General features: G+C 43.1%; 14 protein-coding genes and 1 long non-coding RNA gene across 35 annotated transcripts; 5 read left to right on the top strand and 10 right to left on the bottom strand.

Moving 5' to 3' along the window:
• Window positions 1–19,645: 19,645 nt before the first annotated feature.
• LOC129604472 (uncharacterized) lies at window positions 19,646–21,125 on the bottom strand. The gene is made up of 4 exons (XM_055510863.1): window positions 20,874–21,125; window positions 20,495–20,602; window positions 20,338–20,414; window positions 19,646–20,101 (listed from the first exon to the last, which is right to left on the bottom strand). Exons 1-4 carry the CDS (start codon window positions 21,112–21,114, stop codon window positions 19,910–19,912), a joined length of 618 nt encoding a protein of 205 aa, XP_055366838.1. The 5' UTR covers window positions 21,115–21,125; the 3' UTR covers window positions 19,646–19,909.
• An 11-nt stretch (window positions 21,126–21,136) lies between these two features.
• LOC129603997 (polymeric immunoglobulin receptor-like) lies at window positions 21,137–23,266 on the bottom strand (the record flags this gene model as incomplete). The annotated part of the gene is made up of 4 exons (XM_055508253.1): window positions 23,116–23,266; window positions 22,676–23,005; window positions 21,915–22,232; window positions 21,137–21,171 (listed from the first exon to the last, which is right to left on the bottom strand). Coding segments are annotated over exons 1-4 (720 nt in total), but the record flags the coding sequence as incomplete, so codon positions are not given.
• Window positions 23,267–30,147: 6,881 nt separating this feature from the next.
• tekt4 (tektin 4) lies at window positions 30,148–33,239 on the bottom strand. Its single transcript, XM_029158651.3, has 7 exons — window positions 32,578–33,239; window positions 32,126–32,196; window positions 31,899–32,042; window positions 31,725–31,811; window positions 31,513–31,648; window positions 31,293–31,447; window positions 30,148–31,200 (listed from the first exon to the last, which is right to left on the bottom strand). Exons 1-7 carry the CDS (start codon window positions 33,103–33,105, stop codon window positions 30,987–30,989), a joined length of 1,335 nt encoding a protein of 444 aa, XP_029014484.1. The 5' UTR covers window positions 33,106–33,239; the 3' UTR covers window positions 30,148–30,986.
• Window positions 33,240–37,856: 4,617 nt separating this feature from the next.
• On the bottom strand, window positions 37,857–46,121 carry LOC114860203 (polymeric immunoglobulin receptor-like). 2 transcript variants are annotated; one of them, XM_055510856.1, is made up of 8 exons: window positions 45,963–46,121; window positions 45,432–45,761; window positions 43,293–43,610; window positions 42,108–42,428; window positions 41,685–41,981; window positions 38,954–39,061; window positions 38,803–38,873; window positions 37,857–38,663 (listed from the first exon to the last, which is right to left on the bottom strand). In XM_055510856.1, exons 1-8 carry the CDS (start codon window positions 46,003–46,005, stop codon window positions 38,493–38,495), a joined length of 1,659 nt encoding a protein of 552 aa, XP_055366831.1. In that variant the 5' UTR covers window positions 46,006–46,121; the 3' UTR covers window positions 37,857–38,492. The 2 variants fall into 2 exon arrangements, 1 of the variants encoding a protein (XP_055366831.1); XR_008695372.1 differs by lacking the exon at window positions 37,857–38,663 and adding an exon at window positions 39,755–41,579 and having other exon boundaries at window positions 38,860–38,873.
• A 4,995-nt stretch (window positions 46,122–51,116) lies between these two features.
• On the bottom strand, window positions 51,117–60,714 carry LOC114860214 (polymeric immunoglobulin receptor-like). Its single transcript, XM_029158639.3, has 7 exons — window positions 59,019–60,714; window positions 58,585–58,920; window positions 57,762–58,079; window positions 57,347–57,643; window positions 56,970–57,077; window positions 56,813–56,889; window positions 51,117–56,704 (listed from the first exon to the last, which is right to left on the bottom strand). Exons 1-7 carry the CDS (start codon window positions 59,053–59,055, stop codon window positions 56,531–56,533), a joined length of 1,347 nt encoding a protein of 448 aa, XP_029014472.1. The 5' UTR covers window positions 59,056–60,714; the 3' UTR covers window positions 51,117–56,530.
• Window positions 60,715–63,901: 3,187 nt separating this feature from the next.
• metrnlb (meteorin like, glial cell differentiation regulator b) lies at window positions 63,902–67,381 on the bottom strand. Its single transcript, XM_029161424.3, has 5 exons — window positions 67,029–67,381; window positions 66,120–66,303; window positions 65,789–66,014; window positions 64,777–64,836; window positions 63,902–64,617 (listed from the first exon to the last, which is right to left on the bottom strand). The coding sequence occupies exons 1-5, from the start codon at window positions 67,121–67,123 to the stop codon at window positions 64,301–64,303; spliced, it is 882 nt and encodes a 293-aa protein (XP_029017257.1). The 5' UTR covers window positions 67,124–67,381; the 3' UTR covers window positions 63,902–64,300.
• A 2,932-nt stretch (window positions 67,382–70,313) lies between these two features.
• On the bottom strand, window positions 70,314–78,649 carry b3gntl1 (UDP-GlcNAc:betaGal beta-1,3-N-acetylglucosaminyltransferase-like 1). 4 transcript variants are annotated; one of them, XM_029157936.2, is made up of 12 exons: window positions 78,246–78,649; window positions 78,016–78,132; window positions 77,643–77,742; window positions 77,420–77,484; window positions 76,853–76,918; window positions 76,035–76,130; window positions 74,085–74,180; window positions 73,851–73,975; window positions 72,324–72,459; window positions 71,877–71,945; window positions 71,696–71,770; window positions 70,314–71,062 (listed from the first exon to the last, which is right to left on the bottom strand). In XM_029157936.2, exons 1-12 carry the CDS (start codon window positions 78,327–78,329, stop codon window positions 70,982–70,984), a joined length of 1,110 nt encoding a protein of 369 aa, XP_029013769.1. In that variant the 5' UTR covers window positions 78,330–78,649; the 3' UTR covers window positions 70,314–70,981. The 4 variants fall into 4 exon arrangements, with proteins under 4 accessions (XP_029013769.1, XP_029013786.1, XP_029013776.1 ...); XM_029157953.2 differs by lacking the exon at window positions 78,016–78,132; XM_029157943.2 differs by lacking the exon at window positions 76,035–76,130.
• Window positions 78,650–80,575: 1,926 nt separating this feature from the next.
• On the bottom strand, window positions 80,576–90,204 carry epn3b (epsin 3b). 5 transcript variants are annotated; one of them, XM_029149262.3, is made up of 12 exons: window positions 89,881–90,204; window positions 87,628–87,818; window positions 87,321–87,479; window positions 87,066–87,149; window positions 86,529–86,826; window positions 86,193–86,311; window positions 85,563–85,649; window positions 83,868–83,991; window positions 83,597–83,770; window positions 83,423–83,518; window positions 82,942–83,232; window positions 80,576–82,855 (listed from the first exon to the last, which is right to left on the bottom strand). In XM_029149262.3, exons 2-12 carry the CDS (start codon window positions 87,694–87,696, stop codon window positions 82,557–82,559), a joined length of 1,800 nt encoding a protein of 599 aa, XP_029005095.1. In that variant the 5' UTR covers window positions 87,697–87,818; window positions 89,881–90,204; the 3' UTR covers window positions 80,576–82,556. The 5 variants fall into 5 exon arrangements, with proteins under 5 accessions (XP_029005095.1, XP_055365587.1, XP_055365578.1 ...); XM_055509612.1 differs by having other exon boundaries at window positions 89,660–90,204; XM_055509603.1 differs by having other exon boundaries at window positions 89,042–90,204.
• Window positions 90,205–90,338: 134 nt separating this feature from the next.
• Window positions 90,339–99,986, bottom strand: mycbpap (mycbp associated protein). Of its 12 annotated transcripts, XM_041070688.2 has the most exons (21): window positions 98,622–98,800; window positions 98,315–98,361; window positions 98,131–98,213; window positions 97,804–97,852; window positions 97,541–97,675; window positions 97,303–97,400; window positions 97,029–97,212; window positions 96,800–96,915; window positions 96,537–96,687; window positions 96,291–96,391; window positions 94,390–94,508; window positions 94,082–94,190; window positions 93,610–93,808; window positions 93,326–93,513; window positions 93,089–93,235; window positions 92,390–92,488; window positions 92,135–92,277; window positions 91,859–91,986; window positions 91,635–91,780; window positions 90,756–90,935; window positions 90,339–90,643 (listed from the first exon to the last, which is right to left on the bottom strand). In XM_041070688.2, the coding sequence occupies exons 5-21, from the start codon at window positions 97,650–97,652 to the stop codon at window positions 90,524–90,526; spliced, it is 2,340 nt and encodes a 779-aa protein (XP_040926622.1). In that variant the 5' UTR covers window positions 97,653–97,675; window positions 97,804–97,852; window positions 98,131–98,213; window positions 98,315–98,361; window positions 98,622–98,800; the 3' UTR covers window positions 90,339–90,523. The 12 variants fall into 12 exon arrangements, with proteins under 12 accessions (XP_040926622.1, XP_029005060.1, XP_029004987.1 ...); XM_029149227.3 differs by lacking the exon at window positions 98,315–98,361 and having other exon boundaries at window positions 90,756–90,932; XM_029149154.3 differs by lacking the exon at window positions 98,315–98,361.
• LOC121202222 (uncharacterized) lies at window positions 93,398–94,800 on the top strand. Its single transcript, XR_005897676.2, has 2 exons — window positions 93,398–93,537; window positions 93,603–94,800. It is a non-coding gene; the product is annotated as an uncharacterized LOC121202222 (long non-coding RNA).
• rasd2b (RASD family member 2b) lies at window positions 98,908–101,035 on the top strand. The gene is given in 3 exon segments (XM_029149274.3): window positions 98,908–99,678; window positions 99,680–99,893; window positions 99,982–101,035. Coding segments are annotated over 3 exon segments (1,320 nt in total). The 5' UTR covers window positions 98,908–99,114; the 3' UTR covers window positions 100,524–101,035.
• A 3,974-nt stretch (window positions 101,036–105,009) lies between these two features.
• Window positions 105,010–109,804, top strand: LOC114854963 (GTPase IMAP family member 4-like). 2 transcript variants are annotated; one of them, XM_029149596.3, is made up of 3 exons: window positions 105,010–105,138; window positions 105,331–105,402; window positions 106,539–109,804. In XM_029149596.3, exons 1-3 carry the CDS (start codon window positions 105,129–105,131, stop codon window positions 107,468–107,470), a joined length of 1,014 nt encoding a protein of 337 aa, XP_029005429.1. In that variant the 5' UTR covers window positions 105,010–105,128; the 3' UTR covers window positions 107,471–109,804. The 2 variants fall into 2 exon arrangements, with proteins under 2 accessions (XP_029005429.1, XP_029005430.1); XM_029149597.3 differs by lacking the exons at window positions 105,010–105,138; window positions 105,331–105,402 and adding an exon at window positions 105,426–106,178.
• Window positions 108,849–110,153, bottom strand: LOC114854987 (GTPase IMAP family member 9-like). The gene is made up of 2 exons (XM_029149605.3): window positions 110,020–110,153; window positions 108,849–109,937 (listed from the first exon to the last, which is right to left on the bottom strand). The coding sequence occupies exons 1-2, from the start codon at window positions 110,063–110,065 to the stop codon at window positions 109,123–109,125; spliced, it is 861 nt and encodes a 286-aa protein (XP_029005438.2). The 5' UTR covers window positions 110,066–110,153; the 3' UTR covers window positions 108,849–109,122.
• Window positions 110,154–110,237: 84 nt separating this feature from the next.
• On the top strand, window positions 110,238–112,671 carry LOC114854998 (claudin-9-like). Its single transcript, XM_029149625.3, has 2 exons — window positions 110,238–110,974; window positions 111,041–112,671. Exon 2 carries the CDS (start codon window positions 111,233–111,235, stop codon window positions 111,899–111,901), a length of 669 nt encoding a protein of 222 aa, XP_029005458.1. The 5' UTR covers window positions 110,238–110,974; window positions 111,041–111,232; the 3' UTR covers window positions 111,902–112,671.
• Window positions 112,672–113,234: 563 nt separating this feature from the next.
• Window positions 113,235–121,290, top strand: slc25a10b (solute carrier family 25 member 10b). Its single transcript, XM_029149611.3, has 11 exons — window positions 113,235–113,807; window positions 116,337–116,456; window positions 116,764–116,878; window positions 117,006–117,054; window positions 118,074–118,115; window positions 118,200–118,243; window positions 118,329–118,399; window positions 118,844–118,936; window positions 119,025–119,102; window positions 119,195–119,251; window positions 119,673–121,290. The coding sequence occupies exons 1-11, from the start codon at window positions 113,718–113,720 to the stop codon at window positions 119,772–119,774; spliced, it is 861 nt and encodes a 286-aa protein (XP_029005444.1). The 5' UTR covers window positions 113,235–113,717; the 3' UTR covers window positions 119,775–121,290.
• The last annotated feature ends 606 nt before the right edge of the window (window positions 121,291–121,896 follow it).

A 121,896-nucleotide genomic window follows, 5' to 3' on the forward strand; every position in this document is an offset into this window, starting at 1 on the left:
CATCTACATCTACACCACACAAGAAAACCACCACTAACGAAAAGAATTGAGAAGGACGACCCTCGCTGTGCTCACACACGCACTGAGGCGAGGCTGCGTTGACCGTTCAGCTAAAGGTGTGAGCCAAGCGCCGCCTGAAGCTGCGCCGGTGAATCACACTATCAGACCAACATCTACACACACGCTCCTGAGAAAACACACACACGAGCAGCCTTGAGTTGCTGACGGTGGACGACGTGTAGACTCTTCACATCACGGGAGTGACAGTGACTCAGACGACATTGGGAGGAAACCTGGCGGTGATAACGAATCCTAAGTGTCTCTGTGATCAGCTGATCACAACCTGAAGAACTCCAACGAACTGTCAATACTTCAACACACAGGTTGGAAACAATCTAACGCTACTGTTCAACAGGAAGAAGCAGATTGTTACGAGACATCAATTGTAACCTTGTGTTAGACATTTTATGTTACTCTAATTATTGCCTTTATCATATGATGTTTTCATATAACTTTACACACTACTTTTGAAGAAGAAAATTTCACAACGACACTGAGTTTAAATATCCTGAAGTTGACCTGGTGTTTGATTTGCTCACAATCACTTTATTCACTGCTACAATTAGTTTTATCCTTCATCTACAGATGAAAGACAACACAAGCGGAAATATGCACCATCATTCTGGTTAAATCCCTGATTCTCGTATTCATTCTAGACCCAAATCTACAATAAAGATCTGAAAGTTCTCCCACTGGTTAGAGGTCTCATCATGCGTGCGACTTCAGCAACTCTCTTGTATCAAATGACACAATGCACTATGTTCAGAAACCCCGACTCTAATCCACGTAATGACTTTGACGATGATCTTAGGCTAGCCGATCACAAAATATAATCTGATACAAATATGATTATGGGCTTATTTTCTTCACATGCCTATACAGAAGTTATTCTTGTTTAACTACCCACCCAAACAGCTCCCAACCTTTTATCCCTAAGTTACTTGCATTTTTATGTGAAGGTGTATTTTTGAATTTTGACTTAATACACTTACTGTTTCATTTGTAAGGGTTGTTACTACAAAATGCAATTTTTGAAAAATTTTATTATTTTAGTGTTTGATTAATGTGTAATCAAATGGGGGGAATGTAATGGAAAAATTTTACCTTAGTGCTGTTTCTTATCCAACACAGTCGTCATGTGCTGGTTAGGTGCAATACTGAACATTCTTACACAAACAAATAATCTCTTGTGCCCTGTCGTACATCAAGTCTAAACATCTGATGTTCCATTTGACTGACTAATAATTTATGATATATGTTTGTCTTTTACACCCGGACTCTGGCTCCATTCTATCTGACTCCCCACCAGACCCAAGGCTGTTAAAGCGAATGCATCTTGTCTTGGAAGCTCGGTGTTCCTTCCTTTGGATAACAAGACATGACGATGCAGAAGAGAGAAAGCAAACATTCTCACTCACAGCGAGATAAGGTGGCGCAAACAATTCCATTGCTGCAGAGAGACATTCCACCAGAGCCAGAGAAAGGGGTTAAAAGGCAGAAGCAACTTGAGGATCGTGGGCTCTTTGCATCACACCTTCGTGGTGTGTGCACTGATCTCCCCAGCTAGTTTTTGGTTTGTTGATGTGCACGATCAACATCCATGCTTTTTATTTGCTTTCCCCATTATTTTTATTTTCTTTATTATTTCAATAAATCGCACAAAAGGACAACTCTCTCTCATCTACTTCTTTATGGAAAATTTCCACCACATCATTAAACTTTTCATATTGAATTAATGAGGAAGAAATAAGCTTCTTATCAAAAGATATTGGCTATAATAACTTTTTGGCAATGTGAAGACAGCATCTTACTGGTTTAACTGGTCTCAAACAGGTGTAGACAGTGATAAGATGTACTGAATGCTCATTCAATCTGTCAATATAACGCAGCAGAGCTCCATACACTTAAAATAAGGGAGAGATTGTGGTGGAAATTTTCCATAAAGAAGCAGATGAGAGAGTTGTCCTTTTGTGCGATTTATTGAAATAATAAAGAAAATAAAAATAATGGGGAAAGCAAATAAAAAGCATGGATGTTGATCGTGCACATCAACAAACCAAAAACCAGCTGGGGAGATCAGTGCACACACCACGGAGGTGTGATGCAAAGAGCCCACGATCCTAAAGTTGCTTCTGCCTTTTAGCTTCTCTGTCCGACTAAGGTGGAATGTCTTTCTAACCCAATCAAATTACACGCACCATCTCCTCCCTGTCGCAGTGTGTGTAAAGATTTTTACATTCTCACACCTGCATTGCTGACGTCCAACTATCTGTGAGAAAGGAGCACAGAGTCTCAACAGACAGAGACACAACTCCCTGACCTTGGGTTTGGGAGCTAGAGTTGAGAGTCTATCAGGCAGAGACAACCATTGAACAATGTAGGTCAAATGTCAAATGCATACAGTAAGACAAAACATAAGATATTAATTGCAGAACATAAGTCATAACTCGTATAATAACTGCATAGAAATGCATAGAAATAAGGAAGACACATAGAAATAAGGAAGAGGCAATTTTTCCCATAACACTCCCCCCTTTTGATTACACATTAATCAACCACTAAAAGAATAAAAATTGTCAAAATCACATTCTGTAATAATAAAAGACCCTTGCAAATGATGACAATAAGGGTATTAACTCATCAAGATTCAAAATACACCTTCACATAAAATGCAAGTAACTTAGGGACAAAAGGTTGGGAGCTGTTTTGGTGGGTAGTTATACAAGAATAACCTCTGTATTGGTATGTGAAGAAAATAAGCTCATACCATCGTCAAAGTCATTAAGTGAGTTAGAGTTGGGGTTTTTGAACATAGTGCATTGTGTCATCTGATACGAGAGTGTTGCTGAGGTCGCACGCATGATGAGACCTCTAACCAGTGGGACAACGCAAAAACCAAACAAGAGAATCACAGCCATCTCAATGATAAAGGAAACAGCTGCGGACATGAGAACAGATTTCCATTTTCCAGACATTTCGTCTAGCCAATTCCAAGAGGAAGAACCTATACCACAGTTAGCTGAGATTCTGAAGGCCGTGGAGCGCCTTCGCCACAATACCATTAGAATCAGTGTTATTCAGGATGTAAGTACAACATGCGTCTCCAAACATAACACAACCGCCTCTTTTCTCTGCTAACAACGTGTCTACGGCCATTCAATTGTAATGTAATAAAGACAATTAATGTATGATAGCCATAGGTTTCCGGTGGGGTTCTGTTTCATATAATCTTAAAATAGATTTCATGCTTTCGGATCTTTAATTGTACATTTGCGTCTAGAGCGAATAGGAGATTCAGGGATTTAACCAGAATGATGATGCGTTTTGTCTCATAACCTCTGTCATCTGTAGATGAAGGATAAAAACGAATTGTAGCAGTGAATAAGTGATTGTGAGCAAATTAAACACCAAATCAACTTTAGGATATTTAAACTCAGTGTTGTGAATTATGTGAAATTTTCTCATTCAAAAGTAGTGTGTAAAGTTACATAGAAACATCATATGATCAAGGCAATAATCAGAGTAACATAAAATGTCTAACGCAAGGTTACAATTGATGTCTGTAACGATCTGCTTCTTCCTGTTGAACAGGCACGGCTGCCGCCCAAACACAGAGCGTCTGTGGAGTCTGTGTAGATGGTAACAGACTCTCCTTCTGCTAGTTTAATAGCTTCAGTCAATACGATCAACTCTGCAGCCTGAGCAGAGTAGTGTCTTAGCAAAGCAATAGACTTCAAGACGGACTCTTGATAGTAATGTTCAGCATGTTGAGCAAGGTGGTGTTGCATCTAAGCCATCAGGCTGTAGAAAGATGTGATCTATTCCAAAAGAATCAAAAACAGTATGAGGACAAAAGAACAGAAGTCGTACAACCTGATTTCTCATCCACTGTTTGAGTGAAAGGTCGCGTAGGGTCAGATCAGGAAGACCCAAAGTAGGAGTCGACTGAAGAGCAAGCATGAGGTCAGTGAACGTTGTTCAGCCTCAGACGTCCACGTGAGACAAGAAGTGGACGATGAAGACGTCTGCATCAGAACCCTGAGTGGGGCCTCAGAGAAGGTAAAGCTAGGAACGAAAGTCCTACAAAAGAACAAAGACCTAGAAAAGACATCAGCTGTTTTTACGTGCACGGTTTAGGCAGGTTTCAAATTGCTTTAACTCTGTTGGGTGAGATGGATTTGCCATCAGCTGTAATTACAATGACCCAGAAAATAACCTTTGTCTGAACAAAGTGTAATTTAGACAGGCTCTCTTTGTGGCCTGTAGCATCCAATGTTTCAGTAGCTTAGTGGTGTCTGCAGTAACACCATCTATGGCTCCTTTAAGAGGGTGTTGTTGTTTACATGGTTTGTGGTCAGATTTAGGTGTGATGACCACTGGTTCACATCCTCTGATTGAACCTACATCATATCTGTGTGTGAGCCACAGGGAAGCAGGGCTTCCTGTAAGGCTGAGTGTTGGGTCAGAGCGTCCTCTGAAATGAAAATAAAAACAAAAGCGTGTAATGTGTGTCATTAGAATGTGGAGGTACCAAGTTCACTGTTTGCTGCACATGACGGGCAGAATAAAAAAAATTATAAGGTATGCAAAGTAGGTGAATACGTCACATGGGGTCAGAAGTCGTTCACCAGTCTCCACCCCGTTGACATCTGTTCACGAAAGGACCCACGTCCTGTCATCTGTCTCCATCATGTTTTCACAGAGGGACATGTGGAACTGTAAAATAAAAATAAAAATCTTTTTGTTCGTTAGTAAGAGAAATCGCAAGCGCAGACCTGTGTTCATCCCAAAAGAGGGAAGTTGAGGTCAGTTTGTCAGTGTGTGTGTGTGTGAAATCATAAACAAGCTGAGATGCAGCCTGTGTGAGGGCCTCAGTTACAGCCCCCCCTCAGCAGCCAATGATAAGAGCACAGCTGAGCTGAAGTTTACACCAACAAAAGAGGGATTATTTAGAATGTCTGTAGATGTAACCTGCACTCCGTCTGGAGTGGAAATCAATCAAATACCTAAACTACACATGAGATCTCTTCCTAAGAATTTAACTGCGCATAAGTTTGAAAGCAAAAATGAATGTTAAGGTGTCTTGCTGTCAGATGTTGCACAAGACAGTGAAAGAATAAGTTTTTAATAGTTTAATAGTCTGGTACGTACAGTAATTATTATTACTTCTCTCTAATAGTCGTCTTCCCTTTAATAGTCATTAATAGTCTGTTTCAGTCGGTTTCAGTCTTCCTATAGTCTGTTTTTGTTTTGTTTTCTACAGTCTGGTATGTTTTCTTATAGTCTGGCCAGACAAACCTATATTGTGCACAAATCCTTTTTAGAAACATAGAGGATTTTATTACTGAATTTGTTGCAAATTGAAATAGTTTAAACCCATCAGACTGCAAAGTCATGCAGCAGTTGTCATTTAGCTGTTTGTCATCATTTTAAAATCACTCTGTGGGATTTTTTTTGAGCAAAAAGCGATTCTTCATTGCGAGCAGATAAGCATGAACATGAATTTGAGCGTGTATCAGCTGTAAGCGTGTTTCTTCATTGCGTGTATGAATGTGTGTGTGTGTGTTTGCGGTACCGTCTTGTACGTCACGTGAAAAGAAAACCGTCACCTTCCTCCTTCCCCAACCATCAGTCTGATGTGAGCGCCAGTGGGTGAAGCCTTTCAATGGGACAGTTGTTCCTCGATGACAGACCTTTCCTGGATCCTCGCATGCACCTCTTTTGGGCCGATCACGTCTGAAGCCTCTCCTGTTGTTTCAACCAGTGTCTGTGTCAGAGCACGTCTTCTCTGCTGTTGCTCTGTCCTTGTTTTCCTTTGCTGATTGTCATAAGCAGGTGTTTGTGTCAGACACACACGCTTGTAGTAGCTGGTTCATCTGATGAGCCCAGAACGTGATGGCTGCAGACGTTGTAGGAGTCTGTGAGGCCTCCATGCTGTGGTCTGTGTCCTCCTGCTGCTGTGGTGTCAGAGCTTCAACCCCGTTCTGGTTGTTGGTTGACGCTTCTTCTCCTTCGGTTCTTCTGCTGATGGTGGGAAAGGAGTCCAGATCCGGATTTACCCTCATCGCGCTCAGTTCTGCATTAGGACAAAGAGCAGAAACAATGGGAGCATTTGCTCTTGGCATGATATGTGTGTGGTGTATGTGTGTGTGGTGTGTGTGTGGCAGAGTGCAAACAATTCTTCCCCAGAGTTGTTATCTCCTTTTTTCCTGTTACTCTCATCTTTTGTTTCTTTTAGGGCTTTAGTTTTGATAGTTTTGCTTTTTCAAATCTCATCTTTTGTATCTAACTTTTCTTTTAAGGTGCGTATGTCGTTTTACACTAAGTGATTCTCCTTTTGAACCCATAACCAGTTTCCCACTCATGGAAACATGAAACGCACTAATAACCATATTTACTTTTTACTTTTAATTACCTTTACTTTTGTAATGCTGCAGTCTGGTGGTGGAGACTTAGATCGCCCCGAACCCATCTTTCAGAGTCCCGGCGGTTTTCTGCCTTAGACTTTTATGTGTTCCGGCCGGAACCTTTTTTCGAAATTTCTCTTCCACGGACGTCTCCGTAGAAAGGGAACCGCTCAGATCAGCGACAGGGTTCTCGGAAGTGGTCCCTCACCGTCAGGCCCCTCTAAGACCCGGGTCCCTCGTATCTCAAAACCACTTCCCCCTGCAAACGCGCTCCGTCTTACAGAAGCCGTCTTTTATTTCCTTGTCCACACCCTTTGGACTGCGCTCAGATCTGCACACTGGTCTGTATCCTCAGTACAGACAAAACAAGCTCGGTCCCACGAGCCAACCCTTAGCAACCACCGTCTCAGCCACCAGGGCAGACTTTGACCTAATGTTATGGGAAAAATTGTCTCTTCCTTATTTCTAATTGTCTCTTCCTTATTTCTATGTCTCTTCCTTACTTCTATGCAGTTATTATATGATTTATGACTTATGTTCTGCAATTAATATCTTATGTTTTGTCTTACTGTATGCATTTGACATTTGACCTACATTGTTCAATGGTTGTCTCTGCCTGATAGACTCTCAACTCTAGCTCCCAAACCCAAGGTCGGGGAGTTGTGTCTCTGTCTGTTGAGACTTGGTGCTAGTTCTCATAGATAGTTGGACGTCAGCAATGCAGGTGTGAGAATGTAAACATCTTCACACACACTGCGACAGGGAGGAGATGGTGCATGTAATTTGATTGGGTTAGAAAGACATTCCACCCTAGTCGGACAGAGAAGCTAAAAGGCAGAAGCAGCTTGAGGATCGTGGGCTCTTTGCATCACACCTTCGTGGTGTGTGCACTGATCTCCCCAGCTGGTTTTTGGTTTGTTGATGTGCACGATCAACATCCATGCTTTTTATTTGCTTTCCCCATTATTTTTTATTTTCTTTATTATTTCAATAAATCGCACAAAAGGACAACTCTCTCTCATCTACTTCTTTATGGAAAATTTCCACCACACCTAATTCATTTTTTTCCTGAATATTAAATTTTTTAATTTAAAAAAAATTGTTTGGTCCTAATTATTATATTTTAGATGTTTTCAGCCACATAGTCATTTTAGAAATATTATTATCTCTTTTCCTAGTTATATTTTCTTTTTGTCGTTGTTTGTTTTAGTCTAGTTGCGGATGTTTTAGAATTAATTGTTATTTGCCTTACTTTCCCTAAACCAAATGATCAGAGCCAAGTAAACCCGAATACCTGAAACCAATTTCAAACCCGTTTTCTTTTTTTTTTTTTCTTCGATAAGTCGCAACAAAACGGAATCTCTCTCACTGGGCCGGGTAGAGGTTTTGTGTTCGTTGGATCTCGTCAGAGGCAATCCAGACGGGTGAGCAGTCCTCCCACTCAGAACAGCTGTAGAGGTTTGGAGGCTGAGCGACCCTAGTCCTCAGGACTATCGTCCCTGGTCACACCGTCCAGACGACCTGCCGCCGGATCCTGTTCGTGACGCCAATTTCTGTGGTGGAAATTTTCCATAAAGAAGCAGATGAGAGAGTTGTCCTTTTGTGTGATTTATTGAAATAATAAAGAAAATAAAAATAATGGGGAAAGCAAATAAAAAGCATGGCTGTTGATCGTGCACATCAACAAACCAAAAACCAGCTGGGGAGATCAGTGCACACACCACGAAGGTGTGATGCAAAGAGCCCACGATCCTAAAGTTGCTTCTGCCTTTTAGCTTCTCTGTCCAACTAAGGTGGAATGTCTTTCTAACCCAATCAAATTACACGCACCATCTCCTCCCTGTCGCAGAGTGTGTGAAGATTTTTACATTCTCACACCTGCATTGCTGACGTCCAACTATCTGTGAGAAAGGAGCACCAAGTCTCAACAGACAGAGACACAACTCCCTGACCTTGGGTTTGGGAGCTAGAGTTGAGAGTCTATCAGGCAGAGACAACCATTGAACAATGTAGGTCAAATGTCAAATGCATACAGTAAGACAAAACATAAGATATTAATTGCAGAACATAAGTCATAACTCGTATAATAACTGCATAGAAATGCATAGAAATAAGGAAGACACATAGAAATAAGGAAGAGGCAATTTTTCCCATAACAGAGATAAGCTTTCAGTAAACAGATATTGGCTTTAATCACTTTGTGGCAACATAAAACCAGCATGCTACTGGTTCTACAGGGGCCCGTTTCAAGAAGGAGCTTCTGTGGAAACTCTGAGTTTGTTAACCCCGAAATAAGGAAAACTCAGAGTTTTCGGTTTCAGAAAGCGGGGTTACTTAAACCCGCAAAGCGGGGTAAGTTTAAACCCGTTTCAAGAAGCGAGGTAATCGAAACTCAGAGTCAGTTACTATGGCAACTTACTCTGTGTTTGGGAATTTCAATTTCTAGATCTGTCTTTTCAATCTAGTGATACAAGTATAACATTTCCTCGAGATTTAGTTTATACAACTCAATAACCGGTAACTTAAAACACAGAAGATTTAGAGTTAGAAGACATAGTTCCTGATTACTCTTACAGAATTGAACTCTGGCATTTACTGAACATCACTGAATTGTGTGCATCTGTGCAGCAGAATGTGACGGACCCTCCTGCTGTTCTTCCACACTCTGGGGCAGAGGGGAGATAATAAAGTCACTATACTTGGAGATCAAGTTACATCATTTAGGCTACGCAACACAAACATCAGAAATCATGTGCTGTGTATAAACTGTATTACTATTACACTTTATAATACTGCTTATCATAATTTAAGCTTTATTTAATAGTATACTTACAACATCCTGGGTTTCTGTTGTGACAGGAGGATTCATATATTACCATCAGAATCTGTTAAGACCAACAAAGAACCCAACCCAGAGTTCTTCTATGTCTGCAGGATTGCGCCTACATAAATTAAATTCTTATATTATTACGTGTTTTGGGTAACTTTTAAAAACCAAATTAGATCAGTGTAATAATTGCTCTCCATTAAACTTATTGGATTATTGAATTATCATTACTTTACAAATCCCACATCAACCACAACAGGAATTTTAAAAATGCATAGACATAACACTGCACTTTTAATTCATACAAACATCGGTATTTATGCAATTACTGAAGTAACTTCTTAGATGAGTGAACAATTACTTTAAAAGTCCTTACTTTACGAGTGAAATATAACAACAATACTAAAATTATTTAGTAATTAGTTACATCGAACACTGTATGATTAAAATGTAAACTTACGCATTGAGTCGGGCAGCTATTTTCTTCCAAGCTAATTCTTTCTCCTTCACCGCTGCTGAGCACAGGTAACCAACAGCTTTATCTACTGTACACAGTAAAGCAAGAACTGCATGTTGTTGAATGTTGTTTACAGGTGTGAAACCAAACTGTAGCATCTGCGGTCTTCATACACCTTTTCTCAGAAGCTACTTTTGTACATACATTTTTAAAGACCGAGGTTTAATGCTACTACTTGTGTACGGTTTCGTTTACTATTGTTTTTATGTGGTCGTGTCTGCTCTAAATGTTGCAATACTCGTGCACTCTATTACATTAAACCACCTGCTGATCTTCATATTTGTCCTTTCATCTTAGCTCTGCTAACTTAGCACTAGCTTAACTTCTGCCACAGCTTTGTCTCATCGTTTCTCTGAGAGTACTTTGTTTTGCTCAGTGTCTTATGTTTGGCTTCTCTGCTGCCCCCCTTCAGCTATGGGGTGCCAAATGTAAAAGTAGAACCTATAACTAGTTTTCTCACATTTAACTAAATGACACAACATGTTTTCTCACATTTAGTTAAATGTGCAAAAGTCTAAATGTAAATGTTAAATATAAATGTAAATGTTAAATCTAAATGTAAATGTTAAATGTTAAATGTAAATGTTAAATGTTAAATGTAAATGTTAAATGTTAAATGTAAATGTTAAATGTTAAATGTAAATGTTAAATGTAAATGTTAAATGTTGGCCGAGCGTAAAACTGAATATTCATGAATGGGCAAGTAGACTCCATCCCTACCCTCAAACAGCGCTGGTCTCAGATCAGAGACGCGAACTCAAACACGTCAAACAGTACGCATAGCTCCGCCCACATCTGACTCTGGATCGGTGCACGAAAATACTGGAGAGAAGCCTGAAGTCGAAGCCATCATGGCCGCCAGCTCCGACTCCCTCCCGTTGGGGGAGATTGAACGGGCTGTAACGGCAGGTGTGCGGGCTGAGGCTCCGCTTCAAACTGCCGTTCTGTCGTAAACACCATTAATGAGTAGTCAAGTAGGTTTAAAAAGAATATTTCTGTGGCGCCGGTGGAGAATTAGTTGGCTAACTATACTAGCTAGCCGAAGTTACATCCAGGCTAAAAACAAAAGTTTCCAGATCAGATGTGGGCGGGGTTTGCGCGCACTGTTTGAGGTGATTGAGTTCGCGTCTCTGATCTGAGACCAGCGCTGTTTGAGGGTAGGGATGGAGTCTACTTGCCCATTCATGAATATTCAGTTTTACGCTCGGCCAACATTTAACATTTACATTTAACATTTAACATTTACATTTAACATTTAACATTTAACATTTAACATTTAACATTTACATTTAACATTTACATTTAACATTTAGCATTTAACATTTAACATTTACATTTAACATTTAGCATTTAACATTTACATTTACATTTAACATTTACATTTAACATTTAACATTTGCATTTAACATTTAACATTTACATTTAACATTTACATTTAACATTTACATTTAACATTTACATTTAGACTTTTGCACATTTAACTAAATGTGAGAAAACATGTTGTGTCATTTAGTTAAATGTGAGAAAACTAGTTATAGGTGCTCCTTTTACATTTGGCACCCCATATTCAGCGGTAATACTACAGTATGTGTTTGTAAGTAATAAGTACATTTGCAGCTCTGGAGGTGAGGAGGAGTTAAAACGAAACTCTGAGTTGATTTACTCTGAGTTTGCAAACCTGGAGTTTTCGGTTCCAGAACAGCTGAAAAGAGTTGGTTTAAGCAACTCTGAGTTGTCTGACTCAGAGTTAAGCGCGTGCACCGCGACGATACAAAGCCCTCATCAATGGAGTGAAGGTATTACTGTACGAGTCACCATGGCAACAGGACAACAAATGGATATGTTACGTCAAGCAAATAGCGACTACGAGCCTATAATCCGTAGAAAAAGCAACACGGCTGCAGCGGCGAAAGAGAAAGAATTAGCTTGGAAGAAAATAGCTCCTCGAGTCAATGCGTAAGTTTACATTTTAATCATACAGCGTAATTAATTACTAAATAATTTTAGTATTGTTGTTATATTTCACTCGTAAAGTAAGGACTTTTTCACTCATCTAAGGCGTTACTTCAGTAATTGCATGAAATACCGACGTTTGTATGAATTAAAAGTGCAGTGTTATGTCTATGCATTTTTAAAATTCCTGTTGTGATTGATGTGGGATTTGTAAAGTAATGATAATTCAATAATCCAATACGTTTTATGGAGAGCAATTATTACATTAATCTAATTAGGTTTTTAAAAGTTACCCAAAACACGTAAGAAATTAATTTCAGTTTTTATGTAGGCGCAATGCTGCAGGCATAAAAGAACGTGGCTAAAAATGAAATGTAAAAACATAATTCAAACAGGTATAAGGCACCATCATGTCATGGGTGTAGACTACCTGACTTTACAACATTTAATATATTAAATAACTAAATAGCATGCAGAGTATAGCAGTGCAGCAGCATTTTCAACATGGCTGTAATGTTTTCACACAGTTAAACATTTGACTTCTACTCAGCAAACAGAAAGAAGGCAGAGGCTAGAACAACTGGTGGAGGACCTGCACCTCGCAGGAGGAGGTCAGTCACATTCTGCTGCATAGATGCACACGGTTCAGTGATGTTCAGTAAATGCCAGAGTTCAATTCTGTAAGAGTAATGAGGAACATGTCATGTCAAGATGTCATGTAACTCTAAATCTTCTGTATTTTAAGTTACCGGTTATTGAGTTGTATAAACTAAATCTCAAAGAAATGTTATACTTGTATCACAAGATTGAGAAGCCAGATCTAGAAATTGAAATTCCCAAACACAAGCTGGAGATGAGTGTATAGTTAAAGGTGAATTGTATGAATTATTGGAAGAATCATAAAATCTAACATTTGCCTTTGTATTTGTAGGAAATGAAAAAAAACATATACATTATGATTTACATCTATTCAGTTTCTTTTATTGGTGGTGGTGGGGATGGTTGTTTAAGACATTAAAGCAAATCTGTCCATCCACTCTGCAGATTACTGTAATGGAAGAAGTCTCCTCAGGGTCTTGTATTTGTAGGGCAGGGTGTTGCTCCCCTCTAATAATTGCAATAATGTGGAGAACAACACATGTCACATTAATGTCACAGGCCTCTCAGGTGTTTCCCTGAGGTGACGTAGGCACTAAAGACGTGCTTTCAACAGGCCTATGGTCATTTCCACCCGGGCTCTTGTTCTGCAGGGCCACATTAAAGCGCTGCTGGGGGCCTGCTTCAGGTTCTGGGTCAGGCGTCAGTAGTGTGCGCCTTCATGGGTAACCCCTATCTCCAGCAGAAAGCTGTCAATCTCTCCTAGAAGAAAATTCACATTACTTCAGTGCTGCATAGAAGTGTTCCTGTGAGTGTGAGTGCATGCATTGAAATAAGTGTATAGGACATACATGTACAGTACTCACCACAGTGCAGCCTGTTATTTAGGGTTGACTCACTATATATTCATGAGTTCACGTTTATGATATGTGCAGCATCACATATGATCTTGGTGATGTAAACAATGTAATGTCAGTTACAGTGACCATTAGAAAGAGTAGTCAGTGAACCTGCACATTTATCAGTTTATTTCAGATCACAGCAAGATATTATTAACTGATCATCATTTTTCAGATTAGCCTCAATGAAAAAAATTAATTACCACATACCTGCAATCCTGTGAAACTCCTCTTTAATGGCTTTAAGGAGTTTGTTTCAAGGAAAGCGCTTGAGGTCAATTTTTTCTACATACAGTGGCTTCTCTAATGTGCTCAGCATCTCCAATGTTATAAAGAAAACTACAGTTTGCAAAAAAAAAAAAAAAACGTAACGCAACACAAAGAATCTGTTTGGATGTAAAAGCACGGCCACGATGGGTGATGTGTTTGACGTATGGGTGAATAAGATTATTAATGTATGTTTGGAGTCTCGATAAAATCGGTACCGCTCAAATAAAAATGCACGGCGATATGACAGAAAATTAACTCGTGGCGTCAAAATCCTCTCGCGGCGTAAATTCAATGCCGTGTGAATTAATACAGCGTCCTCATCTACAGGATCCTCTAGAAACGGGCATTTTGGTCTCTGCGCGAAGGAAACAGGTGAAATCTATGAATGAACTGAAAGATTAAACGAGGTATTTAAACACTGTTCACTTTAAAAAGGGGCGGAGACCGAAGGAAACTCTGGGTTTCCCGAACAAAACCTGCTCGCGACCAGGTTAGGTTCACAAAGTAAGTTGCCATAGTAACTGACTCTGAGTTTCGATTACCTCGCTTCTTGAAACGGGCTTAAACTTACCCCGTTTTGCGGGTTTAAGTAACCCCGCTTTCTGAAACCGAAAACTCTGAGTTTTCCTCATTTCGGGGTTAACAAACTCAGAGTTTTCACAAAACCACCTTCTTGAAATGGGCCCCTGTTGTGTTTGTTTACCAAAACAATGTCAGACTGTAGTTTCCTCTGGACCTTTTACCAATAGTAATATGGCCAAGTTTACAGTACACCTGGAAAGTATTCATAACTTTCATAACTTTTTCCACATTTCTTTTATTTTACAGCCTTATTTCCTCAAATTTCTTCACAGAGTACCCCATAATGACAATAAGAGAAAAATTTTTTAGGAATTGTTGCAAATTTATTAAAAATAAAAAACAAAACTCAAACTTACACAAGTATTTATATCCTTAGCTCTATACATCATCGATGAACCTTTGGCAGAAATTACAGCCTCAAGTCTTTTTGAATATGATGCCACAAGCTTGGCACATCTTTCTTTGGGAAGTTTCGCCCTTTCCTTTTTGCAGTACCTCTCAAGCTCTATCAGGTTGGATAGGAAACGACAGTGTACACCCATTTTCAGATCTCTCCAGACATGTTCAATGGAATTTAGGTCTGGGCTGTGGCTGGGCCACTCAAGGACATTCACAGAGTTGTTGCGAAGCCACTCCATTGATATTTTGGCGGTGTGTTTCAGTTCATTGTCCTGCTGAAGGTAGAACCGTCGCCCCAGTCTGAGGTCAAGAGCACTCTGAAGCAGGTTTTCATTCAGGATGTCTTTGTACATTGCTGCATTCATCTTTCCCTCTATCCAGACCTAACGCCTGGAATTCACTCCAAACAGTTCCATTTTAGTCTCATCAGACCAGAGAATCTTGTTTCTTAAGGTCTGAGAGTCCTTCAGGTGCCTTTTGGCAAATTCCAGGTGGTCTGCTAAGTGCCTTTTTCTAAAGGAATGGTTTCCATCTAGCCACTCTACCAGAAAGACCTGATTTGTGGATTGCCGCACAGAGGGTTGTCCTCCTGGAAGGTTCTCCTCTCACTACAGAAGAATGCTGGAGCTCAGAGAGAGAAAGACCATTGAGTTATTGGTCACCTCGCTGAGTAAGGCCCTTCTCTTTGAATGAAAGTCAATGACAGAAAAAGAGCAAGAAACGAGTGAAATACACCAAAAACAATTCTGTAATGTAAAGTACAAGCAGCTAAAATGTAACTAACTGTAAAAGTCCCCACACAGGATATTAATGTTGCTCATGCTGGTGGAAGATGCTCAGTGTATGTGGAGGAAGGAGCTATTGTGGTTCGATGGCGCCACCTCGTGACTGATAGTGGGTTGACTCATTATTTCAGTGGAAGTCATTTTCATAACTTCAGATTATATTTCTCTTTCCTAATTTAAACAAATGATTCCTGTTTTAGTTTTTCTCACCATGTAAAGATTTTATAGAGCTCAATCGGTTCCATCTTCTTTTGGCTGCTGCTGTTTTGTCACCAGATGGTCCAGAGCCTCAAATTTTACAAGAGCATTTATTTATGAAAAATAAAAAAAAAAACTCCTGCATAAACACATATACCTACTTTATTGCACCTTTAATAGTTTGCACACCACAAAAACAACTAGGATTGAAAAACAACACACAAACACAGAAACAGATAGTATAGTATCCTAACAGTGCAGAGACCGGCCTTGTGCAGAGCCACAATGTTCTTCTTCTGGGCCCCAATCTGCTCCAAGGTCTACACACACAGGGACAGTGTTGAAACCAGTTAATATGTGTCTGTCTATCTGTCTAACAGCCTGTCTTTCTGTAAGCTGTCTTCCACAGTGGTCGTCCAGGTTGTAGGCCTGGTACTTATCAGACCAGTCTGACTCTAGCATCTGCTTAGCCTCTCTGTTCATCCTGACACACACATGGAACCATATAACATCTTCTGAGTGAGACACATGTCAGGGCACATCATGTGTGTTTGCACTATGAGACACTCGAAGGCTGCAAATTACTATTAATAATAGCGAGAACACCAAGTAATCACAGGCTCTATTAGGAGCCTGGAATGAATAATAACAATGACAAGTTTAATGTTTTATAATAGCACATACTGTTTACATGTGGCTGATAAAACAGTTACACAGAGAGAGAGCCATTTTATAATCTTCCCCATATCACATCACATCAGAGGAATCTACTGTCACAATCCATTTATGAGTTTTCCATAGATTGTCAAATTCAGTAATTCTAATTTGCAATATTTTACTCCGCAAGAATAAAATAGGGAGGACAGTGGGAGGGTTACTACAACAAAGGCAAGGCAACAAACTAAATACAAGAGTCCATAAGGTAAGTCCAAGACAGGGGAGCAATACAAAGTCCAAATACTCCCTCAAGGAGGGTGGAGGCGAGGAGAGTCTTCGCCCAGCAGCCGCTGGGCCTAAATGGCACACTCAGTGTCCAAGGGCCAGGCTGGAGTCCAAGGAGGACAGCGTTTGAGCAAGACGCCTCTAATGGCCCAACACGAGCTACGACGACTACCTACCTGTGCCACCGTTGTGGCAGAGGACGGCGTCCTCCAGGCAGGGAGACAGAAGACGATCCCAGACTTGGAGCCGGGGCGGATGTGGTCGGCGCCGGACCACCAGGCACAGAGGCAGACGTGGCTGGGACCGGGTCTCCAGGAGTTGATTTAAACGTGGTCATTGCCAGACTACCAGGAACTGAAGCAGGCGTGGTCGGTACTGGGCCACCCTGACCCCCGGAAGCAGCACCTGCACACAAAAAGGCAGAGTACATCTCAGGTTGGCGTGGCCTCCCCTGTACCACCAGGGGTGAAAGCAAGCGTGCTCCTGCGGGAACCACCGGCACCCCCAAGGACGACAACTGTGCATAGGAAAGCTTCTTCTCCTCAGGGCCAACAGGGACAGCCACCTCCTCCTCCGGGCCTCCTAAAGGGACAAGAGTTGAGACCTGGTTTGGCTGGGCAGTAGCGGAGCTCGACGGGGCAGAACTTCACTGGGTCGGAGCTGGGCTTGGCCGGGCAGCAACAGAGGTCAAAACAGGCGAGAAACCTGTGGTGGGTGCAGACTGTGGCACAGGTGCTGATGGAGGCTGAGACACAGGAACTGATGCAGGGTTCCATTTATATCGTTTCTGATAATAATAATCCTCCTACTACAATGTTCTCTGCACCATATATACGCATACGTATTTAGAACTAGCATTTCTTATTATTACATTAGCATAATGGCACTTATCAAGATGTTTGTTCTACCATTCACTGCATGTGAGGTATAACACAAATGTACTTGTTCAATTAAATGAACTTACTCAAGAGAAAAAACAGAATCGACTTTTATACCGGATTGGTCGCGGCCCGGGTTAACAACGACCGCCACAGCATCTGTGGCGGTCGTTCTTAAGGAAAAGTAGACAGGAGTACAAGGAAGCTCAGAGCAGAGTGAAGAGGGAGGTGGCAAAGGCCAAACAGAAAGCAGATGAGCTGATGAGCTGTATGACAGGTTAGACACAAAGGAAGGACAGAAGGACTACAGGCTAGCCAGATAGAGAGGTAGAGATATGAAGGATGTGCAACAGATAAGGGTGATTAAAGACAGAGATGGAAAGGTGCTAACAACCCAGGAGAATGTACAGAGAAGATGGAAAGAGGTTTTGAGGAATGGAGGAGACACGTTCTGGTGCCCATCTTTAAGAACAAGGGTGGCACACAGAACTACAGCAACTACAGAGCAATAAGGAGCAGTAGTGGAAGCCAGGCTTGGGAAGAAGGTGGAGATTTGTGAGCAGCAGTATGGTTTCATGCCCCATAAGAGCTCAGCACCACCGATGCCAGTTTTGCTTGGAGAATGTTGGTGGAAGAGTAGAGAGATGGTCAGAAGGAGCTGCATTATGTCTTTGTGGGTTTAGAGAAGGATGTGATGTGCTGTAGGTCAGACAGAAGAGTTCAAGGTATAGTAGAGGTGGGACTACACCAAGGATCAGCTTTGAGTCCCTTCTTGTTTGCTACAGTATGCTGATGGACAGGCTGACAGACGAGGGAATCTCCCTGGACAATGATGTTTGCAGATGACATTGTGATCTATAGTGAGAGTAGAGAGCAGGTGTAGAAACAACTGGAGAGGTGGAGGTTTGCTCTGGAAAGAAGAGGCACGAAAGTTGTAGTAAGACAGAACACATGTGTCTCGCCTCTGGACACTGACAGTGTCGTCCCGACCCAGTGGTCGCTGGGCAGGGACTTTATTCGCCTCCACCCACCGTGAGTGGTGGGTTTGGACTCGGCGGTCCTCCTGTTATAGACTGTCATGGACTCATGTTCCCCCTTGGACTCGTTATTCATGTCATGTTGCTGCTACGACTTTGTTTTGTTTATGCTGGGTTGTCGGTGGAGTTGTGGGTCCGCTACCTTGAACACCATGACACTTCTTGATTAATGGTTTATTTAATGTTTTATTTAGTCAATCCTAAATATATGTGATGTCGCTGTGCTGGTGGACAGGCTGAGTTTTTGCGTTGTGGCGTGTGTTTGAGGGTCTGGAGTGCAACCAGCTGCTGAAACCAAGCAAATCAATTAAGCAAACAATCGGTGCAAAATAAATAAGCAGGGATGTACCTTAGGCTAACATATTCATAAATAAACAACTGTTGTACTGCGATTTACCTTTGAGATTAATAATAATACCAATAATAGTGTTAAGGTATATGCATATACTCATACAAGCATATACATATATCATATACACATATGTATTGTTACACATAATCTCACATTACTTAATAGCTATTTCCAATTTCCATATTTACACATTATTGATACTGATATTACTATTACTACTATTGGTACAGTAGTAATAAGTATCAGTGATACTTACAGTTTGGTTTAGAAAGCCTGTTTATCAGCTCAGGTGTTGAGTGTCCCACTACAAGGTTAGTAAGGCTGTAGCTTAATATTATTCACCCAAAGGGTGAGGACGTTGGTGCATGAACAATGCCACTTGTGGAAGCCAGGGCCACTACGCCCATCCAGCAAGCAGATAAAGAATCCTAGCAGCCAGGGAGCCCACACACCTTCAGTTCCAGGAGGGAAGGTGTTGCGACCCAAGCCGCCCACACAGAGCCCCCCAGGCAGAGCTGCAACAGCCACAGAGACAGCACCCGAGGTCAGAGTGGGCCACCGTGGGTCAACGCTGTCCGCCCCATGAGAACCAGGGGCAAACACTCCCCCCGGTGGGAGGGTTGGCCTGAAAGAGTGGAGCCCGAGGACCCACGGTCCGTAGGGAGCCCGCCAGAAGATGCCCCCGCGCCCAGAGTGGGGCCCGCCCCCAGTCCACCACCACTACACGAGCGGAGCGGGGCCGACCCCATCAGCCCGAGGGTTAGGGTTACAATGGAGCAGTAGTACATTCGCTTTACTATTCACTTTATTTCAGGCTTTTACAAATTTGTAAGTGAACAATTTTACAATTTACATATCTGTATTTCTATGTGTAAATAACTGAAATACTGAACTGAAATATAACTGTTTATTTTACAGTATTGATAATGTGTAAAAATTAAAGGCAAACTATAGGGTAATTAAAAGAACAAATATTTAAAAAAAGATTTTAAAAAGTATTTATATATTATATTAGTACTACATTTATTTCTACATGCTGATTCTAAACTCATTAAGACGAATAACTACATGCAAAGAACTGAAAAAACCCCATCTATACTGTATACTGTATACTGTATACTGTATACAGATTGGACTACAGTATACTGTATGTTGCATCGTAGATAATAACATAAATATTACAAACTGGAACGCATAAGGTAATGTTTAGACGTGCAAAGTGCTCATTTTTTTATTGTCATTACAGTAAACGTCATTACAGTAGATGTCTTCAGTTGTGTTGAAGTTTTCATACATCAAGTCCTGCTCAGCTCCACCTGCATCATAACGGGAGCAGCTGTTCTGCTGTTTGGACTTCCTCTGCTTTGAGGACACAACCACGTCTTGATTTTCATAAATCTAAAAAGAATTAGTATAATGAGTCAACTGGTCTCTTGAAGTATTCCACAGTGTTGCATTGGTCACTTTGTTACTAAAGCAAATTACACGAACAACTGAAGTGTGAACTTGATGAATCAACCACCATCTCTAATGAGACGTCAGGGTATGGCGTCATTGAATGTACACAACTCTAAATGGAGCTGAGCTGCTAACATGAGTTTCATGTTTTCAATATACTGTATAGGTTTTCTTACATCAGACTCACTGATCACTTCATCTTCATCTCCAGCCTTGTGTTGTTGTTGTGTTGTTTCTACGTTGGCTCCAGTTGCTGGAAACAGAACAGTAAAGGTTTGTTTCCTCCATATTTTCATTTTGAGCATTGTTCTGTTTCTCTTTATACATTTGTACCTTTTCCTTTGTGACATTTGTGTTTACACACCATGACCATCACAAATATCAGAACAAACACCAGCACAGCAGGTACAATGAAAACCACAGCCTTAAAGGCAGCAACATCTGAAAGAGAGAGAGAGTAAAATGATCCTTCCTGTTAACAGACGTTAGCAGCAGACTCCTCATATATCTGCTCTCTGACGCCTGCTTCACCTTCACACAGAAGCAGAAGGAAACCACTTATCAGACCTGGGGTATCACTGCATTTGGTGGATTTGTGATGTGTTTGAAATAATACTAAATACTAGGATACAATTCTTCTAGTTTATTACATGGTTGCAGCTCAGATCACAAATTTGGCTCAGATAAAACCAAAACATTGGTGGGATTTTACCTACTGACAGTTGGATGTTGGTGTAGTTTCCAAAGCTCCACTGTGAGTCTGAGCCACACCAGTACGTCCCAGAATCACCTGCTTCCAGCTCTGAGACCATCACCAAGAAAGAGCTGGTAGAAACATTATCCTGCAGAGTGAACCTGGTGTCAGTCATCATGTCTGTGCAGTTCCTGTGGTGGTCTCCCTTACAGAGGAACTTCCTGTTTGTCCCATGTTGTGGTGGATAGGGACACTGCATAGTTAATGGATGTCCCAAAAGGGCCCCTTAGTTTGTTTGACTTCACACAGCACCACTCTGTCAGACACAAGGAGGTTGGAGCAAAAGTATGTAAAATAAGATAAGATACATTAATGATTCCTTTGCGTTTTCCCAGTCCCCCATGGTGGAGCAGTGGGTTGCCACATACTGTATGACGACCCCTGGTGTGAAGTGTCCTGGTGGGATTAAACCACCAACCGCCACAGTGTAATAACACTTCAGGTCACAACTACTTGGAAAAAAAAGAAAACAGTGACCTCTCACCTTTGACCTCCAGATTAACACTAGAGAAAACATCAAGACTTGTGTTTGTGTGGACTCCACAAAGATACGACCCAGAATCCTGTTGGGTCAGACTGGTGATGTTCACTGTGAATGTTGACAGCTTGTCATCAGTCAGTGTGAAGCGTGTGTCTTGTTTCTTGGTGGAGGAGACTACTGCCTGCTGCAGACATGTGGACGGACGGTTTCCTCTGCACATGTACTTGAGGTTGTTCTGGTACCGAGACTCATATGAACAAGTGAAGGACACAGAACCTCCCTCATAACTTTGGAATTTGGTGGAATTGTCACAGCAGGTGTTCCCTGGATTTACATAAGAAAAAAAAGTTCTTCAAATTTCAATGTGTAAAAAAATAATAATCTACACATTGTCTGAAATTGAATATACTTCCAACATTTAAGCTCAAAAATAGTCAATATGTTTTACATAATATGTAACTGTTGAATGTTTGTCAGTGCCCTTGGTCCTGTTAAACTTTGACACTGTGACCTCTCACCTTTGACCTCCAGATCAACAGCAGAGAAAACATCAAGGCCTGTGTTTGTGTGGACTCCACAAAGATACGACCCAGAATCCTGTTGGGTCAGACTGGTGATGTTCACTGTGAATGTTGACAGCTTGTCATCAGTCAGTGTGAAGCGTGTGTCTTGTTTCTTGGTGGAGGAGACTACTGCCTGCTGCAGACATGTGGACGGACGGTTTCCTCTGCACATGTACTTCAGGTTGTTCTGGTACCGAGACTCATATGAACAAGTGATGGACACAGAACCTCCCTCAGAACTTGGGACTTTGGTGGAATTGTCACAGCAGGTGTCTATTAAACAGTTTTAGAAGAAGAACAGTTTTCATTTATTTAATGAGAGGGTTCTGGGTTAAAACCGACTGTAACAATATTACAAAAAATAAATATGCTAGAAGTCAAAATGTCAAAGTCAAAAAAGAACAATAGCAATTCAGAAAAATAATGTTACAGTATCTGCAGTTCAACCCTGAGGCTACTGATGCCTAGATACCTAGTGGAAGAGTATAGACAAACACAGAAATACCCACAAATATTTTTAGTTAACCTACAGTACAGTAAATATTCTAACTTCATATTCATAAATAAACTGAAATCACAAAAAATAATATTAAAAACAGTGATGAAAGAATGACTTGAGAACAGTTTTGAAATTCAACATTCTGTTTCATCACAGTAATTATACTATGTAGACTTTGTCCTAATTATAACATTATTTGAATGTATGATGTATTTACCTTTCACCACCTCCAGACTAACTTTAGCAGGGTAGTAATCATATCCATATCTTGTCACTCCGCACCAGTATTTTCCTGCATCACGATACTGAAGATTAGAGATGGTGGTTGTGAAAACCTTCTTGTTTATATCGTCGCTGATAGTGAATCTGTTCTTCTTTGCTTCTGTCGTTGTGATGAGAACATCATTACTGCCACAGCCGTTTCTGCACAGGTACTTCTCATAATCCTCATATCCTGCATCATAAGAACAGGAGACTTTGGCTTCTCTCCCTTCATATCCAAATACATGGATCAACGGTCTTGTGCTGCTCACAAAACAGGGAGAAGCTACAAAAAGAAAACAGCAGGAGTTGTTACAGCAGAGCAGAAAACTGACCATTCTGACAAGGTGTCCTTATATTTTGTTTTTATTTCCTTTACATGTAATTTAAACTTACCGATGAGGAAGAAGAGCAGCATTTGAAGGCTCTGCATCGTCCGGTTCTTGGAGGAAATACAACATTCACCAGACTGTTTTCTAACACAGAAATGTTCCACCCACAACCTCTGTCAAACTCTTCACTTTTACTTCTGCATTTTAATCAGTTTTATTTTTTGTTTTAATAAAATGTACAAATATAAACATATAAATGTATAAATTTGTGTTTGTAGTACAGTGTGGTGCTCAGCTGTGTTTTTCACACACTGCACAGAAGAACAGATATGAAAGTTAAAAAGGCTGTGTTTTACTGAGTCTCATGATGTAGGTCTGTTTTTTTAGGCTGTGAAGTGTGGTAAGCTGATGTTTGCCTCCTGACAGGTGTGTTGCTAAAATTCAATTCAGAATTTTAATACATTCTTGGGATTTGCGCTTTACAATAGCATTTCATTGTTACAGTCAGGACCATAAGTATTTGGACAGAGACAAATTTTTTCACATTTTGTTTCTGTAAATTATCACAGTGAATTGTAAATTAAACAACTCAGATGCAGTTGGAGTCAACACTCGCAGCTTTATTTCAATGGCTTAAATACAAAGATTGGATAAAAATCTGAAAAAGTAAAGCATTTTTATAACACAATCCTTTCATTTCATGGGCTCGTAATTGGACAATTGACCTCTGTGCCATTGCATGGGCAGATGTTAGCAATTCCTTTGTCTTGTCATTATCAATGAAGCAGATATGTACAGACTTGCATAGATTTCCTACTAAAGTTTATGTAAGTGCAAATCCAAAAAACAGCGTACTGTAAGTAGAAATAAAATCAGCATGTATCAACCTCTACTAAGTACAAATCTACACGTTTCTTTCGTACATCCCAATCAACGTGGAATTGAGTGCAGATGATTGAGTAGCTCCTCCCGTGACACGCCTCCATGTAAATATGTCAATTTATTTAAATATCTGCATCTGTGCAGTACACTGATTCGGACAGTGTGTGCAGGTGTCAATGCTTCAGGTTTTTCACAGTAGTGGAAATAATATATATAAAAAAAGAAAGATCTGACATGAAGGTGGATGTGAAGCAAATTTACCACCAAAGTGTCACCAAAACAGGCTGAGGAGAAAGAGAAACAAACCTCCTGACACTGTGTTCAGCAATCAATTGTCAGGAATTGAGACTTTTAGTCATAGTTTCTCGCCATTTCCAGATTAATTTTGTTTACTACCTGCCTGTTTCTCATTCGGTTCCGTTTTACTATTTTTGTAATTTCACAGGTGCAGTCAATTATCCATAAAGCCGTTGCATTTAATAGAGGCACACTGTCAAATACTCCATACTGTATGCAAACACGTCTCCCAAATGAGTCTCTGCTGTGTTACACGGATGACAGCTCTAGAGCCCCACCCACTGGTCAAAACGAGAACCACATGCAAAACGCTGAACCCGAGAGAAATCAAACCAAAGGGCTAAACAACAATCTTTTGTACCCCGCCATTTTTGGAGGTGTATCAGGGTATGAGCAGGAGTACAGGGGGTCATCTGTGACTTTCTGAGCTGGTGTGAGAATAACCACTTCGTAGTTAACACTGGGAAAACAAAGGTGCTAATGCTTGATTCAGAAGGTCCCATCCACCACACACACCAGTGAACATCTGGGGCTCAGACACTGAGACACTGTCAAATACGTGGGTGTTCACATAACAATAAACTGGACTGGTCTACCAACATGGACGCTTTGTATAAGAAGGGCCAGAGTTGCCTCTAACCGTTGGTGTGTGCAGACAGCTGCTAAGGACTTTCTATGACACTGTGGTGGCCTCAGTAGTCCTGTATGGAGTTGTGTGGAGGGCGGGGGAGTACAGGCAGAGTCAGTGAGTTTGACCTCGCCTGCAATGAGTGGTCCTGTTCTGGACCAGGCAGCTGGTGATATTTTCTCCCCAGATTCCTAAGCAGCACAACGTCACTAACACGTTATCTGTGCTGAACCCAATGTAGTAAACATTGGAAACTCACCACACAGTTTGGAAGGTTGGTTTAGTTTGATTGAGTCGATGACGCAGACTGAAACAATATTTAGGAGACCGTAGAGAGTGACTCTGGCAATACATATAGCCTGCACAGTCGAAGGCTTAAGGTTAGATACACACAACACTGCAAAAGACAACAGGTACAGGCAACTGAATAGTATTGTCTGTGAGAAAAATCTTAACTGAGGTAGGGGAAAAGTTGTTTCAACGGTAGTGAAGAAATCAACTGTACCCTCTCTCACTTAGGGGTACATTCTCATAAGGAGATACCGTGAGGAGACACTGTCCAGCCACGAGAGTTTTACTAACTGCCCTTGTACTGTTGATTGATGCTACAGTACTGTAAGTCACTCCCTAACCTCCTTGAAGATGAGAAGAGACCTCCTGACCAATCTCACACTAATTCATGGTATCATTACATGAAGTTCCTTGCCAGACAGAGCACTCATAACTTTACTGAAAATTATTTAGTAGTATTAGTTATGTGTGTGGAAACATGCCAAAGTCTGTCAAAGTCTGTCACACACCCTGATGTACAAATTCAGCCTGTAGACCCACAACAGGAGCGGTTATAACCAGATGCTTTACGTTTACTGGTGATGCTTGACCTGATGCTTTCTATGCCTCTTTCCGAGATCAAACCAAAGGACTGGTTCCTCATCCTTCATATATACATTCACATATTTCTTTCCAAGTCAGTATCCGGTGTAGGTCCTTGGGCAAGACCCTTCAAGACTAGTTGCATAGCAACTAGTAACTTAGTGTTCCAACATCCACAAACGGCAACTGCTATCACAACTTGAGATTGAAGAGGTACAACACAAATGCCACGGCAAGGGGAAGCCAGGACGCCAGGTCAGAGAAACCGGAAATTGGGTATGAAGCCTCAATGAGCACGCTGTGGCAGCGACTGATCTGAAAGATAGGATCACGGCGAGATTGAGCAGGCAACCCCGAAGACAACTACAACAGCCAAGTGAAGTACCATCAGAAAGTCTCATGGAAGATCAAAATGCAGCATTGAGAGCGATCCCTACCACAACAATCATAGAAACCAATGAGCTGATATACGCTTCAGCATCAGTGATCCTTGAGGTGCTTGGCTATAAGAGCAACCATGGGAGCCATGAGAAACAATACCCACCTTGGAAACGAAGGTTGGAAGCAAAAATCAAGGTAGCTCGGAGGGAAGTGAACCAAATGACAGAGGCCCAGGGAGGTGCAATGAAAAGACCGATGCCCAAGAGGTACAGCCAGATGCCCATACCTGAAGCACTCGAAACTGCCAAGCAAAGGCTACAAGAATAAACCGGCTGCAAAAGTGTACTCTCAATGGCAGGGTACAGTAATAACAGCAGAGCAGACCCACCAAGGCTGGAAACTGAACAGTACTGGAAAGGTACAGTATATGGGAGCACCCGACTCTGACATGATCCATGCCTACTGGCTAAAGAAGCTCACTGCAGTCCATGAGCACCTGGCAGCACAAATGAACCAGCTGCTAAGGGATGGGACTCACCCTGAATGGCTAACCGAAGGGCGAACAATCCTAATAGTGAAGGACCCCTTAAAGGGTACAGTCCCATCCAACTACTGGCCAATAACCTGTCTCTCCACAACATGGAAGCTCATGTCAGGCATCATCGCAGCTAAGATAAGTGGGCACATGGGTCAATACATGAGCGAAGCACAGAAGGGCATTGGTAATATGAAGACTGCAGAATGCGACACACCAACCTGTGCACAGCCTGGATCGACTACAAGAAAGCCTATGACTCTATGCCACACACATGGATCACTGAATGCTTGAAGCTGTACAACATCAATAGAACTCTAAGGGCCTTCATTGCAAACTCGATGAGGTTGTGGAGAACCACCCTTGAAGGAAACGGGAAGCCACTTGCCCAAGTGTCCATCAAATGTGGCATATACCAAGGAGATGCACTGTCCCCACTGCTGTTCTGCATAGGTCTGAACCCCCTCAGCCAAATAATAAACAAGACTGGCTATGGATACCGACTCAGGAACGGGGCCACCGTAAGTCACCTCCTCTACATGGATGACATCAAGCTGTACACCAGGAATGAGCGAGACATCGACTCACTGATCCACACCACCAGGATCTACAGCTCGGACATTGGGATGTCATTCGGACTCGAGAAATGTGCAAGGATGGTGACAAAGAGAGGCAATGTAATCCACACAGAAGAGGTTTCACTCCCAGAAGGAACAATAGCAGACATTGAAGACAGTTACAAGTACCTTGGAATACCACAGGCGAATGGCAACCTTGAACAGGCAACAAGGAATGCGGCAACAGCCAAATACCTCCAACGAGTAAGGCAAGAGTAAGGCAAGAAGCCAGCTCAATGACAAGAACAAATCCTGGGCAATAAACAGCTACGCCCTGCCAGTGATCAGAGAAACCCTGTGGGAATAATAAGGTGGCAAAAGGTTGAGATACAGACCACAGATGTTAAGACACGAAAGCTCCTCACCATGCATGGAGGGTCTCACCCCAAATCCAGCACCCTGAGACTGTACGCTAGCCGCAAGGAAGGAGGCCGAAGACTAGTGAGCGTGAGAGCCACTATCCAGGATGAAACATCCAAGATCCATAAGTACATCAAGGATAAGGCCCCGACAGATGACGTGCTGAGTGAATGTCTCAGGCAGTGGAGAACAGAGGATGAGATGCTGGAAGAGGGACCATCATGGGAGGACAAGCCCTTGCACGGGATGTACCACCGGAACATAACTGAAGTGGCTGATCTCAACAAATCCTACCAATGGCTTGAAAGGGCTGGGCTGAAGAACAGCACAGAGGCACTCATCCTGGCTGCACAGGAGCAGGCCCTGAGCACCAGAGCCATAGAGGCCCAGATCTACCACACCAGACAAGACCCAAGGTGTAGACTGTGCAAAGAGGCCCCTGAGACGATCCAGCACATAACTGCAGGGTGCAAGATGCTGGCAGGGAAAGCATACATGGAACGCCATAACCAAGTGGCTGGCATAGTATACAGGAACATCTGCGCGGAGTATGGACTGGAAACCCCAAGGTCAAAGTGGGAAACATCTCCCAAGGTGGTAGAGAACGAGCGAGCCAAGATCCTGTGGGACTTCCAGATCCAGACTGACAGAATGGTAATGGCGAACCAACCAGACATTGTGGTGGTGGACAAAGAGCAGAGGAAAGCCGTAGTGGTGGATGTGGCAATACCAAGCGATGGCAACATCAGGAAAAAGGAACATGAGAAACTAGAGAAGTACCAAGGGCTCAGAGAAAAACTGGAGAAGGCTTGGAAGGTGAAGGCCACAGTGGTGCCTGTGGTGATCGGAGCACTGGGGGCAGTGACCCCCAAATTGGAGGAGTGGCTACAACAGATCCCTGGAAAAACATCCAAAATCTCAGTCCAAAAAAGTGCAGTCCTAGGAACAGCAAGGATACTGCGCAGAACCCTCAAGCTACAGGGCGGACCTGGTGCCTCGTGTTTCCTTGTAATGTTGTTGTGTTTCATGTTATTGTTGTTATGTTTCCTTTTAATGTTGTCGTGTTTCGTCTATTTGTTTGTTTGTGACTTGCACATCAGGGCCACTGTACCTTACTGATAAATCTCCATCTTCTCTTCATAGCTCCTCATGTTTCCACCAGACCTCGATCTCAGACCTTGATCTCAGGGCGCTAGAGTTTCTAAATGTAGACTTACCTTTAGCTACAACTCTCCCCTTTGTCACAGATCCAGCATCATCATCATTGTCATGTTCCCAGTGTTATTGTGACTACTTCCTGTTTCGTTCCGGCCTGTGTAGTTCTCTCTAGCATTATGTTCAGTCATGTGATCTCTTCAGATGTTGCTAATCACTAATTAGTATCTGTACCTAAACCCGTGTCATGCAATGCTCTTTGCCAGATTGTTTCTGCACGTTACCTGTGCGTCACCTTTTCAGCATTCTGACCAACCTTAGGCCCAGACAGCTTCCAGTCAGTCGGTTTAAGGCTATTTTTGTGCTTGTTGGAGAACATTTTGTTTTGGCGCCATGGATTTCGCCTGGCCAGACTTAACCAAGCACTTCCAGATTAGCAACGGAAAACTCCTGAAATGGGCCACAGCGGCACCAACACTTGAAGCTCGGTTAAGTGCAGTTAATCGACTGGACGACTTTTCACATAGGGGACTCATTGGCCTCTCTACTCTGGTGAGAGAAAGCTCTGGTGTAAACTGAGCACCATGCACGAGTAGCTGGAATGCACTCTGCCAAAACACTGCATTGACATCACATCTCTCCCTCACTTTAGCCTAAGCTAGAAATCTGTATTGTCACACCACAACATACTGACAAATTAAATAAGCCATTAAAAAGACAGATGCGAGCAGATGTTTGTTTGTGAACTCGTAGCGCTCAGTCTGAAGCCGTCAGAGCAAAGGCAGTAATAACCAAAGCTAAATGTAGCCTCTCCATCCAGCAGCCAACAGAAACTTTGGTTTCCCGCAAACCCTCAAGCTAAGCTGCACAAATTTAGCTAACAGAAAAAAAAGCAAATAAACACCATCATAAAAATGTTCTCACACATAAATGAAGCAGAAAACGGTCTGCGTCTGTGTCTGAGATATTTAGGTTAATGAGCAATGAATTATTTTAGCCTTCATTCACGTCTTTAAGGTTTATCTGGAGATAAGGAGCAATCAGATGATGAGGAAAACCATCTGGCAGGTGAGAGGTTAAAATTCCTCTGCCTTTCACAAAGTGTAAATCTGTTTTATGCCCAGATAATGTGAGTCTGGCTCAGGGCAATACATTAACTATGTTAAAAGTCAACATCTTTCTTTGTCTGTCACTACTTCACATATCCTATACTTCAGCTTTTCTTCATTTAAGCAGATTGGTTTTCTCCTTCTTCTTTTTTCCATCATCATTTAGTTGCCCAGCTGGGTTAAATACAGTAGTTAGCTGGTTGGTTTATCACAACCCAGAGCCGTTTCCAGAAGAATTCTTGACACATTTGATGTTTAAATTGGTTGATTTTATTAGGATTTCCCATTTTTTCTCATTATTTCCAAACTCTATACACATGCTCAGTTGGTCAGTGAATGCTCCTGGGAATCACCATAATCCAATCTTCATGCCTAATTCTTATGTTCAACAGGAAAAACAGTGTCTATGCATGAAGTTTGGTTTCATAGTTAATGGAGACGTTTACCTGAGTGAAGCAGATGGTCACAATATAAAGTTATTAATAATATATAATTCATCAAGCTGTACATAATATATTAATATTATATAATTCTGTAATGTGAAGTACAACCCACTATAATGTAACTAACTGTAAAAGTTCCCACACGGGATGCTAATGTTGCTCATGCTGGTGGAAGATGCTCAGTGTATGTGGAGGAAGGAGATGTTGTGGATCGATGGCGCCACCTCGTGACTGATAGGGGGTTGACCCGTTATTTCAGTTGAAGTCACTTATGTAGCTTCAAATTATATTTCTCTTACCTAATTTAAACGAATGATTCCTGTTTTTATTTTTTTTCCACCATGTAAAAATTTTGTAGAGCTCAATCTGTTCCATTTTATTTTGGCTGCTGCTGTTTTGTCACCAGGTGGTCCAGAGCCTCAACTTTTGCAAGAGCATTTATTTGTAAAAAATGAAAAGCTTTTGCACAAAGCAATTTACACTATATCTTCTGTATTGTAGTCCGCTGCTGCAAAACAAACTGAAAGCACTTCTGCAGTAACAACAACCTTCAATAGTTCGCACAGTGACACAGTGGTCTTACATGACATCACACCACAAAACCAACTAGGACTGAAACACAGCACACGGGCACACAAACAGAAAGGTCATGGTGTTAGTATCCTGACAGTGCAGAGACCGTTGGGTACCGTTTCCGCTGAGTCATGCACTTGTCTCTGTCGATGAACAGCGAGTGGGTTTTACAGTTGATGTCTTTGACGAGGGCCATACGTGACTCCTCCAGGTGCGACAGGGAGGTTCTGGCATCGCTCAGCTGCTGGTGCAGGGCCGTCAGAGTTGCATTGATTTGTCTCACCTCCCCCTCCAAGCTGGACACAAACGCAGCACAAGAAGAAGGAGCGAATGGTGAGGTTGTGTGTTTGCATGTGTACGCATACTGTATGTGTGAGGGATTGTTTACCTGAGTTGAGGTTCGTCCCTGCACAGCTCCATGTTGGGTCTGAGGGAGCGAAGATAAAGTCTGGACTGAGCTACTCTCAGCGGAGCCTCTTTGTTGTCAATAGCCTTGTGCAGAGCCACAATGTTCTTCTCCTGGGCTCCAATCTGCTCCAAGGTCTACACACACAGGGACAGTGTTGAAACCAGTTAATATGTGTCTTTCTGTCTGTCCTTCTGTGTACCTTTGTAAGCTTCATCTCCAGCTGAGCCTTGGCCTCCACCAGCTCCACACAGCGCTGACTGAGAGCCTGGTCCACGCTGGAGCACTGGAAGGTCAGATCCTTGGTGGTGTCCTGCAGCAGCTGCTCCACCAACAGCCTGGGACAAACACACAGCCTGATTACATCCACCACAGTGACACTGGGGTCAGGAGCGTCCTTCATGGCCATCAGACCTGAGGCTGCTGGTGGCCTGCTCCTCCTGCAGGGCCTTGTTCAGGTTGTCCTGAGTGAACTTTGTCCATGCTGAGCGGTTGCACACCCTGCAGCAGAGCAGAAGGCAGCGAGTGTGAGAAGCAGAAGTCAGATGACTCACTTTCAGTCAGAGGGCTGTAGATTCACACACTCACTGCTCCTGCAGGGCGCCTGAGCTCGGGTGGTGCTTTGTGTCTGGGCTCATGTTGTTGTGTCTTCCACAGTGGTCGTCCAGGTTGTAGGCCTGGTACTTATCAGACCAGTCTGACTCTAGCATCTGCTTAGCCTCTCTGTTCATCCTGACACACACATGGAACCATATAACATCTTCTGAGTGAGACACATGTCAGGGCAATTTAACTTTTCACGCACAATCACTCACTTGATCTGAGTGACAACCTGAGCTGTAGTTCTCTTCAGGAGAGCTTGGACACTTCTGATCAAATCCACTTCCTGTGAAACACACACCCCTGGACATTTTACTCTCACACTGTTTGCACTATGAGACACTCGAAGGCTCTAGTAGAGCCTACTAGAAGCCTGAAATTAATAATAACAATGACAAGTTTAAACCCTTCATTAATGAATAACACATACTGTTTACTTTATGTGTGGCTGATTACTACTGTCATAGTTAATTTATGACTATTCCATACAGTAGGTTGTCTAATTATAATGTGAGGTGTTTTACTCCGCAAGAGGACTGAATCAACAAGTCCTTGAACTACTACTATGGCAAATGTCCTATATTAATTTCAGATTAGTTATTAATTGATTGATTGACCCGTTCTATTCAGGGCTGTGAGGGTAACACTCAAACTGCAATCCATTCACCTTCAACAGTTCCTCCTCCACAGCATCCTTAACCAGGTCTGGTCCCATTCTCCTCGTCCTGCAGTTTAGATTATCGGTGGCGATGGCGTAAGGAGCCTCGGTGGCGTCCAGCGCCTTCTCCAGCCGCGTCTTCAGCGCCAGCAGAGCCTGGGTGTCGGCCAGCAGCTGGTCGATGTGCCGCTGCAGCTCGGACCTCCAGGAGTGGATGTCTAGCAGCGCTTCTCCCAGCAGACGCGTCCCCTCTGCCTGCCTCTGCAGCGTGTCTGCTTCGGTGTCCTGGTAAAGGGTTTTGGACCGTCGCTGGACGTCCTGAGCATCACGGTGGTCGGTTCCGGACTGCAGGAGGATGCTGTGGTAGTTGGAGAACCACTCAGCAGGGCAGTACTTGGCAGAGCGGTACCCGGCTGTGTGTGAGCCCGAGGAGCTCTGCAGGGCCTCCGGCCCCTCGGGAGCCTCGCTGTCTGGGGCCCCGTGAGCCACAGCTCTGCCGTCAAAGTGTGGTCGCGACACTAACACCTCAGAGCTCATTTTATGACCGAGAAGAACTCTACGTTCACCTGTGTAAGACGGTCTGTGTGCAAAGCCAGTGATGATACAGGCTGCGATGTGTTTGTTTGCTGTTGCCTGGTTACATGTGTTGGCAGCAGCAGCTCCAGCAGCAGCTTGAGCTCACGTGACTCATTAAGCAGATTCTGTTACAGCCTTCAAGCAAAACAGAGAATGTTTATGGTTAATTCATCTGACATATGAGGTTGTTATGGAGTTGAATATGGTTTTAGATTATAGCAATAGATCAGCACAGTACAGTAGGCTCCTGCCAGGTCTATAAGCGTCATGGTTTCACAGACATAACATTTGAATAAAAGTATTTTTTTTTAAATATATGTTTTTGAAGTTGCATTAAACAGTGACACCAGTAATGAACTTGTGAAAAGAGCAAGCGATGTTGTGAAATCACACTTATACTGTAAATCAATCCCAAACAAAAGTATGCTTTTTTATGGACAGATAACATGCACTAGATTTGAATGAGGTTCAGAGGTGTCAGTGTTTTTACAGATAGCAGACATTGCTACACCCTCATCACCTCTACAATTTTTTTTATATATATATATATATATATATATATATATATATATATATATATATATATATATATATATATAAAACAACATGAGCACAGTTCAGAGGTGTGATGCATGTGTCAAGAGGCTAAAGTGCTGTTTGTGTCAAACTGCCCAACATATGAAAGATGAGCCGACCAAGCGTCTTTATTCTACAGGCTGAAAAGGAGGCAACAAAAGGAAGTGGAGCAGAGGCGGACGTGCAAACAGGAAACCATTCAACCATCAAATACATATTTGTTTAAGGGTGGTCTGTTACAGCAGAAGCTGCCTCACAACTAGGGGTGAGCCTTGTGCTTTTTGTTTCACTTACAGTGGATTCAGAACATACAGTATGAAACAAGTCAGTGGGCATCCTACTGGGTTGCTTATATATATATATATATATACACACACACACACACACACACACACACACACACACACACACACACACACACACACACACACACACACGGACCCCCCCAAACACACCACGTGCACAAAGTCAACCTGTCCACAAACCCTGCGACATCACATCACAAAAAATAAACCATTCATCAAGAGTGTATACATTTCTTATACAGTATATACTCCTCTTGTAAAAACAAAACTGTCCATTACAATTCGACATTCAGACTAATACATGCTGCCAGACAGGACACACACCCACACACACACGCGTAACGATCAGGTTGCAACTTGATTAGAGTTTGACTGATCCACACAGCTCCATACACATCAAGCTGTGCACCATAGTAAACTGACACCTGTCTATCATGGCCAGCATTAAATATTTTTGATACAGGCCACGCCCTGGAAACTATAACGTGGGTGTGATGCTGTAGAATTAAAAAATCATTTCAGACTCAGAAATTTTGACTTAGTTTTTCTTAGGTTTCTTTAATCAGAATAACTCATCACTTTCCCTCCAGCCTTGTGTTGTTGTCTTGTTTCCACAATGGCTCCAGTTGCTGTAAACAGAACAGTAAAGGTTTGTTTGTTACATATTTACAGTTTGAACATTATGTTCCATTACCATATATTTGCATTGTTCTGTTTCTGTTCATCCATTTGTACCTTTGTACCATCACAAATACTGCACTACCCTTCAAAAGTTTGGGGTCACTTGAAATGTCCTATTTTCGACAGCAAAGCACTTTTTTCAATGTAATGGTACAATGTGTCTGCTCATTGCATCAGAAGGCCGATGGAGATTACCAGATTACCTCAACAAATGAACAGCTAGAAGGCCAAAGGTCTGCAATGCTGTAATTGCTGCAAATGAAGGATTCTTTGACAAGTATTTCAAATACAGATAATTATTTTTAACCCTTTTAATGTCTTGACACTATATTTTCTATTGATTTTACATCTCATGTTAATAAAAGTGTGACTTTTACACCAGCACAGCAGGTACAATGAAAACCACAGCGTTAAAGACAGCAACATCTGAAAGAGACAAACAGACATTAGCAGCAGACTCCTCATAAATCTGCTCTCACACCTGCTTCACCTTCACACAGAAGCAGAAGGAAACCAGTTATCAGACCTGGGGCATCACTGCATTTGGTGGATTTGTGATGTGTTTGAAATAATACTAAATATATGATTTAATAGAGATGCTAGTTTATTACATAAATTTCTGCATGGAGAACACGGTACCCACCCAAGTCAGCCAAGAAATGCTACAGGGAGAAGTTGGAGGCGAGGTTAGCAAAAAACAACATCCGAGATGTGGAGGGGCCTGAAGACCATCTCAGGCCATGGAGAGAACAGAGGCTCAGAATCAGCTGATGGGGACCTGAACCTGGCCAATGAGCTGAATCTCCCCCTCCACCTTACAAGTCTCCATCCCAGCAGTGGCACCCACCCCCTCATGTTCACACCTCTTCACACGACCCCCTTTACAAGCAGCACACCTCTGGCCATCACGCCCTCTCCCTAACTTCAGACCAGGTGTCATGGATCGAGGTTCAGGTGCATATTCATGTCCATTTCCTGTTTCATTTTGTACATACTGTTATGTGTTCAGTCTACATGTTTCCGATCCAGCCTCAGTTTTCACCACCTTCGGGGCCAGATGTTCTGTTCTGTTCACGTATGATCCCTCAGCCAGCACTCCAGTCTTTAGTAAGTCCCACTGGGCCGGCCCTCGCCAAGTTGGCACCCTGGGCGAGAGCATGATTTTGCGCCCTCCACAACAGACCACCTGGTTGGCCTGTGCCTATACCGGTTCTGTTTTGCCTGTTCCTGATCTTGCTTTTGCCCAGTCCTTGTCAGTACCTCAGCCTGTATTAGGGATCTATTGTTTTTACCATTACCTGCCTGACCCTGAGTTTTGTCTGACGCCTTGGATTCTGTTTTTATTAAACTGAAATTTTACTCAAGTCCCGCCTCAGCGCTGTGCATTTGGGTCCTACATACAAACAAAACAAAAACAAGCAAAGCTGCAGGTCCAGACGGCATCAGCCCCAGACTGCTCAGAGACTGTGCTGTTGCGGTCTATGATGCGGTCACATACATCTTCAACCTCAGCCTGAGTCTGAAGACTGTCCCTGAGCTCTGGAAGACCTCCTGTGAGGTTCCGGTCCCTAAGATGACGCATGCTGAGGAACCGAATCACTACCCCTCAGGGGACGGTGCTCTCACCATTCCTCTTCCCTCTACACCGGACTTCACATATGAGACCAACAGCGGGCACATCCGACGATTCAGTCATCATTGGCTGTGTATCTGAGGGGAACGAGCTGGAATACAGGTCAGTCTTCAAGAATGTTGTGAACTGGTGCAAACGCAACCACTTAAACTTGCTTAAATACCAGTAAGACCAAGAAGATGGTGATTGACTTGTGGAGGAGAACACCACATCACACACACCGGTGAACATCCAGGGCTCAGACATAAAGATTGTGGACTCCAGTACCTGGGTGTTCACCTCAAAACATAAACTAGACTGGACTAATAACACTAATGCCCTATACAAGGAGGGCCAAGGTCGCCTCCACCCTCTGCCTCATGCCTCTCGCCAAAACAATGAAAGAAGTGAATGAAGTGGCTAAGAAAAACAGTTCATGCATGTGGAGCCGTGACAGCCAGAACATGGCAAAATGTGCTAAAAGTATTTGTTGTTGATAAAAATGATAAATTTTATCAACATACAGTATGTGTCGTGAAAGCTACCATTGTTAGCTAGGGACCGACTAACAAACATGGTCAAGGTCATCAATGGGGAGAATTGGAAGGCCAGCAGGGACACTGGCCCCTAAGGAGCGCAGTTTGACACCCTGATGTACACTAATGTGTAGCGCATGCAACAACTTTTTATATTTAGATTTGGTGGAAGCTGTTAGTGTTTTTCACAAATCTTCCCAAGCCATGTGTCATTACTTTTACACTTTTATAGACAATGTATAATACATGGTCCCCATATCCTCATACAAGTACTTGATCGTTAGAAGCCTCCTAAATTGTTACTATTGCTAAAACATGTGAAATCTATATACCAACTCAAACTACAGACATTTAAAAGTATGAATTAGCGAGTTTCAACTATCAAATGTTTTTAGGTTTTGTACCCTGTCCATTTTTCTCTTGGGCTCTGCTGTAGAACATTTGGTTGAGAGTGACGCCATCTTGGATTTAACCACAAGATGGTGGTACTATGGGTTATGTGCGGAGACAACGGCTCTAAGTTGAGAAAATTAAAGTATATGGTGCAGGAAACCCAAAATGTGACAGAGAAACAGAGATGATGCAAACAAAGACTAACACTTTAACAGGTGTAAGATGTGCTGTGTAGCTGTGTAAACAACATTTATTGAGAATGATCTTATATAAATTAATCAATTCCCATTTTGATTTATCAATAACTACCAGAACCTGTCTCATAAGTACAATTTAAAGTGTCCATGTGCTGTTCCTATTAAACAATCAGCAGGGAGAGTTGGAAAACCAGCAGGACAGTAGCTCTCGAGAACCTGGAAGGGACACTCCTGGTATAAAACAACAGGTACAGAAACAATTGTCGATAAATTGGTCAGATCTAAATGGATATGTTGAGCAAAGGTTAATCAAAGGTTAAACACTTCAGTCAAGTTGGAATAGAGTATAAAACACATGATGGTGATTTAGATCAATCAATTGTTAAAATTAAGCAGTTCAGCAGCATTCAGCAGTAGTAGATGGCTTTGTCTCTTTATTCACTTTATTTTAGGCTATTACAGATTTGTAAGTAATCACTGTAATGTTTATATATCTCAATCTGTATTTGTATATGTATATGTATAGGTAGTAGATGAAAAATATAACAGTTTATTACACATTAAATATTGCACGTGTAAATATTAAACCCAAAGGTCAAATTATAATTTAATTACAAGAACAAATACTTACAAAAACTATACCAGTACAACAATATACCAGTGTGGACTGGTAGCACAATAGGTAATGCACTAGCATGGAAAGCATAAGCTCCCCAGTTCAGTTCACCACTGTTTGTCCTTGAAAAAGACGTGTCATGATACTGGAGCTTCCCGGGTGCCGCCACATGGCTGCACACTGCTCCCCCAGGGGATGGGTCAAATGCAGAGACTGTACTTGTACATGTGTAATGATTCATTCTATTCTATTCTATTTCATTTCATTTTATTTCTATTTCATAAACTGATAAACTAGATAACTGACAGTACATACAAATAAGCAAAATAAAACCAGTAACACATATTGGACTATACAGTATGTTGCTGTCTAGTTACTAACAAAGATATTACAGACTGGAAAACATGAGTAATGGGTAGATGTGCAAATTACTCATCTTTTATTGACATCACGGCAAAATTCATTACAGTACATGGCTTCTGTTGTGTTGACGTTTTCATACAAGTCTTGCTCAGCTCCACCTGCATCATAATGGGAGAAGCTGCTCTGCTGTTTGGATTTCCTCTGCTTTGAGAACACGACCACGTCTTGATTTTCATAAATCTGAAAAAGAATCAGGATAATGAGTCAACCACCATCTTCAATGAGAAGTCAGGGGATGGCTTAATTTAAGATACATAAATCTTAATGAAGCTGAGCTCCTTGCATGACTTGTATGTGTTTGATATGTAGGTTTTCTTACATCAGAGTCACTGGTCATTACATCTCCAGCCTTATGTTGTTTTTGCCTTGTTTCCACAATGGCTCCAGTTGCTGGAAACAGAACAGTAAAGGTTTGTTTGCTCCATATTTACAGTTTAAACATTGTTCTGTTTTTGTTCATCCATTTGTACCTTTTCCTTTGTGACATTTGTGTTTACACACCATGACCATCACAAATATCAGAACAAACACCAGCACAGCAGGTGCAATGAAAACCACAGTGTTAAAGGCAGCAACATCTGAAAGAGAGAGAGTAAAATCATCTTTCCTTTTAACAGACTTTAGCAGCAGACTCCTCATATATCTATCTATCTATATACACTACAGTTCAAATGTTTGGGGTTTGCAATGAAGATAGCTTCAAACGATTCAGAAATACACTGTATACTGTACACTGACAATGTGGTAAATGACTGTTTTAGCTGCAAATAGCAACTGCAAATTGTATTTGATGTAATATCTACATAGGTGTATGGACGCCCATTTCCAGCAACTATCACTCCAGTGTTGTAATGGTACAATGTGTCTGCTCATTGCATCAGAAGGCTGATGGGGATTACCAGATTACCTCAACAAATGAACAGCTAGAAGGCTGCCAAAAGGCTAGAAGTAACCAAAGGTTTGCAGTGCTGTAATTGCTGCAAATAAAGGATTCCTTGACAAGAGTGAAGTTTGAAGAAAGAAATTATTATTTCAAATACGAATCATTATTTTTAACCCTTTTAATGCCTTGACTACATTTTCTATTAATTTTACATCTCATGATGTTAATAAAAGTGTGACTTTCCATGTGGGTGTCTGGGTGATCCCAAACTTTTGAACGGTAGTGTACTATATATATATATATATATATATATATATATATATATATATATATATATATATATATATATATATATATATATATATATATATAAAAACTCTATTCTCACCCTCCGCGGGTGGTCTCATCCACTTTCCAAGCTCGGGTCCTCTACCAGAGGCCAGGGAGCTTGAGGGTTCTGCGCAGTATCCTTGCTGTTCCTAGGACTGCACTTTTCTGGACTGAGATGTCGGATGTTTTTCCAGGGATCTGTCGTAGCCACTCCTCCAGTTTGGGGGTCACAGCCCCTAGTGCTCCGATCACCACAGGCACCACTGTGGCCTTCACCTTCCAAGCCTTCTCCAGTTCTTCTCTGAGCCCTTGGTATTTCTCTAGTTTCTCATGTTCCTTTTTCCTGATGTTGCCATCGCTTGGTATTGCCACATCCACCACTACGGCTTTCCTCTGCTCTTTATCCACCACCACAATGTCTGGTTGGTTCGCCATTACCATTCTGTCAGTCTGGATCTGGAAGTCCCACAGGATCTTGGCTCGCTCGTTCTCTACCACCTTGGGAGGTGTTTCCCACTTTGACCTTGGGGTTTCCAGTCCATACTCCGCGCAGATGTTCCTGTATACTATGCCAGCCACTTGGTTATGGCGTTCCATGTATGCTTTCCCTGCCAGCATCTTGCACCCTGCAGTTATGTGCTGGACCGTCTCTGGGGCCTCTTTGCACAGTCTACACCTTGGGTCTTGTCTGGTGTGGTAGATCTGGGCCTCTATGGCTCTGGTGCTCAGGGCCTGCTCCTGTGCAGCCAGGATGAGTGCCTCTGTGCTGTCCTTCAGCCCAGCCCTTTCAAGCCATTGGTAGGATTTGTTGAGATCAGCCACTTCAGTTATGTTCCGGTGGTACATCCCGTGCAAGGGCTTGTCCTCCCATGATGGTCCCTCTTCCAGCATCTCATCCTCTGTTCTCCACTGCCTGAGACATTCACTCAGCACGTCATCTGTCGGGGCCTTATCCTTGATGTACTTATGGATCTTGGATGTTTCATCCCGGATAGTGGCTCTCACGCTCACTAGTCCTCGGCCTCCTTCCTTGCGGCTAGCGTACAGTCTCAGGGTGCTGGATTTGGGGTGGAACCCTCCATGCATGGTGAGGAGCTTTCGTGTCTTAACATCTGTGGTCTGTATCTCTTCCTTTGGCCACCTTATTATTCCCGCAGGGTATCTGATCACTGGCAGAGCGTAGCTGTTTATTGCCCGGGATTTGTTCTTGCCATTGAGCTGGCTTCTTGCCTTACTCTTGCCTTACTCGTTGGAGGTATTTGGCTGTTGCGGCATTTCTTGTTGCCTGTTCAAGGTTGCCGTTTGCCTGTGGTATTCCAAGGTACTTGTAATTGTCCTCAATGTCTGCTATTGTTCCTTCTGGGAGTGAGACCCCTTCTGTGTGGATAACCTTGCCTCTCTTTTTCACCATCCTACCACATTTCTCGAGCCCGAATGACATCCCGATGTCCGAGCTGTAGATTCTGGTGGTGTGGATCAGCGAGTCGATGTCTCACTCACTCTTGGCGTACAGCTTGATGTCATCCATGTAGAGGAGGTGACTTATGGTGACCCCATTCCGGAGTCGGTATCCATAGCCAGTCTTGTTTATTATTTGGCTGAGGGGGTTCAGACCTATGCAGAACAGCAGTGGGGACAGTGCATCTCCTTGGTATATGCCACATTTGATGGATACTTGGGCAAGTGGCTTCCCATTGGCTTCAAGGGTGGTTCTCCACAACCTCATCCAGTTTGCAATGAAGGCCCTTAGAGTTCTGTTGATGTTGTACAGCTCCAAGCATTCAGTGATCCATGTGTGTGGCATTGAGTCACAGGCTTTCTTGTGGTCAATCCAGGCTGTGCACAGGTTGGTGTGTCGCACTCTGCAGTCTTGGGCAATTGTTCTGTCAACCAGGAGTTGATATATATACAGATATAGATAGATACAGGTATATATTTATATATATACAGATTTGATTCAGATAAACCAAAGATTTGAGTGTTTTTACCTACTGACAGTTGGACGTTAGTGTAGTTTCCAAAGCTCCAGTGTGAGTCTGAGCCACACCAGTACGTCCCAGAATCACCTGCCTCCAGCTCTGAGACCATCACCAAGAAAGAGCTGGTAGAAACATTATCCAGCAGAGTGAACCTGGTGTCAGTCATCATGTTTGTGCAGGTCCTGTGGTGGTCTCCCTTACAGAGGAACTTCCTGTTTGTCCCATGTTGTGTTGGATAGGGACACTGCATAGTTAATGGATGTCCCACAGAGCCTCTTAGTTTGTTTGACTTCACACAGCACCACTCTGTCAGACACAAGGAGGTTAGAGAAAAAGTACATAATAACACTTCAGGTCAGAACAGTAACAATAATTCAAATCAAGAATCTGTTTGACCAGTTGATGTATAAAAGGACAACTGTGACTGCTCACCTTTGACCTCCAGATCAACAGCAGAGAAAACATCAAGGCCTGTGTTTGTGTGGACTCCACAAAGATACGACCCAGAATCCTGTTGGGTCAGACTGGTGATGTTCACTGTGAATGTTGACAGCTTGTCATCAGTCAGTGTGAAGCGTGTGTCTTGTTTCTTGGTGGAGGAGACTACTGCCTGCTGAAGACATGTGGACGGACGGTTTTCTCTGCACATGTACTTCAGGTTGTTCTGGTACTGAGGCTCATATGAACAAGTGAAGGACACAGAACCTCCCTCATAGCTTTGGACTTTGGTGGAACTGTCACAGCAGGTGTTCCCTGGATTTACATAAAAGAAAAATATCAATCAGAGTCAGGTAATGTGTTAAAATATTCTACAACCTCTTGTCAAATTGGATATCTGAACTGTGAGATGACATGACTAGAACGTCAATCACTGACCTCTGACCAAGTGAGTCCTGGTGCCATGAGCAATGATGGACACACATATTGTACTGTATATACTTGAACACTTATTTCTCATTGATGCCCACCAGAATGTCCCCCAGTAGAACAATGGAGTCCTTAGTTAAAGGACCCCCCAGAGCCCCCTCCAGAAAACCCAAAAGGCCAGGCATTCTGCTTTGTTGTTTGGTCGATACGAACAAAGAACAGTAAGACACCTGTCACAGCTGGCAACTCCAGAATATAAGACAGTCCAGCCCTGTTAAGAAGTTCGGATACAGAGCTGAAATCTTTCAGTTTTGCAGAAGACCCCTTTTTCTCTGCTGCTTAATTTGCAAAGAACAGGCCCCCTATGGCTATTCCTGCAGGTGTTGGGTTCACAGAAGAATGGGATCACCTTGCTGTGCTAAGGCCCTGTGGGCAGAGCTTGTATATGTACAAGCCCTGACCCCAGACCTGGCTCCATGCTGGGGCCCTGGCTGCCCAATATTGAATATCTATGTTTTAGCAATAATCATAGTGGGCTTCGAATGGCTCCCAGTCTTGCCCAACAACTTCAGTAGGGCCTTCCTTGGAGACCATACCAGGGGGATTTAGGACCCAATGACATAACTTATAGGGTCATTTGGGTACACAAACTCCTCCAGCAATATATATGGCGACAGTTTAAAAAGGGGAAACACTCAGGAATATTTGTAAAGTTGGTCCTATCAAACCTTTTACACTGTGATCTCTCACCTTCGACCTCCAGATAAACAGCAGAAAAAACATCAAGGCCTGTGTTTGTGTGGACTCCACAAAGATACGACCCAGAATCCTGTTGGGTCAGACTGGTGATGTTCACTGTGAATGTTGACAGCTTGTCATCAGTCAGTGTGAAGCGTGTGTCTTGTTTCTTGATGGAGGAGACTACTGCCTGCTGCAGACATGTGGACGGACGGTTTCCTCTGCACATGTACTTCAGGTTGTTCTGGTACCGAGACTCATATGGACAAGTGAAGGACACAGAACCTCCCTCATAACTTTGGACTTTGGTGGTACTGTCACAGCAGGTGTCTGTCAAAGAATTTTAGAAGAACAGAAGTAGGTGGCAGAGAGTTTTAGAAGGACAGTAGTATTTAGTGAAATTTCTTAAAAACCATCAATAACAATATCATAAAGGAAAAAATGCTAAAAAGCAATATTTTACTTGTAGTAAAAAAGAGAAGTAGTAAGCAAAATTAAATCCAGTTTTATGCAATTCAGCCCTAAGGGTAATGGTACATGCAGAAATGCATATAGAAAAAGAGATACATGAAGCATCATGAAGAGGAGAATCAGGCAACAGTGAGCATGGAAGGATCCATGGTCTTCACCACAGCGCTTTTCTAAGCACGAGGGGCAACGTGGGGTTTGGTGTGCCGACTGTGCCCCTTTGGCATATGATCCTATGACTGGTGTGACTGCTTTCCCTGCTGAGTGTTGTGTTGGCTCAATACTTTTTTACTGACATTGATTCTGACTTCAGTGTACACTAAATAAATATATACAATACATTTTTCACACCTTGTCTTCATCTTCATTCGCTCACACTGTCCCTGTACTGGGACAACCCCCACCCACCATGAGTTATGATTTGTGTACAGTCCAGATGCTAATCCTCAGCCACACAAGCTGCACACCGTTGAAAAACTTAGAGTCTCGTCTTTCCGACCATATAAACCATTTCCAGCAACAACAATCACAGTGCAGTCACAAATTTTCCATCACTTACTTTTCACGTTGTGTGTGGTCTCATTCTATCCATTACGAGCAAGCAAATGTAATTCAATAAAATGCTTCGGTCCAAAATACAGTATATTCACAATGGTCTGAAACCTGCAAATGTTCTGCTCCAACTTCTGAGCAAAAAATATTTGTTTTTCACTTCTGTGGGCTATAACTGGATAAATTTAAAACCGAAACTAAGGATCTACGATGGAGGCTCTAAGCCTCCCGCTTCCATTGGGACCAAACCAGGCGGAAAGGCCCATGTATGGGGTAACCAAGGCAACCCAGAGCCAATACCCGCCCCCCTCCCTCCACTCCCAGGCCTCTAGAGTTAACCTTGTATATGGTGGATGAAACGGACAAAGCAGCCGTGTACTGGAGAAAGCGCTGATTCTGATGATAAGTGGGTAGGGGAGCTCAGACCGCCGTCTCAAGCCAGGTCAAAGGGACAAAAAGTGAAATCTGCTCTTTCTTACCCATAAATTATTGACTAGATTGTTACATATAAGCTTTTAGGTTATAGTGAATGCTAATATAGCATTAAATGGTATTATTACAGCCTAGAAGCCTGCATTTAAGCCCTGCATGGAGTCTGTAGGTTGATGCAGACCGGAGTTGTGACCTATTAGAGTTACCCGGCCCAGGCGGATTTTGGGGGTTGAGGCAGAATGAAATATTATAAATTTATAGGAAAAGGGTCCCATATATTGTTTGCTAACACTATTTGATTTATTTCTTCATATATATATATAAATGCATAAGGCTTCATTCTTTTGGATCCCTTTTGTTTTTTGTCCTGCTACCAGTCACCAGGGAGATATTTGCTCATATCTATAAGGGAAAAATCCAGGCGAGGGTTTATCAAAAAATTATTTCAGGTCTCTGTTTCTTTTATTTTTCTCCTGTATAACTGTAACAAATTATTTTCTTTCTTTGAAAACTAGAAGAAATTTCCTTTTCAATCACGCCAATTTTGTATCCCTTACCATTTAAGAACTACAACCATTTTAATTTGAGTATGTCAATTCGGCTCCTAATTAATTAATAGGGCTTAAATAGGGCTTGATAGCTTACAGGTTAAAGGAATTGTATGGACATTAAGAAGCAAATTGATGAAAATATATTTACCTTTCACCACCTCCAGACTGACTTCAGCAGGGTAGTAATCTATTCCAATTTTTGTCACTCCACACCAGTATTTTCCAGCTTCACTATACTGAATATTAGATATGGAGGTTGTAAAAACCTTCTTGTTTATATCGTCTCTGATAGAGAATCTGTTCTTTTTTGCTTCTGTTGTTGTAATGACAATATCATTACTGCCACAGCCGTTTCTGCACAGGTACTTCTTATAATCCTCATATCCTGCATCATAAGGGCAGGAGAGGCTGGCTTCTCTCCCTTCATATCCAAACACATGGATCAACGGTCTTGTGCTGGTCACAAAACAGGGAGAAACTGCAAAAAAAAAAAGTTGTAACAGAAAGGAAAAAACTGAACATCATGAATCTTATTATTTTAAACTACGATGATCTCTGACCTAGCATTTTTTATTGTTATGTTAGCATAATGAAATTCATCAAGATATTTGCTCTACAATTCACTGCATGTGAGGTATAACAAAAATGTACAGTACTTGTTTTAATTAAATGAACTTACTGAAGAGATGAAACAGCAACATTTGAATGCAGCACATCTTCATGACTTATCAAAAAAAGGAACTAAAAGTTAAATGTATCAATGTTTCACCTACAGCAGGCAGACGATTGTCAATCTTTCAGACCCTCTCGCTGCATGTCACATTGCTATTTCACATAAGCCATTTCCTGTTTACCGGTCTTTATCTAAAGGAACAGGAAAAGCATGACAGTTATGACACATCAGTGAAACTGACAGACATGGTGAGACCTTTATTGTGTTAGACATTCAGTACAGAGAGTGAATGCGTCGCTGCTGACCACAGGAAAATACCAGATTTAGCTTTCAGTTCGTGGTATTCAAATTGTACACAATAAAGCAAAACTGCATGAGGACCAGGACGCAGAGTTGAAGTCTTCTGAAGATGTCTGATTTGTTCTAAATATAAAAACTATACTTTGCAATTATACAATAAACCTCTCATCTAACAAAGATCTGTGTATTTTTACTGTATAATGTAGGATTTATTAGAAGTATAATGTGACACTAAAACAGTATTAGTTGTCAACTTTGATATAAAAAAATAACTTCATGCCACACCCACATTAATATTTCCTTGCATTAAAGGTAGGAGACTACTGTATCTCCTCACAAAGATCGGTATACTTTTGCTGCAGAGTTTATAATTTATTATCATTTAATAAATTATATTTACTAATTAATTTTTTACTAGGCATTCTATACTGTAGTATGCCCCCCACACACACATTTGTGTCGCTGCCAAGGGGGGCGTAAACAAACCTGGACAAGGTGATCGCACGTACGGCTGCAGGAGGAAGACGTGTCCTGCTACAACGCCTTCATTGTGTGGCACCATATGCGCCCCCCCACTGGATGCCCGCCAAGCGCAACTGCAGCGCCTCCTCCTGGAGGTCCTTGGCAGGGCTCTCGTCACCCCAATCAGCCGCACGAGACGTTTTCCGCCCCACTCCTGAGGTGGCTGCGACACTCGTTCCCACCGTTCGGGAGGACCCCCGATGGCCCCTTTCTTCTCCTCCGCCCCTTCCTCCTCCTCCTCCTGGTTGGGGGATGGAGAAGCAGGAAGTGGGCGATGAAGGTCGTCGGGAGACCGCATATAAGAGCCGCTGAGGAAAAAAGAAGAGGAAAAGGTGCCAAGTGTGTCCTCCCAAGAGGAACTGCAAGACGACCAACGTGTGCCGCCGGTGCGACAGGTACATCTGCGGAGACCACCTGCTCGTCTACGGCCTACAGTGCGCATCCCTTCCCTGCATCTGCCTTCTCCCGGCCCCATGATTCCCGCCCAACCCACACTACACCACCATACACACCACCCCCTACTCCTCATGTGGTTTTCCTGGGTTAACCGAAAGCTGCACAAGCATTAATAGTGGTTTATAGTTTAGAACTCTGACACCCTAGGGGATAATTCGATGCCTAAGTAACTAATGTTCCCTGAGCAAACTGTGGTAGATTCATCTCAAAGTGTGACTTCACCGATTAAAAGCGGTGCTATAAAAATTTAATAAAACTTATTAGTTGAAATGTGCTAAAAGGTTTGTCATTGATTGTCTATGTCCAAAGAAAACAGGCAAAATGGCAGTATTATGTGCTGTGACTGAAATGGCCAAATCCTACAACACCCAGAATGCATTGTGCTCAAACAAATCCCGAACGCCCCCCCCCCCCCCCCCCCCTTACTTGCTCTCTAATTGGTCGGACCTGTTGAACCTACTACCTGGCATGTGTGTTTGCACAGCGTGGTAATTAGTAATACCTCTGTTTTACTCAGAATATCATTCAAGCCACAATGGTGTCAAGCTGCATTGCCTCAGGATGCAAGGCAACAAGGTCCATGTACAGTACCTTTCGTTCAATTGGTCTTTCGTTTGAAATCAAAAGTTGAAAAATGAAAACATGAGCCATTTCTTTAAAATTATTTCATTTTTAACATGGTAATGAAAAAAAAAACTAAAGCTACTTTTTTGATATTTTTTTTTTCATTCAAGGACATTACAGAAATTATCTTGTCTTGTTTTACAAGACAAGATAATAGACAACAGTTTTTTCTACAGGTCTATCACAAACCATATTTGGTTCTCATGTGGAACTTCCAAAGGTGATACACTGGTAAGTTGAAAATTTTCTACAGCATAGCAAGATTGTTTCTACAATTTCTGGCAGCATTAGTAAGTTTTTATACAGTTTGAAAATACACAAATCACTGTTGTTTCATACAGGAAGTTAAACGGCTGTGGACATCCATTCTACTGTATATCACATATGTGGTATGTGGACTGTGGACAGAAAATGGACAACAGCAACATGATCAACTAACAACAGATGAGCAAAAGAAGATGGTTTGGCTTAAAAAGGAATTGGTGGCATTTCAAAAGCTGTCTGCATTGATCCAAGACAAACGCTGCTAAAGGACTGGAGAGAGGAAGTTCAATTCCTTCAACGGATTTTAACTCTCGACCAGTAAAGTGAAAGAAACATTTCGAGCCATACGTTCATTTAGTTCATTTTACAACAGGTGGCGCTGTAAACCTCTTGTGGGCATTGTAAAATTAACCAAGGTTCTCAAACACTATATATTGAAGAGATAAGATAATAATTATAATAAGATAATATGGTTTCCGCAGAGAATTTATAATACACAAAATGCCACAAGCTATTCAAACCATGTGAAAACCCAGAAAAGCAAATACACCACAATAAAGTGACCTGCATATTCCCAGCCATTGTTGTCTAAAATCAAAACAGTCACTTGGTAGCTGTCACATAACAAATGAAGAACGAACCGTAAGGATGTGTATGAAAGAATCGAGAATGAACTGGAGTGCTTGCTGCTCACCACAGAGAGGACGGACGCTCAGTTGAGTGAGTCGTGAATGAATCATTTCTGTTTCCTGTCCTACTGACTTACTGCAAATGCATGTTGGCAGTGTTAATGTAGCTGTACAGGTTTTGAGAATGCAACTGGTTTTAGGTAGGTGGTGAGGAAGTTGTTTAAGCCTCACACTACACAATTCATTGATAAACCTGTCCAAATTGTTTTGGACAGACGGTGAAATCCTGCAGTTCCATACAAGGCACCAGCATCTACAGTACAGGTGACCTTCCCCAGCCTGCTGTGCCACCAAACACCAAGCAACTTCACCTAAGCCCTGTAAAGACAATGCAGTGTCACAGTTCAAAAGGGGCTTTTTATAGAGATATAGACACTGCACTGATGACACGAAATATATTACAGTAAAAGAATCACTGTTTTTCTACTAAATGTCCTCAGTCATATCATGTACCTACAATAATACGTACTATTGTTTATTCCAACCAATTATTATTATTTCAATCAATATTTAACCGTAAGAATAATAAAGGCATTCCCCAGTTTTTACTGTCATAACAAACAAATTGGAAGTAGCCACGAATATCAGACTGTGCTAACACACTGTAGAACTCGTTGTCTTCTAAATAATCTACAGCTGGACCTTCAGCCATTGAATATTAGTGCTTATACAGTACAAGTATGCAAGGAAAACAAGGGCAGACATTATCAGTTGTGTTCCAGCAAGCTGGCTTCGCCCCCCTCTCGTGCCAAATGCCAAATTTATGCAGAGTGGAATAGAAAGAATCGAAAGACAGAATAGAAACTTCCAGTTCACTCTGTCAAAAACTTTTTATGCATCTAAGGAGACTATGGCTAATTTTTGGGTGGTGACATACAGTAATCAATTAAGTTGATCAGTCTGTTCAAGTTCTTTGTTGACCGTCTACCTTTAATGAAACCTGTTTGATCAGAGTAAATCATCGTATTTTCAAGTCTTTGAGTAATACATAAAGTTATAAAACTTGAATACTAAAAACTGAATAAAGCTGTACTGGAGTAGTAGACTATGAAGTATTAAATAGGGAATGATAATCTCCTCGTGGGTGCTCTGTTTATTTGACAGTTGAGTAGTACTTTACTCATAAAATGTATAGTAAAATTAGCTTATAATTTGTGTAGTAGTAGTATATGAAGTACTAAGTAGAACTTTGAAGGTACTGTGATGAAATCCAATCTCTATTTGGAGGAACCTATTTTATTAAAAGGTCTAAATTTGGTTATTGACATAAATTTATTAAACTATATGATAACTTAGTAATGGATTATTCCAAACCTATACAGTAAAAGTATTTGATATTGGCTGTGGTAGTGGTAGATCTCATTTTATGGAAGGTCAAAGTTCAGCTATTGATGTCAATTGAATTTACTGTACAATATCTTATTGATGGATTACTCTAAAACTATACAGTAAAAGTATGTGATATCTGCTGTGTTGGTAGTCAATGAAGTACTAAGTGGAAATGTGAAGGAAGGGTGATGCACCAATTTGAGGAACGTATTTTATTACGTTTATTGTATTCATGTGCGGATGCACTGTGCAGCGTTATGCTGTACGCACCTGTCATCTTCCTCCTGAACAGAGTTCTGTCACATCTGGACCAGGCTGGGAGCTCTGTGAGAATCATGTTCTTTGACTTCTCCAGTGCTTTCAACACTATCCAACTGTTGCTACTGAGGGACCAATTGGTGCACATGTGGGTGGACCAACATCTGTCTGCATGGATGCTGGACTACCTCTCGAACCGACTGCAGTATGTGAGGGCTCGCCACTGTGAATCTGACATGGTCGTCTGCAACACAGGAGCCCCACAGGGAACAGTTCTGGCTCAGTTTCTGTTCCCTGTCTACACCGCAGACTTCATGTCCAGCTCAGCATCCTGTCACCTGCAGAAGTTCTCAGATGACTCTACCATTGTCGGCTTGATTACAGATGACAATGACAGAGAGTAAAGAGAACTGATTCAAAACTTGATTCAGTGCAGGAGGTGGGAGAAAGGAGGATGGTGGCTAAGCTATCATCCATGATGGAGAACGATGCCCAGCCCCTGTATGAAACGGTGTCATCACTATGCAGCTCCTTCAGTGACAGACTGATACATCCTAAGTGTCTGAAGGAGCGACACCGTAGGTCGTTTGTACCTGCTGCTTATCTTATCTTATCTTATCTTATCTTATCTTATCTTATCTTATCTTATCTTATCTTATCTTATCTTATTTTATTAACGGCTAAAATTCAGCTATTGATGTCCCTTGAACTTACTGTACGATAGTTTATTGATGGAAAAGTTTTTGATATTTGCTGTATTAGTAGTCCATGATGTACTAAGAAGAACTGTGAAGGAACGGTGATGTACCAATATGAGAAAGAGTTATTAAAGGTAAAGTTTAGATATTGATGTCCATTCAATGTACAGTATGATATTTTATTGATGGATTTCTCCAAAACTAATCAGTAAAAGTGTTTGATATTTGCTGTGGTAGTAATCGAGGTATTACTAAGTAGAACTGTAAAGAAATGATGTACCAATTTCAGTCATTTTATTCAAAACCAAGTTTCAGTTTTTTAAACATTCACTGTAAATTCCATAATTTCTTAAATTTGCTTCGTCTCCTTACGATATTAATCCTAATATCGCCTCAGTTGCTCATTAGACTGAGTGTCTCCGCTCTTCTCGGTGATCGCAACACTGTTACCGTAACTATTGCACGAATCGCACACCTCAAAAATAGCGACGGCTCCTTTGACTCACAGACAGACGCTTGGTTTACCTAACAGTCTCTGCACCACCAGAGTCTTTTCTTTTACTAGTTTACTTCGGTGCTGAACTCATGCTTGCTTGTTTTCGCTTTTGTCATGATGCTGGATGAAAAGTGCAAATGTGCAAACACAGAGGAACAGATCATTGAACCAATCAGCAGCGCTGCTGATGTGATTGACAGAGGGGAGGAGCCAATCAGCTACGAGTGAAAACAGTTTCTGCTGATGTGCGCGTCAATCGAAACGAAATCAAAACATGACGAACAGCAGTGTCAAAACTATCGTATATTGGCTCTACGATATCGTAGATCGTACAGACCCCAAAACTATCGTATAAAAATGATAATTATTGTATGTATGACAAAACTGACACCAAACTCTCTGTGGTACAGATCTATGGAGTGCCGAATGTAAAAGGAGCACCTATAACTAGTTTTCTCACATTTAACTAAATGACACAACATGTTTTCTCACATTTAGTTAAATGTGCAAAAGTCTAAATGTAAATGTTAAATGTAAATGTTAAATAAAAATGTAAATGTAAATCTAAATGTTAAATGTTAAATCTAAATGTTAAATCTAAATGTAAATGCTAAATGTAAATGTCAAATGATCAAACTGAATATTTAAGTAGGCTCCACCCCCTATTATCCTAGATCAGTGACGCGGACTCAAACACGTCAAACAGTACGCATAGCTCCGCCCACATCTGACTCTGGATCGGTGGACGACAATACTGGAGAGAAGCCTGAAGTCGAAGCCATCATGGCCGCCAGCTCCGACTCCCTCCAGTTGGGGGAGATTGAACGGGCTGTAACGGCAGGTGTGCGGGCTGAGGCTCCGCTTCAAACTGCTGTTCTGTCATAAACACCATTATTGAGGAGTCAAGTAGGTTTAAAAAGAATATTTCTGTGGCGCCGGTGGAGAATTAGTTGGCTAACTATACTAGCTAGCCGAAGTTACGTCCAGACTAAAAACAAAAGTTTCCAGATCACATGTGGGCGGGGTTTGCGCGCACTGTTTGAGGTGATTGAGTTCGCGTGTCTGATCTGAGACCTATGAGGGTAGGGGTGGAGTCTACTTGCACATTCATGAATATTCAGTTTACACTCGGCGAACATTTAACATTTACACTTAACATTTAACCTTTACATTTAACATTTAACGTTTAACATTTACATTTAACATTTAACATTTAACATTTACATTTACATTTACATTTAAAATTTACATTTAACATTTAACATTTACATTTAACATTTACGTTTAACATTTAACATTTACATTTAGACTTTTGCACATTTAACTAAATGTGAGAAAACATGTTGTGTCATTTAGTTAAATGTGAGAAAACTAGTTATAGGTGCTCCTTTTACATTCGGCACCCCATACAGATCGGCCAAACAATGTAGCGGGATCATCTGCAGTCAATGATCGCCAAGTGGGCGTGTAATCATGAATCATATGAGTCAGGGGCGTGTCTTGTGTCTTCCACCGAACCCCAAAGACTGACTCACCTGACAGCTGGAAAGAAATGTTACTATAGCAGATGTTTATCTGACAACGCTGTTGCCAGATTCAAGCAGATGATTCCATCATCTTTTGCCTCAATGTCTTGTAGATACACAGAGAACTGTCACCTTAATCCTTATGAACAGGTTGACTGTCTTGTAGATGATGCTGCAGCTTCTCTACGTACAATGTAAGACACAGTGGCTCCTCTGAAGAAGAAGACAGTGAATCAGAGGAGGTTAGCTCCGTGGTATAACTCAGACATCCGCAGCCTAAAGCAAAGGACTAGACAACTAGAAAGACAGTGGTGTTCCAACAAAATAAATGTAAACTGCATTGCATGGAAGGACAGTCTAATGAAATATAAAAAAGCACTTTGTGCTGCTAGAAAAACATATTATTCCTCCCTAATTGAGGAAACAAAAACAACCCCAGGTTTCTTTTCAGCACTGTAGCCAGGCTGACAAAGAGTCATAGCTGTATTGAGTCTACTATCCCCTTAAATCTCAGCAGCAATGACTTTATGAACTACTTTACTAATAAAATTATCATCATTAGAAAAAACATTCAGCAGCGACTTCTTCCAAATGACAGAAAGCACTGTCTAGATCCATCAACTTTAAATATACCAAATCCTCTGTCTTACCTGGACAGCTTCCTCCCCATAACTCATATGGAGTTAACCTCAATAATTAACTCTTCCAAGTCGTCCACTTGTCTTTTAGATCCAATCCCAACCAGATTACTCAAAGAAGTTCTACCTTTAATCAGCTCATCCATATTAAATCAAATCAACCAATCTTTACAACTAGGCTATGTACCACAGGCTTTTAAGGTGGCTGTGGTCAAACCTCTATTGAAAAAACCAACCCTTGACCCTGGACAACTAGCCAACTATAGGCCCATTTCAAATTTACCCTTTATTTCCAAGATTCTGGAAAAAAATCGTGGCTAAACAATTATCTGACCACCTTAGTGGGAATAACCTGTATGAAGATTTTCAGTCAGGATTTAGAAAACATCATAGCACAGAAACAGCTCTGGTTAGAGTCACTAATGATCTTCTATTAGCTTCGGACAATGGTCTAGTTTCTGTCCTTGTCCTGTTAGATCTTAGTGCTGCATTTGATACAATTGATCATAACATTCTATTACAGACACTAGAACATAGAATCGGGATTAATGGAACAGCATTGGGATGGTTTAAATCCTATTTGTTGAACAGATTCCAGTTTGTTCATGTTAATGATAAATTCTTCACACGCACAAGGATTAGCTATGGAGTTCCACAGGGTTCTGTGCTGGGTCCAATTGTGTTTAGCCTATACATGTCTCCTCTAGGTGAGATTATTAGAAAGCATTCTATTAATTTTCATTTTTACGCAGATGATACTCAGCTATATATGTCCTTGGAACCAAATGAAACAAATCAACTAGTCAAAATTCAGGGTTGTTTAAAAGACATCAAATCCTGGATGTCCCAAAACTTCCTTCAACTAAACTCAGATAAAACCGAGATTCTTATTGTTCGGCCTAAAAATCTGAGAGAGACACTATTGAGTCAGATAGCCACCCTGGATGGCATAACATTAGCTTCAGATTCTACTGTGAGGAACCTTGGTGTCATGTTTGACCAGGATCTCTCTTTTACATCGTACATTAAACAAATCTCAAGAACCGCCTACTTCCACCTTAGAAATATAGTTAAAATCAGAAGCATCCTCTCTCAGAGCGATGCAGAGAAACTGATCCATGCATTTGTTACCTCTAGGCTGGACTACTGTAACTCCTTACTCATAGGATGTCCTAACAGCTCCTTAAAAAGCCTACAGCTCATTCAAAATGCTGCAGCCAGAGTTCTGACAGGACTTAGAAAGAGAGATCACATTTCTCCTACATTAGCTTCTCTGCACTGGCTGCCTGTAAAATGTAGGATAGAATTTAAAATTCTCCTACTCACATACAAAGTACTCAATGATAAAGCTCCTTCTTATCTTAAAGACCTTATCGTTCCTTATGCTCCCAGCAGAACACTTCGTTCTCAGAGCGCTGGGCTACTTGTGGTTCCTAGAGTGTTTAAATGTAGAACAGGGGGCAGAGCTTTTAGCTACCAAGCTCCTCTCCTCTGGAACCAGCTCCCTCTTCAGGTTCGAGAAGCTGACACACTCTCCACCTTTAAGATTAGGCTTAAAACCTTCCTTTTTGATAAAGCTTATAGTTAGAGATGGTTCAGGTCACTGGCAATTATTGTTAGTCACAGGAACCATCTCTTAGTTAAGCTGCAATAGACATAGACTGCTGGGGGACTTAATTTATACACTGAGCTCCTCTGTTTCCTTCTACCTCCTCTGTCCCATAACCTCCCATCACTGTCCCATGTTTAACTAACCTTGTCTCTTTTTGTCCAGTAGTTGTGCTACTGGACGGTCGAGGCAGATGGCCGCCCACCTCCAGTCTGGTTCTGCTGGAGGTTTCTTCTTTCTTCTTGCTGTTGCTGTGCTTTTCTATCTCTCTATCCTCTCACCCCAACCGGTCGAGGCAGATGGCCGCCCACATCCAGTCTGGTTCTGCTGGAGGTTTCTTCCTCGTTAGAGAGGGAGTTTTTCCTCTCCACTGTTGCTGTCAAATTAAATGCTTGCTGTATGTGGGATTTGTTGGGTTTAGTTGTGTGAGGTTTTAAACCTTACTTTGTAAAGTGCCTTGTAATAACTTTGTTGTGATTTCAATTCAATAAAATTGAATTGAATTGAATAACCTAGGTTCAGAAACACTGCATCATAGACTGAAAACCTTTTCTAGAGAGGGGTACGCTGCTACTTAGGATGCTAGGTGTCTTTGTTCACACACTGACCTCAATTTTTTTATCTATTCTATCCACCAACCTGCTTATAGCTTATAGCTGTTGGGATTCTGCCTCTGTTTTTTATTGTCCAGGTATCTTTAGAATTATAACTTTGTGTCTCTATTGTCCAGTCTGTGGTCCAACCATTCTTATTGTGTCCAGTTTTTGTTGTTGTGGTTTTTTCTCTTTTCTATCATCTCACCCCAAGATTTCGAGGCCGACAGCTGCCGCCCAAATTGAGCCTGGTTCTGCTGGCAGATTGTTTCTCTGTAGAGAGTTTTTGTTTCAATCTGTATTTATTGCAGGGTTTAGGTTTTCCGGAGTTTCCCCATTGTGGGACTAGTACATGTTTTCTTATTCTTATTCTTAGTATATGTAGCACAAAGGTATAACAGAATGGGTCCATAATGAAGATTGTTGATAGATGCTGATTCTGAACTGACCTAGGTAATTAACAGTATACACAGGTTAAATAAAGCCACGGGGATACACACTGGACTATATGTTGCTCTCTAGTTACTAACAAAGATATTACAAACTGGATAATGTGTAGATGTGCAAAGTGCTCATCTCTTATTGACATTACGGTAAACTTCATTAAGGTAGATGTCTTCAGTTGTATTGAAGTTTTCATACATCAAGTCCTGCTGGGCTCCACCTGCATCATAATGGGAGCAGCTGTTCTGCTGTTTGGACTTCCTCTGTTTAGAGGACCCGACCACGTCTTGATTTTCATAAATCTAAAAGGAATAAAGGATAATGAGTCAACCACCGTTTTTAATGACATAAATCTAAATGAAGCTGAGCTGCTAACATGACTTTATGTGTTTGACATATGATTTTCTTACATCAGATTCACTGATCACTTCATCCTCATCTCCAGCCTTGTGTTGTTGTTGGCCTAATTCCCAGTTGGCTCCAGTTGCTGGAAACAGCAAATTAAAGGTTTGTTTGCTACATATATTCGGTTTGAGCATTGTTTTGTTTCTCCTTATACATTTTTACCTTTTCCTTTGTGACATTTGTGTTTACACACCATGACTATCACAAATATCAGAACAAACACCAGCACAGCAGGTACAATGAAAACCACAACGTTAAAGGCAGCAACATCTGAAAGAGAGAGAGTAAAATCATCCTTCCTGTTAACAGACGTTAGCAGCAGACTCCTCATATATCTGCTCTCTGACGCCTGCTTCACCTTCACACAGAAGCAGAAGGAAACCACTTATCAGACCTGGGGCATCACTGCATTTGGTGGATTTGTGATGCGTTTGAAATAATACGAAATACTAGGATACAATTCTTCCAGTTTATTACATGGTTGCAGCTCAGATCAGAAATTGAGCTCAGATAAAACCAAAATATTGATGGGATTTTACCTACTGACAGTTGGATGTTGGTGTAGTTTCCAAAGCTCCAGTGTGAGTCTGAGCCACACCAGTACGTCCCAGAATCACCTGCTTCCAGCTCTGAGACCATCACCAAGAAAGAGCTGGTAGAAACAATATCCAGCAGAGTGAACCTGGTATCAGTCATCATGTCTGTGCAGTTCCTGTGGTGGTCTCCCTTACAGAGGAACTTCCTGTTTGTCCCATGTTGTGGTGGATAGGGACACTGCACAGTTAATGGATGTCCCACAGAGCCTCTTAGTTTGTTTGACTTCACACAGCACCACTCTGTCAGACACAAGGAGGTTGGAGAAAAAGTACATAATAACACTTCAGGTCACAGTTGCTTTGAAAAACTGGAGATAAACGAATGAAAACAAATGATGTGACAACAGTGACCTCTCACCTTTGACTTCCAGATCAACAGCAGAGAAAACATCAAGGCCTGTGTTTGTGTGGACTCCACAAAGATACGACCCAGAATCCTGTTGGGTCAGACTGGTGATGTTCACTGTGAATGTTGACAGCTTGTCATCAGTCAGTGTGAAGCGTGTGTCTTGTTTCTTGGTGGAGGAGACTACTGCCTGCTGCAGACATGTGGACGTACGGTTTTCTCTGCACATGTACTTCAGGTTGTTCTGGTACCGAGACTCATATGGACAAACAATGAACACAGAACCTCCCTCATAACTTTGGACTTTGGTGGAACTGTCACAGCAAGTGTCTATCAAAGAATTTTAGAAGAACAGAAGTACAGTATTAATTGATTTGATTTGATTTGATTTAATTGATTTCTTGAAGCAACAACATTTTAATTGTAAATCAGTAGAACTCAGGAGCAACCTCAATTTTTCAGGGCCAAGGGCAGGAACCACTACTGAATGTTTTAATGTAAAAAAATGAATGTCTGTGGGTATGTTTTACAATGCCAAGACTCATTCTGCTACAGCAGTGTAGCTTCACTAACAAAGTGTGTCTACTTCACTTGTCTGCATTCAGTTTGGGAATTTAACAATTGGGCAGAAGTGGTTTCAGAGACATGATTTAATTCTGTCGACACATCAACACACTACCTAAGGTTATCTAGCTGTGACGTCATTCAATCTGATTTCAGTATTCATTTCATGTATATATCACCAGTTGTCCTCATATATGACAATTAACAGTTGTATGAATATTAATAAAATATTGAAATTTTAAAATGATGCCTCAATGGTCTTTTTCTTTACCTTTTACCACTTCCAGACTGACTTCAGCAGGGTAGTAATCTGCTAGTATTCCACTTATTGTCACTCCGCACCAGTATTTTCCTGCATCACGATACTGAAGATTAGAGATGGTGGTTGTGAAAACCTTCTTGTTTATATCGTCGCTGATAGTGAATCTGTTCTTCTTTGCTTCTGTCGTTGTGATGAGAACATCATTACTGCCACAGCCGTTTCTGCACAGGTACTTCTCATAATCCTCATATCCTGCATCATAAGAGCAGGAGACTTTGGCTTCTCTCCCTTCATATCCAAACACATGGATCAACGGTCTTGTGCTGGTCACAAAACAGGGAGAAGCTACAAAAATAAAACAGCAGGAGTTGTTACAACTGAGAATTCTGACAAAGTGTCCTTATATATTGTGTTTATTTGCTTTACTTGTAATTTAAACTTACCAATGAGGAAGAAGAGCAGCATTTGAAGGCGCTGCATCGTCAGGTTCTTGGAGGAAATAGAACATTCACCAGACTGTTTTCTAACACAGAAATGTTCCACCCACAACCTCTGTCAAACTTTTCACTTTCACTTCTGCATTTTAATTTGTTTTACTTTTTGTTCTGATAAAATGTACTTGTTTTTGTTGTGAGGTGGTACAGAGAAACCATCATAACTCCAGCTGACTGCTCAGCTGTGCTTTTCACATACTGCACATGGCACTTTGGGATCTGTATTGAAGCACACAGATACAGAGGATTGAACCTGGTGTCAGTCATCATGTCTGTGCAGTTCCTGTGGTGGTCTCCCTTACAGAGGAACTTCCTGTTTGTCTCATGTTGTGGTGGATGAGGACACTGTATAGTTATTAGATGTCCTCTGCATGAGGGAGCAGCAGGTTGCCAGTGGTGACCTCTGTGGAGCTACAGTAGTGTGAAGTGTCCTTGTCCTGGGATCAAACCACCAACCGCCATAGTACAGTATAATACCTTCAGATCACAGGTGCTTTGAAAAACTAGAGATTAATGCAAATGAACAATATTTAAAATACACTACAGTAAGTTTCACCAGATGATGTATAAGACAACAGTGACCCCTCACCTTTGACCTCCAGATCAACAGCAGAGAAAAAATCAAGGCCTGTGTTTGTGTGGACTCCACAAAGATACGACCCAGAATCCTGTTGGGTCAGACTGGTGATGTTCACTGTGAATGTTGACAGCTTGTCATCAGTCAGTGTGAAGCGTGTGTCTTGTTTCTTGGTGGAGGAGACTACTGCCTGCTGCAGACATGTGGACGGACGGTTTCCTCTGCAGATGTATGATTCCCTCCAGGCACAGACACCAGTGGTTTCCTCACCCAGGTTTATTGTAGATTTCGCTTCAATTCCACCACCATCACCATCACCGTCTAACTAACATAAAACATAAAACAGACATTATCTTAAACGTAATGCCTAGAATATCATACCATGCATAGCATGTACAACACAAACATTCTACGAAGTAAAGTACGAACAAAACAAACACAAACATTGTTGTCTAGATGCCGGTAGAGGGAATAATCTACTTCAAACTGATATATTATAAAGCTAAGGATAAGAATAATTCTCCTTAAGTTTCATTTTTCCCGTTTGTCCCTCGGGGGTTCTTCAAGCGCCTTCAAATAAAAGCACATATATTTTTAGCAAACACAAATGAAACTTAAATACTTAATGACCTGATCCTATTTTATTACAGATTACAGTTACAAGAAGTACTTCAGCTTGTTCTGGTAACGAGACTCATTTGAACAAGGCACACAGAACTTCCCTCATAACTTTGGACTTTGCTTGAACTGTCACAGCAGATGTCTGAGTTTTAGAAAGGCTGTCGCATTCAGTGAGATTTCTGAATTAAAACCGCCAACAACAATGTTACAAAAACAAAATATGCTAACAGTCAAAATGTCAATTGCGGTAAAACAGAGATAGAGAGAAATAGAGAGAAATGGCAAATCAGAAAAAATAATTCACTTACAGAAGCTCAGCCCTGAGGCCAACTATGCCTGTAGAAGTATAGACAGAGGCACAAAGACTTTGTCTTAATTATAACATATAACATTTACTTGAACATATAATATATTTTACCTTTTATCACTTCCACCTTTCACTTATTGTCACTCCACACCAGTACTTTGCAGCATCATTATACTGAAGATTAGAGATGGTAGTTGTGAAAACCTGCTTGTTTATATCGTCGCTGATAGTTAATCTCTCCCTTCATATCCAAACACATAGATTTATGGTCTTCTGCTGGTCACAACACAGGGAAAAGCTATCGTACAAAGAGTAAACAGCAGGAGTTTTAACAGTGTTATGGGAAAAATTGTCTCTCCTTATTTCTATGTGTCTTCCTTATTTCTATGCAGTTATTATACGATTTATGACTTATGTTCTGCAACTAATATCTTATGTTTTGTCTTACTGTATGCATTTGACATTTCACCTAGATTATTCAATGGTTGTCTCTGCCTGATAGACTCTCAACTCTAGCTCCCAAGCCCAAGGTCGGGGAGTTGTGTCTCTGTCTGTTGAGACTTGGTGCTCCTTTCTCACAGATAGTTGGACGTCAGCGATGCAGGTGTGTGAATGTAAACATCTTCACACACACTGCGACAGGGAGGAGATGGTGCATGTAATTTGATTGGGTTAGAAAGACATTCCACCCTAGTCGGACAGAGAAGCTAAAAGGCAGAAGCAACTTGAGGATCGTGGGCTCTTTGCATCACACCTTCGTGGTGTGTGCACTGATCTCAGCTGGTTTTTGGTTTGTTGATGTGCACGATCAACATCCATGCTTTTTATTTGTTTTCCCCATTATTTTTATTTTCTTTATTATTTCAATAAATCGCACAAAAGGACAACTCTCTCATCTGTCTTTATTGCAAAGGTTTTATTTTTCATTCTCTATATCTATTATTTGCTGGTTTTAACAAGTAAATATTTTAGAGGTGGATCTGGTCAGACAATGACTGGAGTAAATTATGTCAACAGTTTTAAATGTAGATAATTCTAAATGAGTAAATAAATAGAAGCAAAATAAATGGAGTCCATAGACATTGTCCTAACTTTCTCTAGCTGAACAGGGCATGTTAAAAAAAAACATTAGCATTTGTTGTCCATGCAACACTATGAGGTGTTAGAAGGGCAAGGAAATCTAAACTGGGATGAACTGGTATTATTTACTTCATGGGAAGAGCAAGAGAACAAACCATTATCTATTTACTATATCGTGACTCCTCTGTTCTACTGTCTACTAACAGGTGGAAACCCGTTTAAATTGTACTGCGTGGCCAGTAGGGGGCGAACTACACCCGCAGGTGTGCTTCAAACAGGTTGTAGAGAGAGAGAGACAAAGATGATGGAGTGATCAGAGAAAGAACCAGGTGAAGAAACAGAAAATGATCTCATGTGGATGCTACTATCAGTCAGTCTGAGCATCGTGGCTGTGGGGTTCATTTCGCTGATCATGTACTTCTATTTATGCCTCTGGGGGCACTCTAACCTCAAACCTTTATACTAATATACCTCAAACTTTATGAGATTAAATTAGTTTGTAGATGTGGACCTAATACAGAGTTCTTTGTTGATGTTATGACCTATTAATACAAGTAAAACTGCTTTTGTCTCTATATTTAAGTTGTGATTGTTTTTATACTTCAGGTCTGTTCAAGGAACCTGTTCCAGTGGCTCAGGAGTGGTCAGTAGTTTGATTCCTGGCTTCATCAGTCAGGTGCTGAGGTGCGGAACTTTTACCCTACAGCGTTGCACCACTACAGATTCGAACTAGTGACCCCACCCTGGCCAGTGAGTTTTAAAATGCCAGCGGTGGTGGAGGAGGACTCTGCGTGGGCCAAAGCATGCCTGTGTGTTTTCCCTGAGCTCAGCCATTCCCTCAACTCCAGCTGACTGCTCAGCTGTGCTCTCGCATACTGCAGCACAGGCTGTTTCCATGTCTCACACACTCTCGTGCTGAAAGGTTAACGTTAGCAACCCGTGCGGAGGGATAAGCGCGTCCTGAATTAGCGAGGATGCCAGGACGAGCTGGTCTGTTGCCAGGGCTTCTGCAGCGAGTGGGGCCTGTCTGCGTGTCCACAGTGTGCAGGACACGTGTGCTCGTATCGTCTCAAGCTACAACCCAAGACAGACACAAGACACATGCACGCACGCACGCACGCACGCACACAGGTCCTACTGTTTATGATTAGGGCACTGTTATATATAAGTGACCTCCAGAGTCTTGAGCCCTGTCTTAAACCTTCAAGCTATGTGTTAATGTCATCTTCTATATGTTACACTAATAAAAAATTGCTTTAAGGGGAACGATCATGCAAAACCTTTTAGACACGGTAGAAGTGCATTTCCTCTTTTTTTCACTTTTTGCGCTTTTCTCCAATGGGGTCAAATCTTGTCCAGTTCTGAAACCTCCTCAGCTCAAAACGTCATAAGGCGATGATGATTGAAGGTGTGCAACAGCTATTGTGAGTCTTGATTTGATTACTGTATTATGTGAGTTTTTGCTGCTGTGTTTGTCTCATTCCCTGTTGTGCTTGTATTAGTGCAAACTTGAGGATGTTTGTCAAAATGAAAAGTGTGTGTGTAGTGACATTCCATCCATTCTTGTTCTTCCTGAGGAAAGAGGCAGTGCAGACACACACACCCTACTCCCCTCTCAGCTCATGCACCACCTCCTCCTCTTTCAGCTCTCCACTCATCAAACCTTATTAGTCTCAGTCTTCCATGCATCTACTGTACTAGCAGACGGGCCTCTGCTGCTACGGCCGAGTCTACACTGTGCTCTCTGTAGCTCTGTGTTGTTTTACGTTTGAGCAGTTGAAGCAATAATGAAGCCGTCCGTCGGGGGAGCGTGGCTCCTCTTTCATTGGCCGCTGGGCTGGACCTGAATGGTTTTCCTGGAAAATCTGCTTTCACTCAACAGTAGAGGCATATTTTGTGCACACACACACACACACACACACACACACACACACACACACACACACACACACACACACACACACACACACACACACACACACACACACACACACACACACACACACACACACACACACTGAAGAGAAAGTGCCAAACAGAACATTGGCTTCATCAAAGCTCCACAGGGCATTGAGAGCAGTGCTGACGCAAATCTGCTCTCCTGCCGGCAAACGAGCGCTGCACAGTCAACGCTTTGCGTGGTGTGCTTTGTTTGGATGCAGCGAGGATGATGCTTTTAACTTCACTTGTCTGCTAACTATCTGCTAACGCGCGCACACACACACACACACACACACACACACACACTGCAACGCTACTTTTTATTTGGAGATAAAAACCCTTGAACTCATTAGCAAACTTACATTCTCAGTACATAAAGACTCACAGAGCTGCACACTGTAGACTTCTGTCAGAAGATTTTACAGAATTTTACAGGAAAAAGCTTTTCACAAAGCAAACAGTCATTTGGGAAACGATCACATGATCATTATCGTCAGCAAGACAGTAAAACCTGTTAAGGGCACTTTTAATTCGAGCTCCTCCGTTCGCTCACATTATACAAGTCCAGAGATTTCATGGCTTCTAAGTGGCCACGTTGTCCTTGTGCTGTAGAGTAAGTTGCACAGCACTGAGCAGACGAAGCCTGCAGCCCTGCTTGTCTCACAGACAGCGGCTCCTCACCAGTTTAGTGACGCACAGTCTACGTCACTCCGGGTCTATGTGACAGGGGTTGGCTCCCGCTCTCTGGGCTCTGGCGTTCACCTGCAGGAAGCTCTTGTAGCGAGCCACGCAGCCGAGCCAAGCTTCACCAAAATGGACCGAGCCGGTGAGGAGGAGCTCCTCTCCTCCGAGCTGCGCGCCGCACTGCGCAGCAGCGTGGACGCGTCCGCTCCACTGCCGCCGCCTGGCTCCACCCCAGGAAAACACCCCCTCCTTCTGACGGAACAGGCGGCTCAGACGCACCCAATAGGAGGCGCGGTCGCTAGCGGCGCGGGCCACGCGGCGAAGGACGCCACTGCCTGCTACAGTACAGTAACACAACAGTAACACGTTACAGCTTTGAGTCAAACCTGAAACACATTTGGCTGCTGGAGCCTTGGTTGAAACTATCTGCTCATGCTCTCATTCCTCAGATACTAAACCGCTGCTTTAATGTGTACTGTATGTGAGTGTGTAGTTACCAAAGTCACTGGTGCACACAGCCATGAGAAGCTCTGCGCCTGAGCAGGGTCTACAGGTCACTAAGGTCAGAACAGAGAGATGAAAACATTTAGTACTTTTAAATGAAAAACGAAGGTTCCCTGTGTCTCCTCATCAGCGATTATTCCAACCTGTGGCTTGTTTCAGTCTACGCTTCGTGCTTTAGGTCTGTCTATGAGACATCAAAAGAAATCGAGGGAATGTGAAGGAGGAGAGCAGGTGAGGGAGCAGACGTAATTACAGAGTTATCCCTTGACCCTGTCAGCTATAAAAACAACTATAAACCCCCCCCCCCCACACACACACACACACACACTGCTCCAGCCTTCCTCTCCACCCACTGTCTGCCCTCACACCAGCCAATTTTCCTCATATGGGTGGCCGGTTTTAAGCAAAAGTGCCCTTGATTGACAGCTCTGAGGCGATTAGCTGACCCTTGTGCTTGACCCCAACAAGACCTTTCGATTGGTCTGCTTATTTTCATAAGTTGGGCTGAGACAAGAAAGGGTGGAAACAGTGGAGTGGGGGAGGAGAGGGCGTCAGAGGCGGACACGTAGGCGACAGCCTGCCACCTTCACTCCATGTCAGAGAAGTGCCAGCATTTAAACAACTACCTTCTAATGAGTCTTTTACCAAACCCAGCAGTAAAGCATAGTCAGTAGGTGTGTGGTGCTTATATTAATGGACCTGGTGGTGCAGAAAATGGTCTAAGTTAACATTTGTCTGTTTGACAGCATCACCACAGTCCTCTGCTAATGATTTCCCTTCTAGATATAATCTTCTGACAACACAAAGTGAATGCAGTACATTCATCAACCAGCTTGCAGACTGGATTCAAAGAAATATATTCAAACTTTGGCAGAATCATCAGTTCAAAAGTAAAGCTTTTTAAGTTTTACCCAGTTTTTACTCAAAGCCGCCAGGATGACGTTGCAGTGGCCACTTGTGTGACCTCAGTTTTTCTGCGTGTAAGTGAAGCCTGCGTGTGCTTACGTGAAGCCGGCTGCAGGTACGGGTACATGTGCGTCCCTGGGTCCTGGCTGGACACCAGCTCGTACTGAAACGCCGTGATCCTCCGGCCGATGTCCGTCTGAGGGACGGCTTCCACGAACAGAGCCCCCTCTGCCAGGCTGAAGCAATGCACCGCGTCCCGACCCTGGTCCCTCTCTGCCAGCAGCAGCTTCAGATCCCCGGAGCGCTCCAGATACACATGAGACCCCTGAGCAAGGCAGGAGGCAGGAGGACACGTCCGGTTAACGCACCGCAACCCACAGGTGCCAGCACATGCTGATGAATCGAGCTGGTCCCCATCCGCTCTTTGTACCTTTGAGCTAGCGTGGGGCTTGATGCACACATGGAGACCAGCCGTGTGTCCTGGCAAAGGCGCCGTGTTGGGCCGGAGGTTGACGATGATGGCTCCCGTCGGGTAGAGCCACTCCAGAGAGCCCTGGGAGCAGCGGAGGTAGACCTGCTCCACGTCTCTGCGATGAGACTCGTGGCTCAAACCACTGCAGGTGAGAAGCCAGAGTCCTTAACAAACACAGTCCATGCTCTGCACGCAGGCGACGCTCTCATCCAGGATTCAAGATTATCTAACAAGCCCAACAACTAAACTACTAAAGCAGGGTTTTATGACTCTGACTTGCATCTGACGTACACATGCTGCAACAACACCAGGAACTGATTGGACTATTAAGTTGTTAGACGTCTGATGCCAGTAAACTTTACGACACACATACACTTTATGACTCAGGGATTTAGAGAGACCATTAAAGGCAGCACATGGCTGTATTTACCCAGGGTAAGACACATTCTTACATTTTAACATCCTAAAGGAAGGATTATTTTCTGTACATAACTTACATAAAGACAAACAGTCATAACTAAATATATGGTATCAGTATGTTCACATAATTTGTTTAGGGAGTGCTAAGATTTTTCAATGTTCAAGCTGCTTTGTATAAGACTTGAAACAATGCATTCCCTGTGATGTCACAGCACATTCATATTCATACTAATTAAATGGTATAGATTTAAATTCACGTGAGATCAAGCAAAACTATTTCAAAGACACAATCTGTTCTACACATGCTTACTTTGCTGACTCATCGTAAAATCAAAGAAACCAATATAACTTGGACTTCACACCGCTAAATCAGACTCGTGTGTTGTGTTTATAACTGACGGATTATTATAATAAACTTCAGGAGAAGCCGTTGGAGTCCATCCTCACCTTCCTCTCCAGCTGCACTGGTCGCTGGAGTACTGCGCCACCGCCCGACACAGGAGCACGGCCGCGATCCAGGGCGCAGCCCACGGCCGGAGCATGGTGGCCGCTCCGCCGGCTCCGAACACGCGCTCCGCCGCTCCGCAACCGCTACAGTCCCCCTAAAAAGCCCGGAGCTGCGCGCAGCCTACGCACATGGCGGGTTCAGCCGACTGGGACAGAGGAACGGAGGAACATTATGGCGCGCGGGTCGGACAGGGAGCGCAGCTGGACTGAACGGACTGCCTAAAAAAACTCCGCTCCGGCGGGGGCGCGTGCCAGCAGCTGACTGCGCTTGAGTGACACGCGAGCGCTCGCTCCAGACCACTCCTACACACGATCCCAGAGAGAGAGAGAGGGAGAGAGAGAGAGAGAGAGGGGGAGAGAGAGAGAGAGAGAGAGAGACGGAGGCAGAGGATGACCCTCAAACTGTGCAATGTTCATGACATTAAATATAGTAAATAATAACTCAATGTTCTGATAAGAACAATAGGTCGGCATTTGTTTTGTTGACATATTGTTCTGAGATAAAGTGAAACTGTGAAGCATGTAAAAATAAATATTGCTGTGAGCTAAATCCTAATCCTAATAGCAGCAGGCAGCTCTAACTCCACCACCCTGAGCTCCGTCATCCACCCACGCTGCTGCAGTCTGCATGATTCAGTTACATTCGTTTTATTTCTATAGCGCTTTCTGCTGTTACCTCCACGGCTCATTGGCTTCTTGGCCCAAACTCAACGCGCGCGCACCAGACGGCTGCTCGGTGCCGGGAGGTTTTCCCGTGAGAAAACAGTGGGAACGGCAGCATGTTACTGAGTCGTCACATTCCCCCTGGAGAAGCAGAGCAATGCAAGGCGTCTCGAGAAATGCCAAGCACACAGACCCCCCCCCCCCACACACACACACACACTCCACTCCCTCACCGCTGTGACTGTCACCATAACCAGTGATTCAGACTATTCATCGCATAAATTCATCAGCTGCATAAAGCGACAATGCTTCCACCCTATGAGGTTGGACGCTCACACACCTGGACCTGTCAGGCTGTGTTGGAGCCTTTTGGCTACTTGGTTTATACAGTATCACTTTCTGCCTTTCTGAAATGGGCTGCAGCAAACCTGGACCACGTCTGTGTGTCAATAAATCAGCACATCAACAGTTACAGCTTCAGGCATAAAACTGTTACACACACCCCGATTACAGCTGTTGTCATAACTTTAAACAAAAGCACTAAAACTTATTGACTTCTACAGTATCTGCTGTGTAACCTATTAGCACACTCTACACAACATTACGCTACACTGAAAAGTGACTTATTACACTGTTCAAACAGAATGTAATAGACTGCAGGCTACACCTCATACCAGTAAAGCTTCCATTTTAAATAAACCCGTATTGCTTAGAATGACAGAGTGCTTCAATAGGTCTTGTGTTCAGTCTTTACAGGAGATTCTCTGCTTCATATCTAACACAGAGCCTCCAGGTGGATGTGGAACAGCTGCATTCTCACCATAAACAGGAGCGCGGCTGCAGCGTCTGACCCGAGTCCTGTCATCACGCCAGAGGAAGTCTGCTCCGCTCATGTGTTATTTGACCTGATGTGCTCCTTCACCACGTGAAGTATTAACAGAGCAGCGCAGTCTCGGAGTGTCTCCCATTATCCGCCTGCCGTCACCTGCCTCTTCTCAAGCGGCCTGACACGAGGACGTCGCGTCTGTCCACACGCCGACCCCTCACAGACCTACACACATTCCTCTGTCTTAGGCTACAACCTTCGGGACCTTTATTTCCCCACTGCGAGCAGCACACTTTCTCTCTCACCTTTTTTTAAAGAGCACTCATGGAGTCAAGCACATGACTTCCTTAAGTGCCTTGCTCAAGAGCAACACAACAACTTTATCCCTTGAGGAAAGAAACACACTTTTCACAAAAGGTTACCGTGGTTACCATGCGTGAACATGCTGCCTACCCTCCTTCCAGTACTACACACACAATGGCAGGCAAAAACATTCCAGGTGAGTTAGGTCTGTGACCCTTTTCACTCAAACACACCCAAAGGTTATCTGTCTCAGCTCTGACATGCAGCTGTGTCTGCGTGTGTGCGTGTGTGTGTGTGCATTTTTGCACAAACATACAGGTTTATTTGACCAGCAAGGACGGACAAGCAGGCTCCGAGGTCAGGGTCATCCACTGTGTGTGTCTTATCAGATCTGATGTCCACAAAGACATAAAGTGTAAACACTGAGTTAAGCTGTTTACTCTCTTCCATAGATTCTCCATTAGAGCTCACTGTGATCATGTACCACGTACTTTATCACAAGGGCAGAGCGGGTAAAAGAGACAGGATGTATTTAGAAAGGCTGGAGTCTTACTTAAACAACTCAGCCTGGCTCATCCCCATCTCAAATATATGGTGTTCATTTATCCGAAGCACGTTACAACTCCTGCAAACCAGAGGCTGTTGTGTCAGAAAAATATGAGATTTACTTTACAATACTTCTAAAGTATTGGCTTTTACAAGTGTATTGGTCGCAAGTGTATTAACGCTAACAGCTAGCCAGACAGTTCAACTGGGCAACTAATCAGATGTGTTACTTTGAGTTTAACTGCAAATCATTCCCTTTCTGAAAGACAAAGGTTTTTCAGGTGGAACCTCAGAGAAGGAATTAAGCCCCCACACAGTTCTGTACTGTGGCTGCCAGACACCCTGCTAGTATGTACAGTCAATCTGTGCATTTTGACTATTCAGCAACTAAGTGTTCACAGTTTGATAACAACAATAGTGAAAATCAAACTTTGGTTTTCTTACCGTAACTGCTGCTTCCTACAAAGTGCTGTGGCCAGACTTACAGTAAGGCCGACCACCACTCTGACCCAGGAAACACTAGCAGACACTTTGTGGGGAAAAGCCTGTTTACCTTTTAGCAGGAAAAACTCCACGTGCTGTGAGGTAAAATAAACTTTTTGTATGTGTTTACGTATCACAACTGTGCTCTCTTAAAAAGGTTATTGTTCTTTAGATTTCATAAGAAACCCAAGGAAAGGAAAATAAACGTGCAGATTCAGTGTTTATAGATTTGCAGCAGATGTGTGACTGTATCCAATTGTGAATAGTTGCATCAGAGAAGACTGTGAAGAAATCAGTGTCAGTATTCTGGTCATGAGCCGCACCCACTGTTTAGAAGTTAAAATGTCTGTGATGAGACACTGACTCCCATTACTTTGTCAACACAAAGCACAGGTTAGCAAACCCCCATTTCATAAGTTTTATTCTATCAGTGGTCAACTGTAAAAATCAGCAAATCTACAGAAAAAACTTTGTTGATCCCAGCAATGGGATCTACAGACGTGTCCTGTGAAGAAAGCGCTTCAGTTCAGTTCTGATTTCCTTCCACTCTAAAACAGGCCACAGCCACTTCTGCCTAATCAGATATGCTCAGATTTCTATAAAATATGGGGATATAGTTGCAGAGATCAATACTGGTACTGTATCTAAGCAACCGCATAGTTTTGCTTAGCTGGATTATATATTAAGGCGGGATTCCATCTAAACATACATGTACAGCAGACAAACCTTTATCCAAAAATCACATTGACTTTGCTGTTAATTTGTTCCACATAGTTTGCATAGTTTTTGTTTTCCCAGGTCTTAGGCCAAAATAAGTCTAATTATTTTTATTTAACATCCAGTGTCTTGTTTCTCAATAAAAACATATATATATATATATACATACATACACACAATGTAACCTTCGCTTGGTAATTTGGTAATTTTCCCGTCGCGGGTCAATAAAGGTATTCAATTCTATTGTCCTTGTCCGGTTTGTACCTGCCTATCCCTTAGGTTGAGTTTAATAAGTAATCCACATTCCTTTGCCTTTTGAAGTTTCAGGGCTAATTTTGCCCCCATCGCTGAGCAGTCAGTTGAAATGGAAGTAATCTATTCCTTCTTTCAACTGCAAAGAGTTGAGGTTTTGCTCCAGAACGCCTCCTGTCATGTCCTACGGGAAAAAAGAAAGACATGAGTACAAAGGGAACAGGAAACACACTAAGAGGCCAACACCACAGCAAAACATTATAAATGTGAACATTTGTCTGTTTTCCTTGTGTTTAATTGTTTAATGTTCAAATGTTTGAAATCTGGGTGAACCGACGAGAGGAATGTCAGAGAGAAGAAGGAACAAGCATGACTGAGTCCAGGTCTCCTTGTGATTACAATTCCCATAATTGAGCAATTAGCAGCCTGCAGCTAGGTGGAGCTAGTCTAGATTTGATGTATGAATTTGGTCTGATGATTAGAAGTTAGTGACTTTTCTGGCAGACTATGTGTATGTTATTCTATAATAATAGAAAAAACAGTTTGTACTTTGAGAGCAGAGTTGTGAGACCAGAACAAGGATTTCATAGTACAAATATACTGCAACCTGCACATAACATGTGTAAACTAAAATGTGGCAAAACATCAGGTTCCTGTCTCTACCCATTTCCTGACCGTCTCCTGTGTGCGTGTGTGTCTGTTATGTCCTTTGCCGGGCACACGCCCTCAATCATTATGTTGTTAACTCAGATTACAGACCTGTGGGACAGAGGGTCAGGAACAGCAAACATACAACACAAACACGCTTTCTGCTCACCAGTTTAACACAGATGATGAAGGGCGCCGCGGCGTCTTTATAGTGAACGACTGGGATCTTTGGCTTAGGTCTCTCCTGATGGAGCGTGAACAGAAAGAGAGATACACAAGCCACAACGTCGCTGTTGATCACAGCATGACTGGCCATCCTTCAACACCAACATATGGCAGGGTGATCTCACCTCGGAGTCCTCGTAGGTATAAAAGCCTTTCTGGATCTTGTTCTCGTCCACATCACAGAAAGCTTTGACCTGAAAAATAGAATCGGTAGGTGAATGCATGAGGCCAGAAACTCACTCCCAGTAGGAAAAAAATGAGAAATATACCAAAAGTCTGTACCAAAAGAAGACTTCACCAATTCTGCTTTACAGGTTAAATTTGAGGTGTTTTTCAGCCATTAAAACAAGTCTAGTTGCCACTGAGGAGCACCTTCTGGATCTTCAGGACAAAGTGATCACGAGATGATATCATTACACTAGTGTGCAGGACTATGCATTGATTCAATTACACATTAATAGTGTGACAAAAATTAATAAATTAATAATTATATAAATTATTAATTATACAAATTGTAAAAAGGTCACGTTCAGTGTAATGATAACCCACATCTACAACTACTGATAACATACTTTCTTCTGATTGGTTGGGCTCAAGCACCGGTACAGCTTACGACCCTGTTTCCCAGCATTCCATATGGTGAAGCTTTCCCATTGGCTGAGGACTCTCTCCTGAAGGAAATCTACACGCAGTTTCCAAATAGTGTCCCTGTAAACAGAGCATGTAAGCAAAAAATAACAGGTTTACCTTTTACCAAGGTTAATAGAACCTTGATAGGTTAAAGTCAAAGGTCCAGTGTCTGTTGTGGTGCTGCAAGCACCCTGACTGATGTGCACAGCTGACCACAGCACTCGGTGCACACACTCAAAACATGTCTTCATGCTCTCGTCATGCTCTTAACCCTGTTTTCCTCCCACACACTCAGAAGCAGGCACTGATGACCTTCAGACACACGCACAGGAAACACCACGCTCATCTCCTGATGTGAGCATCTCACTGTGTCTCAAACTAGGACTCACATGCCAAACAAACCCGAACGCCTCACCAGGAAGGGAGCATGGGTGGTCGTCAGTTTGTTTCTCTATGCGTTCTGCTTACCGTCTTCATTTCCCAGACACGGCAGCAACATGGCTGAGATTTGCCATAAACTATTCGCATTAAAACACAATATAGCTTTCATTCCTTGATCAAAAAACACACCCTGTTTTAGACACATACAGTATACACAACGGTGATCAAACATGTACACATCATGCAGGCATACCCACATTTATAAACACAGCCCTTCCATGTTAAGAAGTATCTCGTGTCAGTTGCTTTTTGGCACCATCTCAACCTTGTAAAAAGACACTTCTCACCTCACATACTGTATAGGGCATCTATAATTGTGTGTGTGTGTGTGTGTGTGTGTGTGTGTGTGTGTGTGTGTGTGTGTGTGTGTGTGTGTGTGTGTGTGTGTGTGTGTGTGTGTGTGTGTGTGTGTGTGCATGCGTGTGTCAGACAGAAAGATGATCATGGTTTCGCTTGACAAAAAAGAGGAAGTGGTAGGCGGTGGATGGGAATGGGTGACAAGAAGTGGAAAGTAGGCGAGGCGAACTTGAAATAGGCTTTCCAAAAATAGACAGATGATAGATGAAGATGGACAGAAGGATGCTCACTGATGGACCGTGTAAGCACAGGCAGATATAGGAGAGGTACAGTATGATGGGTAAACTGAAATGGAAGATGAAGTCGTTGAAGGGGGAAGTCATCGCTCTTTTTACTCTGTGAGGTCCAAAGAGACACACCTTCAGACTTCACAAGACCAGGTTGAAGCACAAGCACCAGCAAGAATGACACACACACCAAGATTTCTGTTCACAAGATCTCATTCATAGAGGAGGAAACGGGTAAATGTCCGATCCACTCACTAAGAAAGTGATGGAAACCATTTAGAAAATGTCAAGAATATGAAAACACACAGCTGCATGTGTGTGTTTAATATTGTGAGAGTATACGGCGCATGGGATGCCAGCGGGCAGCTGTGAGTAGGTGGGGGATCAACACTGTGCTCAAGAACATGTGTGAGTGGAGCAGAGTGGGAACGGGAGGAGACTGACTCAGTCACAGAATGCGTGGCGGCCTTCTCATGGTAACGATAGACCAGCAAGCACTGGTCCACTCTGAACAGGCCCCCTCCCTGACGGAGACTCTGGTAGAAGAAGAGTAGATCCTCTGGAACACCCTGGAGAGCAGGCAGTACTTTATGAAGCTGAACTGACCAGCAAATGCATGAAGCGAATGTAAAAGTAAAGGAGACACAGAGTGAGAGGGTTTCAGGTGAGAAGTCTCACCTTGCCTCCCTCATCAAACGGTCCGACCTCAGAGAACCAGCTTCTCGAACAGAACCATGTTGGCATGACGATTGTGGGGCCATGAGAGGTGTACACCTGGCACACAAAAAACACACAAATTATATTATCATCAAATGTGGACATTCTGTGTTCAGTTTGTTCGTAAATATGGGGAAAAAATAAATAGTAGCAGGCTTCTGTCTGCACATGTTACACAAATGCCATTAGATCACATACCACAGGTCATCTCTCACCAAGCTGCCGCATGCGCATGGTGCAGCAAACTGCATTCAATTTCCACCTGACTGCTACAGCTAGAGAATTTCATGCTGTGGCTACTGAACAAAACAAAACAAATGAGCAAAAACACAGCAGCCTTTGGCCTAATGGTTTAGGGAAATTTCCCATTTGGCTTCTAGGTGCAAAGAGTGAAATGAAGAGGGCTTGTGCTTGACTTCTAATCCTACAACCAAAATAGGCTCCAGAGCAGCCACTGGAGTGTGCGCTTCCTGAAGTGAGCAAGGAAAGGAAGCACACGTCCATCCTCTCATGCGTGATCTTTGACTAATGAGTTTGGTTTGGCCTCTGTTTCTCTCTCTCTGACCACATACTCCAGGACATCAGGAACGCATTACACCCCCTCCTTTCCCTACACAGATGCAGCCCCCAGTCTATTTGCTCCACTGCTGCCCACACTTTCTACAGACCCCTACTCTCTCTGGTTCCTCCTCCTTCTGTTTCTATAAAAAAACTGTTTGCTTATACATTTTAGGGTCATTAGTAGCTGATCTGCTTCTAGTGAGAACAAATGGCACAGTTCCACACAAGACGTGTGCACATACACGTGTGTGTGTTTGTGTGTATGAGGCTGAAAAACATAACAGATGAACACAACTTTAAAAAAACATCTGCATTCTGTATGTGACAGCTGGAGAGAATCTAGTGGGTGTCCACCTTTGTACTTACATGTCTTCTCTTTTCTGTTGTAAAGTTGCGACATTTTGCAGATGTAAACTGTGGCCAATGCATGAATAATAGAAATAAAAATGAGTTCTTGGAAACCGGGGGAAAGGGAGCGCATGAGTCATCAGTGTAGAACGCGGAGAAGGTTTAGGAAACCATATCTAATGTGGCACAGATAAATCCACGGGGTCTGTCTCTGGATCAGGTTAAACCTGCACCTCCCTGAGTATATCTCTGCTTTGACTCAGGAGGTTGTCTGAAATTAAAATTTAAGGCAAACAAAGTGAAGAACGAGAAGATTGATAAGAGCAGCTTTATATCTGCAGAATCAATGCATGATCTCATTCTCAGGCTCCATGAAACTCAATATCATACAAATATTCTGGATTGTGTGCAAAACAGTTAGACTGCGTCTGTGTGTGAGAGAGTGAGTCCAGGTGAGCGTCTCCGTTATCACTTATGATTAATGTGAGTTCCTTATGTGGTGACTTGATGTGACAGCACAGCTCTAAACAATCCATTTTAGCTAAATGTGATTTAGCTGCTGCAGAGTCACAGCCCTGATGTGGTGCAAGTTGACTCGCTGCCAGGACCTACTGTGACATTAAAATACAGCAGATCTTTTAGATCTTACTAACACTAATGCCTTTCCCTTTACAACAATGCAGGGGTGCAGCATGTAATCCAATCTGGTCAACACAAAGTACTGGTTTAAGTTAACTTAGGATTTCTGTGTTTTAATGTTGCCTTTTCCACTGGCAACATTTACATTATCAGCTGCCCTCAGCAGACAGCTGGCAGTGTGACCTGCTTCCTCTGGTGAGTCTGCGATGGGCAGAGAGGTCAGGAGTGTCGCTCTGTCGTGTCCACATTTCCGTGGAAAGTGTGGATTGTAGGTATATGTATCCTGCTTCTATGTGACCTGTTTGCTGCCTGGCACGTGACCTCACGTGTATCCACAGACAAACACAGGCTGTGGGTTTTTACTTGTGTGATAAGCTGATCCTGACTGATGGTGTTGATCCAGCGAGTGTAGCGCTCTGTAGACCCCTCTGGAAGCCTCTGGACTCTGCAGCCAATCACCTATCATGCAAATATACAAATTGACAAATATTTGTCTTTAATTAAAGGACAATACCATGTGCAGACTCTAATGCGAATGTATGAAAACAATGAACCAGGACATCCGTCAACTTTAAGTGTGCTGCTCTTCAAAGGGGATCATTTTAAAGAAGATTATGAATAGTAAGTAAGTAAGTCACGCAGAAGAAAAGAGCAATTTAGCAAAAAAATTTAAAGAGAAGATCACAGTTTTTTCATGACCATTAGAATACTACAGCCATAACAAAAAAATGTTTGTGCAGGGCGGCTAGTCTGCTGTCTCCGTGCTGTCTTCCTCATTTCCTCTCACACACATGACCCTTGACCCCTGGCACAGCAGGCTTCAGAAAATGTCAACACCAGATACTTACATAGCTCTGCATGCCAACAGCATGAAAGCACACGGCACACGGCACGCGCGCACGCAAACGCACACGCACGCACACACACACACGCACACACACACACACACACACACACACACACACACACACACACACACACACACACACATACACACACACACACACACACACTAGTGCTGTGCACTCTGCTAGTAGTTGAAAATGGGCACTATTCTGAGAGAGTGAGGAAGGAAGAAAGGGCAGAGGGGGGAGGCGAGGAGGAAAAAAGAGACAGGGTGAAGGCAGGGTGCAGCACAGAGGGAAGGAAGTGGGTAAGAGAGTACTCAAGGGAGAACTTACTGAGTCTGGGTGGAGGAGAGACGCCTCATACTGCTGTCGAACCCTTTGAGGCAGCATTACATCATCCTGGATGAGAAAAATATCGATGCAGCCATGAAAGCGTATGAACATGGTTTTCAAAATTAAAAGGGTCAGTTTCCTGAAGACATTGCCTAATTTCTAGGGATTCCAGAGCCTTAGTATAAATTCATTAATAACTAAAAATGTACAAATTATGCGTATGCAATCAGACATTCATTTTGGCCTCCTTATATGTAGTTTGGATAATTTAGCCTTAACAAATCTAACTTTAAAGCAGCGCATTAAAGACAGTGTAGTGCTTACGAGCACAGCATGAAACACACACATATATCCTACTCTCTGGCCATAAGTCGTGTGTTCTGACAGCTCTGTCAAACAGTCACTAAGCTGCTAAGATCTGTGTTTGAAGGTACTATGAACTGTATATGCAATGTAACGAGCATTGACTCACTATGTATACGATGTGACAGACATCTGGACACACACACACACACACACACACACACACACACACACACACACACACACACACACACACACTCTTACCGCATCCTGAAAGCACATGTATTTTCCACAACTCTGAGATATTGCCATATTCTTTGCATAACCCACTGAAAGACAAAAAAAGACCAAAAGAGTTTGTAGGAATAAGACCGCTCCAAGAAACAGACGAGTGGGGAATATAATGTGTTTGTTTAATATATATATATATATATATATATATATATATATATATATATATATATATATATACTGTATTTTTGCTGACCTCCTCTTGGTTTTGCAGAGTGGTGGCCTGAGATCACTACTGAGATCCCCCTTGCTTCCAGTCTTTCCCTCCAACTCTCCACCACATCTCTGGAGTCATCCTAAGGAACACAGAGACCATACAATATGGACAACACAATAAAGTATAGACACCCCCAGTTTAGGAAGGAGTGTTCACCGCCAGCCTTTCATTCCCATTGCTCTTGCACACTTTCTTTAGTTTTTCCTTATACTATTTTCTTTTGAGCCACTTGACAAGTGATTGGGATAAGGAATCAATAAAGGGTTATCTTATCTCACACACTGAACTAGAACTGAGATCTCGCGTGCAGACACTCAGTCTGCAGTACATGCACAAACACTCAAGTGCTTACAGTGCTCGCATCGTCAAAGACTGACAGCTCCATCGACCCAGTGAAGTCCTGCAGTGAGACACCCTGCAGGCATTCATCCAGCCAGCAGGTCGCATTATACACCGGAATGATAATAGACTAAAGACAGCAAAAAAGAAAAACGCAAAGTGAGTCTCGGTTGACTTCGGCTACTTCGTGCAGGTACAGACAGAGAAGAAAGAGCTGTGCGTTCATTTGTCGTCGTCACTCACCACATCCACAGCGTCTCCCTCCTTTCCTCCTGTCCGCGCGTCCGCTTCGTTATCTGCGATGCGGAGCCGCTTCGGTGGGTTCATGACGCAGTCCTGCTTCTCAGACAGTCCGTTCCTCGTGTCCAGAACATGAACAGCGGTAAACCGACCTAGTCTCCCTCATAAAATCTAAACAAACACTGGTTTAGCGGCTAAATGTACTGAAGATGAAAATACTGGACAGTTAGAGCCACGAGGGCTTTACGCATCGATAAAGTGTCGTTTTTAACGACTGATTATATAATCTGACTGTACATCAACATATAGTATATATATAAGTGTTCTGTACGTTTATTACCCCTTTAGTACCATTTCTAGCAAAGCGCTTGTCTAAAAACGTGAAGCGTGGTCATCAGATTCACAGTTTCCGCAAACATTGAGCCTCGAACGCTAATTGGCTTGTGCCAAACACGGACAGGCACTGGATTCGCTCAAACTCACCGTCAATCATGTAAAACAGTGACGTCACTGCTATTCGGTTCCGTCCAGAGTGCTACTGTGTAGAGAGTTTATTTGGGGGCCTTGGCTCCGACAGATTAACAGCGTGGAATATATAATAATATTTATTATATAATTATAATTTAAAAAGATCTACATTTGCATTTAACAGTTTTATTTAAAACTCAAAATAGTAAAACTTGTGTGATGAAAAAACAAAAAACCTGACTGAATTATTCATTGAGGATTTAACCACAACACATAAAACTCCTTCCGTCTCCTGACTCAACTCCGGAAACATGCACACACAATTCTCCTTAATCAGGGCACAATTCAGACAGGATGCAGTTTAGAAAGTGCACTGAATGAATAAACACTGTGTACATGCATACACACAGAGAGTGTCTGAGTTAGTTTCTCCTGTAGTATAATTATTCCCACATTGCAGCAGTCTTGAGTCTTGAGCAGACTTCGCTTAATTTATCACTCTGAATGCTTCTTTAACTTTAACAACCTCTGCAAGCCAGGAACAACAGCTCCAGGGCTGGAGACTGATGGGTGACACACTGGGGTAAGAGGATTTGGCCTGATTGTGCTGATGTTAAAGTGTGCACACCTGCTAATTATATTTAGAGGAATGACTGTTGGCTTGTGCACACTCATGGAAAGCATCCAGTCTGAGCGTTGCCTGTGAAGCAAAGCAGATGTTAATTTCAGACTAATAGACTTGGCTTGTTGCTGCCAGCCATGCATGAATGATTAAAAACAATTCTATTGTTCCAAAGTTTCTATTTTACAAGTTCAAACTGAGGTTATGGATGTTTTATGATCTGTCACATATATTTATGCAAGATATTGTTTTTTTCAAGTTCCCACAATCCTTCACTGCCATTTGTTTAATTGCCTTCCTTCACCAAATTAACAACATATGTAGATAGGGCATTTTAGTTTCAATTGCCTGTTGTGTATGCAGTGTTTCCAACTGCAGCTGTTTAGACATGTGATCAGCCTGCATATTGTGTGGACAAGGAGTGACTGAAATTGTGTATCAACACCCAAATTTTCAAAATTTAGCTGTTGGTCGCCTCCATTTTAGGTGATGCTTCCCTTGCCATTCATCCAGCGCCCCAGTCTGGTCATAATTATATCAGTTACTGCAGATTCTTTTTTTTCCAAAGGGGCACTTCACCAGTATACTTTCATATAATGTGTGTAGTGCATCTTTACTGTAATTAGCTGCTGCGATGATAATATAGAACAGCTTACAATTTTACCAGCCTGCTAAATGTATCACTGTCCAAATCGCTAAACAACTAGTTATGCTACCACCTAGTGGTCACTACCACAGAAAAGTCAGGTGTCAAACCTGCTGCAGAGTTGTGGAGTCTGAGCTGCTTTTATCAGGATTCGTGTTTACTGTTTATTTTTTTACAGTTCGTAGTGATGCATTTTTTGTGGGTGTCAAAAATGTTATTAATAAAACAAGACTAAGCACAGAACTTGAGGTTTAACACTTTATTCATGAAATGCTGGCTGAATGGGATCATGTGCTAACCCTTTAGTAAAATAAGATAAATAGAATTATTATTATTATTGTAGTTGAGTGAAATGTACTATACAAAATGGAAAGTAAATTAACGTTATTTGTCTGTAGTTTGTCAAAATTGGGACATACTGGTGCAAAGAATCTTGACAGATCTGTTTATGTTCGTCATCTAAGTGTCTTACTGTAGCATGATCACACAAATACAGGTCACATACCAGAGTGTTTTGTAGACTACATGATCCATTAAAGATATGTAAAAATAAATGCAAATTGCATGTTATTCTTTAATAAATGGCTGACTCGGTAGTAAATTACAATGCAATCACCTTTTTATTGGTATTGTATTTTATAATAGTGTATAGGTGTCTCTCTGTTAATACATATGTGCCTGTGTGTATGTAGGTAGGCATTTTACATTCAAGTTCAGTTTCAGTGCAGCGATGAACAAACATTTGGTGACATCTCATTTTCTCTTTCTTCCTAGATAAAAGAAAGAGCTAAAGAGGAGACGCACCACTGGCCAGCTCTCCAGTTTACCATTCATAACTGTTTCATCTTATCTCTCTGAGTGCTCCATTCACTTCTCTCCTCCTTCATCTCCTCTGTTCGTGTCTTGCTTTGATGCTCAGGTCTGAATAAAGTCTTTATCTGCTTGTCATTTTTAATGAAGTAAATATGATTCTGTTCAGGTTGAATGTCACTGGAGGAGGAACCGAGTGGTCTCCCTGAGGTCCTCCCCAGTGGTGCCAGTCGAACCAGCTACTAGAGAGAAGCAGGTGCAATCATTAGTCAGTCTAGGTCCAGCTTCTCAGGGCGAATCAGTCCAATTATCCAATTTATCCAGATTCATCTGCCGCCATTTGACTTGACTTACAGCAAGTAAGAACAAATGTTACTAAACTTGCGAGGTAACAACACAATGTAATCATGAACATGTACAAAGCAATACCTGAGTCAACTGGTTCTTGAACAGTGTTGTACGTTTCCTTGAATGATAACTACACAGAATTTGATAACTTTTTAATGAATCTACTTCTGACTAATTTGAAATCTTTTATAAAATCTCTAGGTAGTTTAAAAGTTTAAAATTAGAAACTTGTAACAAAAGATATAATGTAATATATATGAATAAAGTAATCAAGTCGATTACTGCACGGGTCAGATTGATTTAGGGACAGTTTATCAGACTGGCCTGACACCTATAAACTCTGTACCTTCTGCTGTAGAGTGTGTTCACTTCTGTGCCAATAATTGTTTATTCGGTTTGGTCGCATTCACTCCTCAGTGGTAAAACAGGTCTTTTGTGGATGATCAGTCCTCAAACCAATTAAATAAGTGCATGCACTATGCATTTACTGTAAGGTCACCTGAAGGTGAGCGTCTTGTTGCACTGCTACAGGTCTGACGGGTCACAGATGCTGATGTCACACAGAGGGCAGACGAAAGCTGTGCACTCGCCCTTCCCAAGTTAGCAAGGTCTTACTTTAAGCGGTTGGATGGTAGATGAATATTCAAACAAACAACCTGCTGTTAGTTCATCATTAACACAAACATTACGTTTTGTCTCACTGAGTTTGGAATGTTTGTTTACAGCATCACCGATCCAAATTGTCACAAGTCCAAACTGAAAGCTGCAGAGATAAACATGGTGTCGGGCTGCTTTTCAGTGATCCAGTTGTGCCAAGAAAGCTCAAAAAGACTGGTTGACTCATCAGAAAAAGAGCCTTTATTCGAAGGACTCCTGTCAGGTGCCCAGAGGATAAAATATTTTGGAGCATCGGGGGGGTGCATTCATGCTTTCGTCGGTGAAGCAGCAGCGGTAAGGATCCTGGTGATTCTTGGTTAACAATCAAGGTGAGTGGCTTTATCCCAATCTTCCAGAGAAACAGTTCTGTCTGTGTAATCAAAGGGTGCTCAGGCTGGTTGCTGCTGATTGGGAAAAGGCCTCAAGGGGACTGCTGAAATACACCCTGTTAGTCTGGTGGTGCGTGCATGTGTCTCTGTGCACCCTGAAGTGCATGTGAGTGTCTGCAGGTCAGGTTATATAGCAGCTGAACACAATACATTCAGTCCAGGTTTACCCGTGTGTGTGTGTGTGTGTGTGTGTGTGTGTGTGTGTGTGTGTGTGTGTGTGTGTGTGCGCGCAAACCTGAGCATGCGCACAATGACATCAGACCAGGATCCAGTTTAAATCAGTCTCACTGTATTGGGCATAGATTACTCCATTAATCCAAGAGTCCTTTGTGTCGCCTCCCCACACAGACCAGGGACTGAGGGAAGCAGGAGGCTCAGAGAAAAGGGTTGTGGCTGTGCGTGTGTGTCTGCGACTGAGTGCGGGCTGCTGGCCTAGGACAAAGTGGAATCAGGGGCTGCGGTAGGTTGGACGGTAGGTCTAGGAGTCCAGCAGGAGGTTGTGTGAGGGACGAAGGGAGGGTGGGTGTCTGGTGAGGCAGAGGGAGCGGCAGGGACGGGCTGTAGGACAGCATGTGGGGCGGCAGCGGGGAAGTGGAGGAAGGTCGCATCTGGTTGAGGGTGAGACGAGGCTGGTCGCAGTGGAAGGGGTTGGTGGGAGACGGAGCGCTCAAACCTGAGGAGCAAAAGCCCTCGTTTGTCGCTGGCTTTAACAATATTACAGGCAGTTAACACAGCATGTAAGCCCCTACTGCTTCTTACCTGAGAGGAAGGGGTTGTTGTGCATTTTGCTGGGGGGGTTGGTGGGTATCAGAGCGTCTAGATTCACCAGCGAGGCCCCTGTAGGTCCCAGAAAGGCCTCCGGGGTCCGGCACACGCGGGCGGGCGGGGCGCTCAGCGGTGGCGCCAGGTGGGACAGGTCGAACATCTCGGGGCTAGTGGACTCTCGCCCGTTTACCTGGGGTTTCACTGGCTCCGTCCCAAACACATCGGCCTTAGATTCGGGTCCAGAAAATGGGTCCGATTCTGTCTTTATGCCAAACACTTCTGCATCTGTAGCAGGAACAAAAAAAAAAGTGTGTATGTTTACACACACCAGCAGCCCCGTGGGTTTGTGCGTCTCGCCCAACTCCCTTGAAGTTGCAGATTAGAGTTGGTGAGGTCCAAACCTGTGGTACTGTGTGTCTGTTGTTTGTGCAGTCTGGTACAGTGTATGTCTGGCTGTCTGGGCCCGTAGCACTACCTGTGGGGCTGGCAGGCTGAGGAGACGACACCTGCGGAACATCCTGTTTAGGCTTCTCCATGTCCTGTGCCATGAATAGATCTGCCACTTCACAACCTGCATAGGAAAATGAGGACTGATCAGGACACACTCAGAGGAACACAACAGTAAACACCATGTGTGTGTGTGAGGTACCTGTTGTGGGGTCCGTCGGACTGTCCCATTCATGGTTGACAGGACTGGAGGAGACAGGCACTGGTTCCCAGGGATCTGTGTGTGGTTTGGTACATGGAGCCCAAGGGTTGGATGTGTTGGGGGGCTGAGGGGTCGCCCATGGGCTGCCAACCACAGGCGTGCTGGAGTGGACGGCTGTTAGGACGCACAAGGAGCACAAAAACACATACGTGAGAAAACAGAGTAAAGCTCCAAAAGCATCAATCAGCCCCTTTGTGAGGTAGCCACCCACCGACAGCATCCCACGTGTCAGAGTTCATATCACTGTTGGTCTGAACTGAGTTCCAGGGGTCGGTAGAGGAAGGCGGGGGCTCAGATGAGGATCCAAATATGTCGACGAGGTCCAACATGGCTGACTAGATGGAGGAAAAAAATATAAACTGTCAAATGTTGCCAGCTGTTGTTGAAATGCTTCCAAACCTTTTGTGCTCAGAGTGACAACTTCTGTGATGTAATTAAGGCAGATTTTCTTTTTACGTTATAATTTTCAAATGTATTTCATCTAATTTTGACTAAGTAGACACCAATTTAACTGTCTGAATATTTGAAATGCAATTAAGATAAGTTACTCTGGAAATTTGGTTGGAATGAATAATTCATCCCCAATCACCATTTGACTCGATTAAACACATCTACAACATTTTGCCCATCTGCAAATTTGGTCTCTGTCTCTAATCAGAGCTCTCAATACTAAAACCCTACATCTTGTGTGGTTTTGGTTCAGCCATTCTTTATTTGTTTAATTTTTTTGTAAATAACTATAATTAAAATTGTAAGTAATTTTTTTTTTTTGCTACAAGAGGGAACAAAAACGGAGTCAGACTACATATAATTCCTTGTTCCTGTTGTCCTGTGCAGACTTGGCAATTGAAGCTGATTCTGATTCTGATTGAGTTAGAATATATTAATTTATCAATTATTTATCATTCCACTAAACTCAATAAACCCATGAAGCCAAATTACTTTGTTACACAAACTAAAGTGCTACAAACCTGATACTTCATGCAGATTGTTTCCATCCAGGTTCTATACAACACAATCTTTTTCCAAACAGACACATTTTAACCTTTCCTACTGTCCCATATCATTCAGCCAATCCTGGTACAGATGTACTATAGTTATTATAATACATAACACAGTCACAATGCAGTGAAAGGATCTTGAGCTGTTTGAAAAACAGGCTCTCAGCTCTATAAATTTGTCAGGCTGCATCTGGACTCCGCTGTTTAGATTTCCAGCTCACAGCAGTTTGCTTCTCAAGCTACGCCCTGTGCTGGACTTAAAGTGGCACAAACTGTACCTGATACTGTAGATTACCATGCAATGTGTGTGGGATATAATAGAATGTCAGACTTTTATGTTATGCTTTTATCAACCCTGTAACATGATCCTGGCCATGACAGTACAGTATCTCCCTGGAAAGCACCGGGTTCAGCTTGCAACACAGTCGGCAGTCTTAGAAAACTGAGTCCTTTATTCTTTTACTAATTTAGGAGCTTTCTTTTACTACGACTCTATAGAGCAAGTAGCAGATAATGAAATCAAAAGAAAAGTATGTGACCAATAACAAGCAGTAGCGCCCTTTCTGTAAAAGCCAGCAGGTGACTGTGTTTGGCACGGTGACAGGGCACGAGCACGGGAGCCGGTGTGTTACAAGATAAGGGGTCTGCTTTCAGGTAAATGTGATGCTGTGCTCAAGGTTAGACAAGACAGAGTCATTACTATTCAGCAGGCGGCTCTTTCTCCTCCCTCATTATGCTGATCTATGCCTTTCGGTGTCATTCCTGCAGTCCACGCCAGAAAACCTGCGCTTCACTCTCCAAATGCTTGCCAGCATCCGCCTACAGACAGGTCCCCACGCCTCTCCATGCATGTACTCATGCACGGTAGCCGCGGTCATTCATTACCGCACACAGTAGAAACTCACCTCTCGCGTGCCCGACTGGCTCTCTCTGCGGCTCTCATCCAGGGCCTTCTGCAACAGAGACTCGTCTCCTTGGCGACAGCGCTGCTCCTGCAGGGGCGGCATAGTGACATCATCGACATTACCGCCAGTAGCGGCGGAGAGCGCGGACACGCGCAAAGAAGTTCGTTCAATCAATCGAAGGCAGCTCTATTCGATTTTTTTGTGCTGCTAAAAAATGCTGAGGCTGGTTCAGAGTAAAGCATAATTTCAAACGTGTACAGTAGATTTTATATTGGAAGACATAGTTTGAAGAAAGTCAGAAGTATTTCACTTTCAAAAGGAGACACAAACAGCCAAACGCACAAACACACACACACTTAGGGTTGATAAATGTTGCCATATCGCTGTAGTGTCCTTTGGACACTACCTGCTCATGCTCCCTTTGACTAAGGCTAAAAGCAGCCTGTAGTTGTGTGTCCACATCCATCGCCATGGTAACAGTCGAAGGAAGGACTTGCTGCATGAAGGTGGGCGAACGCTCACAATGTTTGTAAAAACATTTGCATTACTGGAACCATCAACAAGCGATTCAAGCGTTGGGCTGGAGATGAGCACAGTGTGCATGGATCCGGCCGGAGCGAGTGCTTTTACCTTCTGGCTCTCCTCCCTGCTCATGGCTAATGCCAGCTGGAGCTGCAGCTCCTCCTCACCACTGGTCTGAGGTCGAGCCTGCTCCAAGTCTGAGGCGGCGTGCGGAGACGAGGACGAGGCTGCAGAGGGAAAAGTGTGGGAGCTTCAGGGAGGGAGGACTGCAGTGAGGAGAAACGGCCGATTGAGCCATAAGAAGAGTGTGGCTGATTTAAATATTGTCACACCTACGCTGCAGTATGGATGATGTGTCTGCTGGGACACGGCACTGACTGCGTTGCGTTAGCGCTGCGCTGAAAAGCCTGGATACAAGTGTTTATTTTGAACCCACAAACTCACAGTTGAAGGAGCAGGGAGAGCCCCTGGAGCGGCTGAACTCCTCCCCGTACAGCACGGCCATGCTGGGCTGACTGGTCCGCCTGCCAGGGTGGTAAGAAGGGGGGATACCGCCGTACACACCCCCGCCTCCCCCACTGCCTCCCCCGGCCATACGTTCCTTGGTCTTTAGGGCTTGACTCCTCTCCTGACGCAGCCTCTCCTCGTCCCGGAGGAGACACACCAGTTGCCTCGCTTTCTCTCTGACGTTGGCGCCCTGGTCTCTGCCATCACGGTCTATATACTGGAAGTCACGCAGCGTCTGAAGCACAGACACAAGACAGTTTCTCACTCATCTTGAACTTTGACTGCGAAGGTAAAACACCTCTAAATTCTCTCATTTTCACTGGCTGATTGCACTGGTCACAGTCACTGAATACTCATTGTTGCTGTAAATACGGATCTGCAGGAAGAGTAGTAGTTTCCAAGGAAACAACAAATAATGATCCAAATGAGCAAAAAAAATTAAAGCCTCTGGTCCTGAGACTCGTGGACCGGTACCTGAATGGTGAATGCGTTTTCCCGACACTGCTGGGCGACTCTCTCTGAACCCGTCTTCAGCAGGTAATCCAGTAGAGTCAGGGCCTGCAGGCACATGTTAATGCTACTACCGTACTAATGCCACAAAATCAGAATGTCATCACATCTCTGCTCTGCACACCTGAACTTATCAGTTTCACTGCATAGCATTTTGGCAAAGCCAAAGTGCACAGCAGACACAGACATGCTACCGCTAACAGTCACTGTGTAGCTCACCTTATACACATGTCTCCAGTTCTTGCCACTGTCGTTGAGGCGCTTCCACACCATGCCCATGACCTCTGCAAACGCCACCACGTTGAAGGTCAGGTCGGCGATCTCCGACATAAGGGATGAAGACGGGCCCCAAGGATCATTTGAGGTAGCCTCACGGACCTATATGTCACCAGAAGAGGAACCATGATGCCTTTCATGCTTCATGGGTCATGCACTGCACATTCTCATACAGTGCGATTGACATGACAACAAGACAAGTACATTGTTTTACAAGGTTACAATTTAGCACACAGATCCTTTACAATACCTTGATTTCTGCTTCTGAATAGTTGTGTACAATATTCTTCACCTGCCGCCGCAAGGCTGAGGTTGTCATGGTGACGGGTGATGGAGATGTGGAGGGACGTGGAAGTGGAATACAAACACTCAACGGGTGAACAAGGTGGATGACTGGGGCAATGACGTCTCCTCTTCTCTGTCAGGAGTTACAAAACACCGCTGTATGAAGGAGGTGAAGAAATAAAAGCCATGTGTTATTCTTGGCCAGTTATTAGACACTGGATATTCAGTCAACATTTGACATTTTAGCATTTTGTAACTGGCACTAATAAAATAATGTTAAATGGGTTAATTTTCTTATTTTTTAACCTTTTGGGATCCATGGAAATTAATCTTATGGAAGTGCTGTCATAGATTTATTTTACATTTAGAACAACATTGTGCTGATGTGTAATGTTCACTCAATATTTTTGTATAGAATTTGTGTAATAATACAGAGTCAAAATCAAACTATCAACATACTAACTAAAGTAGAAGAAGACTGAAGTCACATTATTACAAAATTATTGGTTTTCCGTGCTTAATGTAAGTTCAGTCACCCAAGCACCATCCTATTAAGAGGGTTCATCCTCTGGGCACCAAGAATATCTCTAGAACTACATGTAAGTGGGACAAAGTAAAGGCTCCTCTCATTCTCAGTTTTTTCTTTATATGTCTTAAAAACAACGGCTGATGACAGCTACTGAATGACTGGCCCACAGTTGGTGCATGCTCAGAAGGAAGTAGGTCACGCAAAAGCTCAGATGTCTGATGAATCTTCTTTGGAAGCTTATTAAATTCAGGCCAACACACATGCAGCTGTGTGTGCACACAGACACACAACCCATTTTCTCTTCTAAATTCATACTTCTGAGAGGACACAGGGGGATCAGTCATTAAAGGCTTGTATTACTTCTCATGTAGTCTGGAAACCCTCACAGGCACACAGCCTAACTCATCGCAGTGACCTCAGTAAGGTTTATTTTTCTTATGTTGAAACTACCATCATGGGAGGCTCATCCAGCTGGAAAGCAAACATCAGCAAAAGTGGAGAGGACATGAGATGCACACAGGAGGGACACACACAGAAAATAAGAAGGGTGAAACACAATGCATTAGTGTTAGAGGGAGAGAGAGAGCCTAAAGGGCATATGGAGGAAAATCAAGCTCAGCAGATTTAATCTGTATCACCTTTCTGCACACTCATCTACATAGAGTAAATACACGCACAACGGTTGGACCAAGCTGCTGCTGGCTACTGTGTGAGGCCTTATGAGGGAACAAGCGTGTGCTGCTGATTGGTCACTCATGCTATAATGTAGGCGTGTAGTCCTGTCAGCAGAAACAATAAGAAAAAGAAGGAAGAACTTTAGGAAGACATCCGGTGTTTGCTACTCACCTACCTTTTACCTTCATCATGGGCACAGAAAAATCCCCAGCATACCTGGACTCTCTACCTTCTCCTGCCTGCTGTAACTCTATTGTTGACTGCAAACACATTTCCGAAACAGTATTAGCTTCACAGTGTCTGAGAACGGCACAAAAGAGATGCAGGTACAAACTGTGAAGCTGCTCTGTGATTATAGATAATAATATAGAACCCACAATCTTGGTTTAAATATATATATAGGAACATTTTATAATTCATTAGTACAGGCTCTGAATGATCTACTGGTACAAGTAAGTTTGTTGTATGAGTTAAACAACTCTGGATGAGCAGTCGATTCACTAAGACAACATGGAGCAACTCAGAAACTGTCAGTCACGATGATCGGGTCTTTATGAGGATAGATTCGTTTTTTGAATACAAATCATTGAATAAAAAACTAATTTAATTAACCAATCAGCCTGCGTTTCCTATTATAACTCTCGAAGCGTAAGATTGCTGAAACAAAGAATAGACGTAAGGACGGCGTCCACGTTCTCCGCTGCGCATGCGTGCTGTGGGGACAGGTGTTGAGCATATTTAGGCAGTGGTCAAACTAGCGGGCGTCCATGATGGTGCTGAATAATGTAGTTACCTGGAGTGTCCACCTCCGCCCCCTCACGGTCTCCTTCACGCACACACGCCCCCTCTTGCGGCGGATGCGCTGTGCGCTTTGCCATGTGTAGGCCAACTACTGCTGGAGTTGTCTGTGTGTGCTGCGGCTCCGAGCTTACACATCCCCACTCAGAATGTGAGAACTACACCGCAGATGACCGGCAACTACATCTACGATCACGTCTTCTGTTTGCGGTTTACCTTTCGCCATCGCTCATCTGTCCCCTGCTGCAGCGAGCATCCTCGCCTCTCCCCTGTCCTCCTCAACGTCGATAATGTCCCCTCCGCTGGGATCGGCTAGGCAGCGTAACACGATTATCCGGCCCTCACATAAACGTGACAACCGTCAGAGAGAACTGGACACTTCGCGCCCGGGGGACCTTTTAAACGGGGATGTCAGCGTCTAGGTCCCGGCCCGACGTGGGATGAGAGCCGCTCGGCCAAGCGGTCAGCGGAGAAATCCGCATAGGACGAGGATAAAGCCGCGGCGCGCCGCTCGCTCTCCCTCCTCGTCTCCACGCGCACACCGGCAGAGCAGGCACGCACAGCGATCACAGGAGGGGAGCGTGAAGGGAAAGGCGGGGACGAGGCGCGTCAGCCGTGCCGTTAACCCACTATCATCGCGATGACGCGAGCGTGAGAGAGTGAATGACTCACGGTCAGTATTAAAGCACATCCATTCTGAATTTTATTTCAGAATAATGTAACATGCTGCATCAATGTAGACATGAAAATCAAATGAAGTCATATGAAAAGAAACTGAAAAATATCTAACAGCAGGAGGTGAACGACTGATAAACAGTTAGCTGAAAGACAAAGTTTAAAGTATTGCTACTGTATTTTTCTAGCTATTATTAATTATGTAGCTATTATTCTGGATGTACTGCAATAGTGTGTCCTGCTCGTGTTCTTCATCCATCAAGTCACAGAAAGTGTCCACCAGGTCTTCCATCAGAGCATAAACCTGCCACATAGTTAAATACATTGAAATATTTACATTTTTTAGAACAAACAGAACATGTGAATCTTGTCCCTTTGCACTAAAACCTGTATTGAGAGACAACTGAGGCACTTGCCTTTTTGTGCAGGAAGGTTTTGTAAATGCTGATTCTTGCCAGATCTACATTTTGCTCCTGAGGCGCCTCCCGTCTCGTGGACCCTGGGAGGGTTTCAGGTGCCACACCAGGCTCCTTCCCTTGGTTTTGCTTTGCCTTGCCTCTCCCAACATCATCCCTTTTTTCTCCTTTCCTCTTCTTCTTCCCTCCGTGCAAGGCAAACAATCAGTTAGCAAACAACACACAGTAGCTATTGTCTTTACGGGCAGGAGGGTCAGACTGGACGAGGGCATCTCCCACACCCTCGAGCCAATAGGTTCAGTCTCCTGAGCTGCTCTGAATAAGTAGGTGCTCTGCATGTACCACCAATGGATTGGAGCAGTCCGGGTGCTATTAATTCGCAACCTGGTCGCACAGTTGGACAGCAGGTGCACATATTCACACTGCGTTGTGTTACCATGGCAGCCATGAGCCAGTGCTGTAGGTTACCTGTGACTAAACCACGGTCACGAAGAGGAAAAAAATACACAGTTCAGACACTTGGGCCGAGGCGAACGTCAGTGATTTTGTTGACAGTGGTGACACGAGCAGAGACTTTCAGCTGATCCTTCTCTTGTACACATGGCTGAGGATACGCTGCCAAGGGATGTGGAGTCAGTCAGTAGTAATGAGACAACAGCTTTTCAATGGCCTCATCATGAATCATGAAGTGACAGCTTGTTTGAAGTGAAGGTGACTCATGTATCATTAGCCCATCACAATAAAACATGTTGCTTCATTCATGCTTATCAACATAAATCATTTGAATATGCTGCCCTCTTGTGGCCAACCACCTTTCAATGGTGAATTTCAGTTTTAAACGTGCATTTAAACACCTCTCACACACATTCACCTTCTCACCTCCACTAACTTCTCAGTGGCTGCTAACTTGGCTTCTCCCTTGTTATCATCTTTTAATCGAGACTTCATCCCGTTCCTCTCCTCCTTGGCAGCTGCTCCCGCCTTTTTATCGCGCTTCTCATCTTTGTTTCTGACGTCAGCCACATCTGTAACATAGTAAAACAGGTGTTAGCAGCATCCACATGAGCGCTAAACTACTGTGCATGAAGCTGTGTGCGTCCCACCAGCATCGCTGTCGAGGGTTTCATCCTTTTTATCGATCCATGTTTCATTCACAGGGAGTCCCAGCAGGCGCCGCAGCTGCGTGGCCTCATCAGCCATCGCGTCCAGCAGGTCCCTCCACAGCTGGTTCCTGCAGTGCACACACACACACACACACACACACACACACACACACACACACACACACACACACACACACCACTATAACCACCAGGCTCATTCCACTGAGCCGTGCATATGAGGTGTGTGTCTTGTCCTGTGTGTTTTTCATGCCTTACAATAATATTTCTGGTGTTCGATGGTTGTGTTTCATGTGAGAAGGTTCACACAGCTGTAGGAGCAGGGAGTTAAGCCGGCTCAGACCTTGTTCTCTGATTATTGTGTCCTGAGCTGACTGTTGTAGGGGCAGAGACAGGATGGCCTACAGCGCGAGAACAAAAGGGCAGGTACAGTAATGGTTGTTACACATCATTAAGATATGAGGAGAGCTTTTCATTTACTGTACGTATTACATCCATACGCAATGTCCTTACCTGGAGTAAGGTGTCAACAGAGAGATCCCAGGTGTGTCCTGGATTAACTTCAAGCCACAGTGTCTTTAGCTGCCCCACTGCCTTATCACAGTACTGCCACTGCCAGTGTAGGGAGCATTCATTTAGTACAGTATGTAAATATGAAGGTTTGACAACAACACAACTATGAGCAGAAACTACAGCTGTATGTCATCATTTGAATCCCACTTCAAGTAAAGAGGAAATATGAGTGCCGCCCTTTGCTGGAACAAGGTGTGATCACATGTTAATAGAGCTGTTGTCATTGAACTGCCATGACAACAGTGAGTGCCTCAGAGTATTAGTAGTTATGATCCACATCTAATGAGATAAAACACATTACGCTGACAAAAACATGGAGTGTTAAAGGAACGGACATTAATGAAGGACAGTCTGATTATTTTAATGCTTAGCCAGTAAAATGTCAAACAGAACATGATGAATGGGTCCATTAACAGGTCATGTCCAAATGGACGTGTGAAGATTCAGACTGAACAAAATAAAAATGTTTTATATATCCGTCGCAGATGAAATCAGGCCCTGACAGAGTAACAGTGTCAAACTATATATGGAACAGAAGAAATGACACAGTTCATGTCATCTTCACTGCTAAGGCATATTAAAAATCAATACAACGCTTTACTGGTCATCAAAAAGGGAAACATGAATGGTACCAGTTACCTTTGGGTTTTTTCTTGCAAACTCTTCCTCTTCGGTTATGTACAGCTCTGCGGGGGAGCTGGGTCTCTCTGGGGTTTGGACCCCCTGCAGCATCTCGTACATAATCGACCGACACATTTTTTGGGTCACTTTCTTTTCCAGCATCATCTACTCATTCAGAAAAAAGAGGAAAAAAAGTCTGTTAAACAAAGCCTTAGTTTTGTGTGTTTGTGTCAGACGCTTTAATTGTTACATCACCTGTAAATGAAGCCTCTGGTCTGCGGTTCTGTCCTGATGCAGAGCATATCCTTTCAGTTTGACCTGCATGGCGGCTCCTTGGAGCAGCACAGGGTGGGTATTAAGCTGCCACAGCTCAGTTTTAACGCCTGCCAACTCTGACTTAAATAGAAATTCAACATGCCGGGTGGCACCTGGAAGGATCACATCTGGGCAGGAGCAAAAGCAGAAGGGTGGGTTAAGTACTGAGGCAGATGGAGGGGTGGTAACAGGTGCCTGATCATATTTGTGTCTACAGTACGTACTAGGGGAAGTGTTAAAGTAGAAGCAATTCTCCTTCCGCCGTGATTGAAGTTGAAGATGGGGAAAGCTGCTTGGTATGTGGATCTGCTGCCAGCTGTAGAAGATGGCTGTGCTGCCCACATTCTGCAGCTCCAGGTGAGCTGAGGCTATTTTTCCAGTTACAACTTCAAAGTTTATTGTAGTACTAATTCCCACCTCCTTCTGCACACACACATGCACACACACATAACACACACAAACTTAAGATCACTGAACTGGGGAAACTAAGCAATACAGACTGACCAACAGAAGCACACAGGCCTCACAGACGAGGCCACAAACACACAATTTAATATATTTGACGAAACGAACAAAGAACAGATGAAGAATGAGTCCTTAGATGGCAACAGGGGTGTAGGTGTTGACAGGAAATTACGTAACACAACAACAAAGGACTAAAACAAAACGGGCCGGAGGGATGAACTGCAACAGTACCTGGTTAGAGCTAGAGCTCCCGGTCCAACTAGCAAGTTGACCACAGAATCTCAAAACAGGAATGTTCAAAGTATCCGACACAGCATCGTCAGCCTGTGCCAGGTTATCACTGTGGAGGTAAATGAGATGATGGATATGATGGATATAACACCTGTCACACAGACACTCCTACACCTCCTTACTGTGTATAACATGGTTTCACTTACAGTATATGCTGCATACAGTATGATGCATGTTACTGTAACACTGTTCACTGTGTTTGGAAAATGACTAACAAAAGAGAAGCAGACGAGGGAGGCATTTCTTACAGGTTCTCCTTTTTCATTTCGCTGTGCTCCTCCGTCTGCGTTTCCACTACGGGGCTGGGGCCCACTGTGACAGCAGCTAATGGTCTCCCACAGCCAATCACCTCCAGTCCACTGATGTCCTGTTATCAAGGCGACACAGAGCGGTGCAGCTGTTTTAAAGGAGCATGTGATATTTGGGTGGCCATTCTCCACTGGAGGTTGAAGAGTGTTACCCACCGCCCTTCTGGGAAGCTGCCTGGCCCGTTCTACTGGCACCTAACAGAACAGCTGGAAGGACACCATTACATGTACTGTACGTGTCTGGTGAAACCTTCACCGTGACACAATAAGGTGTTGTGTAACTCACTGCAACTGCTGGTTGACATTGTAAAGTTTTAGTATGTACTATTAAATTATACCTGATCCAGATGTTATCAGTTAGAACAGAGTTTTACTATCACCAGCTTACCTTCAAGTGCTGTATGTAAGTGAAGACATTTTACACACAGCTTTAAAAGTTACTCTGGCAGGTTCCTGTTTTATGTTTTGTTCACTACTGTCCCTTTTCTCTCTTTCTTCTCCCTTTCTACTTACCGTGCTATCACCTCTTTATTCTCTTAAGAACCCCTCCCCGTTCCTGTCGACTCGTCTGGCTCCTTGCACTTATGTCACAAAGCCACAGGCCTATCAGCTGCTGACAGGACGATCTGTCTCTGTGTGTGTGTGTGTATGTGTTTGGTACTTCAGGTACTTCAGCCCTTTAAATAACCTCAGCACATTACTCAGCAACACAGAACACGCCACCACTGTTGTCTGACAATTGGTACAGATGTGTGTCTCAGAATGATGGAGGACAGGGAGGGGTTGTGCTGGGAGATGTCTTTTGAATAAGCCTCCTCTTAATCAGTACATTTCACTTAGTGTTTTAACAAGGTATAATGAGAACTGGCAGCACACATTTGTGTTTACCCCAGTATCTTCTGCCTGTCTTGATAGGGTCATTGTAATGCAGAGAGAGTGGTTGGCCATGATCGCTCCCTTTTCTTGGCTCTGTTCCTCCACAGATCCCAACACCGCTAAGCTATCGTTGGGCATGGTTCAGATTTCATAACTGTACTATCTGAGTTAACAACAGGCACCACAGAGCTTTGTTAATCTCCTAATACACAGTACATTTAACAGACAATAAAACATAGCATCACAACATTTAAACATTTTTAGACAGAAAAGCCAGTGTGTGTGTGTGTGTGTGTGTGTGTGTGTGTGTGTGTGTGTGTGTGTGTGTGTGTGTGTGTGTGTGTGTGTGTGCGTGTTTATACATATGCATATTCATGTGGGCGTGCATGCAAGTACCGCATATTGATGCTTCATACAGACACCTCAGAACAGCGAGCCCAAGGCTGCGTGTTCACCGTCTATACAGTACAGTACATGAATATATAATCTGATTGTGAGCAGCTACAGGATAGAAGCAGCACCAGCAGCGACAGACAGAGTGTTCTAAGGGTGTGTAGTTGGTTGTGTGGAGAATGAAAATTAGCCAAAAAAAAAATTTGTACAGAAACAACAAATGAACAAAGTAGGTCTGCGTTGTGCACATGAAAAAAGGTTTAACTAGGTGTGAGGTTAATTGTGACATCAAAACTATGAGCTTTTTAAATTATGCAGTCACAGAGAGTGCTGGCACTGGGGCGCTATGATGGAGACGTAACAGTGCATGAATAAACAAAGCAAAATAAATTACCATACATCTAAATATATACTAATATATAAACTGTATGCCATAACCATTAGAGCACAGTGCTAGCTCAAAGTTCATATTCCACGGTATATTAAGTCAGTCTGATCTGATCAAAATCTATACTCAAACAGAAACTGTCATTGCCATGTTTTGCTGAATAACTCGACATAGTAGGTGTTACCGGCTTTTTCATGTCCGTGTGTTGTAATTCCTGGCACTGCTGCAGCAGGTGGTCACTCCAGTTCCAGTGTGGAAAAGTTGTTGACTCAGCACTCATGATTCCTGGTGGATAAAATGTTTGTGAATCCATGCAGTTGAACCTTTTCACTGAAGTCTGAACTTTCTAAGCGGTGCCTATGCACAGTCAGAAAAAACAGACTATTGCAGAAGAGTAAAGCTGGAACAAAGCGTAGATGTGTGCGTGCACCTGATTCCTGCCGTATGCTTCTGGGTTGGCCCACATGTGTCACAGGTCCACGTCTACCCTGCTCTGTCTGAGTCAGGGTGGCTGTGATACCACTGATGTCATCTCCATAGCGCTGGGGGAGACTCCAGAACTCACTGCCTACACGGTAGCCCTGAGACACACAGGGCCAACACGCCAGTAAGGAAGAAGGGAACAGTTAGTGGAGACATCAACGCTTCTAAGGAAGGACACAGTAACTAAGAGAAAACAAATATATATAATACATATCCAGAGTGGATGTCTGGCATGGCTTGACTCAGAAATTCCTTCTGCTCCTGCGTTTCTCTGAAATGGATATCTTGGTTCATCAGTAAGTTTTCCACTGGCCTGTTGAGCCTGTCTTGAGAAAGTTGTAAAGAACAGTACATACGATAAGACATGGATTCAGACTTTATAATTTTGCCACAAATGACAACAAGTCAATGCTTTAATCTACGCTGGAAGTCCAATCACCAGATAAGTGGGCCTGCTGCCTTCTGCGTTGCCCCATATGTGTGTGCCAGTGGTGCAGAGCATTGCTCTGGGTGTTCCTATGCGCTGATGGGACCCCTCTCATCACTCTCTCAGTGTGATTTCTCACTGCAGCTTCGAACGCTTTCTCTGGATTTGTCTGGGAAGCTGGTATTCGTTTCAATAACTGGATGATAGCAGGACAATAAAAAGAACCAGGGTGACTAATACTGCAAAGTTTTCAGAAAAGTGTGAATTTACTTTTTTCTCAATTCACCTCTGTCTCTCCTTTGGCCTCCAGAAACTTCCTAAAATCCTCTAAATCACCCAGGATGCTGTGCGGTACAATCATTCCTTGGTCATCAAACCGAATCCCTGAAAAAAAAACAGAGGAAACCCACATACTGTACTGTAGTTTAGTCTAAATAATACTTATTACAAGTAGGTAAATCTGACTTTATATTTGCAGTACATTTTTCAGTAGGCTACTAAACGGATAAAGCCACATAACAAACCAGGGCAGTCCAGAGGTTGAGAGTCTGAGTGCAGATTCACAGTTTGAGCCACGACCTCTCGTATAAGATTTCCAACTTCATCAGCTGGCTGTGTCTCACCCACACGTGCCATGTGCACTGTTGACCTTTGGGGAGCTTTGGTATATGGAGCTGGGATTACATCATCTTACTCACCAAAGTAGTACAGCACATACAGTATGGGATGCATTTGTTAGGGAAACCAAATGATTGTGTTGATTGAAGTGATCTTGAAGTGAGGTTACCTTAATATGGACAGAGCCTGGCTATTCTCGCGTTTACGAGCAGAATTCTCTGTTTGAATCGAAATAGAAAAAAACAACAGTGCATAAGTGTATGCTGTATATCTCAGTCATGTTGCTCATACTACAATGAGCAGATTTAACCATTGAAGAAGGTCTAATGAGGACAGATTACATCATTGCTCACAAAGCCAATCAGTTTGTCCTGGAACAGTGATATAGTTATGCAATTCTGTTAATTTCTCTATATTCAACTCTGCCAGAATATTGTTTCCATGGCCACAACAAAAATGATCTCTCCTTGAATTTTATAGGTGTTTAGCTTCCTACTCTTTGTGTTTTCCTTCACAGACTCAGTGGAGAATGTTTTGATGCGTGTGTTGCTTTGCTGAAGCAAAAGATGCCCTTGGCCCCTGAGGGAAGGAATATTCATAATAAATAATAATAATACAACACTTTATGTCCTTGCAAATTCATTAGTTGATTAAATCAACAGCTGAAAATGATGACCTACTTTCTGACTGAGATGTTACATGATGTAGGACAACAGATCAGTACAGACTGTGTGTACAGAAGTTACAGTAAGCGTCTGAATGCAGGACTTGTAGCATGAAGACTTGTTACTTACAGCAACATTTAGCCTATCTACTCAAATATGGTAATTTATGTTTTAGTCTTATTCAAATCTAATGGTGCACGACTGTCCCGTTGCCAAGGTCACACTATGCTCTAAAGTAGAGTTGTCATTAGCATCGACAAAAAGTTGAAACCGAACTGGGACAATTAATAACTAGGAAAGAGACACAAGAGAAAATACATACAGGAGGCAGCTCCGACCTGAAACTCTTCGTTTATTTACACAGTTAACGCAGCGGTTCGGAATGCTAAACCTATAGCAGCACTGGCAAAGCTAGCAAAGCCCTCGCAACGCTCAGTGTAACTGTAACCATGGTAACAACAGACGCTTCGAAGCCGAGGACCAACTTCCTTCCTCTTCTCACTTACGCAAATGCGCTTTCCAAACATCAAACGAACAGTGATTTTAATTTAGACTAAGATAATACTTGATAGTGGAACATGTTATTATTTATTTATTTATTTGTCTGTCTGTCGGGCCATTCATTCTTTCGTTCAATTATTGATATTGTTATTGGTATTAGTATTATTATTGTTGTTGGTGGTATTATGTACTCTTTATTTATTTATTTGTGTGTGTGTATTTAATTCATTCTGGATGTCAACTACTAAAAACTCTCAGACTGAGTCGTCAGTATGTATAGCCCACATTATTAACACGGTGTTCTCCTAGAGAACATGACAAGCCCTTCTGTCAATCTGCATGACGCGCACGGTCCACGGGGCTGGGAAGAGCCTATACGAAGGCAACTGACATCAGGCACCGCAGCAGAGACAAGCTTGAGCAGAGCTATAAAACCTCCGACCAACGCGCACTGTCCGCGTCACTGCGCGACAGCAACGGGGAGCATCTCGACCGCAGGACAGAGCGCACTCGCTCCCGTCCCACACCAGCTCCGCTGCTCCCCGTCCCGTTGCCCCCAGTTTCACGGTAACATGGAGGGCAAATGCCCCGGCTCCTCCAAAGTTTTACTGGCCTACAAAAACGCATCGCAGCACCTGAGTTCGGCGGGGATCAAAGCGGGCCTGGGGATGCTTAAAATGGCCACGTCTCAGTGGAAACTGGACAAGAAGGCGCGTTCTGGAGCAACAGTAAGACCACTGTCCGCCGCAAACGGCAGCCACTCCTGCGGGACTTCCCCACTGGATCAGCTGGCGGCTCTGGTGCTCCACGGTCAGCCTGGAAACCTCCACCCGGAGCGCCGACAGGACGCGCTACACGCCGCCAAGCCGCAGAACTGTAAAGCGCATCGTGGTCCTCGGTGCCCCGCGCGTGGGTAAAACGTCCATCCTCCGGCGGTACCTGCGGGACGGCTTTGTGGAAGACTACAACCCCACTTCCGAGGATTTCCTCCGAAAACTGTTCCGTATCCGCGGAGAGACGTACCAGATAGACGTCCTGGACGCGTCTAGGGAGCGGGACTTTCCAGCCAAGCGGCGCCTGTCTATCCTGACCGGTGCGTGTTGTCTCCATTATTAATATATGTCCCGCTGAAGCTTAAAATGCCTTCAATGAAAACTAACATTTCTCTCATATTTTTACAGGAGACATTTTCCTCCTAGTGTTCAGCGTGGACGACCGCCGCTCCTTCGAGGAGGTGTGCGCCCTGCGAACGGAGATTCTGGCTGCGAAATCCAAACTGACCAAACCGTCGCCGGAGCAGCGCGCGCCGCCGCGGGTTCCGCTGGTGGTGTGCGCCAACAAGGTGGACCTCCTGGCGGGCGACAGAGAGGTCTCCAGGGCGGAGGTGCTGCGGGCGCTCGGTGACGACTGCGCTTACTTTGAAACCTCGGCGAAGGACAGCACCAATCTGGACAAACTCTTCGAGACTCTGGCGAAGCGAGGCGGACTTCCGGCCGAGACGGGACCGTCTCAGCACCGCAAAGTGTCGCTCCGCTCCTACCAGGCGATGCGCGCGGCCGGCGTGGCCGCGAGAGGGAGCAAGGCGCCGGGGCGCGACGACCCCTGCGGCGCCCTGTACCCGCTGGCTCGGCGACCGAGCTTCAGTACGGACCTCCGACAAGTCATCGGACCGCACACGGCCAGAAAGTCCGGCAAAGCGCTGGACAAGTGTCAGATTCAGTGACAGGCACAAGACTGCGAGGCCGAGTGTTGACAAACAAACAATCTTAACCATCTTCAATGAGACGATGATGTTTACTGTACCTTCTGTAAATATAATGCATTGACAATGTTATTACACGACTTTCAAAAAAATCTTTGCAAGAAAATCTTTATTTTGTGTCTTATACTGTCTGTCTATGTATCTATTCCATCCATCCGTCCGTCCGTCCATCCATCCATCCATCCATCCATCCATCCACCCAATCATCCATCCATCCATCCAGTGTCTTCTACTGTACCACACACTGTGAAGCTGAAAGTGGGAGGATGTTGAGTCAGGAACTAGACTGTTTGATTGTTGTATGACCATTGCATAACATATATTCATAAATCTATTAGATGGCCCTTTCTCCCACCCACACCTTTCCTCTCTTCCTGTGTGTTTGTATTTTATTCTGGAATCGTGATTGCCAGAGTCCCACACATTAAAGATTAAAGGCCAGGTTTCCAGCTGGCAGTTACCCTGTCATCCTACATTACACTATATATGGCTTTACTGATAGGTTTGTCTTTCAGTGGGCCTCCCTCCCCATCAGTTATGATAACCGTTACTCACTTCCTGAACACGCTGAGTGAAGAGGATCTGAGGAACCTTGAAATGTGCACCCCTCATCTCCCACAGATAGCAGGAAAACATAAACTCCATATTTACTGTAGGAAGAGATGAAGTGACACACTGGGAATTCACAGTCATATACTGTAGCTTGATGTTAAGGCAGAGACCATACTGACACATGTCCTTCAGGCTGTAAATAAGTAGGATGTTTAGATTGTAAATGCCACATATTGTAGTGAAGGTCGCTCTCTCCTCAAGCTGAGTTTACATGTAAAAGACTATTCAGGTTTTATACTTAGTACACACGTCCAGTGTAAAAACACAACTCTTTCAAATGTGCAACTTAAAATGGATAAATAGCACCCTCCCACGCTGCCACCTAAAAGTTCCACACTTCACGCATCAAAGCTGATATAAACACAATGTCTGCACCAAAGTAGCGAAACATCTGAGCGTCTTTTTGCTCCCAGCGCTCATTGGGAGATGTGTACAGTCGCTTGGGTGCGTGAGTCATGGTGCCTGAAAGCCTCAGAACAATGTCTGTGGTGAGGTCGGAGGCCTGCAGAGATTTGGGAACAAAACCTACGGCGGCGTCAAAGACAGCAAACGCAGGAGGCTACAACCCCGGCAGGACGCGTTTATCCCAGCGCTCATCCATCAGCTGCTCCGCCGAACGCATGCGAGCGCTTCCTGCTGTCGCCGCATCAGCGTGTGCGCTTTGTTTGTGTGAAAGAAAGACAGCTGATGGTCCGCTGCCCCCTCAGCTGCTGCTGCTGGGCCCGTCACGCTCCGTGATCCCTTGCCTCCTACCTACACGCTGCAGCGCACGCTGGCAACAACACAACAATAACAATTGTTATTGAAACAAAGGGGCCTTGATTTCACACCCAGATAGACGGACGGCGCCTTGTTTCTAGGATGTCACCAGCTACAGTAGTTAGGCTGGAAGTGTATTTGAAGTTGGTTCTAGTTTCTAGTTTCACATTGTTTTTATTCCATTTGCTTGAAAGTATAACAATGATGAATAGAGGGTTTAGAGTTTAATCATACAACCGTGCTATAACAAAGCTGTCTAGATGTGACTGCTTGCCTGTTCAGCGACAGACCCACTGATCCATCCATGTATCCTGGGTTCATTTATTACCATTAAAAGAATGAGAGTAAAGTAAACATCTCTTGAAAGAAATTAATGTTTTTCAGGAAATGATTTGGTAAATTGAAGCGTTTAATCAGCTCAGTGTGATTGTTCTCAGTTTTTCTGCCACTGCACTGAGACCTTCCTTTTACTCGTGCGGCAAAATTCACATTGCAGGAAATAGCTGCAATTTTCATTCCTCTGTGGCCCCAGTGACCGTGTTGCACGTGAGGCTGTACTCTGCATTTGTTATAGCACTCAACGCACACACACAGACACACAAAGCAAAACACATACGAACAGATGATCCTGCTTCTATTTGCTTGCACGTGAGGAGAGTCCAGGCAGGTTCCTGTTGTTCCCTGCGAGTTCCTCTGACACACACACACACACACACACACACACACACACACACACACACACACACACACACACACAGGATAATAAGCTTCTACTCACGTTTTAACTCCATATAGAGAAATAATTGTTTTATTTGTGACTCTCAAACAAAAGTAGCTGCCACATGGGGGACACAACAGCTTTAATTGAAAAGCAGAATAATAACTTTAATAAATGCTACAGAGAAACAACAAACTAAACCAAAACATAATGAAGACAATCACAATAAAGCAGCTAAATTGAGACACATGATTCCTCTACAGAGCACTAATAAATAAAACAGAAAAGTCAGCTGTAAAACACGTACATTCCAAAACAAATTAAAATGACTCTTTGTGGAATAATGTGTGGGACCACAACTTAACACACAAAATTAAAAAAAATTAGTTCAAGATTTGCGTCACTTCGTAGAGACCCATAGCTTTTTGGCAACTGCTGAATCTGATAATTCACTTTCAATCCTCTCATCACTTCATTTCCTGGCTTTCTGTGAGCAGCCAGCGTTAGCATGCGAACACCATTTGCACAGGGAGCTGTGCTTGTCAGCAGCTCATTCAGCAGCCGCAACAGCAGAGATAAGAAGCGAAGGAGCTGCGCAGCTTGTCACGCCATTACTCCATGGAAAAGAGAGGCTAGCAGAGGCGCTAGGACACATGTGCACGAACACGCAGACACCTGACACCAACAGGCAGCTGTTCTGCCTTTCACTAAAAGTCACTGCCTGTTTCTGCTGATCTGTGGCGGAAAGTGCCAAGCAGAAATAAAACATTTGGTGTTTCTCCTGTTTAAAAACCATGTGTCAATCACATCCACTCAAATCAGTTTGGACAGATTGTGCTGAGACAAGGAAGAACAGTGATGCATAGATAAAGATGACTGCTAATGTCATAGATGACACGTTAATAGACAAACAAGTAAACAAATAGAATATAATCAAGAGTCTTAAGGTTTCAAAAGAAAAGAGACGTGAGTAAGAAGCGCAGCTGAAACGTGCATGTTATGGAGTCAGAGTAGACACATTAATGAATGTCTGACAGTTAAAACACACACAATCTTTCTGGGTGAGAGGTAGCTGCCAGTAACCAATATACAGGTGTGTAGTTACTGTATATATTGTAGCCATCTAATGGCATTAAGCTTTATTATATCAATTTAACAGATCACGTAGAATAGAACTGGCCACAAGAACAATGTTAGGTTGTAAAATCGTAGTTGTTCTGGTCAAGGTATAGATCATTTCATAACTTTCATTTTTGCTGTTATCTGGTGACATTTAAGTCAATTCAATTTTATAAAAAATGTGCAACAGAGATATCTGAAGGCAGTTTACAAGGTAAGATTTAAAAGGTTTATACTAACCGAATATGCACCTAATACGGTGCTATAGCGTTTATTTCCAGTAGATGGCGCCCATTTTAACAACTTGTTCAGTGGAAGTGCTAAACACTTTTCAGAAAAGCAAGAGCAGCAGATGTTCTGTGTGTTGTGTAAAGTGTGTGTGTGTGTGTGTGTGTGTGTGTGTGTGTGTGTGTGTGTGTGTGTGTGTGTGTGTGTGTGTGTGTGTGTGTGTGTGTGTGTGTGTGAGTGTGTGTGTGTGTGTGTGTGTGGTGCTGATGTGACAGAAATTGCATGCAGCTTTTGTGACTAAAGGCTGTCACAGAAAAGATTGTGGTCATCGACTCTCCAAGGCACGACACCAGTGAGATGTACCAGGAAGCCCAGAGGAAACTGGAGGAGGGGAAAAGGAAGAAAGAGCAAGAAGGATGGAGGAGGAAGGAAGGCTCAGAGAGGAGGGGAACAGACTGTAGGGTGTGAGGAGACACCTCGTCACTGTAGATGCACTGCTTGGTCCCACCAAGGCCTTTGATATGTAGCATTACTGATATCTTCATGGAGACCTGTGAAAAAAATCGAAACCACTCAGAGTAGGTTTGTGTTAAGTGGATGTCGAAATCAGTCTTGATTTGGGAATATACTTTGAGTGATTTGTTTATTCTACAAGTGATGTGTGGGAATTAACTTTAAACCACCTCGTTTGTTGTATTTGAGTCTTTTTGTTGTTACAGTTACAGTTTCAATCTGATGAGAAGTGGTAGAGACACAATGGAAGGATGTGACTGCTAAGCTTCTGCGTTTTCCTCCCTCTTGCCTCTGGCATCATTACATGCTTATAGCAGGATAAAAACCTAATCTGACCTGGTTTATACCTTCTAAAACCCAGACAGACGCATATACAAACCTGCTCAGCATATTCGTCATGCCGTTGACAGTCTCTGTGTGGATGCACGGTTTCAAAAGTAAACCAAGGACAATACAAGGAAGTAGGAAGCCCCCCGTTCATAGGCTGAGCTTCCAGACGTTTCTCAGAGATGGTATGTGAGCTAACGTGGAGCAGCAGAGCTTGAGCCCCTTCACCTTTCAGGCCTGGAAAAGTGTATTTGGCCACGTGGGAGTTGGAAGAAGAGTGATCAGTAGAGATGGCTGAAGGTAAGACTGTCCATCTGATGTCATGCTAAGAGCCAATATTAGTCTTATTATTAGTAAGATGTACCAGCAACTATTGTGATCCAGTAAAACTAGAAAGAGCTCACAGGAGAGTAGAACTATATTTAGACACTGATTATAATGACTAGGGGTCGATTTTTCTTTATGTACCTCTGTTTTATTTTCCTTTCACAGCAATACCACTGCGAGAAAAGAAGCAGAAAACGCTACCTCGATCTGATGGGTGTGGTCTGAATAACTTTGACGGTACACTTAACCATTCACTGTCTCACATCTAGATATATCACAGATAGATAGATATAAGAGCTCTATTCATCAGTTGACTAATCATCTGGTTTGGGATCATTAACAAATGTCAGCTGTTAAAAACTTTGTTTCTGGTGTTTTGTGTTTTGTTTTGGTTGAATATATTAATTATCGTTGTTACTCTTTTACACAGTGCTTCACTAATGATTATATTCATGTTCATTATGTGTCACTAAAGGGACTGTAGTCATGAACGTCCACAGCAGGTTTAAACCTTGTGGTTTCTAATCTCATTTCTGCTTCTAGACATACAGATGTTATTAAGGCATGGCTGAGCTGTTAGTGAGAGATAATCGCTGCCCTGTTAATCAGGACTATTTACCGAAACAGATAAATATGTACTAATGGGGCGTAGACTCTTAAAATTGATTCACCCAATATCGTAACCGTTTCAGCAGAGACTGACTGCTGTCCACTGCGCATGCACCATACTGTTCCTCCTTCTGGCCACACCCGCTCCATCCCACAGAGTTCAGCTGAAGCTGACATCCCATAATAAAAGGTCTATTGCTGCTACGCTTCCATTCAAGGTCCACCTAAAGGCTTTAAACATCCACAACAGACAGAGTATTCATTCCCTGATTGTCTGTTCACATACTGTGTGTACTGCAGTACTGCGTGTTCTTGCAGTACTGCAGCTCGCCACACGGAGCAGTATGTTTACCAGAGAGAGAGGAACAGAGAAAGAAAGAGAAAGAGATGCTTTCCCAACATGGGTGGGTACACAGTGTAGCCACAGTGCTAACACAACAGTCAGACTAAACAACAGCATAAAGACAAAGACCTTTTTGTAGCATAGTCCTTATATTTAACAAGATAAAATAGAATGAATTAACTATGAAACAGTTTATTGATGTGGGTGTAAATCACTTTATCCTGTTTTTGTCACTTGAATGTCTAAAATGATGGAAAATGTGATTTTTTATTGCCTTATGTTACTATAACCAGCAGTCAGTACTTGGCTTATTATATCATAGCATATGTCCTACAGTGAAATAGAGCTTCGTTACTGGATGCCTATTGGAATGTCACCACTCTTTCACTGCTCCTCCTTAAAGCTTCGTTTGCTGTTGCAGCTCTGGATTTGACTGGAGGCTTGAGGATAGTACTGGTGGGCAAGACTGGATCGGGAAAGAGTGCTACAGGAAACACCATCCTCGGAAGAGCCGCCTTCAAGGAGGACCCCAGTCCCGTGTCTGTGACCAAGCACTGTGAGACCCAGAGTGGGGAAGTGGACGGGACTATGGTCCAGGTGACTGACACTCCGGGCCTGTTTGACACGGCCATCACAGAAGACGAATTAAAAACCAGAATAGAGGAGTGTGTCAAGATGTCGGTGCCGGGCCCCCACGCCTTCCTGCTGGTGATCAGGCTGGGCGTCAGGTTCACGGAGGAGGAAAGGAACGCCGTGAAGTGGATCCAGGACAACTTCGGAGACGACGCGTCCATGTACACTATCATGTTGTTTACCTGCAAAGATCAGGCGAAAGCCGACAATGCGTTGAAGGAGTGCAAGGAGCTGCGCAGGCTCTCCATCACGTTTGGCCGAAGATACCACGCCTTCAACAACAACGACGCAGACGACCGCCTCCAGGTCACAGAGCTGGTCACCATGATCAAGGAAATGGTACAGGAAAACGGAGGGAAGCACTACACCAACGAGATGTACGAGAAGGCCCAGAGGAAGCTGAGAGAGGAGGAGGAGAGGAAGAAGCAGGAGGAAGAAGAGAAGAAAAAGGAGGAGAAGGAGATGTGGGAGGCAGAGAGGGAGAAGAAGGAGAAGGAGAAAGAGCGAGACAAGAGGGTTCGAACGAAGAACGTGCGCGTGGCTTCAGCGGCCGCAGTGCTGCTGGTGTTAGCAGGGGCCATCATAGCGGTGGGAGCTAGCACCACGGTGGCTCTGGCTCTGGGAGCGCCCGTGCTCGTCCTGGGAGTCTTATGCGGTTTGGTCGCTATTTTTATATGGAAGAAGAAAGGCTGCAAGGCTAAAGCAAGCAGTCCAGTATAACATGGACAGTGATTATTGACAAGGACACGACGACTTTCTGCAGACACCGAATGTACAGCAGATGTTTCCCTTAATCGCTATTAAAGTCATCACTTTCTGCCTTTTCTGCTTCCTACAGTAAATGAATTAGGTTTGATCCAAGATGCAATAGCAGAAGTATGTGAATTTATATGCGGTATGACACAAAGCGCGTTTTCTTTGTGTGTTTGTGTTGAGTTTGAACCTTAAGTATGAAACCTACTTCATGAGTTATACTTGAACAACTTATAAGCATTTGCGCTTATGGCAAAACAGGCTGGTTTTGTGCTACAGAACCCATTCACAGGGTTTTAACATTTAGTCTTTTATAACTTATGACAGTTCTTTCTTAAATAAAATATTCATGCATATTAATCACTGCTTCCCACGAGCTGTTCCCTCATTTTATTATTAGCAGCATTACAAGCCCACTTCCTCAAAGGAAACACGGACAATGGAAAACATCTGCTGACCGCTAGGGTTTACGTACGAAACGCTTTAAACAAAGCGATGCTGTCAGCACATACCACCCGACAGCAAAACGAGCAGAAACGCTCTGACTTCATGTAGTCAAATAATCGAATTACAAATTGCAGTAAATAATACTGTATGTAACGTTATGGCTGAGGAGTAATGTTAAATTAAAATAAATTAAAATTTATTCTTTAGTACATGATGAATAAAACAAACACAAAAAGTAAAGTAACTTCTTTTGGCTTTATCCCGTCAGGTGTTGCCATAGTGACATTATGGCAGATTCCCTGACGCAGTCTTTGCCAAACGGCCAATCAGACCTACTAAATAAATAATAATACATTAGGGAAGAATACAATGTCCAATATTTATTGTCTGTTTTTCTTGGTCTATATATAGAATATCTGGTTTGGTTACTACTGTATATATAGAACAGATTAGTTGATTTCACATTGATTGACCTACTGTAAGTTGTTTTTGTAGTGTCATGATACATGTCTGCCCCCGATGCCCAGGTCGCGGGTTCAATCACCTCAGAGGGGGGTTGTGTCAGGAAGGGCATCTGTTGTAAAAACTTGCCAAATCACTCATGCGAATCATTGGCTGTGGCGACCCCTGGTGGGATAAGATGAAAGGACTTACCTTTGTCTGATACATGTCTGCTTTCATTTCAGACAATGACAAACACACAGTGCAAATATGCTCCAGACCTCGTGGAGCCAACGTCCTGATGCTTTGGAACTCAGGTGTCAGCTGCTTATCTAGTGGTTCCTTGACTGAACACACCTGATCAACGTAAGTAGTAGGTGAGGCAGGCTGAGATGGAAACCAGCAGCCTGAGTCTGACGCACAATGTTAAACTGGCATAGCATCGAACAACATAAACTGTGCTTTCCCTCCATAGGTTTAATTTGTCTTTTACATATCAAATTTAACTTTCAAAGTGTTAACAAGCTGTGTAGTGAAACCTTACATTTTAATGGCTCATCACAGTGCATCACATTTTTCAGAGTTAATAAGCTGTGATAAATATGTATCTAATTATAAATATTATAGCAAAGAAAAGCTGTTACATTGTATTTCTAAACATGATTTTATAAGGCAACAAATGCAATGAATACATGTTGACTTTTAGGGTCACATCTAGGCAAAAATTAGCTTTAGTCTTTCTTTGGTTTAGATTTCATCCACCCTCCGATGAACGCAGCCCCTGCTCCTACCAGCATTACAGTTGCTCGCACTGCTCGCACAGGAGCGGCTACAATTGTGGCACCTGCTGCTGCTATCATCACGTAATTGCTAACAGTGATGATACGGTCTTCCATCTTTCCCAGCCATATTTCCTTCTCCAGCTTTTTCTGGGCCTCTTCATATATGGTGCTTGTATAATGGTTCCCATTGACACTCACTATCCTGTCAATGTTTTCAAAGAGATCATAAACCTGACTGCGATTTTCCTTACAGGTGTTGTCAAACTCAACATACCCTGTTTTACAATCCCTAATGAGCTTTATGAGCTCTGGACTTTTTTCCACATACGTCTCAACAGAGCTCCCCTTTAGAATATCAGCCCTGGTGAAAAGCACCATTGTGTACTTGGCAGCTTCCTCACCAAAGTTGTCCTTGAGCCACTGAACAGCCTTCCTCTCCTCATCCGTGAAGCGCACATCCAGCCTGATCACAAGCAGGAACACATGGGGTCCGGGGAGCGACAGCATGATACAGTTCTCGATTTCTTTTTTCAACGTGCTCTCATCAGTGGACGTATCAAAGATCCCAGGGGTGTCAATAACACTCACAGTCCTTTCATTGAAGTGGCCTGTTTCCTTTTTGCATGTCTTTGTCACAGATGAAGGCGATGCCTCTGCTTCAAAAGCATTGAATCCCAGGATGGTGTTTCCAGTTGCACTCTTTCCTGATCCAGTCTTCCCCAGCAGGACAACCCTTAGCTCACTGTTGACTGGATAGGTGGAGTCTGTGGACACACAGCAACACGGAAACATCCCACAAGAAACAGAAAAAGATTGAACTTGTCAACGCAACAGTAAAACTCTCACCTGCATTTACATGTAAACCCATTGTCTTCTTGGCCTTAGTCCACATTGATCTGAAACCACACAGTCGGTCTGTGCCTTCAACCTTCCAGCTCTCTGTGCATGTGTGCTGTGTGCTGGGTCCTGCCTCTCGCCGCGCCGCCCACTGCAGTTTTTGGGAAAATGAAACTTATCAGCCATTTACTGAAAAACAAAACAAAAACTTTCACAAAGCTGTAGACATTGGACCAAAACATGTTAAAACAATTTCACATTATTATGTTTCTGTACTGTGTTTTTGTGCAAAGAAAAAAAGCAAAGTCAGATTCTGATGTTTTTGGAAATGTAATATTTGTATATTAGTATTTGAATATGGAAAACATGTAATGAGATCAATGCTCCAATGTGCCTCAGTGTTGAAATAGTTGTTGCGTTATCACCATCTAGTGACTGGACTGGGAACAACTCTCCCTTCACTCATGTTTCCCACCTGTCCACGTTCTCACCACAGTAGTCAGTGTAGTCTACACAGCTTTTCAGCCAATTTCACTAGCTTTTGAAGTGTCTATAATACGATGTGTGGGTTGTTAATGTTGCTTGGTCGTCTGTGCATCAGTGCAAGAGTTTTCGCCCACTCGTCCCTGGCTTCATCCTTTGACAGCTTCAACAAATGACAGCATGGTGGTAATCAACAACTCCTCTAACAAAGTGGCCTGTGTGTGTGTGTGTGTGTGTGTGTGTGTGTGTGTGTGTGTGTGTGTGTGTGTGTGTGTGTGTGTGTGTGTGTGTGTGTGTGTGTGTGTGTATTAATTATGGAGTATGACACACAGCTGCCCTCCCACACCCCTGGGTATGAGGTCCAGAGAGACAAACTGGTCAGTCATAACAGAAGAAAGACACCAGCACTGATCATCACACGTCTGTATTGTGCCACCAAGAAGCAGCTGCTGTCCGCTCACCAACTGGATCTGATTCAAAAGTAGGTTAAAAGACTTTTGATGGGTATGAGTGATGGGATTTGTTTAAAACTTTGCTTCCTTTACAGCTCGTCTACATTACGTGTTACCAGGAAAGCCAGCTTTCAGGAGAAGGAGAACCTGTTTCCAGTCTGGACACCATCCTGACTGTACAGCATAACATACTTTTATGAACAGTAATACATACTGAATTCTCTGTAACCTGAGACGACCAAGGTCAAACAAGGCTCAGCGCTTGTGGGAGCAGTACCTCCAGGACCATGGCATCGACGGGTCTCCAGCTGCTGGGCTTGGTACTGGCCGTGCTGGGCTGGGTGTGTGGGGCGCTGGTGTGCGCCGCTCCCCTGTGGCGCGTGTCCGCCTTCGTAGGGGGGGAGCTGGTGATCGCCCAGGTGACGTGGGAGGGGCTGTGGATGAACTGCCTGTCTCAGACCACCGGTCAAATCCAGTGCAAGACGTACGACTCCACCTTAGCTCTGCCTGCGTCGGCTCAGGCTGCGAGGGGCCTCACCGTCCTGGCCCTGCTCCTCTGCTTTCTGGCCCTCGTGCTTGGAGTGGCAGGGGCCAAGTGCACCCACTGCATGGAGGGTGGGAGCCAGGCCTCCAAGGCTTGGCTGGGCAGGCTAGCCGGGGCTCTCTTCCTTGTCGCCAGTCTGACCTATTTGATTCCCATCTCCTGGACCGCCCACGCAATCATAAGGGACTTTTATGACCCGACCGTGGCTGCACCTCTAAAGAGAGAGCTGGGGCCGGCGCTGTACCTGGGCTGGGGCACCAGCGTGCTTCTCCTGGTGGGGGGGTCTCTGCTGTACGTTGGCTCCTCTCCTCCAGGGCTACGGGCGCGGCCTGTTTTACAAGGAGCTGTGAGGGAAAAGCCAACCTCAGGTGCAGCGGGAGAGGCCAAGCAGCAGGAAAAGTCCTTTGTATGAGATAGAAGTAAAGGGCAACAACAAAAGCATTATTACAAACTTCTGAAAACTGCAAAGTTAGAATAAATTGAGTTTATGCAGCCATTTTTGTGTTTATATTATTTATTGAACTCAAAATAGGCTGACGCGTTATCTGAATTGACATTATGTAAGGCCTTGGTGTCCACTTGGGGTTTGAACTGAATTGTGGGAGGATTTTAGATGTTTAAATGTTTAGTAATGCGTGTGACTTACATTTGTCGAATTCTCCTCTGCCTCTGCCTGTGTGTGCGTGTGTGGGTGGTCTGTGTACAGACGTCCAGTGTACAACACACATCTGGGCATGTTAGTGTTTCCACTGCCAGCATGAGGGCAGTCAGACCCATTTATTTACTCTTTATGGCATGTTTTGAGAAGAATTTCTGATTCATATTCCAGTATTTAAATCTGATCAATGATGTTGTGTTTTCTGTTATAATAGTTTAATGTTGCCCATGGGGAATTTTAATATATTTCATACATGTCACAGTGTTATAGTGTTTGTTTAGTAGTTTTGGCCACTGGGTCATGTGGTTACGAGGAACAGAACAGAATGGCTGTGGATACAGTCTCCAGTCATATAATGTGAATAATAAGAATAATTCTAATAATACTATATGTATGTAGCTTTAGAAGTTAAGTATGACATTGTGGTTTTCTATCTTTACTTCGACACTGACTGATAATAATATGTTTTTGCTCTTCCATGACTCTGTCACTGTCTTAAACATATTAAACAATTCAAAGAACAAGTCGCTCACTTTGTCTTTCTTTACTACTGTACGTCTGCTTCTAAGATGCTATCTACAACTTTGTGATTACCGAACATACTGGATCCAGGTAATCACCAATGTGTAGGACACTGATACAGTAGTTGGGAAAAGGGCTGCTGACTTTGAAAAGGATTGTCAACCCATATACAGTATATTACAGAGAACAAAATGTAGATACAGTATTTGGTAGACTTATATTAACACTGAGGTTTGCGAGTTACAATATATACAATTCCAGAGAGTTACAAATCTCTGGAAACCCTGGGAGCTGCATTCTCAGACTATGGACTACAGAGCTTGTTGTCAGCACTCAGATCAGACGTTTGCATCTCTGTCAAAGCTGCATTCACACGTGGATGCCCAGAAACAATATATCCATCTTTTGAAGCAGTTTATTCATATCTACACTATAAAGATGTTAACACTATGCAATGCATCCAAATGACATTCTGCAGCTATGACAAGAGTCAGGCTTAACAGTGGAAGAGCTGGTTTCCGCTTACACGACAATGCAGAGTTCCGTGCTCTTAAAGACACAGAGCGCGTGCGGCCCCTGCGAGGCAGCACGCGGGGCGTTTGTCGCTTTAAACGCGCTCGACGCCGCTCTGTTGCGGTGGAGGTGGGCTGCAGTACGTGACAGTGTGCTCTTCTTCGGCATTCTCTCACAGCACCGTCGACCTTTGGATCCCGGGCCCTGCAGCAGCGCAGACCCTCCTCTGCTTCCTATTCGTCGTTGACAGGGCGCGCGCGCGCACATACACTCACGCTAGCGGTGCTTCACGTGCGACTACGCACGTTATGTATCGTGGCGCGAGCGCTCGTCGTGCAGCTGGAGCTCAAGGTCCCCTGGTCTTTCATCGTAACGCTTGAATATCAGCCAGATTCTCCGCGTCCCGTCGCGAGAACAGCACGAGCCGCCGCCAGCTGCGACCCCGCAGGCTCGGAGGCCCACGGAACGCACTGACTGCGTGTCACGGAGACTCCCGCGGCGGAAGCCAGGTCGGACCGCGGCGGTGGACGCAGCCATGGCCGAGAAACGGGTTTCGCGCTGGTACTTCGGGGGGCTGGCTTCCTGCGGAGCCGCGTGCTGCACGCATCCTCTGGACCTGCTCAAGGTGAGCCGCGCGAGCCCGCACCTGGCCCCGGGGGTCCCCGCTCTAAGTAGGGCTAGCGGCAGTTTAATGGTGGTTGTGTAGGTGTGTGAAGAACTTTACTTTTGCACAAGTGCTGTACACAGCAGCGCTGCCGTTACTTATTGACGGGGACGGTAAATTATTGTGCTTGTAGATGAGAGCTGGTAGTGAGCATATTCTGGCCTGCCTCGCGTCCGCTTGACCCGCTGTGGCCACGCTGACAAACATTGTTCCTAACTAAAAATAACAGCATGTTACAGATTTACAGCTAAAAGTTAACTTTAATGGTGACATGTTTGTAGGAATATCCTGGTAGAAGAGTGTAAGCAGCTTCACTCTGCAGTAGACGCATGCACAGTAGCACATGATCATGATGAAACTAAAGGGCCGTGCTAAGCAATGGGCAGTAATTATGAAGTGCAGGCTGGTAGTTAGCGTTCACTGAAAACTGTAATTGAATTTCCGCGCTGTGGATCAATAAAGTTCATCTGCCAACCTACATATCTAAAAGAAGTCATCTGGAGGGCTTAATTTCTGCCCGAACGCACCAGTCCTCATAGAACTATATCAGCGAGTCTGATTTGTCACTGGTTGGAAGGTCCGTAATGCCTCTACATATGTACAGTAGTAGTTGTACTAGTTTGAATGACGTTGTGCTTAGTCATGGCGAAGTGATCAGACCTCAAATAATAACTATGAAGGACAAAACACAGAGGAAAAGGGAACAAGTCACTACCTGTAGGTTTATACTTCAGACGATATAAAAGCTCATAGTCATTAACAACCGGAATTTCAACTACAACACACATTTTCTACAAGTAAATATCTCTTTGCACAACATATAGTGGAAAAAGCAGCTTAATATATTCACTGAATAAATAAGTGCTCACATCCTTCAAGAGCTGTGCTCTGCTCTTTTAATGTTGTGCTGATAGGTGATCACACAAACACACATTGTTCTGTACACCTTTGCTCTACTTGTGTAACGACATGACACCATGAACTTGCTCCTGATAAGGAACCAAATACAGACGCTCCCTAAATCATGCAACGCTTAAATCCTTGATGGCTTCATAGTTGTGCATTCTTGTAGAAGCTGACTGAGATTTAGAGAAGAGAACACAAGTGTGGCTTTCCCTTCAGGAAACAAGCTTAAAGCAAATCCTGCCTAGTCATCTTAAGTGACTTCCTTGTTTTCTCAACCCACAACATGCAACACAACACGTGCACACCCTTTGAAAGGCTAAACTGACACAAGACAACTGCTAAACAAGCTCCAATTACACCTAGGAGAAATCTGGAGGACTGAATGTGTGCATGAGAATGTTTCTGTGCACAGACAAACAAGCTGATGACGCAATAGAACAGTGTCTTAACACTTTTTGTTCCCTCTGCATTTTTAGTCAGTTCTACCTGTGTTAGCTTGACTGACAGGCATTATCAAGTGTTTTATTATCAGCAAGCGGTTAAATGTTTAGGTCCATGTCATAAATGTTTTGACATCGACTAGGCACAGATGGTGGTGGAGGCGTAATGTCACAGACATTACAGGGCTTAATGCATTTGGATTAATTTAAATCAAATCCCTCTTTTTGCCTGAGTACAAAGCATTTCGTATGATAAGCATACGGTCACACGAAGAAGGTGGATATGGTCAAAATTCCAGCATTGTCATTGTGAGCATGCAAACTGTCAGTACATCCTAAGGGGCAACAAACAAAGGTGTAGCCTTTAGTCCTGTTTGTATGACGGGTCGTAGACGTCATGTGATCACTAATATTGTAAGACCTATAGATGACCTGGCAGAAATCAAAGCCGTTTTAATAGGACGATTCAGATGAGAGTCCACTCTAGACAGACATCTTCTAAACTCTTAGAACATAGCCGTCCTTTCACCTGTGCGTTCACAATAAAGCCTCATCTGTGTTCTACTATGACTGTTAACTGGTGATCAGGTCCACCGTTACCTGCTGTAAATATTTAGCATTGTCACTGTGAATGTGCAACTCGTCTGCTTTTGTCCCTTAGTAACGGCATGTTTATGCACAGCCTGAGGGGTTTTAGAAGCTATGTACTGACATGCAGTGCAAACAAAAGCAACATTTAGGCTGTCAAAAGAAATGTAAACTGTGTAAATGTGTACAGTGACTGTGCAGGAAGATAACATGTGAGTAGAACATGATGGAAAACATGTTTTGAAGGCCTCATATGTTGATTAGAATAAAGGGAGAAAGGCCATTTTGGAGACTTGCTGAACTTTGACACACGTACAAATACACAATTATTAATGCTTACTTGTCTTTGGTTTTACTGCTGTCTGTGTTGTCCTCTGCTCTCTTGTTTTACTGTAGATGCTACTTGCCCTGTTGATAGTGCTGTTTCAGCACTAGCAGGATATACTGTACTGTATGTGTGTCTGCATATTCGTTGTGTTTCTCCTGTTTCGTGTTTTTGTCCTGCCGCCTCTGCCTGGCGTGGTGTTGATGTTAAGCTTTATGTGTGACTTTGCAGGTTCACCTGCAGACACAGCAGGAGGTGAAGAAGAGGATGATGGGGATGGCAGTTCATGTGGTGAAGAGCGATGGGGTGCTGGCTCTTTACAGTGGCCTCTCCGCCTCCCTCTGTAGACAAGTATGACCTCTCTCCGCAACCTCATGCACTTTTCATTGTAGCGTCATTAAACCAGTTTGAATTGCTGGCAGTCTGCCTCCAGGTCCTTAATCTACATTCACAATAGAGTACTGTATGTTTTTCTAAAAGGTATTCTACTTTATCTCATTTTGCTGCCATTGTTTGGAATCAGAAATGATTGACGGGAACTTTAATGTCTAGTTTTTAGGTTGCGTCGTCCATCACAGCCTCTTTATAGTGGTTGAAAAGTGACTGTTTAAATAATGAGGATCTTGATCTTTTTTCTTTACTGTCTTCTTCTCTTCAGATGTCTTATTCCCTCACCAGATTCGCCATCTATGAGACCGTGAGGGACATGATGGGGAGCACAAGCCAAGGCCCCATGCCCTTCTACCAGAAGGTCCTGCTGGGAGCCTTTGGAGGTGTTAGCACACACAGGATACATGTCTTTCAGTTTCTTTGTTTTTTAAATTGTCTTTCTCCAGAAAGGAACACACATACTACTTCCTATACTGGAATATGAACAAACAGAATCTGTTGTACATGCAGGTTTCACTGGTGGGTTCGTCGGCACGCCGGCAGACTTGGTGAATGTCAGGTAATATGAAAATGTTATGTCTAAAGTTTGGGGACACATACTGTAGACTATTTTATATTAAAGTTTTAGATTTCGGTGTACATTATTTTTTTGTACATTAATACTGAAGACATCCAACGACATATATGAATTTATGTGGGTGTAAAAGTGCTAAATAATCAAGAATATGTTGTGTATATACTTTAGTATTTTATGACTGCTTGGCTTTCTCTCATCAGCTTCACAACAGCGTCACCTTATAAACACATGGTTTAATTCACAGTCGAAAAGAATCTTTCTTACTTTCCTAACTTGATTAAGACCATCAGTTGTGCTATGGAGTTAAGATCCCTAGTACCACTACTACAACTACTGTACAAGTTCATACGAATTGAAATTAATACACAAAGATCATTACTTTGGGCAATTAAGAAACCATTACATCCTGAGGAGAACAAGCAGGGAGGTCGTGGTGTGGCGGTTTTACTGTATGCTGCTGACTCCAGACCAGTTCTTAAACCACTCTTAAACCTGTAAACATTTTGCTTCCCCCAAACTCTCGCTGCAACTGTAAATGGTATCGTTTGTCAATAAAATTGTCATAAGTACACCTCTGCATAACATTGTATCCTTATTAACATTAAAGTAAACATGGTTCATGCTGTCCACTGACAAGGTTTTCAGACACAGTAAACATACTGGTCTTTCCTTGTCCCCCACCGTAGTTACAGTGAAGCCAGGCGCTACATACACTTCTTCATATTTCTTCGACTTAGCTTTCGGGCCACTTACTGTATGTTTGTCTCATTATCTCTATCTCTTTTTAATTCTTTCTTTTCCTTTCTGTTAAATATTTATATATGGGGTCTCTTGAGGGTTTGTTATCTGTACTTCATATCTCTTGCTCTGTGCTGTGTGCTCTTATTCACGTCAAAAAACTCCCTGCAGCCAAAAAAAGCCTGTTCCCCAGGGTCACACTCACCTCATAGGTGTGCCCAAATGTTTGAGTAATTTGAAATGTTTTCTTGATTCTTTGCTAGAATGCAGAATGATGTGAAACTACCACTCGAACAGAGGAGGAAGTGAGTATTGTTTTTTACTGCTCTTATTGTTTACAGTATGTTCTTGTCATTTATTATTAAATGCTGTATTTTGTGTCTTTTCAGCTATAAACACGCTATTGATGGGCTCTACCGAGTCTTTAGAGAAGGTAACAGCCAACCAGTATGGCGTTCATATGTGCTCTAGGCCACTTTACCCTTATGCCTGACATGCGACTTGATTCTGTCCTGCAGAGGGACTAAAGAAACTGTTCTCAGGAGGCACCATGGCCTCTAGCAGAGGGGCATTGGTCACCGTAGGACAGGCAAGTCACACTACACAGCCTGCTATGATGTGTGATCAGGAGCCTTTGTTGTCTTTTCGGAACCCTAGGTGCATTTCATATTTCTTCTTATACTTTGTTAAATTCCATTTGTATGTCCTATTTAATATTATGAAAATTATCACAAACCAAAATTAAAGTACAATTATCACTGCTTCATCAGTTTGATGATTAAAAAGCCTGTAAATAGCTCCATTAAATTAAAGCACAGGACACTAACCCAAATAACCTCAGCCTTCCGTAATAGTCGATTAGCAGTTTATCACAAATATACTTAAAGAGAAAGTAACGTAAAAAGTTATGTTTTGTGACTTTTGACTAAACTGATGAGTTGATGTTTCTAGTCCTTTTTCTTGCCTGTGTGTCGATTTCTTTTGTTTAACTGTTGATGTCTCCACTGTCTCTGTCCCTCGCGTCCACCTTTAGCTGGCGTGCTACGACCAGGCCAAACAGCTCGTGTTGGGAACAGGCTTCATGGGAGATAATATATTGACACACTTTCTTTCCAGCTTCATTGCTGTAAGTACTGGAGCAGGTTGTTTGTGACGTCTGTGTTACAGTACTGCACAGGACCTGACCTCACCCTGTGTGAACTGTTCCTCTGCAGGGAGGCTGCGCCACATTCTTGTGTCAGCCTCTGGATGTATTAAAGACCAGGCTGATGAACTCAAAGGGAGAGTACACTGTGAGCATGGCACCTTTTCATTCTCTCCTCCAATCTCTCTTCATTTCCGTCTTCTCTGTACTTGTTCTGACCCAGCGTGTGTCTCTCTGCAGGGGGTGGCGCATTGCTTACGGGAAACTGCAAAACTGGGTCCTCTGGCATTTTACAAGGTAAACAAACCGTGTACACATGAATTAATACTCAAAGGGTCACGTTTAATAAACAGTCTCTTTTGTATTAGTGAGGATTATCTCAGGCACTGTACACTGCACTGCTCCCTGACTGTACAACAACTCTGAAAGAGATAAAAGCTATTAGTAATGCATCGTAATGAGCAACATAAGTGTCCCTGTAGGTAGGTTACAGGCCATAATATGTAATCAGTCACTAATATACTTGGTAAGAGACAAATTGCCTTATTCCTTACATATACAGTAACTAAATATTTCAGCTCTGTTGCTAAGTTAACCTTTTTTTTACTCTTCTCACATAGTAATTGAAGCAAATGTTGGATTGTGTGGTGAATTTGACCGTAACAGATGTAGAGAGACAGGACTAGAAATAATAATTTAATGGCAAATTGTATTGCAGGGTCTGGTGCCAGCCGGGATCCGTTTGATTCCCCACACCGTGCTCACCTTCATCTTCCTGGAGCAGCTAAGGAAGCACTTTGGCATTCCCATCGTCTCCTGAAGGCACCTGTGGGACCACTTCACTCACTGTCAGTCACAACATCTCGTCATCACTCTGCCTTATGATTTGCCCTCAGATTTAGAAGGACAAAGGAGCATGTACCTTTTCCTCTACCTCGCTTCCACGACTACACACTAACGTTTTTCTCTTTCAAGTGCTGTGAAAGCTGAAATGGGTAAATACTGGAACAACAGATGATTTCCTACACTGAAAAATGTGATGCTGAAGAAATGCTTTACTAAGTGTAAAGGTGCTGGGTAGAAATTATTATAACTTGAAAAAATTATTGTTTAATATAACTGTTCCTTAATGTTTCAGGTACTTAATTATTACTTATAAAAAATGTTTTTATCTAATTTAAGTTGAAATGAATGATTCATGTTTTAATCTCTTAAAGCCTCAGTAGCTGTGGTGTGAGGCTTTCAGGGCCCACACCAGTCTAACGGTTACCGTTGCCACATTGGAGGAAGGTTGTGTTAATGAAGTGTGGTCTCATGATCAGTGCCATTCTGACCAGATGATGTTATTTTTCCAGCCCCTGCCAAAATGTCTGTGAACAAGTATCAAGTCATTACATGTTGTAATCATTCCCAACAGTATTGGCAAAATGTGTTGTACCTTGAGTTTTTCCTTCTTTCCCAATTGGGATGTTTTAAATGTTCTGTAAATTGGTTTCTTTGACTTTTACCAGAGTCTCATATACTTCATTCCACTCCTGCCACAAGTTACATCTATGAGAAAAAGAGGACCAAGTTTTGTTTTCAGGGAATTACTGTGGAAACTGACAAAGCAGCTGGCCAAAGTTTCTTAGTTGTCCAGTCCTGGTCAAACTGTGAGTCTCTGAAGCTCCTGCGCTCCACCCTCTTCCCCAAGAAGCTTGTGAACAACTGTAGAACAATACAAGTATACGTGTGGAATTTCCATCTGTAATGTTAGCCAACATTATAGACAGGTTTTGTAGCCAACAATGTGTCAAACCTTAAGACTCAGGACACTCTTCCGTTTATTGTTAGACACTTTATTAAAATACTACACACTTAAGTAGAAACACATGCTTGACACTAAAACCTGCTCTGAAGGTAGCACTGTTAGATGTTTTTAATTCAAGATGTTTGATTTAGTCATTCTTCCACATTATGTTTGATTTGTTCACCTGGTTCTCTGTAATGTGCCTGATCTGCTGACAAAGCCTTGCCAGATAACGTTGCCTTACACTGGGTGTCCTGCAGGGGGCGGTGTAGTAATGCATGAGGTGCTGTATTCTGGATACTCATGAGTTCTGCAACCTTTTCCCAGAACACAACTTAACCAGCGCCACAAGCTCAGACCTGGAACAACGCCTCTATTTGCCTACATCTTCTCAGTAAACGTGTCAAAAATAAAAGTGGCTCACACTTACACTTTTATTTACTTTACTTACACTCGTCTACAAAAAGGAAACTGTCAGGGTGATTATTACAAAATTTATATTTTGTAGCTGATTAACAAATAACTTTGGAATAAAATGCTAATTTTTGTTTGGGCACGTGTTTTTATACAGTGTATTGAACTGAATCAGTGTAACCTTTTAAAGGCCTTTACATTGATCATTTGCTCATGTTAGCTTTACATTGCTACAGTGCTTTGTGCTGCCACACACACTGGCCAGTCAAGCTTCACCATCAAAGGTCTGCCCTCATTAGAACGCAGGGCACAGTGTATGTTGGCAGCAGCCGGAATCAGTTTTTACATTGCGTTCCAAGCATCTGCACCACGTGCCAGGACCATTCATGGATAAGTGCTGATATTCAGTTGAAATGGTGGCAGCAATTTTTCCTTTTCCTGGATGATCATAGATGTTTGATTCATTATTATTATTATCATCCATCACATGCAAAGCAATAATGTCTGGCTATCCACCTGTACCTGTGTGTGTGTGTGTGTGTGTGTGTGTGTGTGTGTGTGTGTGTGTGTGTGTGTGTGTGTGTGTGTGTGTGTGTTGGGGGGATAGTGTGGCATTCACAGGACACAACAGTGCTATATTCTGATAAGAACAGTTCATTGCTGCAGGTACAGATTTGAATTGGTCAAACACACCTAAGAGGCGAATCCTCTCTGGTTTCGTTTGCATACGAGGAGATGA

The sequence above is a fragment of the Betta splendens genome, chromosome 1 (genome assembly GCF_900634795.4).
Source record: "Betta splendens chromosome 1, fBetSpl5.4, whole genome shotgun sequence".
NCBI classification, from domain to species: Eukaryota; Metazoa; Chordata; class Actinopteri; order Anabantiformes; family Osphronemidae; genus Betta; species Betta splendens.

Coding starts and splice junctions, on each gene's coding strand:
- LOC114860203 (XM_055510856.1), bottom strand. CDS start 46,005: ATGAAGATGTGCTGCATTCAAATGTTGCTGTTTCATCTCTTCA. Junction 43,611..45,431: donor CAGTCTGGAGGTGGTGAAAG/GTAAATATATTT, acceptor ATTCTTTGACAG/ACACCTGCTGTGACAGTACC. Junction 38,874..38,953: donor CAAATGTCACAAAGGAAAAG/GTACAAATGGAT, acceptor TTCTGTTTCCAG/CAACTGGAGCCATTGTGGAA.
- LOC114860214 (XM_029158639.3), bottom strand. CDS start 59,055: ATGCAGCGCCTTCAAATGCTGCTCTTCTTCCTCATTG. Junction 57,644..57,761: donor TGTTGATCTGGAAGTCAAAG/GTGAGAGGTCAC, acceptor TGTGTCTGACAG/AGTGGTGCTGTGTGAAGTCA. Junction 57,078..57,346: donor CAACATCCAACTGTCAGTAG/GTAAAATCCCAT, acceptor TCTCTCTTTCAG/ATGTTGCTGCCTTTAACGTT.
- LOC114854998 (XM_029149625.3), top strand. CDS start 111,233: ATGGCATCGACGGGTCTCCAGCTGCTGGGCTTGGTACTGGCCGTGCTG.
- LOC114854963 (XM_029149596.3), top strand. Junction 105,403..106,538: donor TGGTCTGAATAACTTTGACG/GTACACTTAACC, acceptor TTGCTGTTGCAG/CTCTGGATTTGACTGGAGGC.
- b3gntl1 (XM_029157936.2), bottom strand. CDS start 78,329: ATGAACCCACCGAAGCGGCTCCGCATCGCAGATAACGAAGCGGACGCG. Junction 74,181..76,034: donor AGGATCAGCTTATCACACAA/GTAAAAACCCAC, acceptor TTTGTGTGCCAG/GTGTACACCTCTCATGGCCC. Junction 71,771..71,876: donor ATACCTACGAGGACTCCGAG/GTGAGATCACCC, acceptor ACGCTCCATCAG/GAGAGACCTAAGCCAAAGAT.
- LOC114854987 (XM_029149605.3), bottom strand. CDS start 110,065: ATGTGGACTAAGGCCAAGAAGACAATGGGTTTACATGTAAATGCAG. Junction 109,938..110,019: donor GGGTTTACATGTAAATGCAG/GTGAGAGTTTTA, acceptor GTGTGTCCACAG/ACTCCACCTATCCAGTCAAC.
- mycbpap (XM_029149222.3), bottom strand. CDS start 97,652: ATGGCACGTGTGGGTGAGACACAGCCAGCTGATGAAGTTGGAAATCTT. Junction 96,392..96,536: donor AAGCATACGGCAGGAATCAG/GTGCACGCACAC, acceptor TTTATCCACCAG/GAATCATGAGTGCTGAGTCA. Junction 94,509..96,290: donor ACACGGACATGAAAAAGCCG/GTAACACCTACT, acceptor CCTTGATAACAG/GACATCAGTGGACTGGAGGT.
- LOC129604472 (XM_055510863.1), bottom strand. CDS start 21,114: ATGCAGTGTCCCTATCCACCACAACATGGGACAAACAGGAAGTTCCTC. Junction 20,415..20,494: donor CAAATGTCACAAAGGAAAAG/GTACAAATGTAT, acceptor TTCTGTTTCCAG/CAACTGGAGCCAACGTAGAA. Junction 20,102..20,337: donor AAGTGATCAGTGAGTCTGAT/GTAAGAAAACCT, acceptor AATTCTTTTTAG/ATTTATGAAAATCAAGACGT.
- epn3b (XM_029149262.3), bottom strand. CDS start 87,696: ATGACAACCTCAGCCTTGCGGCGGCAGGTGAAGAATATTGTACACAAC. Junction 87,150..87,320: donor ACTGGAGACATGTGTATAAG/GTGAGCTACACA, acceptor ATGTGCCTGCAG/GCCCTGACTCTACTGGATTA. Junction 83,992..85,562: donor GCCAGTCGGGCACGCGAGAG/GTGAGTTTCTAC, acceptor TCCTCCATCTAG/TCAGCCATGTTGGACCTCGT.
- metrnlb (XM_029161424.3), bottom strand. CDS start 67,123: ATGCTCCGGCCGTGGGCTGCGCCCTGGATCGCGGCCGTGCTCCTGTGT. Junction 66,304..67,028: donor CAGTGCAGCTGGAGAGGAAG/GTGAGGATGGAC, acceptor TCTCACCTGCAG/TGGTTTGAGCCACGAGTCTC. Junction 64,618..64,776: donor TGTGTGCACCAGTGACTTTG/GTAACTACACAC, acceptor ACTGTACTGTAG/CAGGCAGTGGCGTCCTTCGC.
- slc25a10b (XM_029149611.3), top strand. CDS start 113,718: ATGGCCGAGAAACGGGTTTCGCGCTGGTACTTCGGGGGGCTGGCTTCC. Junction 116,879..117,005: donor CCTGCTGGGAGCCTTTGGAG/GTGTTAGCACAC, acceptor TTGTACATGCAG/GTTTCACTGGTGGGTTCGTC. Junction 119,103..119,194: donor ACTCAAAGGGAGAGTACACT/GTGAGCATGGCA, acceptor GTCTCTCTGCAG/GGGGTGGCGCATTGCTTACG.
- tekt4 (XM_029158651.3), bottom strand. CDS start 33,105: ATGAGCTCTGAGGTGTTAGTGTCGCGACCACACTTTGACGGCAGAGCT. Junction 31,812..31,898: donor TCAGGCGCCCTGCAGGAGCA/GTGAGTGTGTGA, acceptor GCTCTGCTGCAG/GGTGTGCAACCGCTCAGCAT. Junction 31,201..31,292: donor AGGGACGAACCTCAACTCAG/GTAAACAATCCC, acceptor GTTTGTGTCCAG/CTTGGAGGGGGAGGTGAGAC.